General features: G+C 35.7%; 5 protein-coding genes, 1 long non-coding RNA gene and 1 pseudogene across 9 annotated transcripts in view; 4 read left to right on the top strand and 3 right to left on the bottom strand.

Annotated features, from left to right (window-relative positions):
- Positions 1 to 213: 213 nt before the first annotated feature.
- Positions 214 to 17,800, bottom strand: LOC137391099 (exosome complex component RRP40-like). 3 transcript variants are annotated; one of them, XM_068077456.1, is made up of 5 exons: positions 17,676 to 17,800; positions 4,666 to 4,848; positions 4,376 to 4,525; positions 1,527 to 1,678; positions 214 to 1,426 (listed from the first exon to the last, which is right to left on the bottom strand). In XM_068077456.1, the coding sequence occupies exons 2-5, from the start codon at positions 4,840 to 4,842 to the stop codon at positions 1,210 to 1,212; spliced, it is 696 nt and encodes a 231-aa protein (XP_067933557.1). In that variant the 5' UTR covers positions 4,843 to 4,848; positions 17,676 to 17,800; the 3' UTR covers positions 214 to 1,209. The 3 variants fall into 3 exon arrangements, with proteins under 3 accessions (XP_067933557.1, XP_067933558.1, XP_067933556.1); XM_068077457.1 differs by having other exon boundaries at positions 17,672 to 17,786; XM_068077455.1 differs by lacking the exon at positions 17,676 to 17,800 and having other exon boundaries at positions 4,666 to 4,857.
- A 194-nt stretch (positions 17,801 to 17,994) lies between these two features.
- Positions 17,995 to 96,841, top strand: LOC137391841 (serine/threonine-protein kinase 10-like). Of its 2 annotated transcripts, XM_068078384.1 has the most exons (23): positions 17,995 to 18,018; positions 19,520 to 19,742; positions 20,177 to 20,341; positions 22,823 to 23,021; positions 26,924 to 26,996; positions 27,606 to 27,744; positions 27,942 to 28,079; positions 28,184 to 28,297; positions 33,493 to 33,606; positions 33,913 to 34,530; positions 34,920 to 35,066; positions 41,185 to 41,290; positions 42,385 to 42,491; positions 43,150 to 43,322; positions 46,877 to 46,982; positions 55,537 to 55,683; positions 68,053 to 68,187; positions 71,440 to 71,569; positions 72,237 to 72,361; positions 74,908 to 75,096; positions 86,918 to 87,043; positions 89,676 to 89,789; positions 95,976 to 96,841. In XM_068078384.1, exons 2-23 carry the CDS (start codon positions 19,593 to 19,595, stop codon positions 96,138 to 96,140), a joined length of 3,480 nt encoding a protein of 1,159 aa, XP_067934485.1. In that variant the 5' UTR covers positions 17,995 to 18,018; positions 19,520 to 19,592; the 3' UTR covers positions 96,141 to 96,841. The 2 variants fall into 2 exon arrangements, with proteins under 2 accessions (XP_067934485.1, XP_067934486.1); XM_068078385.1 differs by lacking the exon at positions 33,913 to 34,530.
- On the bottom strand, positions 90,256 to 94,909 carry LOC137392237 (guanine nucleotide exchange factor subunit RIC1-like; the record flags this gene model as incomplete). The annotated part of the gene is made up of 4 exons (XM_068078903.1): positions 90,256 to 90,260; positions 92,758 to 92,850; positions 92,951 to 92,963; positions 94,850 to 94,909. Coding segments are annotated over 4 exons (171 nt in total), but the record flags the coding sequence as incomplete, so codon positions are not given.
- Positions 96,842 to 98,383: 1,542 nt separating the features above from the next.
- Positions 98,384 to 100,816, top strand: LOC137391450 (uncharacterized). Its single transcript, XM_068077932.1, has 3 exons — positions 98,384 to 98,550; positions 98,897 to 99,499; positions 100,068 to 100,816. Exons 1-3 carry the CDS (start codon positions 98,400 to 98,402, stop codon positions 100,232 to 100,234), a joined length of 921 nt encoding a protein of 306 aa, XP_067934033.1. The 5' UTR covers positions 98,384 to 98,399; the 3' UTR covers positions 100,235 to 100,816.
- Positions 100,817 to 103,360: 2,544 nt separating this feature from the next.
- LOC137390869 (caldesmon-like) lies at positions 103,361 to 114,714 on the bottom strand (annotated as a pseudogene).
- LOC137391843 (uncharacterized) lies at positions 108,595 to 110,046 on the top strand. The gene is made up of 3 exons (XR_010978179.1): positions 108,595 to 108,760; positions 109,566 to 109,658; positions 109,799 to 110,046. It is a non-coding gene; the product is annotated as an uncharacterized lncRNA (long non-coding RNA).
- Positions 114,715 to 121,484: 6,770 nt separating the features above from the next.
- LOC137391443 (uncharacterized) overlaps positions 121,485 to 121,896 on the top strand; it is a 2,835-nt gene continuing 2,423 nt past the window's right edge. Inside the window, exon 1 of the mRNA XM_068077921.1 lies at positions 121,485 to 121,896. This exon is cut by the window's right edge and continues 174 nt beyond it. Within this exon, the coding sequence (XP_067934022.1) occupies position 121,896 (1 nt within the window). The 5' untranslated portion in view covers positions 121,485 to 121,895.

Raw genomic sequence — 121,896 nt, 5'->3', positions numbered from 1 at the left:
ATTATTAAATTGCTTGCTGGCAGCTGTCGGTCTATGCATATTGTGCCACATAAACCAATTAGTATGTACGAGGAACAGCTTTTGAGAACTACTTTTCACCTAATCATTGCAGCAGCTAATATATTCATATCATATACAGTTTCTTACTACATATAATATATACAATGTATATATTTTGTATTAAAACCAAAACAAGAAACAGAGCTGCACATATGAGATCAAAATTTTTCAGCTGTATTTACAATAAATGGTAAAAACTATCTCGTAGCAAGTATTTAATAGCATTAGAAAATCTTAACTATTTCATAAAACATGTAGCTATACCAGGATAGTACTGAAAACTTCTGTTGCCCATTAAAAATCCCCATGAATCCCAATTGCAAAACCCCAACAGATTTAACATGGTTGATTTCAATTCTATGAGCTCTATATTGAAATTTTCTGCTCATGAAAAACAAGCCAGATTCACCACAGAAGGATAACCTTGGTAGCCTTTGAGGCAGTCATTTTATACTAGCAACTTACACGGTAAGCTTAGGTTAATTGAAATAAAAATTTTATTGACATTTGGTAAGAGTATTAAGGATAGTTAGGCCCACACACCCCCCACAAAACACGGTATAACAGACAGAACATAAAAAAGGCTATGAAAGCATAATTGGGAGAAAGGTAAACATATTGTACCGTTAGGTTAGCGATATTGTAGGGTGGATAGGATTGAATGGTGACAGACCCAAAGTCCTGAGTTTTTAAAGATGTAAAGATTTATATTAAACAAGTGCATGCAATGCTAACTCTAACACAAATGTTAAACTGTTATTTCCTTTAGGAGTGGTAATTAAAACCATTAGCTAACAAATTTTTATGGGAAAATACCACTAGGAACAGAATGTGTAACTACACAAAAGGGATTACCTAATTAGAGCTCAGTGAGTGAGTCATAGCAGAAATTATCAGCTCATGCATGATATACAACATTTTGTAGCGTTTATCCAGATTTCCCAAGAACAGGCAACTCTTTTGGGATATACATAAAAAATGTGCTTATCCGAAAGTAAAATATGATTACCTTCAATCCCGGTAAAAGATTAATGGTCACGCGTACCAATTAGCTAGGCTCCTGCATTAAGGCAAGAATCAGAGATCACATGAGCATAAAAGATATCTCTTTGAATATATATTTAAATATTGCATCATACTGGACTGGTGCTACTTCACACCGACAACCTTGTTAATAGTCTTTGTCACATAGTTGTTCATAGCTGATGGTGCGACGCCTTCACCATTCTGTAGAAGCCTACTGATGGCTAAAGTTTCCACGGGAGAACGACCTTTAATCCATATTCTTCCATTCAATCCCATCGCCGTTTCATATGGTAGCTGATCTCCTATTAGCTTCAGCAACGAACATTCTGGAGACAGCAGTCTATAAATAATTGTGCTTTTTATAACCACAGATCACAGGCTAAATAATTAGAAAAAATATTGAACAATGAATAATGAAATTGATAATTGTGAAAGCAGACCGTCGTGTCCAGTGCAAGTTGAGGTGGACTAGGGTGCCACCATCTTTCATGGCACCCATACCATTTGCCTTTCCAAAGCTGTCAATGCAGACAAGCTCAGGATCCATGTTTTTGTTGGCAACGAGTAGTTTACCAAATATGACGTCACCGACCTGTAATATCGAATTTTGAGATCAGTGCAAACAACCAGGTGCATTGAAAGTGAAATGAGGACTTACCCGATGGCCACAAATTTACATACATGTTTACAGATGACATACAAAGAGACTACAAACTGACATGAAAATTAACATACAACATGTTGACTACATGTTAACATGTTGACTACATGTTAACATGTAGGCAACATGTTAACATGTTGACTACATGTTAACATATATAGTGACATATAGTCACAAACATTGAGATTTATATATCTATAAATCTCAATGTTTGTCTGTCATTCGTCTGTCCAGTCATAGCGATAAAGTTTTAGCCACGAAAAACCTACTTTGTACTAGATTTGAACTCATGACATCCAAATCATGTCTACTAACAAGTGCGTGCAATCACAAGACTAAGCAGTTCTTATCACACCCATTGCTATTACCATATACTGTAAATCCTTTTCGTGATTGCGCACGCTAAATTATTAATATTAATACAGTGTACCTTTGGGTTACCACACCCCGGTTATAAGATTTTTTCGCATTACTATATGGAACACAAGGTTTTTCTATCCTCGCCATACGAGGACGAAATTTTTCGATTTTTTCCCGTCATATGATATCAGCCAAAGATTTTAATGTAATTAAAAATTGGCAGTCACTGTGTACTGATTATGACAAAATAACAAAAATGCCGATACGCTATTCACTCCAACAATGTTCGAAAGAAATACACTGCTCGCTATCTCAGTCCAGCGTTATTTGTTAAAAGTTATAGCAAAAACAATACTGAAAACAGATGAGCGATAAAATTTTAGTCTATGACAAAGTTTAGTAAAATACATACTAAAACTTAGCTTCAACAATGTGTTTAGTAAGCTAAATTCGTTAAAGTTAAATTCAATGTTTATTTTATACGTCTGTTTCGAAGATAAGAACCATAGAGTTATCTTTCCCTAGAGTAATAACAGTGCCTTCAACAACATGAGCGTTTCCGGTGCTAACAAGGAGCGTTTAGGCCACGCCCCTTTTTTGTGCTAGTCAATCGTAGTGATTGACCAGATCAATAACATTAGCCATGAGAATGGTTAAACAATGATCATGAATCTCCACAGTTAAGATAGTAATCAATGCTCATATTAAAGAAATGATGATCATAGTTTATTACTCTAATATATGCTTATTATTTAAAGCAATTCAATACCTACATGACTTGCAAAGGCACTGAATAGATAGTGTTAAGTGAGTTAATGCAATCAGTTACTCATAGATGAGATAGATAGTCATACTGGGTTGTATTACATTGGTGTGATGGGACGCTAATCCACTGCCTTCAACTGAAAGTATTGACATTGTATGGTGATAGAGTGATTCATTGACACAACAGTTCACAAACAGCCCTTGCATGTAATATTAGATTTCAATACATATCAATCAAATACATAGACTAACTTGAAGCAAAGATGTCCCTTAGTTAGTGGACATCTTTGCTTGATGTAAGCAAGCAAAAAGTGTGAAAGCTAAAGTGGCAAATGTTGTTATATGTTAAATAAAAATAAATTATAGTTAATTATATAAAAATAAAATAAACTTTTTATTACCTTATTTATTAAATAATTTTTTATTGTAATCATAGCTAAACAGATTATATTTAACCATTACTTGCTAATTATTTCACACTTACATTTAAACACATTTACAGTTTTATTTTTCTTCCTAATTTATTTCAACAAAACACTTATTTCATGATATGAAATTTAAAAGTTGTAGTTGTTTGAAAAAGCTTGAAAACCTTTACAGTTGTTTTTATTTTCTTTCTTCTCTTCATATATTTCAAATACACAAAACACTTTTCATGATATGTAGTTTGAAAGTTAGAGTGATAAATATTGTTATATGGAAATAAATTATACTTAATTATACTAAATTATAATTATATAAAAATAAAATAAACTTTTTATTACTTTATTTATTAAATAATTTTTCATTGTAATCATAGCTAAACAGATAATATTTAGCCATTACTTGCTAATTATTTTACATTTAAACACACTTACAATTTTATTTTTCTTCTTAATTTATTTCAACAAAACACTACTTTTATGATATGAAATTTAAAAGTTGTAGTTGTTTGAAAAAGCTTGAAACCTTTACAGTTGTTTTCTTTTTCCTCTTAATTCATTTGAACTGCGTAAAAATATTTTCTCATGATATGAAGTTTAAAAGTTAGAATGGTAAATGTGATAAAAAATAAATTTTCTATCCAAAGACTTTTTTATAACTCGGGCAACGCCGGGTAGTACAGCTCATAGTTGATGACAGTCGATTAGCTTTCCATCACACTAATGTAATACAACCCCAGTATGACTAGCAAGTATTCTATTACACCGGGCATTCAGTAGTATTAACATTAAACATAATTATTATGGTAGCTAACAGAGATAGAAATAATGCCTTATCTCTAACATATGTATAGAGATAATGCTACACATACGTTGCTTTTTATTTCTCAAGTGCGGCAAAAGAGAGAGCGAACTTTTAAGACTCGCTAAAAGATTATTGATGTTCATATAGAATTTGAGAGCTTGCACTGACTGCACACATTTATTCCCTCTGTCGCATGTATGGCACTTTATTTCGAACTAGATTTATTCTAGAACTAAATATACCGTGACCATCTGCGCAAATGCGTTTTGCGCATACCTTAACATCGGGTCTGTTTTTCTTGGTTGCTCCTTCAAATGATAAATAGGAAAGACTTGCAGGATCACTTGTTCCTATGTCAACTCTGAATGAGTCAGCTTGGCGTGCTGTTACTATGCCTATTACAGAGTCACCTTTCATGGCCACATACTGTAACATTACATTAGTACCTGATAATTACACATCAAGTTGAGGTTCCTGTGCACTAAGTATATGAGACCATTTAAATGGAGGTTGACCTCGTCATAAGCAAATAAAAGCACAGCTTGTTGATAACAAACAATACCTACCCTTTTCTGCCGACTGTCTACCCACACCATGTTCGGTTTGCGTTTGATAAGACCGGCTTTGCAAGAACACACGGTATCGCTGTCCATCTGGACTAGGCCCGGTCCTATTAGCGGTCGCTTTTTACCAACAGCAACATCATCTGTGTTTACCAAATCCCCAGGAAGTACTACAGACATGTTCTGCTGCAACATATACCAGACATCTGATATCAGCTCATAAATCCTTAATTGGTAGAGCAATAACATCAAAGCACGGTTGCCTCTATAGGTTTAGAATAGAAAGCTGTTCCAGCAGAAGTTTAATGAATTATAGAACTATTACCGCATTAATACCGTGTGTGAGAATATTTCCATAACCATAAAATAATTCATGAATTGTAAGGAGTAATAGTGCTTATAGTAATTTGGCATACAAAATGGAGGAGAGCCTCTTACCATTAATGGGTTGTCACCCTGTGGATAAAATTGATGTCAAGAGGTGGCATTTTAGTTCATTTTATTTGGGGATCATTATCTCTTTACCACACATGCTGAAATTGTACATTATTTGCATATCAGAAAAATGAACTAGGAATGTCACAACGAATGGTTAATTATCGGTGTAGATACGATGCCTCACATAGCATTCTGAAGGAGTTGAAGTAATTCAACTACAGCGATCCACATTAAATGACCCGCATTTAATAGATTGGATACCATCTACATTCCTGCCTTTCATTCCCTGTATTGTGGTCATACAGTGTGCAAACAGGGAAACTATCTTCACTACATCGGATACCATCTACATTTCTGCATTTCATTCCCTGTATTGTGGTCATACAGTGTGCGAGCAGGGAAACTATCTTCACTACATCAGATACCATCTACATTCCTGCATTTCATTCCCTGTATTGTGGTCATACAGTGTGCAAGCAGGGAAACTATCTTCATATAAAAGATGTACAATAGACGCTTCTATAACATAAATAATCCATTCCGGGAACATTTACATAATACATACATGTAAATTGCCTAATCTGCTTCTAGATCATTCCGAACTCACTCCTTTGGCCTTACAAAAAGGAAAAAACTAGACCACTTTTCAATTTATTGGCTGTACCGTAACTGTAGCATTATTGGTTTGTATCGATAACGTTTTTCCTTTTTCTCATCACTTTTACTCATTTAATGGTCCATTATTAATCCATTTACAACAATTTGTTTATTTTTTAGACAACAATGTCTATTCTGCAAAATTAAAATAACAAATACTTTATACGTGTACAATAAAGTAAAACAAAAATACATGTGTAGTATAATAAAAGTGGTGTCTATCTATCTGTTTCCAGGGGTCAATGTTAGAATAAAAGATAGCTTTCGATGATACTATAACTCGTGACATTCAGATTGGTAGACTGACGCTGTAACACCTGCACCAATCGATCGTCTCGTATATCTTCAGAAATATTTCTGAACAATTGCGCAGCTACTTATTCGCTGTGCTTTGTCGACACATCTGATGCTCTATCACGATGAACTAGACTCACAAAACTTGCACATATAATAGAGACTAGGAGTTCCCCTGTCATACGGCCCACGACCTGATAATGGAATAAGTGATCATGGAAAAAAGAAATGGTAGTGCTGGTTGTTGAAAAAGTAGTTGTCAGCAGGAATTGGCAGAGTATAGTGTAAATGAGAGTTGTTTGAGATGACATAAAATAAATTTAAGGGAGCACGACTTCAAAAAGGTGCAACTAACTATTTCAACAAATATAGATAAGTTAGATAAGTTCAGCATTCTGTTAAAGGTCGCGCAATCTAGTCTCCTCTCTTTTACGTTGTAGGATTTGGTCATTGATAGCTAATTGAGTGATGCGCTCCCTAGCGAAGTTATTAACAAGTCATTAATGTTTCGAACTCGAGAGAGAGCAACAAACGATATTCCAGCGGTCATTTCGTGGTGTCCTATATCAATGACAGCCTTAGCCATAGTAAGACCTTGACTCTTGTGTATTGTCAAACCCCATGCTAGATCGAGAGGAATGCCTGTGCGACTAAGAGTGGCATGGCCAGCAGTCCAAGTACGTTTGATAGGTATAACTGGAAAACTGTTGGGGTGTTCGGAAAGAAACGTTGGACCAGTATAATCTGGAAATATGCAGACAACGAAAGCAGGTAATGCAGGTGGACCCTGATTTGCACAGTATATAATACGCAAGACAGTACCAATTGAACCATTGACTAATCCCTTCTCAACCCAAAGATTTGCTCTAAGCATAACTCGCGAACCGACTGATAGAAATCCAGTGCGTTGAAGACCGCATGCAAGACTAGAAGATGCCAAGTGAGTATTGCGGCCAGCGTGTTTTGAGCCTGCCTAAAAAGCTGTTACGCTGTCATAATATGATGTCAGCTAACATTGTTTAGCTATGGTCATTTGGTGGGTTAACTATGGTCATTAGTTGTGGTGTATCACATCCTATTTCATCATGTTGTTTTTATCATCCTATGTGAAATGTGTCCTCAGTTAATATCCCAATGTTGTCAAGAACAGTCTACTTGTATTCATTCAATATATACCGTACTCAAGCATAATACATTGAGTTTCTATATACGCATCAATTTGACATGGCGTCGTAGGCAGGATACGAATACCACAGACAAAATTGTTCAGAGAATAGTAAAATATCACCAAGGATATATTCAAGTCAAATATCAAGTATGGCGACTGGAGTGAGACATCCTGACCCGCTGGATTTCACCAATGCTCAGGAAAGCTGGAGCGATTGGATCAAACGATTCCAAAGATTCAGACAAGCCAGTGGACTAAATGAAAAAAGTGCCAGCAGACAAGTAGACACTTTAATCTATGTAATGGGAGACGAAGCAGAAAAGGTTTTCGCACAACTGACAATATTAACACCATCTACAGAAGAAGCAACAGCCAACCCAAGTAAGTTGTATGACAATACAGTTGAAGCGTTCAACAATTACTTCAATCCAACCAGCAATACGCTTCATTATCAGATTATTTTTGGCAGCTGTGTGCAAGTTATGGGACAAACGAATGAACAATTCATCCGTGAATTGTATGAGTTAATCAGTAAGTGTGGATTCAGTCCAGAACAACAAAATATTATGCTAAAAATGAGATTACTGGCTGGAATGGAGGATAAAGCTCTTTCGAGAGAGTTACAACTTGATGCAGATGTAACTGTGGACACAATTAAGGCAAAAATGAGAGCAAAAGAGACAATTTTACGAAATCAGCAATTGGAGTTAGATGGAGAGAAAACAGTGGCTTCTCTCCAATGGCGAAGCAACCCGACTACCCAAAAGTCCCTGGGTAGGGGTCTCAGCAAGGGTGAATCTGACAAGAACAGAAGCAGTGCTGAGCCTGATCGCACAAGGATGCCGACGCAAAGTGACTTTATCAAAAACTGTAAATACTGTGGAGGGTCTCATGCAATAAGACGATGTCCCGCGTACGGAAAGAGATGTAAAAACTGTAAGAGATTCAATCATTTCTATTCTGTTTGTCAGTCAAATCCAAGAAAAATGCATGCTGTAGATGTTTCTAATGAACACGAAGAGCATGAGTCAAACGCTCAATATTTGAATCTAGATACATTATGTCTTTTTGTACATGAAACAAAAGCTGCTGAATGTAATTCTAAGTGGTTGATTAAACTCAGAGCAAATAACCAGAAATTTGAGGCTAAGGTTGACACCGGGGCAGAGGTTTCGGTGATGTCTCGTACCACCGCTAAGAGTTTGGGCGTAACACGTGTTAAAAAATCAACTGCAGTTGTCACAGGCTATGCTGGAAAATCAATTCCACTTTTGGGCACTGCAGAGATTGCCATTTCGGTTGTGCATGCTGGCAGACTCAGAAAATGCAAGGAAGTGTTTTACGTGGTTGAGCAGAATTCCCAAACACTGTTGGGAATGCCTGCAATAAATGCTATGCAGCTGATAGCCAACATAGGCCAGGTAGGTACTCAAGCTCAGTCAGGTGCGAGTGTGATTGATAAATATGAGCATGTGTTCAATGGTCTAGGTAAGTACCCTAAACCTATTACGCTTCAACTCAAAGAGGGCGCAGTTCCTAAAGCATCACCACCGAGAATGGTGCCAGACAAGGTACGTAGCAAATTAGAAGCTGAACTTAAACGGATGGAAACAGAACAAATTATTGTTCGAGACAACAATGCATCAGAATGGCTTAGTCCATCAGTAATAGTGAACAAGCCTGATGGCTCCATCCGGCTGTGCTTAGACCCTCAGTACTTGAACTCACAGCTGGTAAGAACGCAGTGCTGCTTATCCACTCAATCAGAAATATTTTCCCGCATACATGGGTCTAAGTACTTTTCATGTCTAGATGGAAAGCAAGGTTTTCACCAGCTCGTTCTTGATGAAAAGTCATCTAAGCTGACATGTTTTTTAACACCATTTGGAAAATTTAAATACCTGAGATTGCCAATGGGCATCACTAATGCACCTGAAATTTTTCACCAACTGATGGTGGACTTGCTGAAAGGTATTGCCGGTGTAGAAGTGTACATTGATGATGTGCTGATTCATGCTAAAACTTTAGATGAACACGATGCAAGGTTGGAAGCTGTTCTGGAGCGCCTTGCAGAAGCTGGCATTACTTTGAACAAAGCAAAAAGTGTTTTTTGTCAAAAAAGGGTTGTTTTTCTGGGCCATGAACTATCTGGGGAAGGTATCTGTGCACACAAGGACAAAATAGACACTATACAAAATATGATGGTCCCACAAAACAAACAGGCTGTTCAATCTTTTCTTGGTTTTGTGGGATATTTGGCTAAGTTCATAAACAATCTTTCGGAAATGACCATGCCTCTGAGACAATTGTGCAAAAAGGGTGTCCAATTCATGTGGGAAAAGCCACAGCAGGATGCATTTGACCAAATAAAAAATGCTGTTTCTCATGCACCTATGCTATCCTACTATGACACAAACAAGCCAATTGTGGTTTCAGCCGACAGTAGCGCACATAGCTTAGGGGCTGTTCTGATGCAAGAGGGTAGGCCTATTGAGTATGCGGCCAAGTCTCTCACTGAGACACAACAGAGATATTCTCAAATTGAGAAAGAACTTTTAGCAATTGTGTTTGCATGCAAGCGATTCAAGTACTATTTATGGGGTAGGGACACTGTTACTGTTGAGACTGATCATCAACCTCTATTAGGATTGCTAGCTAAGCCTATCAGTGAGCTGTCTCCTAGGTTAGCTCAAATGCGGTTGGAAATACTGACCTATCCAGTTACACTAGAGCTCAAGTACACACCAGGCAAAGACATGACAGTAGCTGATTTGCTATCTCGCACGTGCCCACAAGGCATTGATGTATATGATGATTTAGGTGCGGACCCATTGTTACAAGTGTGCCAGGTGATAATTAGCAGTGATGATGCAATGAGGAAATACACTGGGGCTACTCAGTGCGACAATGAGCTTTCTGTAGTGCTCAAATACATTAGACAAGGGTGGCCAAATGCTCGTAAATCTTGTTCCAGTCTGGCGCTTCCGTACTACAATTATAGATATGAGCTGTCAGAGGTAAATGGCTTGGTAATGTATGGTTCAAGAGTTGTCATTCCTGCATCCCTTAGAACTGAAGTGTTGCAAAAATTGCATGCGTCTCATCAGGGGATAACCAAGATGTTGCAGAGGGCACAGGGTAGTGTTTTTTGGCCGGGTTTGAGAAAACATGTGGAGGATAAATGTATGTCGTGTGATGCTTGTTTGCGCACTGCTAGAGAAAGTAAGAAAGAACCACTGATCCCAATGGAAATACCACAATACCCATTCCAAGCGCTGGGTGTTGATTTGTTCCATGTAAATGGAAATAGTTACCTAATGGCAGTAGACTACTTGACTAAATGGCCCATTGTTAAGGCCCTGAGACAGGCAACATCTAGTAGGTGTGTGATACAGGCTTTGAGAGAGATTTTCGCTGATTGGGGTACTCCAGAGAAATTGATAAGTGATAACGCCAGTCAGTTTACGTGCTTAGAGTTCCAACAGTTTTGCTCACAATATTGTGTAATGCACAGGACCAGCTCTCCCTTACATGCATCTGGTAATGGCCAAGTTGAGCGCACTATAGGTACAATCAAGGCAATGATGAAAAAGTGCATGAGTGCAGGTGACAATTGGGTCGATGGGTTGCTGGCTATTAGGAACACTCCCATAGCAAATGGCTTGCGATCACCCGCTCAGTATTTGCAAGGTAGGGTGCTACGGGATAAAATACCAGTTGCTGCTAAACAATATGCAGTGCAGCCATATGACTTAATGAAGCTACGAGAGCAGTTGGGTGAGCAAAAAGAGCGAGACAAGTTTTACTTTGACAGTCGGGCTGGAAACGAAAAGATGCAGTTGAACAAGGGGCAAGATTGCTATTTTAAAATGGCCAATGGACCGTGGGTTAGAGGAAAAGTAGGTAGTCAGGTAAGCGAGCGTTCATATCTGGTCAGAAAGGCATGTGGGACAGAGTATAGGAGAAATCGAAAAGATATTCGTAAAGCTGGAAAGGTAAGTGAGAGTGATGTGTTTAGTGATGCAGGTGAGGTAAATCTGGATGGTGAGGAGGTAAGTGCTAAAGAGATGCCAGCAGTGGTACCACCAGAAAATATAGCTGCCCGAGATCCCCCTCGTTCTCCGCGACCGCAACGTGAACATAGGCTGCCATCCAAATATAAGGATACAATTGTTTACTTCAAATAGCTGGTACTTGCTCTGAAAAATGCAGTGATTCATGAAAAATCCTGCACAATTTCATGTGACATTTTCAAATTATGATATTACTTGTCTAGCTACATATGCATGAAGTTTTCTGTCATATATATTATACTTGCTTAGCATATTTTATGGCTAATATGGCTTATTGCTACTATGCATGGAGTTTGCTATCATATATTATATCTGTAGTAGGGTAGATCGCAAGCAGCATGAACAAGTTCATGTGTTATTTTAGCTTCATTTTATCTTTAGCTTACAGACACCATTGCTTAGATATTGTTTGGATTGGGTGGATATTGCTTTTGAATTTTCTCACAACGCAACCAACCACAAGTCTTATTTTGGAAAAAAAAGGAGATGTCATAATATGATGTCAGCTAACATTGTTTAGCTATGGTCATTTGGTGGGTTAACTATGGTCATTAGTTGTGGTGTATCACATCCTATTTCATCATGTTGTTTTTATCATCCTATGTGAAATGTGTCCTCAGTTAATATCCCAATGTTGTCAAGAACAGTCTACTTGTATTCATTCAATATATACCGTACTCAAGCATAATACATTGAGTTTCTATATACGCATCAATTTGACATACGCAGTTCTTGAAAATCAGGACAATCTAAAGATTGAAAATGAGGAACGTGATGAAGAGGGGCAGCATTGGGAGGAGCAATATTGTTTTGTGCAATATTTTCATGGTCAATGATGTCTATAAAATCATGATCATCATCTGGAAGGGGCTGCCAAGTCCATGTCATTTACATCGCCTACAACATCTACTAAAGAATTATCTGAATCAGATGAGTTGTTGTTATTAATTTGAGTAGCGTGTTGTTGAACATTAGCATTTGACGTAGTTGGCTACTGTGAGGACCTTCTATTTATCCTCCTATTGCGCTGTAATAATTGAGAGACACGTGGACGGCCACTGCGTCGGCCGCGACGTGGTGTTCTGGGAAGTTGTATGTCCATGGTAGTTGTCAAGTTGTTTTGAAATTAAATTCAAAAAGTCAATTATGCAAAACAAAAGGTTGTAAGAAAATCACACCTAATCTACTACTATCTCAAACCTATGTTTTACAACAATAAAATAAATATTAATTAAAGCTGTAGGCCTAACCTACTGTAATGTATGTAATTTAACAACAGCAATAAGGAAATATGTTTATTATAACTCTGAAATGCAATATTAGAAGTAAAATGGCAAGCTGCTGTGTACTATACACAGTTTGAAAGTTGGTTGTGTTGAATGTAGAATGGTTTTGATAGCGATCTTTAACAGAAAGCAAGTATGAGCGTTCACGCGTCTGGAAGTTTTCTGCAAACTGGAGCAAAATGAAAAAATTTTCTCGTCATAAAGGGGCATTGTAGTTCGGCCCTAGCTTGTACATAAGATGTAGAGAATTTCGGCTAACGTTTTAAATAATTTAATGAAACCTTGGGTAATTGGACAAAAAACATAGGCTGATAAACTGAGTACCACAATTTCGTACCTGTAAATCGGTCTACGCCTCAAACGGTCTACGTTTATTACAGAAACCTTCGGATAAATTCGAATAATTATTCTTATAATTAAATCTAACAATAATTTTATAAAATCGAATAATTGTGACAGTGGCCGTGATTTTCGGACTTCGCGGTAGATCTCTATATGTTCAGTATAGAGCCGTGAAGTTGAATCTTCGGTTGTATGCTGCGCTAATGGATATTTGATTATGTCATTCCATTGATCAATTGCGACCTGCTCTTTCACCTCGTGACCTCTGTTTTATTATCAGTCCACCGCATCGATCGGAAAATTCTGTTTTTTCCGTAGTCAAGCAATTCATATCCGGTTCAAAATGGCGGACCGTGTAGGAAAGTATGTAAACGCAGATGATCTAGAAGAGTACTTTAACACCGAACAAGGCGCAGTAAGTGATGATCCAAGCATTGAAATACTTCTATTTCTTTATTGTAACATACCTGGACACGTGTAAGTAAGTTCCAAACCCATTGAATGTGTGCATGTTATATTTGACAGAAAGACATAGCAATCGTAGGCGAATGTTTATCGTAACAGGTCGCAACCTGTTTTTAAATTTAATTACAACCATTTAATAATTTTTATCAATATTGGCTGATTTTGGTTTATTGATATAGCAATGATGGTCATTCATATCAATTTTGGGGTGTTTGTATGAGTAATACTCATACAATCTTTATTTTCAAGTATCATTCTGTAAATTTTATACCATTATAACACTGTAAAAATCTGTACAGGAACAATTACACTGTAGATTGTATTTATACACTCTCAAATATTAACCTTTCATCTTGGCCCCAAAAAGGAATATTTTGTTGTTTTTGTATTATTTTTAATCAATAAAGAGTTTATCATCATCATGGGGTGTTTGCTATAGTGCAAGTAACACAGGCTATAGATAGAGAATAGAATTTGATGTAGCCGCACTAAAGGTCAAGGTCAATACTAAGGTCACAACCTTAGAAAATCCATCGATCAGGTTCGCAGCGTCAAGTTTAGTCTGTGCTCAAATTTTCATTCCGAATGATGCGGTTGATGATGCCGTTGCTAGGGACCAAACAAAAAAGTCAGCGCTTTGTTGACTCTCCAGATTTAAACTCTTTTTTTCTCAGAACAATGGATTATGTATTCCGCTGACATTTGCTGTCAGAAAACACAGCTGACAAGGGTAGGATGGCCGGATTTTAGAAATTTAAATTGATTCTGAATCCTCACAGAATTCTGCATCTGATTATAATGTATATTATACTCAGAAATTCCCTATTCACCTCAAAGTCTGAAAATGACAGCCTCTGTCACAATTATTCTTATAATTAAGTATTTTCGCAAGATATTAAAAACGGAAAAATATTAGAAACCTTAGCAATTAAACAATGCCATACACTGGTGAAATGAGCACGTTTTTCTCGTGAAATGCGCACTGCTAAATAGTTCTATTATCTGTCGCACGGCTTTATTGGCGTATCGTAGGCCGGTCTTAATTATGATTAAAACAAGCTTTTCAAGTGTTTTGTGGCGATTTTTGGCCGAATTAATCGGTCTATTTATGTATAATCCGATCAGATGGGTAAGGTTTAGGATATTGTGTACACTTTTCAAAGACTTGGTAACATATTTAAATAGGTTTATATGTGTTTTGTATCGTTATTATACTAAAACGACTCCATTGAAAAATGGTTAAATTTGTTGATGAGATTTCGGTACAAGGGTTTGCGATGGCCGTTGATGAATAATTTTCGTGAGTTGTGTGCACATATGCATTTATCATAAATCACCCGAACAATCGCTCCGCTCGCGTTTGGTCGTGGGATAACGCTATACGCCCATTGTCTTTTCTTTCGCAAGTGCAGCAAGAAAGCAAATTTTAAAGACTAAATACAATATTCTCATTATTCAATTAGAATTTAAGAACTTGAACTTACTTGACACATTACGTTATATGAAATTTTTACATACGGTAGTACGAAAAAATAAATTACATAAATTCTTAGTTTTATGTGGAATTTATGTCATAGAGTATATATTATAGAGGCATCTACTAAATTTGAAAAAAAAAATCTCACAACAATGCTGCTAAAGCAGTTCAGCTAAAGCTGCAAGAAAAGATAAACCCATAAAAAGTTGGTAATGGTACAGCCTTTATTCACTACAATGCAAAATTAACAAAAATAAATAGCCATGAAATGACAACTCCTTGGCTGCATGGCGTTACTGCTAGAGCTTGACAATAGCCAATTTATCATCACCAAATCCATGCCGATCATTAATTCCAGATTAAGAAATACGAAGTGAAGTTAGCAGATCGATGGTAGAGCTAACAGATATGTACTGTATATAGTAAAATGGAGCTCAAAGCTAGACACAAAATGAAATTGGTTGAATTATACAATACACATAAACAGTGATCTACAAGCAGATTTTTCGGCCAATGCAAATCTCAAAATAAAACAAATTTTAATATTACGCTTTCAGCTATGTAAAATCATAAAAATTGTAAAACAATCTATTTTAATACCGCCGCAAGCTACTCAATTAATTTGGTTAGGCAGCCAAAAAAACCAAAACAAAGTTAACTCAGCTTCACCCACTCCTTGTTCCCGAGAGAAGTAGATCAGTATAATTGATTACTTATTGAAAATCAATTGATGTTTTGCTTCACAATAAGTTATAATAGGTGTAATGTTAGTTGCTTCTAAGCAAGTGACACTGCCAGAGATAAATTGGTAATTAATGTTGCCATGTGCTTAATTATGTATGTCCTAATCTAAACCAATATAATTTTGTAATAAGACTCACTTTGCATGGCTATAATAGAAATAATATGAAATATGCCCCTGATCTACAAATCAGGTTACAATTACTCTACTAGCAAAGCTTTACAAAGTAAAATTTCCAAGTTGTAAAGAATGACAGTTCTGGCCAGCTCTCCTTCCTACAGCTAGCCCTGCATAACCTATGTAGGCCTACATAATAATTGGTTGTGAATAATTGATGACTGCAAATAACTGTTCGTTTTTGAGCTTTTAAAAACTTGTAATTACACTTCCACATATTTTGCATACAACACAGCAAAATAAGACATGGTGAATCCTTTGATACCAAATAATTGTAATGTGAATTTTGTTGCAAGTCAACCTTTAACAGAATTTGTACAGCAAAGACAGTGCTACTTCCTGTTATGTTCCTTCTTTTTAAAATATTGTCATAAAAAGACTTTTAAGCTTTAAGTAACATTTTATTAGGTTCATTTTAAGCTTTTGGTATTGGAATAGAACTTTCAAGATAGATGTATACTAAGCTACTAATATCTTGTATGTTTTAGCGATGCTTTGGTTAATTATTTTGAGTGAAGTGAATTGTTCATCTTTCATTCACATTGTCTTTTCAATGTTGGAATGTTGAACATTACTCGTTTATATTAATTACATGTATATAAAAAGCTGCTCATATCCTGTGATGAAACATCAAGCTTTCAAACACTAAATTGATAAAATGATTTTAGGGTTGGTTCTAAAGTTATGATTCATGGTAATCATTACAGTAACATAAGGTATACTTAGCTAACTTTCTATCTTAGAAGCAAACCATATCTGCAGTGCAGCTGATCAACGTGAGCAAATGGAACAACTTCGATTACTGTGCCCTCGTTGACCATGGTAATAAGCCAAATAAAACTTGTGGTAATTCCTGTCTATCAATACTGGCTCTAATAGACTAACAAGAAATCTTCCCATCACAACAGCTTCCTACTACGAACCGTTAGAAAACTTAATCAATGATCTCCCACTAACCACGCATGTATAATGAATAAACTAATACTTCTAACACACTCCCACTAACCCTAGCCATAATCTCCTGCACAACATAACTATCAAATTCTGGCTAATAACATAAATTTTAGAGGCACACCCCTTGCATTTGCTTTAGTGTGTTCAAAAGAGGTAAGAGGTGACAAATAAGCGATGAACCTAACTCTGCTGGTTGAAGTTGATGATGAATATACGTGTATACAATGTCACTAAATCAATAGTACATATACAGTTCTAGTCTCCCAGCACTATATTTTATATTTCGAGACAAATCATAAAAGCACAATTGAGTGCACTTCTTTTGCGCTAGAAAACTTAACTCTATCACATATAAAACACACAGTAAACAGTGTATACAATACAATGCATACAAGTATACTTCTAGGATGTGCAATACAGAGCCCAATATACGAATTCTCTTTGATTTGAGTAAATCTACTTTTAGTACATAAGCAGACCTGCCAACCCTGGAGTGGGGAAATGAGTGAGACTCTATTTTGGGGGCAATGAAAACACGAGGATTTGATAAGTGGGGGGGGGGTAAATTTTCATAGCGTATAAAAACACTACAGCAAAAGATAATATAACTTCATATGGAAACTACATGTCGTGGAGGTTATTGATAAATGAGAATGCCACAAATATGTTTATACATAGTTGTTTATTAGTAGTAAGTATATAATTACTACTTGAAGATTGGGGCAAAAAACAGGTTTGCTTGGGTGAAAGGGGCAATTGCATGAGTCTCACGCCCAATGCGTGAGAGTTGGCAGGTATGTACGTAAGGTCTAACAGTCGGTAACGCAATTACACTGTACAAGAATAGAATTGTTTTTGTACTCAGAGCTTATTTGCTAGTATCAACAACGCACAAATGCACGTAATTTAGCCAATTCTCAAACAGCAAATATTTACCTACAATGATAAAGTATTATGTAGAAATATGTGTTTTTGGGAAAGGACAAGAACCTTCAGCGGCGCAGCTCGCGCGCAGTTGTGCTGCTTTCACAGCGTTTAGCTACAAAACGTGTAGGCCCAGAACTGTGTGTGGTGAGGCAATACTGGTTTTATTAACCGACCGACTTATAGCAGGTGGTATTACAGCAGTAAATATCAGGCTCACCATTGGATAACCCCTGTTAGATCTGCTCAAAATACTTGAGGCTGGGCTACTGTACGACCCATCTTGCTAACGCTCTGTTTTAAGCCATACCACGTGACGCAAACCTCAGCTATCCCATCCGTATTGAACAGATTTTCTGGTAAATACTTCTTCTCTGTTCCTGTTTATTTTAGCACCCATAAAGTGTAGACCTTAGCATTGCTTGAGCAATCGTTAGTAATTTTAATGTTTTTGAACTTATGTCTTATAATAAATGAACGCTAGAGAGTTTCAAAACAGGCCTACTGCAACAAGTGGCAAGTTCAGTACAGTTATCGTTTTGGGAGCTGCCAATTCCATTCTAACCGTAGTGATAGTGAAAAAAGATATTTACTGTAATAAATTTATTAGGAGTCTTGATTACATATAGATGTACAGAATATTTTTAGGTGAAAGCCCAGAAATGACTTTTTATGTGAGTTTGTCTATCGAAATTATTGTTAGGCTTCCATTAAGGCTGAAGTGATAGCTTATAGATGTCTCAGAAGTTATTTATTTGAATAACGAAGGGCCACACCTTTATTTGTTTTTATATATCCTAATTGTTGCATTATACCTTATATTGTGGATGCTGGTAAGTTACAGCATTATGACAAGAAGTCGCATGCGCTGTCAGCTTCCTTGTACAATCTCAGTTCATTGAGCTTAACATTGAACTATAAGAGGCTAACTATGATGTTAGTTTTAGTAGTTTTATGTTTAATTATTATTTTGCTACAAATTGGTTTATTCTGATGAAGCTTTGGTGAAAAAATTTGCTTAAAGTAGTCATACTTATGAAAATATAAATTTGCATTATGGAATGTTAACCCAAAAAAGATAGATAAGTATGCTGATGATGTGCGTGTTGGTTTTTAAAACTATTTGAAATTTTAGAATTTTTCTCATGTGAAATTTTGTGTCATTTCTTACTACATTTGTCACTTTTTGTAAGAGGTGTAAACTCTTTGTACTACATGGCTCTGATGTTGCCTTTTCTTTAGTGTTATATTTATTAAGTTTTATGACAGAGGCAACATTGAATCATGATTATTTTTGCTACTTCACAATTAGGCAGCTTTAAATTATTTGACCATTCGTTCTGCAGTTGTTCCATTTATGTTTTATACTATTTGCTCTTAAGAGGCTCCTCAATGGATTTTGCACACTAGTCATCCGCGAGGTCATTAGCTAATAATAATCACATTGAAAGATACTCGGATTTTTGTTTTGTATTTTGAAACGGCTATAAATGCTGGTTCAAATGACAGTTTTACTAATCTATTGGTTTACTTCATGCTAGCGGGATTAACAGAGTAATAAGTTGGTTTAAATATGATTTCTAGTTTTGTGCAATGCTTGTTAATTTACTGCCAAGATTAAGTTTATCATTGCTACTATGCTATTCTAGATTGATCGGTATTTGTTGTAGATTATATGCTGAAAAGTTCGGTAGTTACTATATATTTTTCTTATAACCAAGCCTTACTCATTGTAAAGTGGCATTTTTATTTGTAACTAGTATGTATTGATGCAAGGAAGTTAGAATTGGAAGTTAATAAATAAAAATAGTCAGGTAATGCATTTGATAACATTAAATTACTAATAACTCATTGTTTTAGGTGGATGGCGGTAAGATCCTTTCTTGCGAACATCATACCTGTCATGGCTTAGCAGTTTGTAGAGAACCTCAACATGTCTTTTCTCAGCCGTCTTTTTCAAAAGGGTGGCAATAGCAAAAAGAAGACTAACCGTCATCCTCACTTGAAGAGAAACCAAGATCCAAATGAAATTTGGGTAATAGTCGGTGAACTTGGTGATGGTGCATTTGGAAAGGTTTACAAGGTATGTTGACACACTCACTAGATCCCGCTGTTCCTCGGGTGTTGATGTTTCACGCTATATAGGCAAACTATAATTACATGATTCCTTGTCATTACATACATTTTAGGAAAGTATCCTTTTTATTAGCGGATTAATATCATGGTTTAGAGCACCGATTTGGTTTTTTGTTCATCTTTCTCACGTTTCTAACTATAACTTCAAGATTGTGTTACTGTTTAGTATTTCAAGCATGCTCTCTCAGTGCGGTTTTATAGAAAATGTTAGATTCATTGGCCGGGTCAATCAGTGGAAGTGACATCTTCAATGTCAGACTCTTAGTAGCCACTTTTTGGATTAGCTTTAAATCTAGTCTTTAAATCTCTAGTATAGACGTTAATTTATGCATGATACATATCTAAGCGTGCAGTGAACATGTCGAAATAATTGGTACACAGGCTGAGCACAAGGAGAATAAGCAGCTGGCAGCGCTGAAGAAAGTAGAGATAAAGGAAGAAGATGAACTGGATGAGTTCATGGTTGAAGTGGACATACTGACCGAGTGCACCCACAACAACATCGTTGGAATCAAGGAGGCATATTTCTTTGACGATCATCTCTGGGTAGGCTTCCTGAATTAGTAACTGTGAGCTGTTACTGCGTTACCTGTCCGTGTAATTATCAATCAACTACAACCAATTCTCTTTTCTCTTGACATTTTCTCATCTGTAATGTCTATCATTCTGTTTAGCTTTCAGGAATTACATATATCTGAAGTACATGCTTGTTATATAAAAGCATTGTTCTTTTATAATGATTTGTCAGTACAGTGCACTCCCGAGTTACGGCATCCCTGTTTTACGGGTTTCATGCCTTGCGATGTGGAACAAGATGTTTTCATCCCCTCTTGACGGCATTTTTTTTGCCAAAGGACATCAACAAAAATGTCTCTCGAAGTTCAAATTTGTCGTTTGGTGTGCTGAATACTTCGGAATCATGAATATGCTGATATGCTATTTGCCGGAATCTCTTCCACAACGCCTGAAAGAGATACGGTGCTCGCTCTCTCTCAGTTCAACATTCTTCGTGTTTTGTAAATGCTTGATATTGCGTGAGTGAAACGAAAATTACTGAAAAGTAAGCGAAAGTGAAAAATTCTTGTGTATTTTAGCATTTAATATAATATTTACCATAAATTTAATTCATTATGCATATATAACGGTATATATACCATAAAGCTCCTAATGGAATGCCTCAGTTTTTCAACATCTTCCTCTATGTATCAAGATGGAGCAATGATAGTGCTCCATCTTTCAATCCTTCTCTAGTAGTGTTCAATTGGAGGTGGCGTTCAAATAGAGGCTGGCATTGTATTTTTCAAATGGCTCGTCAGAATTTTGGGAAGATAAATTTAGCCCTTTTATGGGTGAACCCAATGTTGCCTATATTGTGCCCTTTTCTTTTGGTGGTGCGTAGTTAAACCTTTTGGATGCAATAAATCTGCCAACTTACCTTTAACTTGTCAAAGATCCCTAAATAAAATATTCATTGGGAAGCCGAGAAATATCTCTACCAGTTGTTATCTATTGCTTGCAATTAATCTGCGATGATATTATAGCCTGGGCCTCGCTTTGCAATTTGTTAGAGCTTTAAATTTTTTATTTGTTCTAAATTTGATGGCACATTTTGATTTTATAATTATATTTAATAATGTTGAATAAAATTTCAGTGCACTCATTGATATGTTTGCTACAGTTTGCAGCCAAAATTAGTTTTATGTGCAATAGAAAAGGAGCGTCGATTCATTGTAAGCCGTGTTAAGATAACTGCAAAGATGCTATCAAATAATATGCTATAAATCAACAAATTTATAAGTTATATAATGATAATCGATCAAATGCTACAAATATATATATTCATGAACAAGTGACATAAACGAACCATACTTATATCACATGCAGAAACAAAAATCAACATTTTTAAAACAAAAGTTTTTGCATCGTTCGCTCGGATAGCTGCGTTCTGATTGTTGCTTTCAGTAGAACTAGCCTTCTAATAGCCAATAGAACAATACCTTCCACAATGTCTTCTTACATCAACTATTCTGCATGGCTGAACTAGTCGATATTAGTATCCAAACAATTTTTTGGCAGAGCAATACTTTTATGCGTTGTCTTTAGCACAAATGCAATGCGTGAAAGTTTTGCACGTTAAATGCAACCTTCACCCTAAAACTAGTTGTTCATCTACCATCGTAAATGTAAGCTGTTTTTTATATACATGTACTTCGAAGTATCAAGACCATGTTAAACAAGGAACTACTATCACCCTGAGACAGTCATTAATTATTTCTATGGTGTTGCTTTCAAAGTTTTAACGGAAAAACATCAAAAGCTTTGGAATTGAACAAAACAAAAAATGTCATTGATGTAAACGATTCATTATTAATACGATTTTGTGGACACTGTTCTACTAATCAATCGATATTATGGGCTCATACAGATCAAATAATATTAAAATAGCTGTCAAATGGAGGTGGCCTTCAATTATAGAGTGGCGCTCTATTTTTCAACTCTTCTCTCAGGGTGGCGGTCAAATAGAAGTGGCGGTCAAATAGAGGTGGCGTTCAAATAGAGGCGGGTCTTTAGATGTATAGTGATGTTAAATGAAGAAATAAGAAAGGGATTTTATTGCAATGACAATTTTATTGCAGATCATAACCACTAAATACACTAAAGTTGCTATAGTTAACTATAGTTACTAAATTTAATATATTGTTTTTTACTATTTTTTAATACTTACACTCTGTATATAAAATTTTGATATCTTTTACCAGGAGGTGTTGCATTAAAAATTACTATGGGCTTCTGTACCCCTCTATACGACATTCTCGCCTTCCGATTCCATCACCGGAGCGAATTAATGTCATGTTGCGGGTGTCCACTGTAATTCAATATAACCGATAAACTCATTAGCAATTTTTTTAAATTGTTTGTATAAGAAATTTGCATCCCAACAATCCTGTCCGATTCACACCAGCAAGTTGGCATTCAGTAATTTAGTTTCATCCATGGTTTATGTAAGACGAATTGTGTTGGTTTCAGCTCTACATAGAGTTCTGTGAGGGAGGAGCTATTGACAGTATCATGGTTGACCTTGAGAAATCATTGACCGAGCAACAAATACAATATGTCGCACACGAATTATGTACTGCACTTGACTACCTGCACAATCACAAAGTTGTACACAGAGACCTAAAGGCCGGCAATATCTTGCTCACCATAGATGGCCAAGTCAGACTTGGTATGTTACACTGCCACACTTCCTTCTAGTAAAGCCTTGTCCATAAATATCTTAATGGCAGAGCTCTAAAACTAGAACCCAGTATTGGACCATCTCGCCGATAATTACTAACAACTACCCTAACAACTACCCTCTTTAGGGTCTGTTTAGAGCGATTTGAAAGGGGATTTTGGGGAAAGATTTTGTTTTTTATTTGCTGTGTTGTCAAGGTAGTGCTATAGTTATCTTTTTTATGGGAGAGTAATCTTCATTTGAGACATTTTTATAATTCTTGAATATGAGTAGTGTGTATCTGCTGTGGCTGTGTTGTGTCATATGAATGTGGGTAGTGTGTATCTGCTGTAGCTGTGTTGTGTCATATGAATGTAGGTAGTGTGTATCTGCTGTAGCTGTGTTGTATGAATGTGGGTAGTAAGTATCTGCTGTAGCTGTGTTGTGTCATATGAATGTGGGTAGTGTGTATCTGCTGTAGCTGTGTTGTGTCGTATGAATGTGGGTAGTGTGTATCTGCTGTAGCTGTGTGTGTTGTATGAATATGAGTAGTCTGTATCTGCTGTAGCTGTGTGTGTCGTATGAATGTGGGTAGTGTGTATCTGCTGTAGCTGTGTTGTGTCATATGAATGTAGGTAGTGTGTATCTGCTGTAGCTGTGTGTGTTGTGTGAATGTTGGTAGCGTGTATCTTCGGTAGCTGTGTTTTGTCGTATAAATGCGGGTAGTGTGTATCTGCTGTAGCTGTGTTGTGTCGTATGAATGTTGGTAGCGTGTATCTACGGTAGCTGTGTTGTGCCGTATGAATGCGGGTAGTGTGTATCTGCTGTAGCTGTGTTGTCTGAATTCAACTTTGGTAGTTAGGTCTTCTCTGTACTCTAGTTTATATATAAGCGAACTTGTGTAAGGTTTGGTTCTCACCGGAGACCATCCGAATCCCATTCAGATTAGGTTGCCTTTTTCCATAGGAAATTACTTTTACATTCAGGCGGTCTTTTTATTATTGCCTAGCTTTAGCGTTAATCTATAACATTAGGTTCTGCACAATACTTATCTCGGTAAAAGTCATCACAAGCAATCATTTTTTAGAATTGAAAACTGAAAAGTTTTGTTCTTAAGCAAAGCTAGTATTTACATTGTGTAAATAATGGGTGGGACTTTGAAGTCAAAACCACAGCTGTATGACAAGCATTATTCCATATAGCCAGCTATCAGACATCACAGCAAGGAGACTGTTTTTAGGCATATTGGTGGCATCTGCACAAACATTAATTCACCAGATGCACTCCTTCACTGATAGTATTCTAACTTTACAGTTGGTATAATCAGTTGAGCGCTAGTAAACTCAATTACAAGAAAAATATATTGCTAAAATATTGATAACCGCTTATAAACATATTTTAGATTCTAAAATATATAAGTATGTTTTAGAATGTTTAACATTAATTTTTATTTTGCCCATGGAGATCATGATTCATAAAGGTCAAACGGGGTCAAAAGGTTGAACCAAACCAAACATTCCCACTTGCACCTTATAACAAGCGTCACTTATTAGACCTATTCATCCTCAAGTTCTGTGAGTTTCTCACCAGAAGACCACCTTGGTTCAGTTTGCACCAGACGTTACAGGTTGTTACGGAGGAACTTGTTAGAATCAATGTAGTTTGTCCATTCTTCGATAATCGCAGTAGGCTAGCTCTTTGGGGCGTTGGACTTAATAATGGGTGTGATAAGGCATTGCTGTAACCGGTGATAAAATCAGTTGAGTCCCAAAGGCATTTGATTGCTAGCGGATTCATTCCTTATCACTATTGGCATTTGACAACTTATCATTATACATCCTTGTTAGCTTTGAGACAAACAAATGGACTGTTGGAATTTCTATTACTAACATCCGTGCTGTGGTGGATTCTAATTGGTGCTTATGCCTTATCGCAATCCCTTATTCAACATGGTTGACAAACACCCAGCCGCTGTGACTGCCTTGATGACTTCCATTTATTCCAAAACTAGAGTTAGTGTTAGATCTCCCTTCAGTTCAATAGCATACAGCTGTGATTTGAGAAAAATAAATCTATTGGTCAAGATTAAGCTCTTGTTGACAGTTGTTAGATTTTTCTAAATATTATCTCTCTTTAGCTGATAATTGCTATTTATTCCTTAGCTGTATATAAATACCAAACAAACATAACTTTATACAAATCATTTGATTTTTTTAACTAATGTGACTTTCCATTATTTAAAATTTTAGTTGCTGTACTTCTTACATTGAGTTACTACCAAGTTGTTTTATTTGAATAAATATTCAGGGTGTAAAAATATATTCAACTGTGTATAATATAATTGGTTTTCACTAATCTCTTAAGACAAATGATATTTTTGGAAAATAACAGTTTGTATAATAATTAGAATGACCATAACGACACCATCCCATGTTTGTTGCAACTACATACTTCCAGATTGTTAGTTTTATTATTAAATGACTGAATTTTATTATAATGAAATTATGTGGCAATTATTTGAATAGAAAACCTCAGAAAGCTTGACATGTCAACATCCAACACCATCCATAAGTTTTTTTGTTGCTAAAGTGTAAGTTCAGGGATATGCCCACTTCTCCTTTACATCTCCTTCCTGCATTCTAATTTGCACGTCTGTGGTTTTTATCTGTATTCTTTTTTAAATCAGCATTTCGCTATTGCCATGTGATAGAAAGTAAAACAGAATCGCTGCTCTCTTTTTTCGAAATAGTGCCAGTATGCATTTGTTCTAGCGCCTTCACATATAGTCAAATAGTCTTTTTAGCCATTTTAGTACGGCTGTTAGTATGGTTGTTAGTACGGCTGTTAGTAAGGTTGTTAGTAAGGTTGTTAGTACGGTTGTTAGTACGGTTGTTAGTACGGCTGTTAGTAAGGTTGTTAGTGCGGCTGTTAGTACGGTTGTTAGTACAGTTGTTAGTGCGGTTGTTAGTACGGTTGAGAGTACAGTTGTTAGTACGGTTGTTAGTAGTTGTTAGTATGTCTGTTAGTAAGGTTGTTAGTACGGTTGTTAGTACGGCTGTTAGTACGGTTGTTAGTACGGTTGTTAGTGAAGTTGTTAGTGCGATTGTTAGTACGGTTGTTAGTGCGGCTGTTAGTACGGTTGTTACTACCCTTGTTAGTGCGGTTGTTAGTACGGTTGTTAGTACGGTTGTTAGTACGGTTGTTAGTACGGTTGTTAGTACGGTTGTTAGTACGGTTTACACAGTTCAAGCGCACATGGTCAGAAGAAAGGTATAACAGTGAGCTGTAGCATTACTTCCAGTTGATATCTCAATATCAATCACTTTATCTTTCATTCAGTTGCCAGCTGTATGTCCCATATTTTTTAATGAACTATTTTACTCTGTCATCTCTCTAGATCATAGTGGAACAAGATCTGCGTCAAGGTCTTCATTTATTTAGTTGGTAAGATAACTCAAAGTTGAAGGCTGTTAGGTTTTTCGGGTTGCTTGTCTAGCACGACCTGTCAATTATCTATTGGTTAATATAGTAGCTATCCTAGCTGAAAGTTTGGCAACAGTCCAGGCCTAACTTACAGTAAGTGTTTTTGCTACCCTATCAGGAGAAGATATTTGCAAGTTCACTCACCACTGGTGGTTGGTTAAGCACATTTGCATATTATGCATGCTCTTTTCTGACAGTCTTTTGTCCCAACCCCGTATTACAGCAACAGCAAAAGTGGGTTCTAAGAAATATACTAAACAGCACTTTTCTTTACCAGAGTACCTTGATAGTAGTTTAGGTTGCTTGCTATTTCTGTTAGTGTTAGATAGTTTTTTGCTTTTTAATTGTACACTATTTGCAGATAAGATGGTAGCTAATTCTTTTAAGTGATAGTATTAATACAACATTTATTCCTTTGTGTGTTTTAGCTGATTTTGGGGTCTCCGCCAAAAACACAAAGACAGTTCAGAGGCGCAGTTCCTTCATTGGCACTCCATATTGGTAAGTATTACCATTACATATTGGTAAGTATTACCATTACATATTGGTAAGTATTACCATTACATATTGGTAAGTATTACCATTACATATTGGTAAGTATCAGCGTTAAGTAATAGCGAATAGTAATAACTACATATTATTCAGTATTAGTAGTTCATATTGTTAAAAATTTTCTTCTTTAGGGAGAAATGAAGAGTTCTCTCATGGCTCTTCATTCCTCCCATTTCTCCCTCTCCTTTTTTCTTCGGTCTTTGTTCTCTTCTGCCTCTCCTTTTCTACTGTATCTTCTGTTCCACCAAATGCTTGCCCACACCTTCATGCAATTTCCCCACCTCTTCTCTCTTTCACTCCTTCCATCTCTTTCAACTCTTTCATCTTATACTCCTCCCTCTCTCTCTCTTCTCTTCACTTTGACAAAAAGAGCCAACAGTATTATGAAATCAACCTTGTCATCCATAGTTTTTTTTGGACATTTAGCAGCGATTTAATTGTTATTGCAATTTGTGAAAATACTCTTCTAATTTAGAAGATGCTAATTTACGCTCTTACGCTAATTTAGAAGATGTTAAGTGTGGTATGGAGGTTTTAGCTATTGCGGTGTCATTGTAGGATGGCACCAGAGGTGATAATGTGCGAGACATCACAGGACCTCACATACGATTTTAAGGCAGATATTTGGTCTCTCGGTGCTACCCTCATTGAGCTGGCTGAAATGGAACCGCCCAACCACGAGATGCATCCGATGAGGGTGAGGACCTGCTCAGCTCTTTCATCAGCCATTATGAAGAGCTTTCTTTTTGTATCTTTCTTGATACAAGCAATGCATGCTTAGACGAGACATGAAATAATAAATAATACAACTAGGAATGGTTTCATGGTTAGAGTGAACAATTCCTAAGTTTACCTTAGGATTACCTTAGGATTACCTTTTTGTTCCATTTTTAGGTGCTGATGAAGATTCAAAAAGCTGATCCACCAAAACTGCTGGACCAACACGTCTGGTCAAAAAAATTTCACAACTTTCTAGAGAAATGCTTACAGAAGGAACCTGATAAAAGGCTGACTGCTGCTCAACTTTTGGAGGTAATAGCCAGCACTGCGATTCTTCATTGATGGAGTTTACTAAAGGACATTGTAAACTTTCGTGCTTTATCGTTGTAGCCTGAAGGTTGATATTTTTTTTTCAGCATGAATTTGTCAAGGATTGTACGGACAAGCGCCCGATAAGAGAGTTGATAGCTGAGTTCAAAGCAGAAGTTATTGAAGAGGAAGAGAAGTTGAATGCTGAAGAAGAATTGAAGGTCTGTCGTGCAGCACCTTTCTATTTATATTTCTAGGTGTAGCAGGTATACTTCAACATAGACTATAACCTCTGAAGGTCTGTCATGCAGCACCTTTCTGTTTATATTTCTAGGTGTAACAGGTATACTTTAACTCAGACTATAACCTCTGAAGGTCTGTCATGCAGCACCTTTCTGTTTATATTTCTAGGTGTAACAGGTATACTTTAACTCAGACTATAACCTCTGAAGGTCTGTCATGCAGCACCTTTCTGTTTATATTTCTAGGTGTAACAGGTATACTTTAACTTAGACTATAATCTCTGAAGGTCTGTCATGCAGCACCTTTCTATTTCTAGGTGTAACAGGTATACTTTAACTTAGACTATAACCTCTGAAGGTCTGTCATGCAGCACCTTTCTATTTCTAGGTGTAACAGGTATACTTTAACTTAGACTATAACCTCTGAAGGTCTGTCATGCAGCACCTTTCTGTTTATATTTCTAGGTGTAACAGGTATACTTTAACTCAGACTATAACCTCTGAAGGTCTGTCATGCAGCACCTTTCTGTTTATATTTCTAGGTGTAGCAGGTATACTTTAACTTAGACTATAATCTCTGAAGGTCTGTCATGCAGCACCTTTCTATTTCTAGGTGTAACAGGTATACTTTAACTTAGACTATAACCTCTGAAGGTCTGTCATGCAGCACCTTTCTGTTTATATTTCTAGGTGTAACAGGTATACTTTAACTCAGACTATAACCTCTGAAGGTCTGTCATGCAGCACCTTTCTGTTTATATTTCTAGGTGTAGCAGGTATACTTTAACTTAGACTATAATCTCTGAAGGTCTGTCATGCAGCACCTTTCTATTTCTAGGTGTAACAGGTATACTTTAACTTAGACTATAACCTCTGAAGGTCTGTCATGCAGCACCTTTCTATTTATATTTCTAGGTGTAACAGGTATACTTTAACATAGACTATAACCTCTGAAGGACTGTCATGCAGTACCTTTCTGTTTATATTTCTAGGTGTAACAGGTATACTTTAACTTAGACTATAATCTCTGAAGGTCTGTCATGCAGCACCTTTCTATTTCTAGGTGTAACAGGTATACTTTAACTTAGACTATAACCTCTGAAGGTCTGTCATGTAGCACCTTTCTATTTATATTTCTAGGTGTAACAGGTATACTTTAACATAGACTATAACCTCTGAAGGTCTGTCATGTAGCACCTTTCTGTTTATATTTCTAGGTGTAACAGGTATACTTTAACTTAGACTATAATCTCTGAAGGTCTGTCATGCAGTACCTTTCTATTTATATTTCTAGGTGTAACAGGCATACTTTAACTTAGACTATAATCTCTGAAGGACTGTCATGCAGTACCTTTCTATTTATATTTCTAGGTGCAACAGGCATACTTTAACATAGATTATAACCTCTGAAGGACTGTCATGTAGCACCTTTCTATTTATATTTCTAGTTGTAACAGGCATACTTTAACATAGATTATAACCTCTGAAGGTCTATCATGCAGCACCTTTCTATTTATATTTCTAGGTGCAACAGGCATACTTTAACATAGACTATAACCTCTGAAGGACTGTCATGCAGTACCTTTCTATTTATATTTCTAGGTGCAACAGGCATACTTTAACATAGATTATAACCTCTGAAGGACTGTCATGTAGCACCTTTCTATTTATATTTCTAGGTGTAACAGGTATACTTTAACTTAGACTATAACCTCTGAAGGTCTGTCATGTAGCACCTTTCTGTTTATATTTCTAGGTGTAACAGGTATACTTTAACTTAGACTATAACCTCTGAAGGTCTGTCATGTAGCACCTTTCTATTTATATTTCTAGGTGCAACAGGCATACTTTAACATAGACTATAACCTCTGAAGGACTGTCATGCAGTACCTTTCTATTTATATTTCTAGGTGCAACAGGCATACTTTAACATAGATTATAACCTCTGAAGGACTGTCATGTAGCACCTTTCTATTTATATTTCTAGGTGTAACAGGTATACTTTAACTTAGACTATAACCTCTGAAGGTCTGTCATGTAGCACCTTTCTGTTTATATTTCTAGGTGTAACAGGTATACTTTAACTTAGACTATAACCTCTGAAGGTCTGTCATGCAGCACCTTTCTATTTATATTTCTAGGTGCAACAGGCATACTTTAACATAGATTATAACCTCTGAAGGACTGTCATGTAGCACCTTTCTATTTATATTTCTAGGTGTAACAGGTATACTTTAACTTAGACTATAACCTCTGAAGGTCTGTCATGTAGCACCTTTCTGTTTATATTTCTAGGTGTAACAGGTATACTTTAACTTAGACTATAACCTCTGAAGGTCTGTCATGTAGCACCTTTCTATTTATATTTCTAGGTGCAACAGGCATACTTTAACATAGATTATAACCTCTGAAGGACTGTCATGTAGCACCTTTCTATTTATATTTCTAGGTGTAACAGGTATACTTTAACTTAGACTATAACCTCTGAAGGTCTGTCATGTAGCACCTTTCTATTTATATTTCTAGGTGCAACAGGCATACTTTAACATAGATTATAACCTCTGAAGGACTGTCATGTAGCACCTTTCTATTTATATTTCTAGGTGTAACAGGTATACTTTAACTTAGACTATAACCTCTGAAGGTCTGTCATGTAGCACCTTTCTGTTTATATTTCTAGGTGTAACAGGTATACTTTAACTTAGACTATAATCTCTGAAGGTCTGTCATGCAGTACCTTTCTATTTATATTTCTAGGTGTAACAGGTATACTTTAACATAGACTATAACCTCTGAAGGTCTGTCATGCAGCACCTTTCTATTTATATTTCTAGGTGTAACAGGTATACTTTAACTTAGACTATAATCTCTGAAGGTCTGTCATGCAGTACCTTTCTATTTATATTTCTAGGTGTAACAGGTATACTTTAACATAGACTATAACCTCTGAAGGTCTGTCATGCAGCACCTTTCTATTTATATTTCTAGGTGTAACAGGTATACTTTAACATAGACTATAACCTCTGAAGGTCTGTCATGCAGCACCTTTCTATTTATATTTCTAGTTGTAACAGGCATACTTTAACATAGACTATAACCTCTGAAGGTCTGTCATGTAGCACCTTTCTATTTATATTTCTAGGTGTAACAGGTATACTTTAACTTAGACTATAATCTCTGAAGGTCTGTCATGCAGTACCTTTCTATTTATATTTCTAGGTGTAACAGGTATACTTTAACATAGACTATAACCTCTGAAGGACTGTCATGTAGCACCTTTCTATTTATATTTCTAGGTGTAACAGGTATACTTTAACTTAGACTATAACCTCTGAAGGTCTGTCATGTAGCACCTTTCTATTTATATTTCTAGGTGTAACAGGCATACTTTAACATAGACTATAATCTCTGAAGGTCTATCATGTAGCACCTTTCTATTTATATTTCTAGGTGTAACAGGTATACTTTAACTTAGACTATAATCTCTGAAGGTCTGTCATGCAGTACCTTTCTATTTATATTTCTAGGTGTAACAGGTATACTTTAACATAGACTATAACCTCTGAAGGTCTGTCATGCAGCACCTTTCTATTTATATTTCTAGGTGTAGCAGGTATACTTTAACATAGACTATAACCTCTGAAGGTCTGTCATGCAGCACATTTCTATTTATATTTCTAGGTGTAACAGGTATACTTTAACATAGACTATAATCTCTGAAGGTCTGTCATGCAGTACCTTTCTATTTATATTTCTAGTTGTAACAGGCATACTTTAACTTAGGCTATAACCTCTGAAGGTCTGTCATGCAGCACCTTTCTATTTATATTTCTAGGTGTAACAGGTATACTTTAACTTAGACTATAACCTCTGAAGGTCTGTCATGCAGTACCTTTTTATTTATATTTTTAGGTGTAACAGGTATACTTTAACATAGACTATAACCTCTGAAGGTCTGTCATGCAGTACCTTTTTATTTATATTTTTAGGTGTAACAGGTATACTTTAACATAGACTATAACCTCTGAAGGTCTGTCATGTAGCACCTTTCTATTTATATTTCTATGTGCAACTGGTATACTTTAACTTAGACTATAACCTGGCATGTTTTCATTAGGCTATATCATTCTATACTGTAGAGTTCCACAAAAATATATTGGCAGAAATTACTGGTCATGTAATTATTAAAACTCAAGATAGTAGATACCGCCAGTTTATATCATTAGACAATAGATACATTCGTTCTGTACCTCAGTCGACCATTTCAGAATATTTTACATCTAAATTGAAGATAACTTGTAGTAGTATGTAGCTTTTTAGAAAAATAGGTGTTTGTGTGTAAAGCCTTTGCTGCATTTATATTTAAGCAGTTTGATAACCACCACGTAGCAGTTGCTATTCGTGACCTACATACCATTAAAACCATAGCTATGCGACTCCACATTTATATCCTTGTGAGCACCGGTGGTTCGGTATGACCTTTTGAGGACATCAGCCCGAAAGGCCTGGTGACACCACCAATATATCTCAGCTGCTGTGGGCACTATATTCCTAAATGCGTTTGTTCCTGTATTGTTTGAAAGCATATTTGTAAAACTTCTTTGACATTGTAAATTGATACTGCTCTAAAGATGGTAAAATTGAATTGGGTCATTTTTAAATATGACTGAATTGTTAACAATAAAATGGATGTTTAAAAACTGGTCAATTTTAGTAAAAGGCTAAACATCTAAGCAGTTGTAGTCTGCTAGTCTGTTAGAGTAAACAATTGTACATAACATTTTGTTTTAAAATGCTTTACGCTGTATGGTCACTTTGAGGAGTGCAACTCCAACATACCAAGGAAAGATAATTCCCAATGGGACTCCAGTTGTTTCAGAAAGTGGTAGCATAAACTACCCTTTATCAAGTTTACACAAAAATTCTCGATTTTTTGATAAGTGAGAGAGCAATAAGAATCACTAGTGGCATTACTAGCAGGTACTCGAGTTCAATAAATTATTTTCACGCTACTGCAGAACTACCAGAAGCTTTATTAAATTTTTGACCTGTTGAGTTAGAAAGTTGAGTAAAAAAAACTCGATTTTATACTATGTTTGTTTTTACTCAGGACATAAATGCCTTTAACAGTTATGTCTTTCTATTGTTCCTCACTATAGTCATGTATGTCACAGGCAGTGAAGCATTATTCCTCTAGCGAAGCAGGAGAGTCCATGGATGAGGATGCAGCCAGCTCCAGTGAAGTTAATGAGAGCATCGATGCAGCCCTCAAGGAGCTGGATAGTCTGGTGAGATTTATAGCTATTGTATACATGCTTTCCTAGTTCTTTAGATAATACCTTGCAAATTTTCATTTCTGTTTGATGATTTGAACACTTTCACACAATGGTTACAAGAACGCGTTAGACCCGCTTTACCTATTTCTGACCTCTCATTTCGTAAGGTATTCGTTAGTGCACTTAACTGTTATAGAGCTAATTTGTACTGTTCAGTCTTTTTGTTGATAACTGTTTCACATGTTTCTTTGTATTTCTGCTTTACTGCTCTAACACTGCTTATAATTATTTGCCTGTTTGTTTCTCTTTTCTATCTAGTCGACTAAATCTAGCATTAGTACACTTAGCGAGAGCGCTGGCAGCAACCTCGAGGTGCCTGCTAAGCAAATGCCTCCTATCAGTCCTTCACCAGCTGTCACGCCATCTTCCGAGTTGTCAAACACGTATGACGAGGAAAAGACACCTGCCACCAAGGAGTTACCAGCCGATTTAGAAACTGGTTCAGGGTCTCCTGAAGGACAAGTTACTGAGAAACCTGGTGAATTAGCTGATCCAAATTTAGCTATAGCGCCCTTGCCTTCCGACCAAGCTTCACCTACAATTGCTTTAATAGAACCTGCTGCAGAGACACTGGCAGTATCTGAAGATTCACCGACCAATCCGGTTATTGTCATTGACAGCGCCGATGATGCGACCCCCAGTTCTAACAATGCCCTATCTGAAGTAACTGTTGTGTTACCTGTTGATAATGTTGCCAAGGACAAAGTATTAACTGATGACCCTCTGAATAGGCAATTTCCTCCTCTTGACACTGTAGAGGGGACAACTCCGCAACCACTTGTGATTAATGTTGATGATGATAATTTTGCGCCAGATGAGATTGTATTTTCTGATATGGGCGAGAGGGTTGTTGGGTTGAATAATGGCAGTTTGAAGGTAAGATCACGTAAATATACGCCATTTTTGTGCGTGATGTGACCTATAATTTCTTTCTTGATGTTTTACAGCCTTTATATCCTTGGTGCTATATTTTTACCAGACCCTTTCCGCTCTGCTGAAAGGTGGAACATGATAGAAGACGATCACTCGTGATATCTAAAATCTGCAGCTTGCATATCGTGTTAACAATTAATCAAATAAAATATTAGAGGTGCAGTTACATTATATTTGGCTGGTTGTATAAGCGTTTTTGTTCAATTACTGTAAGTAAAACCTTGTGATGTAGATTTCGCAATCCTTCTGAACTAACTAGTTCCTGATACAATGGTCAGAGTCGTGTCACATTTGTTGATGACTGTCATCTGAATGTTTTTAAAATATGTTAGGATGACATGCTTATTGATGATCAGACTGGCTCGCCCACTCCGAGTCCTGCAGCATCTCCACTTGACTCCGTCGCGAAGGAGCTTGCGAATGATATTCTTGGACAGGTCATTGATGATGTCATCAGCAGTGAAACACTCGAACCATCGGTAATTAAATTTTTATTAGTAAGAATATAATGAGGTGACATGTGCACTCATGGATAGTGTTATGAAAATAGGAATTATCTCCTGTGGCATGTCCTTATAAACTTATGCGAATGCTTACATGTTTATAAACATGCCTGTATATGATGCTAATGTATAATACTAACATCTATGCTTTTGTATATATAACAATGTTTGTGTAAATATATAGGTGTAAATATATGTGTGTGTGTATATATATATGTGTATATATATATATATATTATCTTATGTTATATAATATGTATATTATATATATATTATGTTATATTATATATATATTATATATATATTATGTTATATTATATATATATTATATATATATTATATATATTATATATAGGAATGTCGATCTGTTTATAAACATATTTCTTATGATAAACGTTGATAAACTGTTTGCTTATATATTTATATATGTACGAGGTCTGATCCAAAAGTTCCCGGAATGGAGTTGTATACACTTGCATATTTGCACGATGGAAAAACCCATTGCAGCGTTTGCAGGGAAACACCTCCGGAGTGTTGTCACAAAATTTCGGGTTGCTATGACAACGCGTTCTCCCGTGAGCCGACGATATGTCAAGGTCTGTCAGGTGCTTCCGTCTTTTTTTTAACAAATTTATCGTCATGTCTAATCAATCGGAACAGCGTATTTGCATTAAATTTTGTGTGAAATTAGGGAAAACAAGTACTCAGACAATTGAAATGTTAAATATTGCTTTTGGAGATGCTGCTCTAAAGAAAACACAAGTTTTTGAGTGGCACAAACGTTTTCGTGAAGGTAGAGACAGCACTGAAGATGATGCGAGGTCTGGCAGACCAGCGTCGGCAAGAACTTGTTCGTCGATCGACAGTGTGAGGTCATTAGTCATGGCAGATCGTCGTTTAACTATTAGAGAAATTTCTGGAGAAACTGGACTTGGTTTTGGAACTGTTCAAAGAGTATTAACTGATGATTTAAACATGAGAAGAGTCGCAGCAAAGTTCGTGCCACGTTTGCTAACTGATGACCAAAAGGAGCTCAGGATGCACGCTTGCAACGATTTCAAGGAAGCTTCAAAAAAGGATAAAAACTTTCTTTCGAAGATAATAACTGGAGATGAGTCTTGGGTGTACGGTTATGACCCAGAGACTAAATTCCAAAGTAGTCAGTGGAAGTCTCCGGGCTCCCCAAGACCAAAAAAGGCGAAGATGTCTCGGTCAGGTGTAAAGACCATGCTGATTGCGTTTTTGATATTCATGGATTAGTACACCATGAGTACTTACCACAGGGTACTACTGTGAATCAGCATGTTTATATTGATATTTTGAAACATCTAAAGCCCGGTTCCCATATACGTCGCAAAGCCCCGGCGACACACCGCAGGCTATTAGCGATGAAGTGGGAACGTATGCGCCGAGGACCGCCGGTAGTTGCTGGCGGCATCGCAATAGTTTAACGCTGTTCAAATTTTGCAAACGACGGCAGGCAAAACCTTCCCGAAATGCATTATACGGGTAAAGGTCACCATTATAGGAACGGCATGGCGAGCGAACAGTTTATTTGATTACGCAATTCTGTTTACGATATTATTAACGATGTGGCTTTTATGTGAACATTAAACTGCGCCGAGCACCGCAAGTGTTTTGCTGCGCGATATTACCGCCGGTGCTTTGCGACGTATATGGGAACCAGGCTTTAGGCATAGGGTTATGCGCATAAGACCTGAACTGTGGCGCACAGGTTCATGGATGCTGCACCATGATAACGCACCCGCCCACACTGCGTTCTCTGTGAAGCAGTATTGCGCTAAAACCAAAATGGCTGTTCTACCACATCCTCCATATTCACCAGATCTGGCTCCCTGTGACTTTTGGCTATTTCCTAAGTTAAAACTTACTATGAAAGGAACCAGATTTGACAGTATAGAGTCAATTCAATGTGCAACTACGAGGGAGCTAAACAGCATCGACGCCGAAGGGTTTCAGCACTGCATGGCATCATGGCAGAAGAGGTGGGACAAGTGTATCGGTAGCCAAGGGGAGTACTTTGAAGGGGACTAACTAGATAGGTAAATTGAAGCAACGCGTTTTGAGTTATAGCTCCATTCCTGGAACTTTTGGATCAGACCTCGTATATGTATATGTATATATATATATATATATATATATATATATATATATATATATATATATATATATATATATATATATATATATATATATATATATATGTGTGTATTTATATATACATGTATATATATATATATATATATATAAACTATAAATTCCTAAGAATTATGAACTAGTATTACTAAAATTAGAGTGCTCAACAATATATTGGAGCAGCTATATACTAATAAATTATTTAAAAGCAATACTTATCTTTTTTCTCAGCTACTGTCAGTTTCATGATATTCTCATTCATCAGGCTGTGTTTCAACACAGCCTGATGAATGGGAAAGTCATGAAACTGACAGTAGCTGAGAAAAAAGATAAGTATTGCTTTTAAATAATTTATTAGTATATATATATATATATATATCTGTCTGATCGACTGATCTGTTTGATCCAATGCCCATCTGTTTATAAAAAAGGCGTTGAAAGAGAGGTTTTACGGCATATATATATGCCATAAAACCTCTCTTTGAATGCTTTGGCACTTCGAGCAATTCATATATAGTATTCATACATAAGTGTAATAAATATATGTGTAATATGTATGTGTAATATACATGCGTAACGTATGTATATAGTGTATGTAATAAATATTATGTATAATATATTATATATAATATATTATATATATATTATATATACATAAACATGGGTTTGGTAAGAATATAAGGTTTCAGTAATTTTTAGGATCTGCCTTGTACAATCTGGTTCTTCAGCGCATGTTTTTTATATGCATACTCAGATGTACATGTATAATCCTGAGTACATTATAGTAAATGACCTTATGACCTTAATAAGCATATCAGATTTATGGTTATTGTTCCATTGTTCAGGATTTGACTTGCGAAGCTTTTGTTTAGGTTGCTTTAGTTGCGCAATACTTCAGTTTTTGTATTGCAGGAGGTTCACTTTATGAATTCGTCTCAATGCTTTTCATAGGTGCAATTAAATCTTTTTTATAAATTACAACATTGGGTGAGAATTCTCATACCAACATAAATTAATTTATACAGCTCTACCTAGTAAGACACCGATTCGATTAACTCTGCTTGGTGTAAACTTGGTGACAAAGAAGTCCGATTGTTCTGTTCAGAAATATTTGCTGAATAGGCAAAGCACCATTTGACATTAACTTAGTGTTGCAATGAATGATAGTTATAATAACTTGCAGTACACAATGCTGGCACACAATACACAGTGCTTATATACGATAACTAGTGCTTATGCACATGTACATAATGCCTACAAGGCATACCTAACGCTTATGTGCAATACATATTGCGTAAATACCGTACACGGCGCTTAAATGCAATATATAGTTTATCATATATGCAATACATATGCTAGTATGCAGCACATTGCCTATGTGCTATATATAGTACTTGTATCCAATACATAGTGCTTATATGCAGTACACAATGTTTATGTTCTATATATAGTACTTATATGCAATACATATTGCTTTTAGGCAATACAGTGTTTTTGTGCTACATATAGTACTTACATGCAATACATATAGCTTATATGCAGTACACAATGTTTATGTCCTGTATATAGTATGTTCTTGTTTTCAATACATCGTGCTTATAGCAATACATTGAATATCAATGACAACCTCTGATCTATAAAAATATATTTTACATATTTCTAGCACACTTCTTTATTGTAAAACATTTATCTAATCCTATTACTTTACTGACATCACCTTTGAATAGCAATTTCTATTTCTATCTTATTTGACTCATGCAGGTTATATTCACAGGAATCATCGTGTGTACATGTTTTTGCTATGTTGAATTAGTTTATAGTGGTTTATAGGATCTCTAAAATTAGAAGAACACCGACTATCTCATGGACCTCAGTCCAGGGCTGTATTTTTCCATATTCATAAGTCCAATAATTAGTTACTTTCATCTGTTATTGTCTTGGCGTATTCCATGTTCACTATCTCGTTATAGCGAGTCTAATCCTTTTTATCTACCTATAACAATATCTTCTGCAGTCAGGCCATCACTTCTAAGATTACCTATTGTACAAAATGTGTTACATCCATTTTTTACTGCGCTCAATAATGGTGTGAAGTAATGAAAGATTAGGAAGTTTGCCTCGGTACAACTTGATCATTTTTCATATAAATGTTTCTATCCTTATGCCTATGTTAGATTTGGTTCTGTAGTTTTGAGTTTGCACGATCAAGTTAAGTGGCTGGCTTAAAACATTGGTGAACAAGTGATGCAAGTGTGCATTGTAGTACTTTTTGCACTCGCTTCAGGTTGCAAGAGTTGACAAGGAATTATCAAAGTATGTTTTTTTATCTCGCTTGGAGGTATGTCGGTCATTCACGTGAGATTGAGTCATCAGACGGGATCTTCCCGATCTTCCCAGACTAGGGATTGTAACAGAATTGCAGACCGCAATCAATCCTTTGTTACAAGCAGCTTTAATGTTTGATGTCATCTATCAATATCAACTATTTTTTGCCTGTTTTGCAACTTGTGTCCGAATAACAAAAATTCATCTGACACCGTCTTTATATCATCAATAACGTGTTTGCTCAATCGCAGACTTGTTGGCGCCTTGCACATCTGTTATGCCTGCTGCATCCCTCTAGGTCTAGCTTAATCACACGTTTTGTGAACTTGTAGCTTGAAAAAGATGCGGAGCAGGTAAAAACGTATAGGAACATATGCCAGCGGTGTTGTATAGTAATAATACAGTTTCCTGTAGTGTGTAGAAACTGATTATTTCAATAGACGGTTGTATATTGCTAACATTCTTCTGGCTTCCGCACTCTAGCTGCATTTTCTTTTTTTCTCTAATCATCTTAGTTTTTATTTTTTCATCATCAATTATTTTAGATTAACTGTAATTTTATATCTCATAAACAAGGACAATGACTTTATGTTTTCCATCTCTTCCAGTGCTCTAATGCAATTGGAACGTGATAGGAATTTCTCATGAATGTTTTGCTAGATTTTTTAAATCCTGTTGGACTGTTTCCTACTGCTCTCCTCATGGCTACCTACTGTGGTCATTTTGATCGCATTTGCCAAAACATCTTGTCGTCTCGGTGCACATATCTCTTTGATGAGTTAGGCCATTCGTTTTTTTTATACTTATCAAGTCAGCATGGGTTACACTTTGTCTTCATTGAGCAAGCTCAAAAATTCCAACAGGTTTATAGCTAGTTATTTTCTATTTCTATACCACAATCAACCTAGTTTTCTCCTGATGCGCTAAATAAACAGCCAGGATTTTATGTTGATTAGACCAGAGTGTAATACAAACCTGCTGGATTCACTTTTGCTTAATCTAAAATTGCAACAAAATCTGCTTTTAGGCACTTTCAGATTCTTTGCCTGTACCCTAATGGCTACGGGTGGCAAAAAATACCGATCATAGAACAGGGTATGTGATGGCTGTTTGCTTAGTTTTACATGTATACATTAACTTGGAGTTATCGTCTATCAGCCACTTTCAGTGATTGGTAAAAGATACATTAATTACTATCTAGATGTCTCCTACAAACCCAATAAAACATATTTAGCACACAACAAGCATGTTGTTATAAAACTATTATTTGGTAGCCTAAACAGTTCAACGCTTTATAAAATTGCGGGCCGCGTCCTTTGCTGATGCATGGTCATGCGTGTGCATACCAAATGTCAGTAAACCTTTAGTGACTTGGTTATCACGTACCCTTAAAAGGACAAGACTATTATACTTCTTTTGAAATTGTGAAAGGCATCAGATCAGAATCTGACTGTTTAAATGATTTATGTGTATCCCAATCTCATACCCCCCTAGGCTTACAAAATCTGAAAGCACCCTTGAAAATTTCAAACCACTCATAACCTCTTTACGGCATTACAAGGGGTTTGAAATTGAGTTGTGAATGACTAACGGGTATCTTGCTGTCGACTAGGTGCCTCAAGTCGTTCTACAGACAGTTGATGAAGTCACTCTAGAAGATCAGATAGCAACACAGCCATCGCCTCCTCCAATCAGAGATTCTGTCTTGAACCATGAGAGTGAGTTATTTTTCATTTTTTTATTTGAGAAGTCTTCTATTAATATGAAAGTCATGTCACTTTATTGGAAGTCATTATGTTGTTGCTGCTTTGACAGTTTATCTAATTTCAATGGCAACCACCTGCCATTTCCTTCTCTTAACATTTTTCTCCACATTTTCATCATCTATTGGCCGCAGCAATTGCCAAAATTTAAAAAGTATACCACCTTCAGTTACACTTATGAAGGGATGTTGCTAATATCAATTTTTTAGTTCTAAATGGAAACATGGGAAAATTTTTTTCTGTGTCCAGTTCATTTCGCAGGTTTAATCAGCTGTTCAGTTCACCTATAGTGAGTTTTATTTTGAGGCATGTCTGTAATTGTATCTACATATGTACTAGATAACTAGAGTTATGTTACCATTTTAGCAAGACTCGCTCGGTCCATGCAGCTAACAAATTCCTGGAACTGGAAATAATTAGTAAAATCTTACATGGCTCGAGCCACTATTTATTTTTAAGTGAGTCGTGTGAACAATAGAGTGAACGATAGAGCTATTCATATTAGAAAGGTTTTTCAGGTTGATACGCCTTGTCTTGTTTTCTCTCACAATAACATTGCATTCACTAATTTACTGTTTCTTCAGCTAACAGAAATTTAGTTTTTTCTGGTTATGGCGATGATCTAAAGTGGCATTCAGTTGCCAACATAACTACTTTATCAACCAAAGAGCAGTGGCTTGAACTAACTTTGTTTATAACATGAGAGTGGCTCACTCTGTGTTCGGGAGCGAGTCAGATGATAGCTATAGCTACATAGCTTGTAGCTACGTAGCCATAGCTACAAGCTATTACCTAGCTTGTAGTAATCCACAAGGTACACTTTGCGGATCTTCCAATCTGGTTCACTCTCCAGGGCTTCATATGACAATGGTTTCTGTCTGCATTGATCTCTTCATATGGTCTGATGAGGCTTCCTGGTAGCTGCAGCTACTACTTGGTTTGTGTGGGTGGAAATGGCTATGGCTCATTAACAACTACTGATATACAGTTGACCCTTTGTATTCTACATAATCCACGTGTTCGTGATATAAATATAATCTTTTGTGCAGACGAAGGTCATGGCAAATCATCCAAGCCTTCACCAGCCCACGCAGACAAAACCACACCAGTCACCTCTGTGAATGATGAGACCGAGAAAGTTCACATTAGAAACAAGGTATGATTGTGATCTCATTGCAACAGAAGACAACCTCCGCCTCAGTAGGATTAAGACAATTGTTATCGATCCTTACCAAGCTTTTATATTAGTTTTTATAAATAGGCAAAAGTGGTTACACAAGTTTAAACGGATTTCCTATCATCTCTTATTCGCAGAGCTGTGACGCTCTGCTATGACGCTCTGCAACATGCTTTGTTCTCATTGGCCAGGCGTGAATGCAAAATTCTACTTTATTATAATTAATGGGTTCCACATTTGAGCCTGTAGAAGCTTCTTATTCAAACTATTAGTAGTATTTTGTGGTTTACGTGCAATTGAAAAAGGCACGTGATTTCAGTGGCCTACGCCTGTCTATTTATCATCAATTTATCTCCTTTGCTTATTTATAGCTCTTTAGTTTTGTATAACGGAACTAAACCCTCTCCAATTGTGCTAACAGATGCAACCTTTGCATATGCAAAAATTTAGAAATAATCTGTTGACTTGGAGTTGTGCACTCCAGATAAATAGAAGAAGTTACGGTCAAAGGGTAACAGACTATAACGCTGTAAAAGCACATTAGTCTTGTTTGCTAGCGCCTGATGAATGAATTTGAATGAAATAATTTAATTTTAAATAGCGGATACTCAGGCGTTGGCTTCTGAAATATTTTTAGAAGCCTTCAAAGACAGAGAATGGCAGTGCATCCAAGGAAACCAACAATCATTACAGAACTCTCAAGAAGACAAGAAAATTTGTCGTCGATGGAAAGGAAGTTACAACGACATCTAAAAAGATAGTTTCTGGTCAGGAAGATGCCAAGAAAACGGCATTTGCTCATCAAAACAGGTAATTTGACAACAGGTAACAGGTGTTCAAAACAGGTAATGTCTTAAGACTAGAAGCGCTAAACAGCATGAGGTTAATCTATATACTGTACTTTTCGGACTATAAACTGCACCCCTATATAAGCCGCATCTGCTTTATTTTCCAAAAAAACGATTAAAAAAACAATACATAGGCCGCACCTTTGTATAGGCCGCAGAACTCAGGACGGTGCTTTTTAACGCGGCAGCAATCTTGCTGTTTAAAACGTAACAGTGTCTAACGGCACTGTTTCGTATTAACCGACGCTTTTGAACCTAGTGCCTAACGGAACAGTATCGTTAGGCATTATGTCATTAAAATCTGGCGATGAAACATCCGTATGGCACTGAATTTGATCTCAGGACCTCCAGATCCAGAGAAGGTGAACTCAACCATTAAGCTACGCGAGATACAATAGATTCTTTGGGCAAATAGTCATTACATTGGTTAAGATACTCATTCTAAAGCCTGGTTCCCAAATACGCCGCAAGCACCGGTGACAGCACCGCAGGCTATCAGCACTGAAATGTGAACCTACACGCCAATGTAACAATTTAACAGATATTCTTGAGCATATCTGGTAAATTGTTATGCGTAGCATGACCATCACTAGTGTTACCCGCTACGAATTGTTATGCGTAGCATGACCATCACTAGTGTTACCCGCTACGAATTTTTGTCATATTTTTCATCTTCGTGGCATGTAAATGGTTTAAAGCGTCGCATCTTTAATTCTTCAAAGCGATTCAAACCTCCATTTTAAGGTGGTTATTTTTGAAAACATTGTATCAACAACGAAGTACTGCGTATGATGTAAACATCAATATTTGTATTATTGTACAAATCTTTGCGATCGGAGGTTGGATTTTTATCGTCTTCATTGGTGACATCCTTACAGCATCCCTAAAATTAAAAATCCCATTAAAAATATTATCTCCGATATAAAAATATTAGCTGCGAATTTAAAAGAAAATTTTTTCACACGCATTGACATTTGACCATAGACGCATTTTAGGAGTTTCAGTCATGTCAGTTTCAGTTCATATAAAGTATGCGCCCCGTTGTAGGCTAATATATAATTCAGGCTAATATAGAAAATGCTGAGTTATGCGACAATTTCTTCGTAGCATGTGAACTCGTCAGCTAGGAACAATTGGGAGTTGTGCGACTACTCCTGCGTATCATGTAAATACCTCCTCATTCCTACAATTTAAACCACAACTTTGAAGCTCAAAAGTTCGTAGCGTGTAACACTAGTGTATTTAACAGATATGCTCAAGAATTTAACATCACTACATAACCTAGTTCACTCTCTTATGGTATGTCACTACATAACCTAGTTCACTCTCTTATGGTATGTCACTACATAACCTAGTTCACTCTCTTATGGTATGTCACTACATAACCTAGTTCACTCTCTTATGGTATGTCACTACATAACCTAGTTCACTCTCTTATGGTATGTCACTACATAACCTAGTTCACTCTCTTATGGTATGTCACTACATAACCTAGTTCACTCTCTTATGGTATGTCACTACATAACCTAGTTCACTATGTTATGGTATGTCACTACATAACCTAGTTCACTCTCTTATGGTATGTCACTACATAACCTAGTTCACTATGTTATGGTATGTCACTACATAACCTAGTTCACTCTCTTATGGTATGTCACTACATAACCTAGTTCACTCTCTTATGGTACGTCACTACATAACCTAGTTCACTATGTTATGGTATGTCACTACATAACCTAGTTCACTCTCTTATGGTATGTCACTACATAACCTAGTTCACTCTCTTATGGTATGTCACTACATAACCTAGTTCACTAAGTTATGCGATTTTAAGATATGACGGGCTAACCTAATATCATGTCTTGCGTGACAGATATGAGGAATAGTTCAAGTATACTTTCTTGTGGTAATTATTATGTAGCCGATGAATACGCTCGATCAAAAGTTTGATAAACGTGAATGCTCCCAATTCTTGTCATAAGATTTTTTTGAAATTAACACTAAATAAAGCCTGTTCCACGTTTGCTGCTCTAACACAGTACTAACAGAAAACCACCCAGACTTTAACTTGAGCATAGTAGTTTACCTTAACAAGAGAGTTTGACTTGGTCAAACATTCCTGCTCTGTTTGACCAATGTGAACATTGATGGGGTGAAAAGGCACATCTGGGACAGAGTTAAATTTTATTTGCTAAAATAGAAAGTAAATGCATAATAAAATGCACTTCAAGTATACACAGTTCAAACACTTAATGATTTAATTATAAATAGTTGCCGATATTTTGATTTTAGCAATTTAATCCTGTCATATACACTACATGTATGTCACAGTCTGCCAACAGTTTATGCAAACGGTGTAAAGGCGGAATCAACTCACCAAAGGAATGTATCTGACAAATCAATATTCATGTAGACGTCACAAATGTACCTGAACTAGTCTAGTGTTTTCAAGTCTCATAGCCTGATGCATTGAATAACGAATGCTCTTCCTCGAAGCTGTCTCCTTTACGTTCAGATTCAGTCTGTCAGTCCGTTATCTATGCAATACAAACTTAAGCTCATGTTGGGAACAAAAACTATGAATTTCTGAGTTAAGTCACTGTGATGACCTTCACCTATATTACGCGCCCAACCTGTTATAGGCTGTAGTCTAGGTTGGTGCTAAGACTAGGCAGTACAAGTATAACCACTTATCTGTTTGTGCGAACATAACTTACTGAAGGCGTAAATAGTATTGTAATTTAAATGGGTTTTGACTTTAGTCAGGAGGGAAATAGGCTTAAGGCAGATATGATGGATGGAATAGAGTTGTTAGTGGATATGACACGAATATCCGAGTAATAAAAATGGCAGAGTAAGGCTGGTTCACACTATATCGCCGCATCTTGGCGTGCATGCCACAATTACTTCGACAATCGTCGGTGATAACGATGTTCACACTATCACAAACCCAACCGTGCTTGCATCAGCGAATAGTCCACGCTGTTGTGTTCTATTTTAAAAAAATATTTTTGAAGGAACTTTTTTGTTACCGCATGTCGACTCAAATACTAGTCTCGCAGCAACTATAATAAATGAAAATAAATAGATTACGCTATTTGGGACAGTGAATCACCATCGCTGAGATGGTGCCCATTGTGCAGGCTGTCATTGATGCTCAGCGAACTATCAGGAAAGTTTGACTTCTACAAACTTTCTCGACATATCCGCGTTGATTCATCGATGCCATCAGTTTACAGTACATATAGTCGATGTGGAATGCCTAAAGGACAACTCCTACATCCGGAGATATAGTGTGAAATAGTCTTTAGTCAGAGACAAGACGATCGTAATGAATAAATTGGAACTGCAGTAGTAAAATATTGATACAGTAAGCAGAACATGCATAACATAGAGTAGGAAGAGAGAGATGGGTCTCATTGAGTGAAGATATCTGTATCGTGAGTATAACAAAGACAGCGAACAGAGACATGGTACTGGCCATTTAAACTAATGTTCCTTACTTTTGTGGTTTAGAAAGTTGGACCTGCGAGAGTTGAAAGTCTTGCAGAAGGAAGAAAACAGGCAGTACCAGGAATTGATGACCAAGAATACAACTGCCAAGGACAACCTCTCGCGACAGGTGGGCGCTGATTACATGTTAATCTGTTGGTAGTCAAAGTCTCTCTACAAACACTCGTCTTTATATAGTCTAATCCAATAGTTTCTACTAAGTTTGTATATTAGTTTTGTTGCTAGTATATCTTTCATAGCATTTATAACTGGCTGTGTGTTTTTAAAAGTGCTTTTTAGTTGCATCACCAAATTTTGCACTAGATAGACTTGAGGAATTTTACGGACTATTTCATATATTAAGAACTTGCTTAACTTTTACACCACCCGAATTTTAGCTGTAGGCTTCACGGAAACAGTCGAAGCAATTGAAACCAACGAAAGATGCAACATCAGTCATTCTCATATGGTTTAGAAATGCATAGCCGCAACTCGTATTTGATTGGATAGTTTTGCGCTTTGCGAATGCAATTGTCACACTATTCTTCTATGATATTTTTATTTACATCTTTGATTTTCTGGAATTACGCAAAAATTAATCCTGAAGTTCAGAAATAACATTTCATCCTTGAGATGGCAAACGGTTGTCGCGAGTTTGTTTGGATGCTCTATTGCTAGTGGATTGAATTTTGTACTTCTATTTTTTCCTTTATCGTTGTATTATCCACTTACGACATCATTCAGTTTGGACTTTTGTGGCACATGTGATGAAGGTAGGGGGCGTATTATCCATAGATTACCGCGGCACTATTGGCTACCGGCCTACTTAAACCGGAGTCACACAATTCACCCACTATATTATAATAGTACTTGAGCATCTCATTCACTCACAATTGAATGGCGCCTTTTAAGTTGCTATCATTTCATCTGGGTGTGCCTCCGCCTACTGCATTCTAAGCTCAGTAGAATTCTATGCTACCTTCTAAGCTGCATTCTAAGCTACCTGCATTCTATTGCTGCATTTCCTGCTCAGTCTGTCTTATTATACATTAGCCAATCCCATTATCCATACAATACTTTTCATTATTGCCGACACCTGTGTCTAAAGACGTCACCTGTGTCTAAAGACGTCACCTGTGTCTAAAGACGTCACCTGTGTCTAAAGACGTCACCTGTGTCTAAAGACGTCACCTGTGTCTAAAGACGTCACCTGTGTCTAAAGAAGTCACCTGTGTCTAAAGAAGTTTTATGGCATCTCAACATATTTGGGTACAGCAAATCCTGTACCTTTTTCATAGTATGCAAACAATAATACAATTATACTTATCTGTATAAAACATAAGGTTTGGATATTGAACACAACAGTATTAGAGAAGTACTTGCTACACTACATGATCATGAGGATGCTGTTCATGAATTCTTAAATTTTCTGCAGTTAATTGCGGATAATTAACTTTCTTTGCATCCCTTTGTTAAAGAGACAGTTGTGTTAGCTTATAAAGTACCTGGTAGTTGATTAGGTTGATGTTAGCTAGTTAAATAAGGATTTTCTGTTATAAATGTCCCAAAACTAGGTTGCAATGGTTGGTTGATGCCTCACATTCTTTGATTTAATATATTTAAACCAAAGCATTAGTTTAATTTTGGTCCATATAACAATCAAATCCATGGGCGACTTCCCATGTCATTGCATATTATCTCTTGCTGTACAAACGGATATAAAACAGTAGGACTGTCTAGCATTGCCTTTTACTTGAGATGCTGAGGAACTGGTTCTTGTTTTGAGATTCGCTCTCCTCTGTTCTGCGTTTTATTGTCAGCAATGTAGTAACACAGATGTCTTTTAACTACTTCCTATCAGCAATGTAGTAACATAGATGTCTTTTAACTACTTCCTATCTACAATGTAGTAACACAGATGTCTTTTAACTACTTCCTATCAGCAATGTAGTAACATAGATGTCTTTTAACTACTTCCTATCAACAATGTAGTAACACAGATGTCTTTTAACTACTTCCTATCAGCAATGTAGTAACACAGATGTCTTTTAACTGCTTCCTATCAGCAATGTAGTAACACAGATGTCTTTTAACTACTTCCTATCAGCAATGTAGTAACACAGATGTCTTTTAATTACTTCCTATCAACAATGTAATAACACAGATGTCTTTTAACTACTTCCTATCAGCAATGTAGTAACATGGAGGTCTTTTAACTACTTCCTATCAACAGTGTAGTAACACAGATGTCTTTTAACTGCTTCCTATCAGCAATGTAGTAACACAGATGTCTTTTAACTACTTCCTATCAGCAATGTAGTAACACAGATGTCTTTTAATTACTTCCTATCAACAATGTAGTAACACAGATGTCTTTTAACTACTTCCTATCAGCAATGTAGTAACACAGATGTCTTTTAACTACTTCCTATAGTTTTACAGTCACTGAAGATATTTTATGATTATGCAGGACCAGTAGCTATTTTTATATTTAATCCTATTGTTTTTGACTCAAATATTTACCTCCTATGAACTTTTATACCTAATATTTACCTGCTATTGACTTTTATACCTAATAATTACCTCCTATTGACTTTTAGACTTCATTGTTACTTGCGATTGATTACTATATCCAATTTTTACATATTATTGAATTTTAATTGCTATTTATCGTTAAACATAGCTTTGGCTTGAAAGATTTATTAAACATACCAAACAAATTAAAAAAAACACTGGTTTTTAATAGATTCAAACAAATAATAGAATTATCTAGGAAGTTTTCATGTACAGTTCCGATTGACACCAGAGGCCTGCTCATATTTGTTGCGAGTAAAAGCCTTCTACAGAGATTTATTTGTGTCTGTCGTAATTCAAAAACGAAGCTAAAATGTAATGTACTGAAAATTAACAAAATGAAATTGAAATTTTGTTTATTATTACCAGTAAACTCTTTCGGCCAATCACATATGTATCAGCATCTATTATGCTGACAAAGGCTGACAGGTTCTTTTAGACACAACGTCTCATACACTTATCTGCCACGTGTTGGCAGCACATCGGAGACATTACCTTCTTCTGTCTAGTGTCTGTTGCAACCACATAACTCATAACTTCCCAGCTACTATTGCCTAGCTATTCCCATCCACAGAACTGAATACTTATTGCAGCTGCATGTTTCTTTGCTAGCTTTTTACCAGGATTATTTTGTCCTCATCGCAAACTATTTTACTTCTACTAGATGCGCTTAGATATAAAATAATAAAAATACTTGATGCAATCATGCTGTTCAGTTACAATCGCTACTTGAACAGAACGCATGCACTTCCTGCACAATGCAAAACACATTTAGCAGCTGTTGTTTTGGAGCATCAGCTGATCGACTAAAATCTGCTAAATATGTAATGCTCTTGAGCTCATAATCACTCAATCACTCACTTTCATGCTCGGCTTCCCTTGACCGAACTGCGTACATACGACTAAGTTTGACCCAAATAAGGCAGTCGCGCAGTCTAAGCACATCTTACAGATGAACTTGCGCAAAATTTGAGTAGATTTTATCTGAAAGTATCAGTACTTTTCTACCATTTACATGTTTTTCTTTTGAGTGTTTTAACCCCGATTCAAGTTGTCGATTTTAATCTTCATACTTCCTGTCAGTCAAATCACTTCAAACATCAAAAACAATCGCAAATGATAGCGAAATACCGATACTTGCTGATCAAATCTACTAACATTTTGTGCAAGGTTATTATTAATCAGTCTCAGCATGCCTTCTAATATGCCTTCTAATATGCCTTCTAATATGCCTTCTAACATGCCTTCTAACATGCCTTCTAACATGCCTTCTAATATGCCTTCTAATATGCCTTCTAATATGCCTTCTAATATGCCTTCTAATATGCCTTCTAATATGCCTTCTAATATGCCTTCTAATATGCCTTCTAATATGCCTTCTAATATGCCTTCTAATATGCCTTCTAATATGCCTTCTAATATGCCTTCTAATATGCCTTCTAATATGCCTTCTAATATGCCTTCTAATATGCCTTCTAATATGCCTTCTAATAAGCCTTCTAATATGCCTTCTAATATGCCTTCTAATAAGCCTTCTAATATGCCTTCTAATATGCCTTCTAATATGCCTTCTAATATGCCTTTTAATATGCCTTCTAATATGCCTTCTAATATGCCTTCTAATATGCCTTCTAATATGCCTTCTAATATGCCTTCTAATATGCCTTCTAATATGCCTTCTAATATGCCTTCTAATATGCCTTCTAATATGCCTTCTAATATGCCTTCTAATATGCCTTCTAATAAGCCTTCTAATATGCCTTCTAATATGCCTTCTAATAAGCCTTCTAATATGCCTTCTAATATGCCTTCTAATAAGCCTTCTAATATGCCTTCTAATATGCCTTCTAATATGCCTTCTAATATGCCTTCTAATATGCCTTCTAATATGCCTTCTAATATGCCTTCTAATATGCCTTCTAATATGCCTTCTAATATGCCTTCTAATATGCCTTCTAATATGCCTTCTAATATGCCTTCTAATATGCCTTCTAATAAGCCTTCTAATATGCCTTCTAATATGCCTTCTAATAAGCCTTCTAATATGCCTTCTAATATGCCTTCTAATATGCCTTCTAATATGCCTTTTAATATGCCTTCTAATATGCCTTCTAATATGCCTTCTAATATGCCTTTTAATATGCCTTCTAATATGCCTTCTAATAAGCCTTCTAATATGCCTTCTAATATGCCTTTTAATATGCCTTCTAATAAGCCTTCTAATATGCCTTCTAATATGCCTTCTAATATGCCTTCTAATATGCCTTCTAATATGCCTTCTAATAAGCCCACAATCTTCCTGACATCCCGAACCTCTTTTTAACTGTTCAATAATAAGTCACAAATTCTTGTGTAAGATAAGCTTGTTTGGATAATTTTCTGATTGAAAGTGTGTTATGTGGTTCAGAGTTGCTTTCACCCTTTGTTAAAGGTTGACTCGCAACAAAATTCACATTATAGTTATTTGATATCAAAAGATTCACCATGTCTTACTCTTTTGTGTTGTAGGTGCAAAATATGAGGAAAGGTGATTACAAGCTCTTAAAAGCTCAAAAACGAACAGAAAATCGCAGCCACACGAGACAGCCGTAGTTTGGATTCCCTTTCCAAAACGGCTCAAATGTGATGTAGTTATGAGAGATGGTTTCTGTTTACACTTTCTTGCAACCTTGTTCGTCGAAATATTTTCACAAATTTACTTCACGCTTTCAATAAAACTATGTCTATTGTTCTTACGCATCTATTTTATCGTCATTGTAATGCTGTCACTTTTAGCACTGATATCTTATAACTTACCGTAAAAAATCGTTAAACTTTTTAACCTTAGCTCGAAGAAGTACATATCATTGTCTGATAATCATGACGAGCCTGTTGGTCACCTGTGATAATCGAAAAGTGCTGCATAAATTATTTGCGAAGTATTGGGTCACATGATCAGATTACGACTTGATGATTGAATAATGCCGAAACAAAACTGTAAAGTAGCGAGCATCTATATTTGATACGGGGCCTTCGGTAAAACCCGAAGTGTTTGTCATAAACTAGTACTACGATAAGTTTTATATTGAGCTTTTTATTGGCCTTTCAATTCACGTGAGAACATCCATGACAAGACGATAACCAAATTTCGTGGTTACGTCATCGAAATAAAGAGATTCCAATCTACGGTGGCTTTTCGTTTTTGAGCTTTTAAAAGCTTGTAATCACATTTCCACATACTTGGCACTTACAACACAACAGAGTAAGACATGGTGAATCTTTTGATACCAAATAACTGTAATGTGAATTTTGTTGCAAGTCAACCTTTAAGTATATCCCTAGCAAAGTTTGCAGATTTGTTTGATAGCTTGTCAGGCATAAAAATGCAGTATTGAGTTCTCCAAACATTAAGTTGATTGTTAACTCTTTCAATACTAAATCTAACCCTATCGCTGTAATTAGAGACTCCGGTTCTTTCTGCACACTTTGAAACACAACTAAGGTGGTTTCACACTAGAGTTGTTTTCTCCTGTACGTATTACTGACGTTCCTGTAAATAAATTATTAGAGTGCGCATCTCTTGTTGCCTAATTCTTCTCTCATAGTGTTTATAATTGGTGTAACAACCTACATGTACATGAAACAGTAGATTTAGATATGATGTATTCTAAGCATGATAATTTATGCTGATTTTAAGAACTGCCCATGTTTACCCTGGACTGGCTATCGGAATAGACAATAATGATAATAATAATGATAAATTATGGGATAAGTCGCTAGGTAACTAGCAATTTAATTGTTGTTTTGATAAACACTAGCAAAAAATATTTAGCTAGAGAAAATTCTGGAGAAATTGTATTTTTATTCTCTTGCATTTTTGTAATTCACCTTAGATTAGCTGTGGCAGGTTTTAGCAGGTGGCAGATTAGCTGTGGCAGGTTTTAGCAGGTTTGTGGCAAAAAATGAGTGCGTTTTTAAATTCTTCTTTTGACTTGATTTCATTTATATTAATAGTAGTTATAGCGAATACTTGTTTGAATATTTTCAGTTTTTTGTACATTTAAATTGCATAAAAGCAGAATAAAATAAAGCTGCATTAATGAACGTACTAATCCAACTGATTAGTACTTATCCAACTGATGTGGAACATTAGCAACTTACGACCCTGCAAACTCTTATCATTTTACCACGAGTCTGTCAGACGCAATGACAGCTGGCACTTCGACAGTGTCTCCTATTATTTCGTCCTTTCACAATGCCATCCTAAATGAGTGACAGCTTTTGATAGATCTTTTTGACATGAAATTAATAAGTGGCTGAGCTTGGTATTCTATTTGTTTATATGAATATTAAAATACTGAAAATCTCTTTGAAGTACATATCAGCCCTTAACAGGCATCTTAGTTTTTGACCGAATTATTTCTCATGTGCGATTTTCTTGGGAAAATATTTGATATTACAGAAATCCACAAAGAAGGTATTCAACATCGGTATTTATATCTGAAAATAATTAACTTCCCTGATATATTTATTTATCTCAACTTATTCATCCTTTTGCATACAATTCATGATAGTTCCAAAACTTAGCAGGCATTTTGGCTCATTTATTACACATATAATACCAATTAAATCTTTTTAAAGAGATTTTTCTGTAGTCTAGCGTAAACTAATTCAGTGTCTTCTCAGACTGTAGTCAGACAGTACTATTGGTGACCATTGAAGCCTTAGGGAAATATTCTTGGTTCTGCGATGAAAGTTTTGCATAAAAATATAATTTGAAGCTGCTATGTTTGGATGATATGGATGATATGATATGGATTTACTCACAAAATATTCTGGGTCTGAAAAATTGGCTCAATTATTCAGTCAAAATTTGACGTTCAAAGTTAATTCGTTCCCCAATTCATATGTCAACATCTTGGAATGTTGGAACAAATAGTTTTGTCAAAGACATGATGTTTCGCTCAACTCATTTCACAGCTCATAAACTTGATTGTAACTACTTGAGGTACAAGTCTTATTAAAAATACTTTATAGTAATACAAAACACTAAATATAAAAAAGGAAATTGTATGTAAAAATTTAAAACAGTAAATTTATAATCATTAAAAAGGCAGATAAATTGAGGTGTAGCATTGGTGGTACAAGAGACAGAGGATGGTTAGGGAGTGGTTGCTGTGGAAATATGGACTTAGTCTAAACAGACTAAGTAAACTTTAAAATTAGCGTAATTTATTTATATTTATAGTTATGTTTTTATGTTTGATTTTTTGTAAAGTTGCATTTTTAGTAATTGAGGGTAGTCTCTACTATTTTACTCACCTCAGACTCTCTTTTCTTCGCATCATTCTTATTTTCTTCCTTCATGATTTCCACGTAACAGCCTCAGAGATTTTCTAAAGAATTGGCCTTGAGAAAATTGTTTTCACTTTAACCAATCATGTACTGCTTTCATCATCTTTTTTGTCAAACCACCGCAACAATCACTTGTACTGGTCGTTCTAATATCCCTGGTTTTAAAACTAACAAACAAAGGTATGACAGGATGATTAATATTGTCTGAGTAAAGCAGACCCAAACTATGTAAATGAGAACTGCGGGTATACGTGCTGATTTAAAATACTGCAATGTGTTGGACATGGCATGTTGAGACAAAAGTTAATGTCTCAAAGTCTCTTAATGGCTTAGAGTTAATGTCGAGTGCCTAAAAGTTTGCATGTCGATATTATCCTAAGGCGAGGTTTGACTGTATACACAGCAAACTTGGTCTACCTTCGTCATGGTTAGGCGACAGTATTACATGGGCGCTCAGCGGAAATCCAAAAATCTGCACTGTAATATTACTAGCATATGTGTGTGTAGAGGTTGTATAGGACCAACAAGTAAGTGGAAGAAACGGTAAATGAGCATTTAGAAACTTTTAGCTTGTGTCTGTGTTATGTCAAAACTCTTTTATTCTAATATGGGGGTGTGCTCAATTTAATTTTTTCAACACCTTGAATTTTTTTTCATCTCTTTAAAGCCAATTAATTGGTAAATATTTGTTTGGAAAACGGGCATTGAAATTTTTGCTCTTTTCCATTTCTATTATGAATTTTTTTAATGAAGCAAATCACTATTTTCTTTTGAAGTGTGAGTCCGAGCTGGCGAATCATACGAGAAGCTATGAAGTAAAACTAGACAATCTCATGAGATGCCACAAGAATGACATGGAGAAGACTGAACACAACCAAAGCAATGAGCTTAAAGCACATCTTAAGAAACTTAAATCAGACCAGGTAATCTTCTCAGGGCCTCAAGTCAATCAGTTACCCACTCATTTTCTACCAACGAGTAGACGATAAATCGAACCTTTTGATATGACCATAAAGACTTGGTTTCAAAGAGTTAAAACTGTCAGCTATAGTGATATGATTTATTTCTTATGTAGCTCTCCATTTCTCGGTAAGATTATCCTACCATAATAGAATTTGTATGTGGTAGATCTATTGGATCTTGTTGGCCTGTTGGTCTTTTGGAGAGGATAAAGTTCTATTTGAATTGAATTTTAAATATTCTGGCACAAACGATGTCATTCTTTATTACGCTGGTCTTTGTTTAAATTTTTTTCATGAATTTAAGATTTTCGTTTGGGCAAGTAAGCGCGAGCTTTGCGAATTTATGTGTCTGGTTTGTTTAAAAGGGTGCCCGACTTCTAAGTAGTTAGCTTTTCAGCTATTTTTGCGATTATGAAAAATCATAATGCCGCTAAAGCCCAGTTGTAGTATTATATTAGCCCAGGATTAGTATTATACCGTAAAACCTCTATTTGAACGTCACCTTTATTTGGACATCACCTCTAATAAAACGCTACAATAGAAGGGTTGAAAAATACTACCGCTACCCTTTAATTGAATGCCACCCCTATTTGACCGCCACTTTGACATTGTTTGATCTTTACAAACCCATAATAAAAAGTGATCAATAGAAAAGTGTTCGTAAAATAGTACTAATAATGACTCGGTTACATCAATAACAATTAATTTTTTTCGTTGTTACTGTAGTGGTTGCCATGATCATAAAATGACAGTGTACCTGGGAAGATCGATCGATCGTCACAATCATCATAATTACGCCATGATTCAAAGTTAATAGGGTCTTAATCATATCCATTGTTTTCTGACTAGTAGTTTACAATGTTCTCTCAAGACTTTAAAACATTTTTGATGAACGATGAGAATACTCTTCAGAATTAGCGTATGACGTAATAGCAGCCATTGTTATGGTGTATTCTAATTTTAAAACATTAGCATCTTAAAAAATTAAAAACGTTATGTTTATTTTCTAACGCCAATGCTTTATAGTTTTTTTTAAAACTTTGGAACCGACGCCATCGAAATACTTAACAGCACCACGCTAATATTTTATAATCAAAGTAGTTCCTTGTTTAACTCGATCTGATGCTTCGACGTATATGAAAAACGTTTTAAAAAGAATGCTGAGGCCGTCGTTATTAAAGTCAATTCGCTCGAAGGAGAGTGTGAATTATAGACAACATTAGCATCGCTTTGCCTGTAAAAGGTTAAATTTATTGTCCCAAAAATCTGACAAGTTAGTCGAAAGCTATATTTAAATGCCAGTTCTAATTTAATGCTGATATAAGAGAGGATTAAAAAATAGAGCGCCATGGCATTCAAATAGAGGTTTGACGGCAACTTGACCTCTATGAAGCACACTGAGGATGTTTGTTGTAAACAATGGTCGTCTATCGTTGAATGGAAACGTATATAAACCAAAACCTGCAGTCCTAAAAAATTATGTAAATTTTTGGAAAACTAGTGTTGAAGAGCAGCACAATGTAATATTAATGAAATTGATCTGTATAAAATAAACTGCACTGCTTTGGTGCTAGCACAAAGGTACTTTTAGATTAGTAGTTCTTGGCCTTGTTGGACGTACGGAAACCACAAGTTGGATATGCAATTTCGTCGAATCCTTCTTAATTGAAAAATAAAATGTGATTTTTTTCACATTCAAGACAGGTGCATGTATGTTTTACTGGGGCACAAAGTTAGCCATGCTTTAATATCACTGTGTTCTGACAACAAAACCAATCAATGCATAAACTCACAACAGATTACATGTGTATCTTTTCATAAAGACATGACCTCGGAAATCGCAAACCTTGTGACTTTCGCTGTTGCCTCTCAGAGACCTCTACCGGACCCATTCGACTGACCCACTGAACCCAGTTTAAGAACCACTGTCTTATGTATGGCTTATGATACTTGACTAACTGGCTTAGCTTACTCCAGATAGATAATACAGCTATCAAGCAGCAATAGCACTAAATTTCACAAATCAAGGTCAAGCAAGGAAATAACAATCAGAAATTATTTCTTGTTTCTGACAAACAATAGTAGGACAAACTACTCACAAGTACAAGTGAATGTCTAGAACTTGTCAGTTAATTTATGTGAGAACAAAATCAGATGCCAGAAATAACCAAGAATGACCAAATTTTAAAAAGCATGTGCATTACTTTATACATCCTTTGGATTGCATCACAAGCTGTTCATTTTTAGCCTATAAACGAAAAACAAAAATGTTATACATGTAAAGAAATCCTGCAAAGAATATCTTTGGTATTCATCTTACAGCCATGAGACTATTCATAGTGCCATTGAACTTCAAACGATTAAGAATAGGCAACCTCTCCTACCTGACGCGTTAATCAACTTTAAAAAATTGAAACGTGTACATATTCGCTTTTGTATAGCAAATAGGTTGCTGAGTGTTGCTTTTTATATGTAGGGCATTAAATGGACTTTCACATCAAGTGTTTAATATTCAGGCTGCATAGTTGCTAAGGCAGTCTCAGTAGCTGTTCTTCACATGGAGTTTGTCAAATGTTACTAGAAATTATCTTATTTTTTGTTGCGTGTGGGCAATCATTCTTGGGATATATTGCCTGCTTTAAAATCTGGTCTAGAAATACATCAAAGAACTTATCTATGCTTATATACAGTAAATAAATAATACAATGATAATAACAAGAAAATGCAAAAAACGTTGATTTTTTTTCATGAAACTTCGCATATACGGTAATACTTTTTCTTCGAAATATGTAAAAAATAAATTTTTACATTCAATACGCTAGAATTCGATTGAAGGGTCTCGTAAACTATACAGTACATTCGTCAAATACATAAATTTAGTTGTTGTGTACAAATTATTGATAAATTCTGGACTTGTAATCTGTGCCAAAAAGTCCTGCTTCAGAAAGCCCTGCGTCAGAAATCATCATGCCAAAAAATCTTGTACCGGAACATCTGTAGCAAAAAGTTTCATTCTGTTTAAAATATCTACCACTAACATCATTCCACCGGAGGTTTATTTGTAATATATATTTCATGTATTTATATATGCAAGGTGGAGCATATAATTAAATTCATGTTAATCGGTATCAGTCTTTTTATGCAAAACAAATAATAACTGCTTCCAACACAACTAGTACCAGTAATTAAATCTCCTGGATGGCTGACACGTAGCAATGGTATTTGGTCTGCGGTCTTGTTGACATTCTTCTGGTTGACAGGTCAATGAATCCCATGGTTCTGTTCATTCTTCCCTATTGTTATCTTTCTTTGTTACCTGAACTATCAACTGATTTCGTAGACTTGCAAAACTTTTCAGAATTTTCAGTTTTAATAATTCCAAGATCTTCACGGATTTTAATGACTATTTGTGTAAGTCCACATGCATTTCATAAAGAATCGCCGATACAAGGCAACTAACACTCTGAAGCCTGGGCCCGAAATAATTTAGGGAGTTGTTTTTCCATGTGATCCTATGCCTGAGTAAACTTGGTTGCATAGTTTCGCTTTGTCTTTTTGCGCTTTCAGTTTCCTTGGGATTATAAAAGTTTGGTCACTTTGTGTGTAATTTGTTTTCATTATAATTTTGAAGTTTTCAGATGAATGGACTATTAGTTTTGAGATATCACTTGAATACCGAGGGCACTGTTAACAGGCTGAGAAAGGATTAATGGCTGACAGGACATTAGTTTCTAATGACACACTGATTGAAATTCTTGGAAATGAAGTATTAGAAAGAGACAGAACTAGAGAGGTTCTCCTCAGCAACAAGAGCTTCACACTAAAACTAGTTGTTTTCTATTCATAACAAATATACACACCCTATCAGACTCAGTATTCATAGCAAATATACACTCTATCAGACTCATGTACTGATTATTTCTCCTGTTACCTTCAAGACATCACTTCTTTGAAAGAGTAAAAACTATGGACTGTATTTGATTTTTGGTCTTTTCATTGAGTTCTACAAGCTTGCAGCTTCTAAATGATATTCAGTTAAAAAGGAATTGTGCTATTCTAAGTGCTTTCACAGTCGATGGAAAGTTGCTAATACTGTCTGGGATCAGGGGGCATACAAGGGACTTACTTGTACATACAAGACTAGGCTGCAAAGTGTTACGATCAGAATAGCGAAATTACATACTGAATGGTTTTTCAGATTATGATATGACTAATAGCCACACCTCTTTTTTTAAAGCGAAATCGGAGGCTACCGCGTGATTACCTGATGAGACAACTCTCCAGACCTTGTCAAGTTGTTTTTTTCACATGTTGAATTTCTGTGAGATATGAAATTATTAGTCAAAATATATAATGTACAGCGGTTATGAAACATGTGCACGCTTTGAATTTCTTATTATTTTTTAGCTAAAATGTGTTGGCTGCCAGGCTTAGTTCGATTATGTTAATGGTAGAAGATACAGGGTAATTTTCGTTATTGTTGAGGGAGTGTGAGCACTCCCCTTTAAATTATGGGTTCATCACGCGCGTCCTTAAGTTGTGTAAATATTGAGCTGGTGTCAGAGGATTTTGGCTGTTGAAACACATTTGTTAAATTTATTTTTGCAGCTGAAAACCCCTCCGATGAAGCATCTCTTGTTACTTATATAATTATAGAATGATTTTGGTATAGTTTTTTGCATTCTTAACATGATTTGAGGTTGCAAGTTTTGGAATCGTTGCAAAAACCCTGGTTGTGACCTAATGATGAAAATCATTTGAAATGCAAACGAACTTTTATGTCTTGGAGAAATCTTTGACTTTGACAGGCCTGCTATAAGCAATAGTTATTACATTACAGTCAAAGTAGTATTTGGACAACTCAAAATTTATGGCTGCGAACAAGCCTAAACAAGTTCAATGAAGGATAATTTTCAGATATTTTTAAGTTATGTGAAAAGAATCGAAAGCATCCTTGAATTCTTTTTTCCAGCTGTGATAAGCAGACTAGTGCTAGATTCATTATTAAACTAGCCTTATCTACTGTAGTTGATTTGACCAATATAGTTAAAGATCCATATGATAAGGCAGAATGTATATGTACTTACACCAGCCTGTGCAACCGTTATAAATTTTGTTTTTTGTATGTATTTGCTCTGAATAAAGCACCACAATAGCTCTTGCATATGTTTATGTTTAAATGGTAATGTTTAATGGGTCCATCAGATATGGGTGTAGTTGCTAACTACTAAAAAAAAGCCATTTTCGTGGAAATGATTTGAAATTTATTTAATTTTTACATGGATAATACATAGGAATATGTAGTCTACCCATTCATTTGAGAATCGCTACAAGTAGCATTTAAAAGTATTTGATAGAGTTATGAAAACGGTTAAATGAAAATTTCAATTAAAGTTGATTCTGCTACAATATGACGTTGGAATTGCAAGCGTTGAGTTATTGTTTGAGGTGTTTTGGCATAGCTGGTTGTTTACCATCTTTATAAGCGCTAAGTTGTAAGTTGTTGTGGCCTACAAATGAGGTTTTTACTTGGCAAGCTCCGAAGTCTTACGGCAATTGACATAGTTGCTCACTTATGTCGAGATTGGAGGGCTGTTTGCTCGCATACTTTTAAGACGAAATTAAAATCTGATAAACTCTGTGTAGACCTGCCATGCGAACAGGTTTTTAAAAGTTGTTTACGTTACAACCATCTGACAGCATCTAGTGTTTAAAATATATCTACCATGAGTTGAATTCCACACAAAATACAAAATGCTTAAAATCGGTTTTAACCAAATGTAATTTACATAGGCGTAGGCCTGTGGCTACAAGTTTAGCATGAGTTACAAGCGAGTATTTGACTATTTGAAAGCCCCTACTAGCGATCTACTTCAAGTAGGATAAAAGTTACTAATCTGAAACAATTGTAAAAACAATAGACATGTGAGACATTAGAAAATCACGGCACTAATATATAGCGAAAGATTTGGTCAGTAAAAGTTTGTAATAGACTTAGGACCTTAGTAACAAGTTTTTTGCATCATGCATCACTTACCTTAGAATTGGAGTTGCATAGAATTAATAGTAGGCGTTAATTAGAGGAAGCAGTTGGAAATTATAGCAGTTGGATTAAGGCTATGCGAGAGAGCGCCTCAGCTTAAAGATCTTACCGTCGAGGCCTGGAGATATCTCAGCCAACTTTGTGATTCCAAACTCCTCATTTATTAAATACCCATCTAAATTGACTGGCGGATAAGCTGTAAGGGTAATTTGCATGTAAGTTTGAACTTGTAAGGTGGTAACAAAAGGTAATTTAGAAAAAAACTAGCTGTTTGGGCTGTTTAGTGAGTAATTCAACCCAAGTGCAACAAAACATCTATTAAATTTAACGTCGATTACTTAAGCCACATAACACTCTGCAGTAAATTTAGTAAATTCTTTAACCTATATGGCATTATGAGATATGGTGTTTAATGTTACGTTGATATACACACACGCAAAAATCCTAAACACAAAGACGATGTCTTTGTCGTTGTAGCAAATAAGAACTTTCCATGGCAGTGCTAGGAAACACAAATCCATAAAAATACTTGAACAGGCTTATATACAGGTTAAAGAAATAGGTCATATTGGAACAGCTGTGATAATTTTTAAAGCACTGCAACAAACAAAAATGTTTTTTAACTATTTGAAGTTGCTACCTAATAATGACCTAATTTAAAAATGTGATGTGGTTGATCGAGTTATTGCCTCAAAAGAGTGCCCGTAGGTAATAGCTGAAACCTAACAATCTAAATTAGATTGCTTATAGGAAATATACCGTTGCAATGATTTAGCATGTAATAGTAATTGAGTGTTTTAAAACAATATGCAATCATCACAAACATAATTTACTAATACTTCATTGTGTTTATTGCCTAGCTGTGCTGTCCGAGGCAACAACATTGCCAAGTACCCTCAGGCACTTGCGAATGCAAAAAACGCTTTATTTTTATTTATTTTGGATTTCAGGTTTGAGTCGATTACTATGAAGTTGAAATTAAGCGACGTTTGAACTACTAATTTATGGTAAAAAAATCCCGCTTTTTGTTTTTCCATAAATCAAAAAGTTTACGGTAAAAAACTCACTTTCCGCTTTTCCATAAATCAAAAAGTTTAACCATAGTCTCGCTGTGACAACTGATATTGCCGGGATTGATTTGCTACGTTTTGTCACAGTGGACATATTTTTGTCCTTCGCACTGTCCTTCACCTCATAAATAATTCAGGTGGCAAAACCGCAAATGCTTCGTTTTTGGCTGAGTGTTAAAGATCGTATTATTTAAATAACCTGGATATATATTTTGAATGAACATATCAGTAAGCGAAATATAGAATCGCTGTTGTCCACATTCTCTGTTGCAAGAAGTTTGTTGAAAATAACAAGGCTATATATTAATTTATAAAACGCAGGCCGTAGTTGACATTTATCATAACTTTTGACACAATTATGATGTGACATTCATGTGACCATGACATACTTGGCTCACAAGCATGATAAATAGCTATAAGTACTTAATGTTAACACAGACAACTCCATTTTGAAATTATTTAGTGGTAATGCTTTCAAGGAATCGCTTGCCAAGATAAAATATTAAAGCCCATTCAATGCCTGGATAGCTTTATTTGGTAACATTGGTAAATGGAACCCCGTGAATGAAGGGAAGCATAGAGAACTCTATGCGCACCTTCAAAGTGTGTCAGAGTTAGGAAGTAAGTTTAACATAAAGCTGTGTCTGCATAGGTTGATGTTTGACACTGGTGTGACTGCCTATGTATGCGTGCGTGTGCTTGACATATGCTTCCATAGGTTGATGGTTGACACTGGTGTGACTGCCTATGTATGCGTGCGTGTGCTTGACATATGCTTTCATAGGTTGATGGTTGACACTGGTGTGACTGCCTATGTATGCGTGCGTATGCTTGACATATGCGTGCGTGTGCTTGACATATGCTCACTGGTGTGACTGCCTATGTATGCGTGCGTATGCTTGACATATGCGTGCGTGTGCTTGACATATGCTCACTGGTGTGACTGCCTATGTATGCGTCCGTATGCTTGACATATGCGTGCGTATGCTTGACATATGCTCACTGGTGTGACTGCCTATGTATGCGTGCGTGTGCTTGACATATGCTTTCGAAGACATCAGCACACTTTTACATCTACTGCTTCTCATCAGCTAATTCTGTTATTGTTTGGCACACTTTTTGCATTTGTGAAACTTACTGAAAATGATAAAACCTTTATCATTTTTAGTAAGTTATTATTGTTGTTTTTTACTACTTAGTAACGTACAGTATGGTGATGGAGTACTAAAATGGTGACAATTTTTAATATTTTGAGAAGCATCGCTTCCTTCCTGTCTGGCCCCCTCGTTGTTACAGAGGTTAGTAATGTGAAAGTGATATTTTCTGTTGTTTATACATTGTTTTATTATTAGAGACACAATACTTTAGTTATAATTTTACACCTTCAGTAAAAGTAGGTATCAATAACTTGAAATTAATTGATCAGTTGCACTTTTCCTTGAAACAAGGTTTTCCACTCTACAGGTGACATGATCTTGGTTCTTTTATATTTGCATCTTTTGCATTTTATGTAATTGTAGTTTAGCAACGCATTAGGATTTCGTTGTGGCTGTTTCAGGCTAGTAACACTTTCATTTGCATTTGTGCTGTATAATCTATTAGTATATCTTCTATCCTCTATATACATGTACTAGCTGTGCTACCCGGCGTTGCTCGGGTAATAAAAAAGTCTGGACAGAAAATTGATTTGTATTTAACATATAACAACATTTACCGTTCTAACTTTCAAACTGCATGTCATGAGAGAAGTGTTTTGTGTAGTTTAAATAAATTAAGAGAAAAATGAAAACAACTGTAAAGGTTTTAAAACTTTGTCTATCAACAACTGTAACTTTCAAACTATTAGCCTGGCACATTGCCAATGGTAAATTGCAGTAAGCTGCTAGGCTTCTAATGCCGGTACTCCATGACATTGCGTCAGCATTGTTGTCCAGCTGCAGTTATTTTAATAATAGTTATAGCCGGAATGCAGACAGACATAGGACATATGCACGGACATACTTTGAGAAATATATATATAATATATATAAGATATATTTCTGAAAGTATGTGCGTGTCCCTCCAGCTATAGCGATTATTAGAATAGTTTAGCTGGACAATGCTTACGCAATGTCATGGCTTACCGTCAGTAGAAGCCTAGAACTTATTAACTAGCTTCCTGGAATTTTCCATTGGCAATGTGCCAGGCTAATAGTGGGAAGTAGGCAAGTGGTAGGCAACTCTCATCACTTCTCATTATTTATAAGCTGATTTTTAATACCATTTTCCACTGGCAATATGCCAGGCTAATAGCAAGTGGTAGGCAATTCTCATCACTTCTCATTGTTTATAAGCTGATTTTTAACACCCGGGCAACGCCGGTAGGCACAGCCAGTCTATACATTAAAAATTACAATTCTGTTATTTGAATTCAAGTTGACACCGTTAATACTAGCCGCTCATATGCTGGCACCCGACAAATGGTGTTTTGTAAATGACAGATAAGTTTCAACATAGCTACATAGCCTTCCAGATGTGTTGCCAATACATGGCCTTGCGAATGGTTTGGCCAAGTATGAGGTTCAGGCAAATGCTTGCAAGGTTTATGATCACATATTTTTGATCTTCTTGCTTTGTAGTGACAGTTTTTATAAGACCTTAGGCTTGTAAATAAACCTCCCAACATTCTTTGAGAATGACTCTATTCACAGATGCAATATTATAGTACACATTACTATGGTACTTATGGTTTTACTATTGTAACTGGTGTATGGAGAGTCGGTTGTAGTTACCTTAGGTATTAGTGGTGTGACCCGATGACCTTGAACATCAGCAGTTATAGTCATATTTATTATGCTTTGTTGCTCTTTTGAGCGCTAGTAGTTTTAGTTAATGTTGTTCCTTATGGTTAGGAATAAATCAAAAAAATATTCACTATAGCCAAGAAATGTTTGCTTTACAGGCGTCAAACATCTTGACCCGCAAGATAAATCAATTTGCGTAGCTACATAGAATTTTGGAGGCGGCTTAGCAATAACCAAGCATTGGATACATATAACCATTTGACATTTTGGTGTTGTTCAGCAACATTTCTAATGTTTTTTTATGTCCATTAACATCTATCATTGTGACAGGAAGAGGAGTGCAATTAATCACTTAGTTGCGGTTCTATTCAAAGGGCTGCATCCCTCGACTTTTTTAATTATTATCCTATTTGTTATTTTTAATTATCATTCAGTCACCAATAAGCCGGGCTCAACCGAATGCTGATGCTTCTCCAGGGTATGCATATAGATATCCAGGGTAAAATTTATGGAAAATTGGACTGTCTGTTGCAGGATTTGGAGATGTTTACATGTAAAATTACTCTCCTCGGTAGTTATGGAACCAAGCCAATAATATTGTACATACTAGTAGTATTTGAACATTCTTTATATTTTTCCTGCAAAAATATATAAAAAAATATGCAAAAAATAATGTACAGTGAAACTCAGATAACTCAAACTTCAAAGGACCGAGCAAAAGTGTTCGAATTATCAGAGTGTTCAAGTTATCAGAGCACTGTCACAAGTCCATGTATTTACTTATTTATTAGTAGATACATGAACATATACAAACTATAATATAAATCAAAAGCACAAATGGCTTGTTTCAAATTAAATGCTTCTAATGTAAAGTTTAAAACGTTTTTATCAAAAAGTATAGAGATTTTTCTATCACTTGAGATTGGTTTGTTGTTTGAGGTGATGTTATTGCCAGGACGTTTTTTAGATTGACATTGGCAAAACTTGATCGTTGCTGAAATGCTCAAAAGAAAAGACATCTTTTTCTTTTGAGCGTTTTACCCACGATCAATTTTGCCGATTTTTCTTGAACTTTATGCAAAGATTAACTTACTTTACCTGGCATTCGTTAAGAGCAACACTCCGAGGCAGTTCAATTAAAAGTTTTACGAGGTTTTACGGTACATTGTATATCACTAACGTTTTTTGAATGGATACTTATTGAATGTACACACGTATTCTGTGTTTAGGTCAAACGATGAATAGTTTTTTTTTAGCTAAGACAACGTATACGTTTAATTACCACAATTTTTAAAACGTTTTAAACATTCAACATTCCGACGTTGATTCAACACGGAATCCACGTCGGAAAACTATTCATCACGGGCTAGCCGGGTCACGCACTCAAGGATTTTCGCCACGCAAATACAAAACAAAAACAACATGCTGTTTTTGTTTTGTATGTGCGTGGCGAAAATCCTTGCGCCCGTGACCCGGCTAGCCCGTGCTATTCATCGTATAACAGTATAAATCAAATTTCACCAAACCTTTAGAACAGTCGTTGACAAAAATATTTTGCCGATGGAGGTAGTAACGACGCTTATGAATTATGAAAAGTTGAGGTTTACCTCTATGGCTTGGAATAAAGTGATTTTCTAAAGCGATAGCAACCGTTTCGGTAGCCGTTGGGCAAAAAACAGTTCGAATTAACAGTGTTGAGTTCGAGTTATATAGAGCCATTTATCATTGCGTGGGAACGGACCAAGCAAATCCAGTCGAGTTAACCATGTGTTCGCTATATCCGAGGGCGAGTTATCCATGTTTCACTGTATTATGTACAGTGTTTTGTGTATGGTGTATCGTATGGTGTATTTTATATCTGAGAGTAACTCTCTAGTTGGAGTAACTCTCTAGTGGTAGTAACTCTCTAGTGAGAGTAATCTTACTTCTCATCTTACACTAGACAAGCCCAAGTCACCTTCTACTCAAATATCATGTACAAACTTTGAGTTGTGGTGAATTTATCATGGCTCTCAGCAATCCATCTGCCCTCGGATTAGATGGTGTATCTCTTACATCTGACCAATTGCATATCTTCCATTGTTTTGCCGTAATTACATATTTTTCATTTGCGGCTACAAGTGTGTGACCATTTAGTTATGATAAATTTTTGTTAAGGAGAGAATTAGTTTGGGCTTTAGACTGTTGTTGTTACCCATGTCTGATCTGAAGAATTACATGCAAACCTGCAATACAATTTTTTTCTGATATTTGGCACCAAACTTTGCATCTTCAAATCGTTGATTGTAATCGCACCATTACAAAGTTTGAAATGTTTTTTTTAAACTAGATGCCGTACTCAAATCACAACAACTCAAGATACCTATATGTTTTTAAAATTGAACGTTTCATATACAATGTACACTTATATGTCTCATTATTTTTCTATTGCTAGGATAAGGAGTACAAGAGTTTTAAGAAATCGTGCAAAGCTGAGACGAGGCTGTTCGATGCAGAACTAAACTCGGTAAAACTGAAATCTGAAGTGAAGAGAAAGAAGGAGGAACACGATATAGAAATGGCTGAAAAGGTTGGTGTTTAGCAGCTATGCTCGTGGCACTTACTAAGCATTAAAATGATTGTATCTTTGCTTAAGACCTCTCAGTATCTATCCTGTATGTCAAAATTAATCAAAAGTCCTTGAAAATTATTAACTTTTTTAAGGGAACCGCTAAGACATGCCCAAACAGAGTATTCACAAAAGTAGTAAAATGATATATATGCATGAAATATGCGAATGAAAGGTCGGGAAGTGTTGCTATTTTCAGTTTGTTACAGTGTGCAACCAGGAACCTTCTCCAATTGATTAAAATTGGTATGTACACTTTCATAACAATTAAGTCGTGAGTCTGACACATAAATTTATGCCTGGGTGTTTTTTAGTATTCAAAAAACACAACCATAAAACCCCTTTTTGAATGTCATGGCGCTCTATTTTTCAACCTGTAGTGGCGTTTTATTAGAGGTGACATTCAAATAGAGGGTGGTGTTGTATTTTTCAAATAGCTCGCCAGCATTTTGGGAAGCTAAATTTAACCCTTTTACGAGTGAAGCAAATGTTGCCTATTTTTTGCATTCTCTTTTGAGCGGAACGACGACTCTTCTGGGTGCTATAAATCTGCTCTAATTTACCTTCAACTTGTCGTAGATCTCTAAATAAATAGGCATTGCAAAGCTGAGAAATATCTCTATCAGTTGACATATATTACTTGCAGTTAACCTGCAATGATCTTATAGCTTGCGTTGTAATTTGTGGGAGCTTTCAATTTTTTATTTCATTCTAAACTGGTACGCTCGGCAGTCTCTTGTACTGTGAGAAATCGTCTTGAGTAATAACAGTATGTGCATAATTAACTCTTTCGCTACCAAATTACTTTCTCTAACGGGACATAATTACTGTACCTATGCGGTAAAGCCTAATATTTGACCGAGGCAATGTCGCTTGTTTTTGAATATATGTTTGTAGCATTTGATAGATTATTATTATATAAATTATAAATTTTCAGGCTTATAGTATATCATATTATAGTGGTTATCTAAATTTGGCTTACAATGGATTGAAACTCATAATTTCTCTTCTATTGTATTGCACATAAAAAGCCGGTTTTGGCATCAAACTGTAGCAAACATTCATGAGTGCAATGAGCTTTAATACAACATTATTAAATATAGTTATTAAATAAAAATGTCATAAACAATGTTAAGAACAAGTGACATGAAAAATTATAATTATAATCATGTACAAACAGCAATTAACATTTTTCGAACAAAAAATATTTGTATCAGTTGCTCTGCGGGTTGCATTCTGATTGTTGCTTTTGTATAGAATCATTTCGTCTCTGAAAATGGTAGTACAGATTCCGTCGTAATTGTAAACCGCTTTTCACATACGTCGAAGTATCGAGACCGCGTTAAACAAGGAACTACTATTAGCCTGATGCAGTGACTAATTATTTCTGTCACGTTGCTTTCAAAGTTTTAAAGAAAAAACTGTAAGGTTTGGAGCTAGAAAACACGAAACCACGAAAGAATTAATTGTTATCACTGGAACTGAGTCATTATTAGTACTATTTTGTGAACACTTCCACTGATCACTGTCTATTATGGGTTTATAAAAATCAAAGAATGTCAAATTTGTGGTTAAATAGAGGCGACGTTCGATTAAAGGTGGCGTTCAAATAGAGGTTTTACGATATACAAAGGATGTGTGTATTTTTGTTCTATGAGTAGTTTTGTGCTGAAATATTGAATTTTTTATTTCAACTTTGGGTACCCCTCCTGTGCTTGAAGCAAAATTGGATACTCAGCTATCGAATTGCTTCAAGAATTCTATTAATCATGAAAAGCTGCCTTGTCAACTGAAGACCAGCCGCACACTCATCTTTTTCTCTTGTGGAACACTACGTTCCAAATTACAAAATATATGCAAATACATATACAAATTACAGAGTTTTTATAACTGTCTAGTGTTCGTAGATACAAATTACAGAGCTGTTTATGGCTGTCTAGTCATTGCACTAGTCTATACTCTGTCTATGAAAATGTTTGGCATGCAATTTGTCTAAGTGAAGGTCATGGCAACAACCAAATGTTCAAAATTAATAATTTCTCTTTGCAATGATTTAATGGCAAAGCAGTATTATTCAATGTATCCAGTTATGAGACTTGGTAACAGAGAAACTATTTAGGTGTTTATCAGTGACATTATGCCAATTTTCACAAAAAATCAAAAAGCAAATCCATCATGGATATCCTAAGTAAACCAATCTCTTGTTCCAAGCTGAAGTGAAGATGTCAGGGCAGACCAGTGTTGCCGGCTGCACACACTTCCATTAGACCTCTATGTTACTGACTATATATTTTCAAAGTCGATAATATGTACTACACGCATCAATATAGTACAGTTCTATGGTTGGTCTGGGCACTTGCAATAAGCTTAGCTATGCTGACTTGATTGTCTTGCAAACAGATGTAACATCATCTCATTCAAACATCAGATTGAAGTTAAAATAGCTAAAGATTGAGAATTGTAGTATTTCGTTTAAATACAGAATTGAATCAATTCTTTTCATAATCTACATGTATGATGTAAAATAATTGGGAATTGAATTGTTAATTTTTTGATGAGAATTGAATCGAGTCATTTTTAAAGCCCTAAAAACATCTCTGGCCAGTACTGCATCAAATGGTAAGAGAATGTTTTGTTCTGCTTTAAAATGGGCCAGAATGATTTGAGTAAATGTTTTTCGTAATATGAAAAAAGTTTTGTAGTTTAATTTTACCATGTAGTTTTTCCATTGCTTATCAATTATGGCTGAGAAAAATTGAATCTACTCCTAAAGACCCCCATTCAGTTATTACGGATATGAAAGACCCCCATTCAGTTATTACGGATATGAAAGACCCCCATTTAGTTATTACGGATATGGACGACCCCCATTCAGTTATTATGGATATGAAAGACCCTCATTCAGTTATTACGGATATGAACGACCCCCATTCAGTTATTACGGATATGAAAGACCCCCATTCAGTTATTACGGATATGAAAGACCCCCATTCAGTTATTACGGATATGAAAGCTAAAACAGAAATGATGTGATTCTTCTCGGAGGCTACTTTTAGATAATCATCTAAACATCAATACAGTTTTCAGGCATATTTATGGCTAAATTAATAATTTATAGGATCCATAGATTGCAGCGTTATGTCAGAAGCAGGGCTAGATGTTGTTTCCCCGTATCTCTCTGGCACAGATTGGAGTTTCGTTGTGTGGTTGTAGGAGCGACGCTTCCTTGTACAGCAGACGGAGTTTATCGACTCATCTACCAAGCGTTTAGCTGAGCAACACAAGCAAAAGATTGCTTTGCTAGAGAAACAGTTCCTGCAGCAGAAACAGCAGTTGTTACGAGGTAAGGTTGTCTGCCAACTAGTCATACAACTGGTAAGACAAATACTGACCTTGGTGCACTTGCATGCATTCGTACGTGTATGTGTGTGTGTGTGTGTTACTATTGAGGTTGTGCACTGATACGCTCTAATAATATTCCTGTCAAAATTATATTCTGTTTATTATTAAAAAAAACTCATGTTTATGTGTTTTAAATGTTAAATTATTTGTAATTTGCATTGAATTGGTTTTATTCTAATTTTTATTTGGTTGTTTCTTTATCTCTTGACTCAGTCTCCATAAATATAGAGGGCATGTTAGTAAGTACAGTAAATACCTCACTAATACTGTTATTGGCATGGGACCTGTCATAGACTCGTAATTGTGAAAAGGTTGTGTTAGCGGAGAACAAAGTAGTTTTACGTTGTTATTTGAATGTTTTGCCTAAGATGAACCAATATATCAGACATTAATGTGTCACTTGTCTCGTCTTGTCAAATGTCAGTCTCTTAAGCTCAGTTATGACATCCTAGTTTTTTGTGTAGTTTCATATGATTAAACAGTTCTATAAGTTGTTAAACCATTTTTTACTGTTTTTAGCTTAGGCGTGTTATAGCTGTACACGCTGGTAAGGGGTGCGTTGGTAAAGTGCAACTTACCTCGTGTTTATGTTTTTTTTTATCGTGCAGAACGGGAGGCTACAACATGGGAATTGGAGGAGAGGCACTTGCATGAGCGTTTCCAGTTGCACAAGCGACTGCTGAAGGATTTCTACTTCTTGCGTAGACACCAGATGCTTACCAGACATGAAAAGGTAACTCCAAGCCTCCTGTCTACAAATTGCACTCCTTAATGTCAGTCTAATATCTTAATCTCTCGTCCTCATTCTAGCTGCTAGCACTGCTAGTGCACTGCAGCTAATTTTCAGGAGTTTGAACTCTTCTTATCAGGAGACATTTAAACACCAGCAGAAATAACCAAAGCCTGTCTACAAGGCAGCTGGAACTTTAAGACTAGTAGGGAATGAGAAGTTGCATAAAACAGTAAAGCTATCTACTGCCAACATGTGTACACTTTTATTAAGTGTGTGTGGGTGTGTGTGTTTCACTTGGCAATATCATTATTAAAATTGTTGCACTTGTAGGTGAGAAGTTTTGCAGGATGCTGAGATCATTTTCTTGTAGGTCAAAAGTTCACTCGAGTTTTTTAATATCATCAAGAAGTTTCCTCAATGGTCAACCGGTTGTGTCCGGGTTCTATTGATCATGATTAATTGTGTGTGCATAAATTTATTATCACGTGGCAATTTCTTGCCAAGACTCCGCCTAAATTACGTGACAAACTTTAGTTCGTATATCAATGAAGGCTAGGCCCTCCTACTATTATAGTACTATCAGTTGTTGTGTAGTAGGTGATGCAGCAGTTTGTTTCCAATCTTTTTATAGCTGTGACCTACTTTTGTTGTCCGTATTGTACAGAGGGCATCAGATGCATTTACGAATCTCATTGCATTAAAACTGGTCTGTGACAATCTAGGGAAGGGGAGCCACGAATGATTTCTAGGATATTCTACTACCTTGACATATGAACTTACACGGTTTTGATATTTACAGTACTTTGTGCGTAAACTCACCAATGCTGGAACAAAAGTTTAAAAGAATACATTGCATTTTGTTTAATTCATTTCTGAGTTCAAAAACAATGGTAAATACATTGAGTAATTACTTGTAGCTTTAAAACAGATGCATTATATTAACTGTGTCAATACTAAAGTATATGTATTTATCACTAAAATAGACCTTTATTGCTAAAGGCAGGAGAATTCAGGTGCAACCTTGTCAATTCGAGCAGAAGAGGGTGTGTGGGTAGAGGCACCGATAGAGATATAAAGCTGGTCTAATTTAGACCAAGTGAACTTGAAATTAAAATAACTGTTTACATAATTTGTGTTTTTTTTATTTTCTACCTTTATTAATTTTGTCTTTAGTTACCAGTCTCCCCTTTTTATCTCCTCTCAAGCTTTCTTTTCTTTCATCATTTTATTCCTCATGATGGCTGCTGACCACTTCAGAGATCTTTTTAATAATTGATTCAAAGATTTCTGCTTTTTTTTCTATTATTCGTTGTTTTACCTCTAAAAAAACAGTTCCTTCCTCCTTTTTTCGCTACTAGTATGAGTGGAGGTATGACTACTAGTATGAGTGGAGGTATGACTACTGTTTAATATAATTTCAGCCTTGTCACAACAATCTATGTAAAAGAGAACTGCATACCTGTGCCCTGATCTATTTATAAATTGTTTTGAAAAACTAGTTGTCAAATGCCAAATTCTTTTACTCGAAATGTCGAGATAAATGTTCGCTCGTTTACGTCCCAAGTTGAAAAATTCATGAGTTACCTTGATTGTAAGTCGAGGTACGACTGTACTTACTTGAATCCTTATTTGATATAATCTTTGCATGGCTTTTCATTGATGATCAGACAACATCGTGTCTTTATGAAGAGGTATTTGGGATTTGCTTTTTTCATCTGACCATGTTGGTATTGAACCTAACTGAAATTTCATTTTTATTCTGTACATTGCTCATATACGTTATGTTCGACTATTATTATTAGTCGATAATTCTAATACTCTCTTCGCATCACCAAAATACATGCAACGCATATCTAAAAGCAACTTTATTATTTACTGAAACAGTATTTTTCTATCGGCATCTGGTCAATTGAACATTTGAAAAGACTCCGTTTGTTTGGGTTATTTGTCGCTATCTATTTTAGTTTTTGAATGTAAAATAGCGTTTGTTCCTAAGTTATCACTTGTTTGTGGAATTCCAAAGATTGATTTCAATTATATATCTGCCTACTTTGCACCATCCATAAGGTTACAATGTAGTAAGTGTGGTACTTAGTGCATATAAGCTAATCAATGCAATACGATGGCTGTCTAGAAAATAGCCCAATTAAATTATTTAAATTTTATATATAGTGTGGCAGTTTTTATAGTTGTCAAATTGAAGAAAGTTTTCTTTTATTTTAAAGACGTTTTGAAATTGATGCATATTTTCGTGTTCGACAATAAATCTGAGAAACTGGAATGTGTTTTTAGGTCATAAGTGTGACAGATTAAATATTTAAATGTTAGAGTGGAAATTTTTATTATGGATTTGAGCAAAATTTGCCATGTCTTGTTTCAAAATGCAATACTGGTAAGAAGGCATGCTAGATGTTATGCTAGATATTGTGGTTAGTATTTGCTTCACAGCGTGAGTGGAAGGCACTAGAAATGCTATTAAAAAGTCACACAAAAAGTACACATTACATAAAAAATCACGTTAAAAGTCTTACATGGTCTGATAACAGGAAAAGGAACAGCAAAGAAGAAAGCAGACTAGAGATGAAGATGAGATGGTACGACGGCATCACGCTGACAAAAAGAGGCTGCCGGGTATTTTAAAGAGAGAAGCTGCCACGAGGCAACAAATGTTCAAGCAGAGTTTAAGGATTTCTATGATTACACCTGCAGAGGAAGAGAAGGAAAAAGTGAAACAGGTTTGTATCCTGTTATATCTTGTTTTTAATGGTGTCAGCAATGGGCTGTACCCTTTATGATGAGTAGGCAGTTCGTTCCCTATGATTTGAGTATACAGGTTCAATGGGAGTACTTACATCAGACTGTTGAGTCATAATCTAGGAAGCTTTTAGCATGTGTTACAATTACTACTCATATATTTCCACCTTGAAATATCTGTGATTCTTTTTTTTTCTACTTCCAATATTTTGAAACTCCGCCTCGCCAACTGTATATCATTTTGTTGGTATTTGAAAAGAAAAAGGAGAAGAATGGGAGGCTGCAACATAATGTTATTTTTATAGTAATTTTTCTGCATTGCAGTTTTTTGTAGTAATACCATAGGCATTATGGTATTACTTATGGTATACCATAGTAATACCATAGGCATTGCTAGCATTTTACAAAAATTCTTGACAAAGAGAAACGCTTGGAATCATGCAGTCTTTGGGCTCACTTCATATTATCCTTGCGCGCATCCAGCTTGATTGCTGGTAGTTTTCTCTGACTAATAACCTTATGGTCTAGATTTGAGATAAGTCAACTCGCGAAATACTATAGAAACATATAAAGTGAAATGACAAAGTGTTGCTCACATGAAGGATGGAGTTTGCTTAATAGCCATTTAAAGTGGTTTTCAATCCCACCCTGACCATTCCATATTTGGTCACCACAGCAACTCCAGGCCAATAAGAAATGTCAAAAAACCTCAGCATTCATGAAGATCTTTTATGCGATATGACATCTTCACGCCTATATTATGTTAGGTCTCACTCGGTACTATAAACTTAAATGTTTATTAATGTATTTAAAACAGCAATTATAAAACAATTTCTTACTCTAATCTAGCAAGTGTAAGGCGATTCTCCTGGTGTCATCAAAATACATTAGTAGTATGTAATAGTACTAATGACATGGGTCTTCACTAGTCTGCCTGGTTAGTCACTGAAGATGCACTTATACATTCAGAGTTGTTTGAGCAGAAACATTCGCGGAGATGAATAATTTAGTCGGTTGTTAGGTGTTACATTTTTAGACAACAACTGATTCATTAAAGCAGCCATCTTTTTATAAACATCTTGGCGTAAACTGAAATTATACAGGTAAAGCTCTCAGTAGTGAGGGTAGATGGCGTTTTAATGGCACTTTTTGAATGCTTGAGATTTCTATTGAATATTTCCTAAACCTAGTCAAAATACCTTATGGATAGCTTTGATCCAACTAGTAACGCCTTTTCCCACATAAAATATTTAGTTTACTACAAGCTTATATTCCGAAATAAAATGGTTTACGAACAAGGTATTTCTGTTGAGCCATCATCGCTGTTATAAACAGTGTGACCGCAGTATGTGTGCTAATGTTTTGATAATAATTTTCTTTTTATTGGTTTGTAGTAATTGTGTTTGTGTCACTGTAAAACACTTGTTAAGAATTAAATTATATCGACCAGCTTTTATGTGTCTCGTTTGTATTGAGCCTACTCTTATTTGGCAGTTCATTAGAGCTAAAAGGAAACACCAAATACACTTTCTCACAAGTTTTTAATTTATTGATCCACCACAGCAATAATTTCCCTAATAATGGACAGTTATTGATGAAGGAATTAGTGTATTCTATTTAACTTGATCTGTTACTGCTCTATCATTGTTATTGGTTCAGCTAATCTCATACAATCTCTTACTTTTTTATGCAATAAAATGTGCCTAAAATCAATTTACCTTGCAGTAGATTAGCAGTGACTGAGTGCTGCGAAGTGCTTTTAAAATAGTCATGCAACAGGCAATGAGAAATAATCAATTTAGGCCTTAAATAATTTTTTCAGCCAATAATTTTTAGGAGTTGTCTTCTCATACGCTGTCATGCAAGCGCTATCGCATCAATCATATTTGTGTAATAAGTTGGGTACAGTATTGCAATATTCCTGATTCAAGTACAATTAGCACATTTTGTTACATTTACTCAACTGTCTTTTTAACCTCAAACTATTTTTACAAAGAGAACTGTATGCATTCATAATGAACCCATAGCTTTTTTTAAAAAGAACTTGCCGAAAGAATCGTGCCCAATGATTTGCTCAGCATACTTTTATATTTTGAAACAAACTAGATGAGGCTTGCCAAATAGTGGTTTCCACTGATAATTTAACTTGAAATTATTTCTCTGACATTTCAGTATTTTGAAAACTAATATTTTCTTGTGCTGGTCGAATGGTAGGTATTGATTAGTAATATTTACTTCCAACAAATAGTTTTTTGTTTCTTGAATATTGTGATATATTATTTTTGTTATTGATTATTTGGCATAAACATGTTCTGGTTAAAACATGTTTATGATCAGCTGCTTGCTAATTGCTAAGAGTAGATGTTTTGGATTTGAGCCAAATTTTTTCAACATTTCACCTGACTGTGGTTATTCTCTACACAAAAATACATAAGAAGCTAACTACCTACTCTATGGTCACATGCGAATCATTATCAAGCTTAATTGCACACTCACGAAACCTTACTGAGTCTCACATTTTCTCATGTGGCTTGCAGACGGAATAGTCAATATTGGCTATACGCTTGCAGATGTGCAAGATCTGTGTAAGACCTAGTAAACAAATATAGATTATAGCCAATTTTTCATCGTTTAAATCACCAGCTGTACTATCTTTGAAAGAAAATATTACAGTCAATATATTAATGCCGGATGCTGTTGGTACAGTCAAACCCTCTCTCTATTTGGCTGCAGCCAAAAGGAGAGGTCTGCTTGTATCAATGGCCTACAGAATCGTGAGCTACTATTGGCTGATTGTGCAGTTGCTAGCTCTCCCGATTGGCTTGCTCGCTACTGCTGTTCAATATGCAAAGAAAAGACCGCAGTGATACTTACAAAGTTCTGCACTAACCACAGTAAAAAAAAATTTTTCACGTTGTGTCAGATACTTTTACATAATTTTGGTCTGCAAAAATAAGCTGAAAAATAATTTTATGTAAATATATCCTCAGCGCTTAGCATTGTAACCTGGCAATTTTACTCGCTGGTGCGTCACGAATCGGGTGCTAATGGGGTGACACTGACCGGTTAAGGATGTAAGTATTTTCATGATGAATGTATTCATATCCTGGTTGGCTTCACTCCTGTTTTCGTGCATTCATTCTAAATTTTGGTGATATTACAAGTGATTAATAGATGGCACAAGGTTCATTCTTGACCATTCGGTGGGTATTAATAGCTAATCGTTCCGACTCCAACCGCATGGTCCCTTATAATCGGTTCGACTAACCAGAGGTAATGTATTTTTTACTTACTGTTGATGTATGTTTGTTTGCGTTCGGAATATGACTGACTCATCTTAACTTGTGGATTACATACCATATTTACTACAGTCACTATCCCGCATCGATCCAGACCTACAGGCACTTAAACCCACCCATTCATCACCTAGTTTTTGTAGACTGTCTTCACAGAAAGGCACTTCCTTTGGCTAGCTGTTTTAATTACCATGGTCACATGGTACGCTCAAGGGTATGCCAGATTGGTGCGCGCCATTAAGAGTGTCTATGGGGAAAGATTTTTTGGAAAACTTTTGGAGTGTTTCAGCTACCCAGTGTGACTGAGCAAGCGTATCACTTAGGATATGGTCTAAGTGATAAAAAGGTGTGGTGTATGTTGCTCTAAGGCAGCTTTCTCAATGACCACGGATCATTTTTCATTTGTAACCCCTATCTAAAGACTGTATTTCCTGTAGCGCTGTAGCTTAAATAAATACATGTACTATATATAACTGTGTTATATTATATGTGTAGAAAAATTACTAAGATGCATGATAGTTTCTAAACTTTCTAATAAGAATGTCTTATACCATTCACACAGCTAATTTTAAATGTAGTAGTGAATTGCTCCATGAAATATAGTTGGTTTTGTATATTAGTGTATATGTATGGTACACTAGTGAATAAGTATTGTATACTAGTGTATATGTATGGTACGCTAGTGAATTGGTATTGTATACTAGTGTATATGTATGGTACGCTAGTGAATTGGTATTGTATACTAGTGTATATGTATGGTACGCTAGTGAATTGGTATTGTATACTAGTGTATATGTATGGTACGCTAGTGAATTGGTATTGTATACTAGTGTATATGTATGGTACGCTAGTGAATTGGTATTGTATACTAGTGTATATGTATGGTACACTAGTGAATTGGTATTGTATACTAGTGTATATGTATAGTACGCTAGTGAATTGGTATTGTATACTAGTGTATATGTATGGTACGCTAGTGAATTGGTATTGTATACTAGTGTATATGTATGGTACGCTAGTGAATTGGTATTGTATACTAGTGTATATGTATGGTAAACTAGTGAATAAGTATTGTACACTAATGTATATGTACGGTACACTAGTGAATAAGTATTGTATACTAGTGTATGTGTATGGTACACTAGTGAATAGGTATTTTATATTAGTGTATATGTATGGTACACTAGTGAATTGGTATTGTATACTAGTGTATATGTATGGTACACTAGTGAATAAGTATTTTATACTAGTTTGTATGTATGGTACACTAGTGAATAAGTATTTTATACTAGTTTGTATGTATGGTACACTAGTGAATAGGTATTTTATATTAGTGTATATGTATGGTACACTAGTGAATAGGTATTGTATACTAGTGTGTATGTATAGTAGGCCTACACTAGTGAATAAGTATTGTATACTAGTGTATATGTATAGTACACTAGTGAACAAGTATTTTATATTAGTGTATCCTATATGTATGGTACACTAATGAATAGGTATTGTATACTAGTGTATATGTATGGTACACTAGTGAATAGGTATTGAATACTCGTGTATGTGTATGGTACACTGGTGAATAGGTATTGAATACTCGTGTATGTGTATGGTACATTAGTGAATAGGTATTGTATACTAGTGTATATATATGGTACACTAGTGAATAGGTATTTTATATTAGTATATATATATATATGGTATACTAGTGAATAAGTGGTGTACACTAATGAAAACAACATTGTGCTTTTAAAGAGTACATGGAATCAAGTCAGATTTAACAGTTGCATGAATAAGCATGGTAACACATACAGAATTTCCTTGCTTTAAAGATATATATATACATACCTCTATATTTCATAGGAGTTCTACACAAGCATCTAAGGAAAGCAATCAAAGTGGTGATAGTACATTGACCATAGCATTAAGATTTTACAGTTAGTCGAGTAGTAAGTCAGCCATATAACTACTTGTAACAATAACGATAAGACATGTTTGTCATTGAACTGCGTTACTGTTTGTTTGCAAACATGCCAAATGATAATAAATTGCTCTATTAAAATCTTACTTCTGATTAAAATTTTAAAAAATTTTGTAATGGCTTTTGCAAAACGTGTGTGCTGATGCTTTCACATCCTCTTTAAGATGAATTGTTATAAATGGTCACAGATTACAACACATGTAAACGCCTTTATTGCAAGTTGAAGAGTACTCGCAGTCACCGACATGTTCAGTGAACATAGATTCCATCAATTGAAAGATTCTTCAAAGGTGTAGTATCCTTCAAAAGGTCAACTATTCGTAGTTTTGCGCAGTTCCATTATTCAAGGCATCGCACTGCAGTCAATATACAGTTTTTTACTGTTTCAAATGGGTCTTCGGTTAAAACTACAGTAATACTTCAACTTACGAGTGCTCTAACTAACGTACGAGAAACTTGAGATACAAGCTAGCTTTTAAGCAAGTTTTAGCACTAACATACGAGCAATGTTTGAGATACGAGCACGTGAGTCAGTTGCAAAGTATGCCGGAGGTGTTTTATGAGAATAGCATCACTCTGTATTTTTCAACTACTCAGGTTATACTTTTGTACCGTGTTTTTTGTGCACGATTTTCTGTGCAGAATTATGTGAATTAAAAGTACCGAAAAGTAGACCGAAAGTTTGCCAGTAAAATGAAAGATAATGGAAAGAAATGCAAATGATAACAATTGATATTAAACAGAAAAATATGCGATATGTGTATGCGTGATTGATCTAGCTCTATGACAGAAATACATCTACAATTATCAAACCGAAGAGTTATATTCAAGGCATTTAGTTTGCAAAAGGACTAACCATAGTTTCTAAACGACGCAGCGATCTTCACGACCGCTGATGGAGAGAGACTGCTCAGGCATTGGATAAAAGATAAACAATTGGCCGGTGACAGCGTAACTGAAACGATGTTTAGATAAAGGCGAAAAGGCCTATGTGAAAAGGCCGGTGCTATCTATAAAAATAGACTTTCGGACAAGTTGGCTAGTGGTCGTGCATTAACCCTTTGTGACGACACCAGTGTTCGTCCTAATCGCAACACGTTGAAAGGGCGACAAAGGCAAACGTCCTTAGATAGGTTTATTTTAAAACGGCCGGCTAGTCGTGAAAGCGAAACAAAGGAAAAATTAGCTAACCAGCGAGAAACTTCCAACTATGAACGCCGAAGAAATTTTAATTACGAAAAATGAAAGTTTGCTTTTAGGTTTGCTTTTAAGTTTGTTTTTTAAGACTTTGATAAAATCCAAATTTATCAAATTCAACTGTTGTAATGAAGAATAACACTTATATCTCCCTTCCTGGCAAATGCTAGCGTTAGCTGCTACTGTATGTATTTAATTTTACATTTTAATTAATCACATTTCCTTGCATTGTTTTTTATTTGTTGCTTTCTGAAAGCATGTGGTAAGTTAGGACAATAACCAACATGTTTTTTCTGTTACAATATCTTGTTTTGAGTGTTTTATTTGCATGTTTTAGAGTATAGAAACCAATTAATATATATTTAATTGTTCTATATACAAATAAATTGCACCAACATGCGAGTAAATTGACATACGAGCTCAGTCTCGGAACGCATTAAGCTCGTAAGTCGAAGTATGACTGTAGTGATATTCTAGCATTACTGTAAAAAATATTTTTTAATGCTAATATAACTGCATTTCAAATGTCTTACAAATGATAGTAGCGCAGAAAGTTAGTTTTTCCATAAGGATTCCGCATTACATTGGAAGGAACTAAAATGCTTCCATTTATACTAAAAGCATGAATTTTGTCTCACAAATGTTTGTTATGGAATAAAGATCCTTATTTATGATAAGTAATGGTATTGATTGCTACCTATGTCACTAGCAACAAGTTTTTTAATCTTTGGTCTAAAAATTATACTAAATGATATATTTATTGTAGAGAACTAATATGAGAGGCTATAATAGATGTTACAGTAGGCCTACACAGTTCTGAATGCAAACTTCTCGTAGCAGTTTGAATTTTTGAAGATTTCCGTTTTCATTTAAGAAAGATTCATTTTTAAGACCTATTTTTCAGAGAGTATAAATCATTGGAATAGGCTCTTTAGGATAGTCAAATCTTTGTGGTTTAGCTGGTTTTCATGCATCAGAACGAAGCAAATGACGAGTCATTGAGGAGTGGGAATGTAACGATTCCCCTAATGACATCGAGACAGTTGCTCCCAATCTTGTTCAACAACAGCATGAAATATGTCTTACGTAGGTGTCCATTTGTGATCCTTTATATGGTATGCGTAAGCAATCTGTATAATAATGCTGGAGCCGAGGGGTAGCTATGGGTGTTAATTTATTCAGTGCAGAGAGGTTTGACTCGAGGCTTGGTGTTGACGCTACAGTATAGAGCGGTAGTATGAGTGTCGCTATTTCTTTCACAATGCTTTATCCAAACTTGCTCTCTTTCAATACTCTTGCCGGTTGTATATTGGTCTCACGAAGAATTACTGCAGCGGCAGTAATTCTTTCTGATTAATTTTCAAAACACGAGTGAGCTTGTTGCTAATTGAGATAGCCAATGAAATGCAAGGGATACAAACACCAGCAAGCATATGCCAAATGCATCAATGCCTGCATAAGCCCGGTCTGCAGTGATTGGAATCTTATTAGCCCGCAATGCCTTTGATTATGTCAGTCTGTCACACTGCTACTCCTCCATTCTTTTTTAGTATCCCAAGTCGTGGAAACAGGAGGTAATGCGATGTCATGTATTTTGTGAATAATAGGTTTGATGACCAAATATATCTCTATTCGGAACTGTCTGAAAATGTCAAATATTTCATGTGCCTAGATGTCAAGTGTCTGTGATGATTTGGCATGTTGCCTCCACTTGATTGAATCGTGCTGCTTTGCTTTGCTGGCTCAGCACCCGCATTAGGAAAATTATTTATTTCACATGCCAAGGGGTTGAGGGATGATATACAAATTTAATGTACTTAATTTCCATGTCTACTTCTACCCACGTACTCTCATTTCTACCCAACAGTTCTCATCTTAGCACATCACTTGTCATATGAATTATATTCTAAGTAATACACATAGTATCGGTGATCTATCAGTAAAATATTCTTTTTGCCAATGTTGTTACAATTAAAAGTAATCACTAAGTTCCATAGATTTTTATTTACGCCACGTTTTATAATTAACTATAAGTATAAAATATTTTCTCCAGCTTTTTGGTAATTTGTTATTTTATGATGAAAACTTGATCTCAATTTGGAATTGTTGGGCTCAGGGTTTGGCTATTCTGAAGATGAATTTTATAGTACACCGTAAACCTCATCATTGCTGATAGATCCTGATGGGTGGCCATAAAACCGATTCTTAAATAGTCTAGTAGCTTGTTCAGCCCACAATTCCTTGTATTTCTCAGAATTACCAGAGTTTCTCAGAATTTTAATGTCGTTACCACAAATAATAATAAAATAGCTAATATATCTCTAAAAATAAACAAGTACAGTCTTAACGTCTGGATGAACCAGTTTATCTTATAAGGTTTATAATAAACAACGACCGATGAGTGCAGGCTGCTCTCACTCCCCCTTACTCACTTCAGTACTTTCATAGTAATTTTACAAGTCACTAGTAGTTTGAGTTTTACTTCATTTCAAAATCTAAAAGCAAATGCTATGCCTATTGTTATTAGTTGATTGTAGAATATTAAAGATTTAAATTCCCAAATAAATACATGTAGCAAGTGTTTAACAAAGCCTGACAGCTCAATTATTGTACAGAGGTGTAAACCAGTTATGCATTGCTTACCCATTTATTGCATGTGGTTATGCCATTTTCATTGATGTGACTTCTAAACGCCGTCGTAAATTTCTTTCAAACCATTAAAATGACCTCGAATTATTCACCTCCTTTGGTATCAGCTTTGTGGAACAATAATGTTATTCGCTTGAATTCCTTTGCTTATACTTTATTCATTTAAATTACACTTTTGTTGAGTCTCGTTCATACTTTTCCATAGACAATTTTTTGTAATTACAATATTTTTGTAGACAATTAGACAGTATTCTATATATTATCTCCATCTTTTATGAATGCTAGAGGTTGATCATATAGTCACCATCTAGCCTTCCATCACGTTATTCTACCATGCACATGCCTTCTAATATTAATAGACCTTGATGATGCATTTCCTCTTTGCCGTTTACCGCAAGCAAACGTTTTGAAGTTTCTGTTAGTTCAACTTATTCATTACAGCCTAATTCTGAGTCTCTTTGAGCATTAGTAACAAATTCGGTATTAAAAAGCTGCAGAAATTCCAAAAAGATGACGCAGCATATTTAGTATGCTGTCAAATCGTGACCTACACTTTTTTTAATTTGAGTATTTTTCGTAAAGTGTCATTAAATTCGAGCCAAAATTTGACTCAAAGACTAGTATTTTCTAACGTGAATGTCCAAAGTTTCTCGAATCATCTCTATATAACTATTATCTATATAAATACTAAGTGACAATAAAAATCCTTTTTTTATAATCAGTTGAGTTTTTAAATAATTCATTTTTTTACATTTAATTTTTGCAATGCATTCGGTTCAAAACTACCTTTAATTACCTGAAACATTTATCATTCAGCTTTTTAGCTATGAAATGAACAAAACAGTGTACAGTAGATGCTTCTACAACGTGAACAGTGTACAGTAGACACTCCTACTACGTAAACAGTGTACAGTAGACACTCGTACAACGTAAACAGTGTACAGTAGACACTCCTACAACGTAAACAGTGTACAGTAGACACTCCTACAATGTAAACAGTGTACAGTAGACACTCCTACAATGTAAACAGTGTACAGTAGACACTCGTACAACGTAATGTTTATGTTATAGGTATTTTACGTTATAGAAACAGTAAAATGCGTGTAAATTGCCTAATTTGTTCCAAGATCTTCCCAAACTCACCCCTGTGGTCTTGCAAAAAAGGGAAAAACTAGAATTAACTTTTTAATTTAACGACTACCATAATTGTAGTATTATAAGTTTGTATCGGCAACTTTTCTCCTTTATCTTATCACAGTAAGAAGACTTATCACTATGTCTAAAATAAAGTTAAGCCAAAAATATAACTTTACTAAATTACTTTAGTAAGACCGGTGTCTATCTGTCCATCCATCTATTCATCGAAAAGGTGTAAGGTTATAATAAAATAGAGCTACCCCAACTCAGGACATTCAGATCAGTAGATTGACACTCTAAAACCTACACCAAATACTTGCCCATCTAGTTGTTGGCTGTTCTCTGTAGGCACACCTTACGATTTCTCACGGCAAACTGGACTGCCAGAACGCCAGTGTAGTGTATATACATGTATAGAGATAACCTTACACGTCGTTTTCTCTCTCTCAAAACGACAAGAGGAAAAGCGATATTTCTAAGGCTAACCAGGAGAGATGCTCATTATTCAAAACTAAATTGAGACATGCGCTGACCTCACACCTAACGTTATATAAAACTTTTTACGTTGTACAAAGCTAAAACTTTACATAAATTCTTTACATTATGTGGATTTTATGTTATAGGAAGTATACGTTATAGGAGTGTCTACTATATTACTATAAGAATATTTTCTTTGACATTCAACAGTTTAGACATACAAAGAAAGTGTTGGAATGGATTAGGTTTTCTTAAGTTAAACTTTATACTGAAGTCTAAACAACTAACATCTTGAAATGACTGTTCATAGAGTCAGTACAAGAGTTTTAAAGGATATGAGCTGTAAGCTACGCAACAAACTAATATTTCATTCAGTAATAATAGTAATTCAGTAATAATTCAGTTTAGTTCAGTAATAGCAGTCATTGTTATGGCATATTCAAGTTCGTTTTCTAACTAAAAAAACCTTTACGGTTTTTTAGTTAAAACTTTGAATGCGACATTATCATAATAATTAATAACTGTATCAAGCTAATTTTTTTTTAATCAAAGTAGCTCCTTGTTAACTCGGTCTGATACTTCGACGAATATGGAAAACGGTTTAGCAAAAATGCTGAGGCCAAAGACATTAATGTAACTCCATCCGGAGAGCGCAAATTATAGGCGACATTGGCATCCCTTTGTCCGTGAAAGGGCTAAATTTATCTTCCCAAAATTCTGATGAGCTAGTCGAAAAATACAGTACCACTCTCTATTTGAACGTCACCTCTAATAAAATGCCACTATAAGGGAAGAGTTGAAAAAAGAGCGCCATGGCGTTCAAATAGAGGTTTTATAGTATGTTAATTCTGAAACATTTCTACAAATAATAAATCTCCAAGCGAATGCTGTTTTTCTCCACTCGGGCAAATTTTCTTATTGCATGTTTAGAACATTTATTCATTTCCTTATTTATCAATTCATACAGCGTCCTCACAAAATATCTGTTTGTAAAGAACAAAAGTTGTTTTCACATGTCATCTGGGTATAAGAAGCGTGAGATGCTTGCATGCATTCTATTTGTCACAGTTTGAAGAGAATGAGAGGAAAAGAATGAAGGCGGAGATTGTACGACAAGAGCTCAAACATAAAAAACAATGGGAGGAGCTCAAGTCCTTCAACACGGCCAATGAAAGAGAGCTGGAACAGATTCAGGTTAGTCCATCTATAAAAGGGATGTAAGAGGCGACATCAAGGTCAGCAGCTATAGCTAGCCTTCCCCTCACATCGTTACCACATTCCTCCACATTTCCTCCGGTCTTAGTTTTGTCTCTCTTAGACCGCTCTAAATGTCCAGCTAGGGTTAGCCTCAAATTCTTTTTAAATCCTTTGACTTCTTCAATATTTAGAGACGCGCAGTATTAACAAGTTGCCAATCATTAAGCAGTCAGTGTTTTTGGGTTTTCCTAGCGATTCCCATGGTCTTAAATTTAATCTTAATGCTTTCAATCTAAATCTCTGCACCGTTGAATTGTCTGAGTCAAATGTAGGGTGCTATCAGACCCTACGCACATTCTTCTACTGGGTCCGAGGAACACTTGTCTTTGAGCGAAAAATCAGTAAGGACTACGCTTACCCTAAAACCTAGTTATCCTCGCCGTGTTGCTTTCAATAACAAGCAAACAAGACAGCAATTAATCTTATTTAATAGCAACATTTCTAGCATTCACTGAACTGCATGTTCTACTACTAGCCGTATTCTATAACTTGAAGTATTGTTGAAACTCTCAGGCCAGGTTTTTAATAATCTGTCATAGAGCGATCCGCATGCCAACAGGGTTTTTGTGACAAGGGTACATCATCTATCCTAGTTTTTGCAAAAACTAACATAATTTTATAATTATGAGGAGTACACAGGTACATTCAAACGTCATATGCGTATTCCATACATCTTGCGTATAGGTAATCTGACAGCACAACAGCCCTCTAGTATTTGTGAATATATATCTTGGTAAGCCGATCACGTCTATGACATGGGTAAGTTTTCAATTAAATAGACATGTGATCATTTGCATGTTCAACTGTGATCGATTCATAATATCTAATTTGGCTCAAACTAATAATATATAACTATAATATAATCATATCATAATAAATATAATCATATAATGGCCATTTCTACAAACGGCCATCAAAAGACTACAGCAATATTTTTACCCTCAAATGTGTGGCACTGATTTTAGATATTCAGTGGAATCATGTGTCACGCTAGTAATGTGTTATAATTAATACAGAGGATATGATATTCCCAACGTTGTTAGTTTTAAACGATGCAATGAAGCATAAAATTTAAACCCTTTTTGTGCTTTTTTCCTGAACATATGGATAGACCGGATTCTGTACAAGCAGGTTTGATTTTATGAGTTACTTTCTCCTCCCGCGATCACACCGTCAAGTAGGCTCTTGTGTAGATTTCTAATTTGCTGAAACAGTATTACTTTCTTAATGTTCTTAATTTTATATGTTGTCTAACAGTTAGTGGTTCCAGCTTCGGCTCTGTTCACTTAAAAACATACAATAATACCTTGTCAATAACTCAATATGAACGTGTTTGCCATTCTTTGCAAAAAATACTAAATTGCGATATTCATCTTCTAACAAAGGTGTAACAATGTTTATGACAGTCTTTTGGCAGAGATTCAATAGTGATTTGCAGGCTCATCATTCCTTGACAAAAACAAAGAAGGCACTTTACTCTATTCTAGACAACCTCTAGAATAGAGTAAAGTTTGCATAACCTTGTAACCTGCATAACCTTGCAGTACCTTGTTCATCCTTCAAAAATAAACAACTTTATAAATGCTATAAAACAACTTTATTATATGGGGAGGGTCGGACAGTTATGGCTATATGGTTATGGTTAAGGATGGATGGTTATGATCATACGGTTATGGTTATATGGTTAGGGTTGGACAGTTATGATCTTATGGTTATATGGTTAGGGTTGGACAGTTATGATCTTATGGTTATATGGTTAGGGTTCGACAGTTATGATCATACGGTTATGGTTATATGGTTAGGATTATATGGTTAGGGTTGTATGCTTTTATTTATGAGTGTATGGTTGTATAGCTAGGTGAGCCTAGTAAAAATGTATTTGTTAGTAGTACAATTCTAGTTTTACCCTGACACAACAATAACACAATCTTGTTGTGTTGCCTCTGACCGAACTGAAGTAAGCTCACATTGACAGTGGTCGTTTAAGGAAATTCACTGGTGTATGTTAACTTTTCATTTTCCATTTTCAAACTTGTCGATAAACTAAAAATTAAGTGCGTAAAGAGAATTGAATGATTTTGAAAGGCTTGTTTTATGGTATTTACTTTAGTAACTGCTCGGACGTGATCTGCGGACCTCTAGTCACAAGGCAGTCACATGAGAACATAATTTTTTCTGCAATGACATGCAAGGTTGCACAAAAATGCAACGTTGTTGGTATTGAATTTCTGTCCGTCGTTAAATGCTTATCCCTGTGTGTAGTTGCATACTCTCTACACCGTCTGTTGCAGGTGTTTCCTACTCGCTGCTGTATTATGTTATTAGCTGTTGCTGGCTGTGATAACTTTTGCTGTATTTATTATAATCAAAATAGGAACAGTCCTACAAAGCGATCTTTCATTATTACTTTTATAGGATGGGTAGATAACCTGGATTATACTATACTAGAGTATAGACGGATATAGTTACTTATGTCAAGCTGTGAACATTATCTAGTGTACATCGTGCCAAGAATCATTTGGTGCTGATTGACTTTGTCTTTAATAGGCGCTCTCTTTTTATTGTTCAGAATGAAAAACGTAAGATGCTGATAGAGCAGGAATCAGAGAAGATCAAGATGCACGAGCTCGGTTACCAACAGGAACTCGCCAACTGGAAAGCCAACCTACAGCCCAGAAAGCAGGTAGAATGTGTAACCTTTCTCCTAGGTCTGCTTCCGAATACACTGGTATTTAGGAAGCGCGTGTTTGCTAGGAACCAGCTTCCCTGTTATCCCCAAAGGAATATAAGATGCTGTTGGTTGGGCTTAAGTACGTTTTCTTATTACCATATGTTATGATGATGTGACGATAACAGGAAATTGAGGGATTGTGGTTGGTTACCATCCAATGTGGTTACATTGTCACCCAGGATTTGACTGATGAGATGGAATTTTATAATTCATGCTGAAATGACAACTTGATCTTTCAGCTCTTTATGTACTGGAGTAATTTGTTTGTATGAAGAATCAGACACTTGCATGCAATCAGAAAAAGTTTTGGTTATATGAAATGCTTCATTGGTTTAAATTTCTCTATCAACAATGAACTTGGTTGTTTGACCTTTCAGAATGTTTAGAGATATATGAAATAGTGTTGGACCCTATGAAACTAGCCTGTAAAATACCAATCAATTCTTTAACTACAAAAGGAAATACCTACAACACCTACGCAACACTTTTGCTGTCTCTTTTAGCTATGTATTTGATGGTAAACTTATAAGCACATCATTATTCTGGTAAGGCTTTGTTCACTATCGTCTATCGATCACCTGTTTCACTCGCTTAACTAGTTTATTTTAGTTTTTAGCATGTTGTGAATCTGTCTCTTTCTGCCCCGGGTATTACTAATAAAGTAGTTCCGCAATAATAATTTGCTGTCTGAAGTATATTAGTGTTCAGGAGTATCTACATGGCAGCCAAAGATATTCCGGACTCGGTAGTTTAGGGAATCGGACAAGCTTGGAACTAAACACCATCAGTCGTGCTCAATTCGATTCTGCTTGTATTTAGTTGGTAAACTTATAATAGGATTTTGTGATATTTACTCGATCTCTTCAGAAACGGTTGATTCAATTGTGTTTCGAAATTTAGTAATCTTGACATCGTTCAACAATAGAATCTGAAATAGTTGGAACGAGGTTAATTTGGTGAATTCATTTTGCACTTGTGTGGCCGCTCCTTGCAAATTTTAGTTACCTCAGTTGAAATGTGTGCATTTATGTTCAGTTACCCTGTGATCATCCCTGTGGTGGAGGTTTCACTATTTAGCATTGGCATTGTTGGGTGAGAATTGATTGAAAGCAAGTGTAGTTTGGTCAACATTTGAATGAGTTTGTCGAAAGAAACTTGGTGTAATCCTCAGATCAAAAAATATAATGGATTTCCATTACACGCTTGTTCAAGTGGTGCATCATGTTAAACATCTGATGGATTTTTATTGCTGCATCTATCCATTGCATCATTCTGCAACATTCTAACATATTTAAGAACAAAAAGACAAACTAGTAAAAAAAACATCAAAATTTTAAATGCATACTGTACAGATTAAAAATTAGTAACAAAATAATATGTTAATAAATAATATAATAATTAATAATAAATATTATGAAAACACTACTAGTTTAATGGCTGTACTAACTACATGTGCCATGATCATTCCATGGCTGGTCAACGTTTATAATCGTGTAGCCCAGGTGTTTATTGAATGATCTAAATGCTCCATTCACATGAACAGTTCGCTATCCTCTTTTTATTTCTACTCCTTAACAACTTCTCTCATGTTAAAACAAATGCTGAAAAACAAGAGTTCACAATTGAGTTACAATTAAAACTACATTTACGCTATTTCCTCACTCACAAGAGGAAAAAACTCCAAATGCTAAGTCACGCCGACTATGCAGTACATTTCACTTGCCTTCATGAACAATTAATCAAGTTATTCAGCGGGAGCTGATGGACACAAGATTTGGCAGCTATTATGCAAGTCTGTTCTGTTCAGACCAATGTCTACAGCTACTGTATCTCATGTTAGTATACTCTGTTCAGACCAGTGTCTACAGCTACTGTATTTCATGTTAGTATACTCTGATCAGACCAGTGTCTACAGCTACTGTATCTCATGTTAGTATACTCTGTTCAGACCAGTGTTTACAGCTACTGTATCTCATGTTAGTATATTCTGATCAGATCAGTGTCTACAGCTACTGTATCTCACGTTAGTATAGTCCTACTCTGATCACACCAGTGTCTACAGCTATTGTAGTAGATATTGGTAGTCAGTAAGCCATTTGAGAATCTTTCTCAAGTGTTTGGTTTTTATTTACATGTTCACAGAGTAGTCTACAGAGTAGTCTACAGAGTAGTATACAGAGTAGTATACTGAGTAGTATACAGAGTAGTATACAGAGTAGTATACTGAGTAGTATACAGAGTAGTATACTGATTAGTATACAGAGTAGTATACAGAGTAGTATACAGAGTAGTCTACAGAGTAGTATACTGAGTAGTATACAGAGTAGTGTACAGAGTAGTATACAGAGTAGTCTACAGAGTAGTATACTGAGTAGTATACAGAGTAGTGTACAGAGTAGTCTACAGAGTAGTATACAGAGTAGTATACAGAGTAGTATACTGAGCAGTATACTGAGTAGTATACTGAGTAGTGTACAGAGTAGTGTACAGAGTAGTATACAGAGTAGTATACTGAGTAGTATACAGAGTAGTATACAGAGTAGTGTACAGAGTAGTGTACAGAGTAGTGTACAGAGTAGTATACAGAGTAGTATACAGAGTAGTATACAGAGTAGTATACAGAGTAGTATACAGAGTAGTATACAGAGTAGTGTATAGAGTAGTGTACAGAGTAGTATACTGAGTAGTATACAGAGTAGTATACTGAGTAGTATACAGAGTAGTATACAGAGTAGTGTACAGAGTAGTATACAGAGTAGTATATAGAGTAGTGTACTGAGTAGTATACAGAGTAGTATACAGAGTAGTATACAGAGTAGTGTACAGAGTAGTATACTGAGTAGTATACAGAGTAGTGTACAGAGTAGTATACAAAGTAGTATACTGAGTAGTATACAGAGTAGTGTACAGAGTAGTGTACAGAGTAGTATACAGAGTAGTATAGAGTAGTGTACAGAGTGGTATACTGAGTAGTATACAGAGTAGTGTACAGAGTAGTATACAAAGTAGTATACTGAGTAGTATACAGAGTAGTGTACAGAGTAGTGTACAGAGTAGTGTACAGAGTAGTATACAGAGTAGTATACAGAGTAGTATACTGAGTACAGTCATACTTCGACTTACGAGCTTAATGCGTTTCGAGACTGAGCTCGTATGTCAATTTACTCGCATGTTGGTGCAATTTATTTATATATAGAACAATTAAATATATATTAATTGGTTTCTATACTTTAAAAATGCAAATAAAACACTCAAAACAAGATATTGTAACAGAAAAAACATGTTGGTTATTGTCCTAACTTACCACATGCTTTCAAAAAGTATAACAAATAAAAAAACAATGCAAGGAAATGTGATTGATTAAAATGTAAAATTAAATACATACAGTAGCAGCTAACGCTAGCATTTGCCAGGGAGGGAGATATAAGTGTTATTCTTCATTACAACAGTTGACTTTAATAAATTTGGATTTTATCAGTCTTAAAAAAAAACTTAAAAGCAAACCTAAAAGCAAACTTTCATTTTTCGTAATTAAAATTTCTTCGGCGTTCACATTTGGAAGTTTCTCGCTAGTTAGCTAATTTTTCCTTTGTTTCGCTTTCACGACTAGCCGGCCGTTTTAAAATAAACCTATCTAAGGACGTTTGCTTTTGTCGCCCTTTCAACGTGTTGCGATTAGGACGAACACTGGTGTCGTCACAAAGGGTTAATGCACGACCACTAGCCAATTTGTCCGAAAGTCTATTTTTATAGATAGCACCGGCCTTTTCACATAGGCCTTTTCGCCTTTATCGAAACATCGTTTCAGTTACGCTGTCACCGGCCCATTGCTTATCTTTTATCCAATGCCTGAGCAGTCTCTCCATCAGCGGTCGTGAAGATCGCTGCGTCGTTTAGAAACTAGGATTAGTCCTTTTGCAAACTAAATGCCCTGAATATAACCCTTCAGTTTGATAATTGTAGATGTATTTCTGTCATAGAGCTAGATCAATCACGAATACACATTTCGCATATTTTACAATATTTTTCCGTTTAATGTCAATTGTTATCATTTGCTTTTCTTTCCATTATCTTTCATTTTACTGGCAAACTTTCGGTCTACGCACCGTACTTTTAATTCACATAATTCTGCACTGAAAATTGCGCACAGAAAACACGGTACAAAAGTATAACCTGAGTAGTTGAAAAATACAGAGTGATGCTGTTCTCATAAAACACCTCCGGCATACTTTGCAACTGATTCACGTGCTCGTATCTCGAACATTGCTCGTATGTTAGTGCTAAAACTTGCTTAAAAGCTGGCTTGTATCTCAAGTTTCTCGTACGTTAGAGCACTCGTAAGTTGAAGTTTTACTGTAGTATACTGAGTAGTATACAGAGTAGTATACAGAGTAGTATACTGAGTAGTATACAGAGTAGTATACTGAGTAGTATACAGAGTAGTGTACAGAGTAGTATACTGAGTAGTATACTGAGTAGTATACTGAGTAGTATACAGAGTAGTATACTGAGTGGTATACTGAGTAGTCTACAGAGTAGTATACAAAGTAGTATACAGAGTGGTATACTGAGTAGTCTACAGAGTAGTATACAGAGTGGTATACTGAGTAGTCTACAGAGTAGTATACAAAGTAGTATACAGAGTAGTATACAGAGTGGTATACAGAGTGGTATACTGAGTGGTCTACAGAGTAGTATACAGAGTAGTATACAGAGTGGTATACTGAGTAGTATACAGAGTAGTATACAGAGTAGTATACAGAGTAGTATACAGAGTAGTATACAGAGTAGTGTACTGAGTAGTATACAGAGTAGTGTACAAAGTAGTGTACAGAGTAGTATACAGAGTAGTATACTGAGTAGTATACAGAGTAGTGTACAGAGTAGTATACAGAGTAGTATACTGAGTAGTATACAGAGTAGTGTACAGAGTAGTATACAGAGTAGTATACAGAGTGGTATACTGAGTAGTGTACAGAGTAGTGTACAAAGTAGTATACAGAGTAGTGTACAGAGTAGTGTACAAAGTAGTATACTGAGTAGTATACAGAGTAGTGTACAGAGTAGTATACAGAGTAGTATACAGAGTAGTATAATAGTACATTACGAGTTATATGTCATGTTTGCAATGAGTGGAACTTGGCTCATAACATTGACAGTGTCAGCTATTAAAAACAGTTTCCTTATCTCATTGTTTTTAATTTCGCTGCAATTTCTGTTAACTCATTCATGCATTTATCAGAATCAGTCCGCCTTTCCTGCTGATAGATCTAATGTCATGGTCCAGCGTAGGTTTCAGCTGACAACTTCTTCCACGCTCTGGGAAATATGCATTACCAGTATGGTTGTTTTGATTTGGAATGTAACAGGTCTCTTGAATAGTGCAATATTTCCAAACCATCATTTATTATCTTTAGCTGGTCGAAAGATTAGTGACATGTTTTGGAGCAGATGATGGGAGCTCATGCTAAGATGTTTGTTAGTAGCAAGATGGCTTGCATACCTAGCCTTTGCTATTTGGGATAATATGCTTGAGTTGAAGTTGAAGGCTTGATTATTTGAGGCAATATATCACCTGATACCTGACAGTCGGGTATCACGTGCTCCCCTCACATGATGGCTATTAATTACACTTCTCAAGGGCTCCTTTACCCATCTCCAGACTCTCTTGTTTTTGGCACACCGTCTCATTAGGCTGAATAGTATTTTTGATATTGTTGTTTTTAGTTACACGGATTATACATTCGCGAATTTTTAATCAATCCAAAACTGTTCGGGAACTAAGTGGCTAATGGACAAGATTAATGAGAGGTGAAGGAATAGGGCATTCCTCCTTGCAACTGAAGAGCCTACGGCGGTGATAGGCCAGCATTGTTGAGAGATTTTTATATGTCCATGCTACCTGTCTAGTCCATCTCTCCGTCTGACACCTCCAATACATGATTTGAACTGATCATTTTTGTGATAGATATTTGTCCTTGACTGAATGCCGTTGCTATTTGCTGGGCTAGCATGGTGTAAATAATGGCAATATAAGCCAACCAGCATCGCTTGGCATGAGAAAATACTTTCAAGCATTTTCGCTTCCGTTGTTAGTCGGTGCTGTGTATCTCATAACATCTGCAAATAATTTTGCAGAAACTCGAAGATCAGTTTATGTCAGAAAGGAAGAAGCAGGAAGACTTTTACGGATCTACTCTTTGGGGCTCTGAAGGAGCGACTGTTAAAGAGTCAGAGAAGGCGGAGAACAATTTCAGCAACTCGCATGCTTCCGCAACTAGCAAGAATTCTACGGCCATCTGAGCGGGCTGTCTTCTAATTTTGGAATTGTTATTTAGCTAGCTCACTCCGGCAGCAATATTTCACGCGTGTGCGCCAACTGAGGGTATTTATGACAAACTTGAATGTTCATGCCAAAGGCCACCGTCTCCAATGAGTATAACTGCTTGCCAGAACATTTATAGACAGCAAGTTTCTTGATATCTTCTTTGCTTTTCTGTCACTTCCATGCTTTTCTAGCCTGTTCCTGCATTCATTGGCTAAATGGAATTCATTGTTTAGTGTTGTACTTTGTTTTTTTTTTCTAGCAGAGTGCTGTTAATCCTCTGTCATAATAGAGCATTCCTAGGAGATTTAATTTGCTCATTACGCATGTGGTGTGCATCACATAGCAGATTTGCAAGAGAACGCGACTTACAATAGCTCATTATATTGCGACTACAATATATTTATCTTTAGTCTCCTTGATGCGCCTCTAAACTCAATTTATGCTTACAACTTGACACCATATATATAAATATATATATATATATGGTGTCAAATTTGGTATTGTAACCTTTTATTATGTATTTCCTATTAAACTAAATCTTATGCGTATACTATATAGCTTACATTGTTATTGTTATCTATTATTTTTTTATGACTGAGAATATAGAATATAGTCTTTGCATGCGCCATTTGCTTTTTATGCAATATAGTCAATAAATATAGTTACACATGCGTTAGCACACAATGTTCTTTTTCATAAGCTACTCTGTTAGAAATCACATGTGGCGTTTTACAGCTGGGCATCTATCTACACTGTCTGCCTACATCACTCATCTAAAATGTATATTTACATCACTCATCTAAACTGTATATCTACATCACTCATCTAAACTGTATATCTACATCACTCATCCAAAGTGTGTATATACATCACTCATCTGAACTGTATATCTACATCACTCATCTAAACTGTATATCTACATCACTCATCTAAACTGTATATCTACATCACTCATCTAAACTGTATATCTACATCACTCATCTAAACTGTATATCTACATCACTCATCTAAACTGTATATCTACATCACTCATCTAAACTGTATATCTACATCACTCATCTAAACTGTATATCTACATCACTCATCTAAACTGTATATCTACATCACTCATCTAAACTGTATATCTACATCACTCATCTAAACTGTATATCTACATCACTCATCTAAACTGTATATCTACATCACTCATCTAAACTGTATATCTACATCACTCATCTAAACTGTATATCTACATCACCATCTAAACTGTATATCTACATCACTCATCTAAACTGTGTATATACATCACTCATCTAAACTGTATATCTACATCACTCATCTAAATTGTATATCTACATCACTCATCTAAACTGTATATCTACATCACTCATCTAAACTGTATATCTACATCACTCATCTAAACTGTATATCTACATCACTCATCTAAACTGTATATCTACATCACCATCTAAACTGTATATCTACATCACTCATATAAACTGTGTATATACATCACTCATCTAAACTGTATATCTACATCACTCATCTAAATTGTATATCTACATCACTCATCTAAACTGTATATCTACATCACTCATCTAAATTGTATATCTACATCACTCATCTAAACTGTATATCTACATCACTCATCTAAACTGTATATCTACATCACTCATCTAAACTGTATATCTACATCATTCATATAAACTGTATGTTTACATCATTCATCTAAACTGTATATCTACATCATTCATATAAACTGCATATCTACACCACTCATCTAAACTGTATATCTACATCACTCATCTAAACTGTATGTTTACATCATTCATCTAAACTGTATATCTACATCATTCATATAAACTGCATATCTACATCAATCATCTAAACCGTATATCTACATCACTCATCTAGACTGTATATCTACATTATATCATATACACTCATGACCAAATAGACAAAAAATATTCATTTTTGACAGCCTAAAAACTCACGAGTGTGCATCGTGGATTATAAATGGTTGGCCTATCATATTAATAGATTGTGACCAAAATAATCCACCAGGCTAACGTGCAACAGGTACTGAATGTGCTAGATTAGCAAATGAGTGTCCAGTGTGAGTTTTTTTGTTCATGCCCACCAACCATAAATCATAGCTTGTTGATCACTCATTGGTCGGTTGCTTGCTTAAAACACTCACATCATGAAAGTTTCTTATAGTATTACTATGTATGTGGAAGGGCAGACATACAACCATGAATTGTTGGTTCTGCCTCATCTTGTGTCTTGCTACTATTTATGAACAGTATGGGTGGGCAAGTGGCAATCCCTTCAGGCATGGCCACAACACACCATCTAATCAGCGCCGAGGTTATATTTCTATTGTTCCTATGGATGATGCTTCAAGTGAGTGTTTTTTTTATTTTTCTAAAAAATATCTTCATATACAATTTTTTTAATCCAGCATTCAGGCAAGTAGTGATAAACATCTTTGAAAGTGACACTGAGATTTACCTTGTGAATGCTCAAGCACAATGTAACAATAAAGGAAAAATAAAATTATACAATATCTTTAGTCATGCGGAAGTTGAATAAGTAAACTGGTAATTTTATTAATGAGATCTTTAATTAAATTAAATTTGTTCAAATATGCTGATAATGTTCATATCAAGTCTCATTTTTCTAGACATTTTTGAGTGTTAATATTTTGTAAAATGGTTTGGAATCTTACAACAAATACAAATTTTTGCAGGTTTTGCAGGAACCGGCAGTTATCGAGTTCAACGCACGGACATTTTCCAAATCATAGATCTTGAAAACATTGACACTGTTGAAGTACAGTTTAGAGATTATGGTGAACAAAGCGGTAGAGACGAGTTTTTAAACGACATCTTTGTTGTGCGACGTGTAAGTGAAAATCGCTCAGAAACTGTACTGTCCGAGTTCAATATACCATCATATAGCTTCTACCGGAAAGGAAGACGATCAGCTGATATTACAGAAAACTGTATGCGGTGGCTTCGCAATCTCTCGGAAGATGACTACTTCATGTTGAAATTCAGTAAGATCGGCGATACAAACAACAGGCGATTCGCCAACAATCCAGAGGAACAACCTTCTATTGTACTTGCAAGTTCAACACTCCCCAAGCCTAGAGAGCCACCAATCACCACGACGGTTTCTTCCGACAGGTCACTACGACAGAGACGAAGTCCAAATACACAACCGTGTCCAAACAACTCACCTGATGGTGTCGAGTGTTGCTTGCTCACGTTACCGTTATCTGGTAACAAAACTACAATATCATTCCTCATATTGGAAGAAGATCACATTGTGGGGTGTGCTGGAGGCTGCTGTAAGTCCAATTTCTCTTTCAAATTCAGAGAAAATGTAGAATCTTCGTAGAAAACTGTACAAAAGCTTTATATAATCATCAATTATGGGGCTCTCTTGTAAGCATATGAACTTTTTAAAAAGTGTTTTATATTAGTTTTTTAATCTTTTTTTGCAAGCATAATAAACTGACAATTCAATGACCTGATTGAAAATATGAGCGCTTCCAGTACAAAAATAGAGGCTCATTACAGATTCGTGTAGAGATCTGAGCTGTAAAAACTGAATGATCATAAAAATAGGTATGTCTGGACAATCTAAGCACACCAAATGGTTTGTGTAACGCATTGTTATTATAATACAGCAATCACCTGTGCCAAATATTTTGTAAAAAAAGGCCGAGAATAAAATTTGTACTTTTGGAGTTTTTTTAAGGATTCTTGCACTCCAATGTTTGATGGTTTTTTAAGAGTCACAAAAGTTTGTTGTGAAAACAGCCGAATTCTTTCTGCCACCTTTATTTGCTAGCAGTTTTATAAATTGTATTGAATGCCGAATTTGTGCAAGTGTGTTATTTTCTCATATTGCAGATGATAATCCAGAAGATATGGTTTTTAAAAGAATTTTTAATAGCAAGAGCACAAACTGCTGTAAAAACCACGGACCACTCACAGAAGTACCAATTAGATATTCGACTGCCAATAATACGGTGAGAAGTAATATGCTGTTGAATGCGTCTGCTTGTCAATGTACTTAGTAACGAAGAGTACTCCAAGCGCTAAGACGATCTCATGGAATTGGCCGACTCTACCGACTAGCTGACTAAATCATGTGTGTGCCATTACAGATAAGGCCTTACCCTTTACTACCTCAGTGTCCATTGGCAGAAAGCAATAAATTATTTTTATGGTAGTGTTCAGGTGAACTGTCTACCAGTGTATAAACTGTAGTGTCAAAATATATATTTTTTGTATCGAGTATATGTTATGTATTTATTCCTTTTGTAATGTAGATATAACAATGTTGTTGATTTTTGATGACACCATTTCTGTTGATATACAAGCTTGTGCATTACAGATCAATTAATGGTCATTTTATGTAAATATCTTCTCTCAGAAAATAAACCATCGCAAGTGTCGACTTAATATTCACACTTAATAATATTTTACAGTTGATGATGCGTTGTTCTGCAGAGACGTCGACATTTATTTATATTCATTATTAATTTTGTTATGATTTGCCTTGCATTACCTTTAAAGAAGCATTACTTAGAGAAATTCTCACTTTTTATGCCTCATGTTTTGAAGATCAATAAATAATATAAATATATATGCATAGATATACAACAACATTACATTTACTTTATGTTCCATTATCTTATCAATAAGCAATTCAATTAAAATTACATGAATTAACACGGGATCATTATAGACTTCTTGTACAGAAGTATATGAACTAACTACATTGTGTAATCTTGCCCTGCTTGATTCATATTTTTACAATCTAGCTCCACCCCTCTACAGATTGCAATATTTATGTAAAAAAATCAGTGTTCCATCAAACAGCTCGAATAACTTGCTACAATATTTATCACAATAAAAGACAAAAATGCAGCAATCGTGGTCATACACCCCAAAGTTACTTTCTTGCAGTTTATAGATTTGTTTTGAAATTTCGTTAACCCAAAGATTTATTCGCTGAAAGTCAAAAAGAAAACAATCTCATCACCATCATTGCAATGAAGAGACCAGCCTGCGATTTTACTACGTCACACATCAATCAAAACCAATTTAAAAACACGCATTAAGTGGCAACTCAAGCCATCACATCAAAGGCTCAGTTTCTGTATGATGAAACACTGGTCTAAAGCAGACTTTTTGAAATGCCAAGTTACATTCAAGTTAAACATTAATAAGAACTGAAGAAATATTTCTCTCTATATATCTTGGGTTTCACTGTTTAATATTTTAACTTTTTAGCCAGGTTAGCATAACTTAGTGAGATAACGTTTATATTATTTATAAGGTTTATATTATGTATATAACTTTAATGAGATACATTTATAATATATGTAATAGATATAATGGTTTATATTATGTATTGCATGTTCTTTTGTGTCATTGAATCAAATTTGTAGATAACTGACTAATTGATGAAGTAGCCTACAGATCTGAAACAGTTTACTTGTAGCAGTTGATAACTTGACATTAATTCTAAAAATAATGCTCAATGATGCTGCATTTCTCACGAAAAAATTTACAAAGTGTGTACAACATCAGCGCTTCCTTCCAATACCAAATCTTGTATAACAAATCAAAAAGGATCGACTAGATTCTGCAATACAAAATGCAGTCAACTAGCTTGAAACCTATTGGTTAAATATGTACTTGTATTGCATAGTATCATTTAAAAATGGTCTGCAGGTGTTGGTTATTTATGATATTGCATTTTTTGATATTAAGATATCATACCGGGTAACTTTGGAAACAGAAATAACAATCTTTGTACTGCATAACTTGGGATGTGAATGCAGAAAGAATGTATGGCTCTTCAACTCTCCATAGAAACTTTTTCAAATTTAAGTAAACTAGAATAAATTGTTTGTGCTGATTCACAGTTGGGTTTTTATATTCCTCTTAAAAATTCTGAAATTTTTTTAGTTGGGCGTCAAATTACCATGAGCCTAAATCTCAGGTGTACACATTGTCAGCTAACTCATCTCTTCTCATCTTTATTGAGGCAGCCTTTTAAGTTTGAATTAAATTTTCTGCCAGTATAGCTCTCAGACATTAATTGTCATACCTCTACGCATCGCGTACATGACAATAAATCCTTGCGCAGTTTCTGACAATAGTCCTTTTTTTATCAGATTTCAGTTAATACGGTTTTTGACTTGCAAAGGTTTCACAACAAAACAGCCGCTTCTTAATCTCAAATATAAATGAAATATAAAATCTGTAATCAGTTTAAAGTTGCTGGGCAACAGCATTGCTTAGCGATTGAAATTATTAATAAATTATTGGCCCAGTATAAAGGTGTAATAAATCAGTAGTACAATAGTTTGAGTCACACCCTATCACATGTTTCATTAAACATAGAAACACCAACATTCTCGTGTCAAAAATCTCATGTAAAAAAGGGAGTTTTGTTAGAAAATTAGGAGATTAATTGCAAGTAATAAAATGCTTGTGAAACAATAGCTTATTGCGTATAAGCTCTTTCATCACTAGAGATGATAATCTCTCGCTTTAAATGAAACCTTACTAGGCTGATGTTATCATTGCAACATGTGTGCATGCCTTGTAAAGAGAATGATGAATGGAAGTTTCATTGTCTAATGTTGACCTTACGAATGTAAGTTGATATACTGAGAGAAGATTTGCATTCATAGACTGATGCCCAAATTGAACAAGAAAACTAAATGTAAGTCACATGGTTCAGGTCATAAGATGGCATCATGTGGCGCACATCACCAGGTATCTTTTTGTTGTTTTTATTCATGCATGCACACGCTGCAAATTCTACGTCGAGGCCTTCCTGATCAAATTTCAAGTCGACTTCCTGATCAAATTCTAAGTTGAAATCTTCCTAACGCTGGGCAATGCAGCCATCGATGTCTATGATAAATGTCAAAGCCAGGTAGCAGGACTATGTTCTGTTATGAAAATGTCTTTTCAAGTCAGATGGTTTAATACTAAAAAGCTTGTGAAGTTCTTTTTATTGAGTTTTTGTTAGTTTTAAAGTTCATCAATTTTTCATAATTATTTTTATGCGAATTGGTGCTGATTGATCTAAGACCAAAATTATATTTGCCCAAACCTGGTGCTTTTATAAAAAACTACACATATTTTACCATCTGACCTCTTGATACATTTCTAAGATCTTGGCTAATAGATGACATGTTGTATTTTGTTATGATTGTTAGGAGCAGGGCTTGTTTAAGCACCTTCAGCAATGACAATGTCGCATAGATAAATAGCATGGCAACCTAATTTTTTCCCTCCCAATAGTAAATAATGCACAGACTTATAAAATTAGAAATCAACTGCAGAATCTGATATAAAATAGAATGCAGCAGATAAGGGAGGACAAGTATGAAAAAGAATAAGAAATGACAACTCCATCACAATAAGTTTCTGCTTGAATTTTTTCGATCAGCTAATTGAAGGGCTTTACATCATTGAAAATCTAAAATAATAACAAGCTCAATATATTTTGAAAATATTGTAAAATATTGTTTGATTATTAATATATTAATAATATTAATTAATATATTTAATTAAGTTATAAAATCTGATTTGGAAGAGCTTCAAAAGTTTTTTGCTCAGAGAACATCATCCATTCTACTTTTAGAATCTCTCTCTTTCTGTGCATCCATCATTTCAGCTTCTTCTATCATGTTACTCGCCTATTAGAGAGACAAAGCAAATGTTAAGCGAAAGAAAAACCAGAGCTGTTATCAGACTACTATTATTCTGTTATCTGTTATTCTTGATAATGAAAACCACCATACTACTTTTGGAAGTAGAAATTTGATTTTAGCACTCACGAGAATTAAATGGTTTCATTGCAAACTGAACCGTAATTATGACCTGTTACCCTAAAGCAGGTATACTTGTTTAATTCATTGCTAATTGCTCAAAATATATTTCACACGGTCTGCCTCACTCCTCGTTAATGAAAGTTATGAAACAAATGAATAAAAAACAGGACTTGTCTGAGACTCATCATTTTCTGAGTGTGCAGAAAGAGTGTCACATTTAATAATCCATCTATATGTAAACTGTCTAAACAACATATCTATATATAATAAACAGCCTACACAACATATCTATATATAATAAACAGCCTACACGACATATCTATATATAATAAACAGCCTACACAACGTATCTATTTATAATAAACAGCCTACACGACATATCTATATATAATAAACAGCCTACACAACATATCTATATACTAGAAATTCCCCTGTCAAACAGCCCACGACCAGATAATGGAATAAGTGATAATGGAAAAAAGAAAGGGTAGTGCTGGTTGTTGAAAAAGTAGTTGTCAGCAGGAATTCACAGAGTATAGTGTAAATGAGAGTTGTTCGAGATGATATAAAATAAATTTGAGGGAGCACGACTTCAAAAAGGAAATTGTAGTAATCTAGGAATTTGACAGGGGGAACTTGTTGGCACGTATGACATAGTTGTATTTGAGCATTGTATGTAATGAAATGTTTCTCATTACATCCAGTATGTGTGAGCTGCGATATGTTGTTGTCAAGTCGGCCTAGAAAGTTGTTACGCAGTTCTTAAAAATCAGGACAATCTAAAGATTGAAAATGAGGAATGTGATGAAGGAGGTCAGCATTGGGAGAAGCAATATTGTTTTGTGCAATATTTTCAGGGTCAATGATGTGCATAAAATCATGATCATCATCTGGAAACAAAAGGGCTGCCAGGTCCATGTCATTTACATCGCCTACAACATCTACTAAAAAATTCTCTGAATCAGATGAGTTGTTGTTATTAATGTGAGTAGCGTGTTGTTGAACATTAGCATTTGATGTTGATGGTTGCCGTGAGGACCTTCTGTTTATTCTCCTATTGAGCTGTAATAATTGAGAGATACCTGGACGGCCACTGCGTCGGCCACGACGTGGTGTTCTGGGAAGTTGTATGTCCATGGTAGTTGTCAAGTTGTTTTGAAATTAATTTCAAAAAGTCAATTATGCAAAACAAAAGGTTGTAAAAAAATCGCACCTTATCTACTACTATCTCAAACCTATGTTTTACAACAATAAAATGAATATTAATTAAAGCTGTAGGCCTAACCTACTGTAATGTATATAATTTAACAACAGCAATAAGGAAATATGTTTATTATATCTCTGAAATGCAATATTAGAAAAAAAAATGCCAAGCTGCTGTGTAATATACACAGTTTGAAAGTTGGTTGTGTTGAATGTAGAAAGGTTTTGATAGCGATTTAGCAGAAAGTAAGTATGAGCGTTCACGCGTCTGGAAGTTTTCTGCAAACTGGAGCAAAATAAAAAAATGTTCAGGTCATGTAGTTCGGCCCTAGCTTGTACATAAGATATAAAGAATTTCGGCTAACCTTTTAAATAATTTAACGAAACCTTCGATAATTGGAAAAAAACATAGGCTGATAAACTGTGTAACACAGTTTCGTACCTGTAAATTGGTCTACGCCTCAAACGGTCTACGTTTATTACAGAAACCTTCAGATAAATAAATTTGAATGATTATTCTTATAATAATTTTATAAAGTCGAATAATTAAATATTTTTGTGAGATATTAAAAACGGAAAAATATTAGAAATCTTCGGCAATTAGACAATGCTATAAACTGGTGAAATGAGCACGTTTTTCTCGTGAAATGTGCCCTGCTTAATAGTTATACTATCTGTCGTGTGGCTTTATTAGGGTATCGTTGGCCGGTCTTAATTTTGATTAAAAAAGCTTGTCAAGTTTTTTTATTGCGAATTTAGGCCAAATTAATCTGTCTATTTGTGTATAATCCGATCAAATGGGTAAGGTTTAGGATATTGTCTACAAATAATAAAGACTTGGTAACATATTCAAATAGGTTTATATGTGTTTTGTATCGTTATTATACTTAAACGACTCCATTGAAAAATGGTTACATTTGTTGATGAGATTTCGGAACAAGGGTTTGCGACAGTGTTGATGAATAATTTTTGTGAGTTGTGTGCACATGCATTTATCATAAATCTCTCAAACAATCGCTTCGCTCGTGTTTGGTCGTGGGATAATCAACAGTCTAAACAACATGTCTATATATAATAAACAGTCTAAACAACATATCTATATATAATCAACAGTCTACACAACACATCTATATAATCAACAGTCTAAAAACGATATATATATATACCGGTATATGTTGTATATTGGCGTATACCGGTATATGCCATTTGACTACATAACCCAACTGAACCAATCTGACTCAGTTGTACCAATCGGACTGCGGTGCTCCGCAAATAATCTGAACTAAAAAGCCATAGTTTTTAACCATCCCAGTGGGACAAAACTCACCCATAGATAGAATGTAGCAGCTCCAGCTGATACATCCCTGACATCATCCAGTTCAAAGGCAGCCATCTTTTCTTTGGCTCTATTTGCAATATCCATTTTGGCAAGTAACGATGCTGGATCATATTCTAGACAACGCCTTTTCAGACCCTCCTTTCCTGTCTTTCCGACCAATGCCTGCACTTTCTTCTACTCCTAGACACACAACATTAGGAAATAACTTTAAAATAACCCTATGGCTATATAAGCGCTATCACAATAAGCAAACTCTACAACTGGCAGCACATGAAACTGCACGTGTGTACCTTGGTTTCTTTCTCAGCGTGACCAAGGAGAAGAAATGTCCCGACCATGACAGATTGCACAATAACTGGTGGAGCAGAATAACTTCAAATTTCTGCCACCGTCGACTGCTTTAATTCTAAAATTTCCGCTCGTATTCTTTCCAGTCGTCGCAATCGGAGAAGTAATTTGCTGGCTTCAATCATTTCTGGTTGCATGTCTTGCTCGAATCCATTTGTTTTCACAAACTTCATCGCTTCTTCCAGTTGTTTGACTTGTCGAGCATCCATAGCATCATTGAGACCTGCATAATAAACCATAGTTTATAGGTACCTGTATAACAAACTATGGTTTATAGGTACCTGCATAATAAATTATGGTCTATAGGTACCTGTATAATGAACTATGGTCTATAGGTACCTGTATAACAAACTATGGTTTATAGGTACCTGTATAATAAATTATGGTCTATAGGCACCTGTATAATAAATTATGGTCTATAGGTACCTGTATAATAAATTCTGGTCTATAGGGACCTGCATAGTAAACTATGGTTTATAGGTACCTGTATAATAAACTATGGTCTGTTATAGGTACCTTTATAATAAACTATGGGTTATAGGAACCTGTATAATAAAGTATGGTCTACAGCCCAGGTGCCCAAATGGAGGCCCACGGTCCTGATCAGGCCCTCCAGCCAGGCCTGCCAACCCAAGAGTGGGGCAATGCGTTAGATTTAGTTTTGGGGCAATTGATGTATCAATGATAGTATATATAAAGTTGTGGAAATTGGGGCAAATATCTCACGCATTTCCATTTTTACTTTGTGGTGATTGCGTGAGTCTGACGCTCAATGCGTGAGAGTTGGCAGGTATGCCTCCAGCTGTTTTTATCAGGCCACTCAGCTGTTGTGATTTTTTTCAATGTTTAGCAAATTTTAAAGAGTGTTTGGCAACGCATTATTGTTATTGTATCAGTAGTAATTATTACCGTACTTTTCGGACTATTAACCACACCGCTATATAAGCCTTATTTGATTTATTTAAAAAAAACGGTTATAAAACAATACATAGGCCGCACCTTTTGTATATGCCGCAGAACTCATGAAGGCGCTTTTATCAGGTCAGCAACTTTGCTAGTTAAAACGGAACAGTGCCGTTCGGCACTGTTTCGTATTAAGTTATTAACCAACGCTTTTTAACCCAGTGCCTAATGGAACAGTACCGTTAGGCATTGTTTCGTTTTTTCTTTCACCGCTTGAGGCGCACTAGCCGAAGATTCCTGTTAATGCACCCTAGCGGAGAAAGAAAAAACCGCATACCTACCTAATAGCCGCAGTCTCTAAATCAGCCGTATGGCTCAGAACATCGAAAAAAGTAGCGGCTGATAGTCCGAAAAGTACGGTAGTTATCTGAAATCACCTGACAAGCATTATTGACAATAGTGAAGTTTAGTTTTGCATTAGTGTGGGAGATTTCTCAGCATAATTGTTTGATTACGGAATATCCAACAGTCCCCCATTTGAGATTGGTTCAACTTTAGTTTTTTACCTACAGGGAATTTCCCAGCTTGCGTTTTCAAGACTTCTACTATGACTAATGACTTGAAAGAATAATTCGTAAGCAATCATGGCTCAGAGATTAGTAGACAGAGAAAACCGACGTTTTAATCTAGAATGGACTACACAATTATTTTTTTCATAAATTAAAAGAGAAACTTATATGTTTGATATGCAATAAGTCAGTTGCTATAAAGCCCATAAACAAGGTAGCAAATGTCAAAACCATCCTGACTATGACGGAAGATTTCCTTCAGGTACAGCTAGGAGGCAAGAACAGCTTGATAGATTAACAAGGCAGGCTAATGGACAAATGGCTATGATGAGGGGAGCTACAAGCTTGCAACAAAGAGCAGCTACCGCTGGTTATAAGGTTTGTTATAAAATTGCCAAGGAAAAGGCTCCACACAGCCACAGCCAGGCCTGCCAACCCAAGAGTGGGGCAATGCGTGAGATTCTGTTTTGGGGCAATTGATGTATCAATGATAGTATATATAAAATTGTGGAAATTGGGGCAAAAATCTCACGCATTTTCATTTTTTCTTTGGGGTTATTGCATGAGTCTCACGCCCAATGCGTGAGAGTTGGCAAGTATGGCCACAGCGAACTGTTCAAAGAGACAAAGAATGCATGGTTTCAGCCGCTCAAGCGCTCTACCTTGAAAAGCTAGATATTCAGCAAGCTGTTCAGTCAGTACCGCTATCTAGGAATACGTGTGCATGACAGATAGAAGCTACTGCCAATCGTGTGAATAAAGGTGTCATATATAACTTGAACAGGTGTGAATCATTTTCAGTTGCAGTAGATGAGAGTACCGACATAAACGATGTTGCTCAGGTGAGTATGTTTGTTCGGTATTATCTCAACAACAAGTTTACTAAGGACCTCGCAGCAGTTATTCCACTGACGGAACGTACGACTGGAGAAGATATATATCATTCATTCAAGGCTTACATGGACTCCCATAAAGTGTCAATGCATAAGATAATTTCTGTAGCAACAAATGGCACCCCAGCTATGGTAGGTGTATATTCTGGTTTTGTTAATCACTTGAAAGATAGCAATCCTCAGATGATTGCATTTCATTGTATCATACACGAAAGCATTCTCTGTGCACAACTGAAAGATGAATATGGAAGTCTTATGCTGGACATAATGAAACTAATAAGCTTTCTCAGATCAAAATCATCTCTACGACACCGCCAGCTTAAAAGATTTCAACAGAGGTCTGATTCTCAGTGTGATGAATTGTTAGTACACAACAATATCAGGTTAGTACCATATTGCTATCTTCGAATTATATTTGACATACTTATTTTCATTACATTAGGATGAGGTAACAAAGCACTGCAAAGTTGTGAATATTGTCAATTATTTTTTCTATAAAGTGTACTTTAATGTACTTGTGCAGATGGCTGAGTAAGAATAGAGCTTTGCAAAAAGTATGGACTGTAAGACAGCATATTGAGCAGTTTTTTAGTAAAATTGGAGGAGATGCAGCAGAACGATTCTTAGAGATTCTCAGATCGGAGCATTCACTGGGAGACATGGCTTTTCTGACAGACATTTTGGCTCATCTGAATGACCTAAATTTGAAGTTGCAGGGCGAAGGTCGTAATGTGGTAGAACTCTAGCAGACAGTAACATCTTTTAAAGACAAACTCCACTGCTTTTACGAGGACATAAACAGTGATACGAACCACTTTCCAATCATCAGAGAATTTGTGAATGGTCGTGATGATGTTGTGGACTTTACAGCAGCACGCGCTTTTCTCATTGATGTTTCTTCAGAGATGGAGCGTCGCTTTGCTTCCTTCGATAGTATCAATGGCATTATTGAGCTGGTTGCGTGCCCATTTCAGGCACATCAGCTTTGGAAAGCCCAAGTTAATAACTTTCCTCATGTTCAGACACTTGGCAGAACTAGAACTGTGTGATTTAAAGGCAGATATACTGGCTAAAGCTCAATTAGCTGGGCAAGCTATTGTAGGTTCTGAACGCAACCTGTTGTACAGGAAAAGTATTGTATGCTATGCAATATGGCAATGCACTTACTTGCTTTCTTTGATACAACCTTCTTGTGTGAATCAATGTTTCAAAGCTGACATTTATAAAAAGTAGGTATGGGAGTGTACTGACAGAGGGACATACTCAACAGCTCTTAGCCGTAGCAGTAACCAAAGATAAACCAGATATTGCAGCAATAACTGCAAAGCAAACTCGCTTCCATGTGTCTCATTAATATTACAGATACTTCTTCTGCGCAGTAGATTTTGTTGAGAATAAACCTACATATGTTGTTATGTTACACCTTGTTACTTTCGTGTTTATGTTCATGTATATATGTTTACTTACACATTACTTAAAATACACATACATATATACAGCTATATTCATGCCTGGCCCTCCTGATAAGGCCTGGTTACCTGTTTAGCCCTCCAGCAAAAGTATTTGGGCACCCCTGATCTATAGGTACCTGTATAATAAACTATGGTCTATAGTTACCTGCATAATAAACTATGGTCTATAATAGGTATCTGCATAATAAACCATGGTCTATAGGTACCTGCAGGTAAAAATGAAGAAAGGCTTTATGTTACTTTCTAATTGATAGATAAAAAAACTGCGAAATCAGCAACGCAATCTTTTTCTTTAAAAAGAAAAATTGGAGCGTTAAAACCATCATCATTGATAAATTTGTCAGCAAGACATACTCATTACTCGTACTGCATCATCACTTAGTTTTACATTTTCTACAAAAGTTTAATTTGGTTAGAAATTGTTTTTAGCAACTGAAAAAGACAGAAATATCATACATAAAATTAAATTCCTATGGAAAGTAAGATGTCTAGGATGAACTATGATGTCTAGTGCGCGCTCAGGTGGAAGCTAGACACTACGCTAAAGCAGCAGTTGACCTTATTCAACTCCTTAACTGTTACCTGGAAATGTCGGTTAAGCAAAAATTTATGAAGTTTTTGCATCGCTTTTGTATGATCTCAACAAGTTGACCAAACCAATGTTAAAAAATACACTTCTGACTATTTTATATGCGTAGGTAGAAGTAAACACAGATCTGAATATAGGCCTCCACACTGAGATAAAACCCAAGGTAGACTAGATGTGCGACCAACATTGGATAGACTTATACGATCTTTAGCGGAGGCTAATTTTAGTAGCTGCTCTGCGACAGGAACATCCCCATCATAGTCCTCCAACTTTGCTTTCTTAAATTCATCAACTCCTGTCTTGAGAGGAACCCGTTTCCTCTTCTTGATTGCCACCTTGAGATTTGCCCGAACCTTCTTCTCTTTCATCTCCTTTTGTCGTCGAAGTGCTTCGGCCTCCTTTTCCTCAAGTTCCTTTTTACTCTTACTATCCTGTGCTCTCTTCCGTAGCTCAACTGCCTCACGAGCAGCATGTTTCGCATCAGCCTCCTCCTTTGCTGCAGCCTAACCAAGTACAAGATTTACTCCACTCATCACAATGTAGGTTGCCTTTTTGACAGATATCATTTGTTCCTACTTGGCTTGGCTGAGTAACCATGATGTCACAACCACAAAACTAGCTTCAGAGGATGGTATCACATAGTGAATACTCAAATATGGGTAAAGTATCATTAAGAATATATCGGAATCCTTACCTCAGCGGTTGCTTCAATATCTTTAGCTTCTTCTTCAGCCTTTCGTCATTTTTCCTCAGCTTCCTGGCGGAGTTTTTCTAGTTTTTCCTACAACAATTAAAATAATAGATAAAATTAATAACTAAATCCTACAAAATATACAACAAAATGAATAACCAACCGCCATTGCCTTATTTTTAACACTTCCAGCTAATAAAGCAAGGAGTTCCTGAACTTCTCTTTTTTACTGTCGTCATTATATAGGTTTCAAAATAGACCTCAATTCTTAACAGCAGTAACTAGTAACTATGATATTGAAGTCTAGGTGCTGCAAGAACGATCTGTCTCTAATGTATCAGAACAATCATTTCCATACCTACATAATCTTATCCATTTAGAGGTTAAAATTTTCATATCGCAAAACAAATAATATAGAATATTTCAAAGAGCAATATTAATTTTGCAATCAAGAAATTAGTTTTCCAATTTACGCTACTGATATTATTATAATAATTATTGTTTGACCTAATTATGACCACAACTACAAAAATTGTATTCATATGATAAGTCCTTATCAAGTCCTTATCAAGTCCTTATCAAGTCCTTATCAAGTCCTTATCAAGTCCTTATCAAGTCCTTATCAAGTCCTTATCAAGTCCTTATCAAGTCCTTATCAAGTCCTTATAAAGCCATGCAAAGTCATAAACTGAACTTCTCGCGTATGAAATCTTAAACAACAATAATACATATTTATTCAATTACTGTCAATCAATGTTTTTTCTCAGCTGATTACAGGTAGCACATTCCAACTATAAATGGATTAGTGCATGATAATGTATCATCAATTTCTAACAGTGAAGTGAACAGGACTACAAACCTCCTCTTCAATTTTCCTTCGATCGTTTTCCTCCTTTTCTCGTCGGTGTCGTTCTATAAAGATGTGAAAAGCGGTAAAACGTTACACATTAAAATACAACGTGATGAGCTAAAGTTTATCTCTGGGGTCAGAAAAGAACACCAAAGCTCAGAGACAAGTCTTAATGATAAAACTGTATGAAATTCATGAGAGTAACTTTAAAACAGAATATACAAATATAGAAGTAATGAATGCATCTCGTTCTTCCTCGCTTTGCTTTTTTTCTTCCTCTTCTCGCCGTAAAGCATCTGCCTAAACAGAAAAAATTAACCAATCAGAGCAGAGAGTGACTTTCACAGTTATTCAGATGAGTTATTAAAATAACTTTAAAAGCTCTTTGTAAAAAACATTTATTATAACGGCAGAGCTGAGCATGTATTTTATTTAAAGGAAAAATAATTTTATTTGACTATAAACGGTTTTGTTTTGTTCATGGACTACTTTATCTGAAGATAAAAACTTTTATAACCATGTTTTAATTTTTACGTTTTAAATTCAGAGCTGTGGATAAACTGCATGTCATTTTATAGAGTAATATACTAAAATGAGGAGAAGAGTTCTATGCAAGAATGGTATACTGTACCTCAGCCTCCTTGATTCTTTGAGCCTCGGCTGCTTTTGTCTTAGCCTATAAATAAAGGTGAAATTCTGAAAATATTAGCCAAAAACGACTAATTACCACTAAAACTTATTTAAATGGCTGACATTAATCAGAAGCAAATATATTGACAAACCAGATCGTCTTTTTGCTTGTTTTCTTTAGCAATTCTATCTTTTTCTTCCTGAATCCGTTTCTGCTCCTCTAATAACTTCTGTTTGTCCTGCTCTAGTTTCTCCTTCATCCTTTTGCGCTTTTCTTGTTCTAGTCGCTTTTTTCGCTCTGCTTCTATAGAGCAAAAAATAAAGATCTTACAAGTTCGTTTTTCAATGTACCACCAACCTTGATGGCAACCTTGAACACCAAGATATTTTAGAGGAAAAAAGATAATAGCAAATATTTCTAGAATAACTCAAACCTTTTTTTTTCTCTTTTCTTCTTCCACTTCAAGCAAAACGTCCGTACGACATGGAATGTTGCACAAATCTACTTCTATTTCAGCAAATGATACTTTAGTGCCAGGTGCAGGTCGAGATTTAGGAAAAGATTCCCACCGTTGCCAGGAAAATTGTTCGCCATGAACTGATTGCATAAACCATCTAAAACAAGATGATCGAGTTTAAGTAACAATTTTTGATAAGCATTTGACAACAAATTGAATAGTAATGAAATTTAAAGTGGTACTTTAGCACCTTGACAAATTGACCAAAATTTTACAATTCAGGTTAATAAAGCTGAAGCTTGCCTAGCCTGAGCTTCTGTAATTGTGTTTGTTGCATCAACATCCAACATCGAAAACTCCCATCTAAAGTCTTGCACAAGATAATATTGTCTGTCCATTTCTTTGAGTAAATCAAGAAACTCCCATTCTTCACAGAAGTTGGGGTCTAGACATGTGTATTGCATTGCCGCTTTCACCTAGCACCATAAAACCTTGTTCGTGTTATCTTTTGTAAAAGTATTATAATTAGCAAACATGCATTCAGTATTAATGATTAACAAGCTTAATTAAAAACATTAAAAAGCTTTACAAACCTGAGGTAGACTAATTCCTCCCATTCTAATCATTTCATGGGCAGCCTGCACATTTTGAGGAAGCAATTCTCCTGTTAGTTTTTCATCCATCATAACAAACATATCAGCAACAGCCTTATCCCGGCCTTCTTGCCCTTGGGTAGTTTTAGAGGTCATAGTGATTTGAAACTAGAGTTTAGGGAGGATGAAACGAGTCTAAAAAGTTAATTTGTAACTTGTTATAGCTGGATGAAGTATGAGTGGACATGATAATTGTTAATGCAATTTGTAAATCTTGTCAAAGTATCTCACTGCATAAAGAAGCTACAAATAACAAAACTTTGTAGTGTGAAGTCGTAGAACTTGGTCAAGTGTTTTAAACCTGATGAGAAGGGAGCCTCAATAACCAGAGAGACACGTAATTGCTTGTTAGAACCAAACAACATGCCTTTTTTACTACAACTAAATATTATCAAACAAAACGACGAAATTTATAAATGATTCATTTTTGTTTCATTAAATTTGTTTGATGAACACTACTTTTTTTATCAATGTATGGCTTTGTTTGCATTAAAGCTAATATAACACATAAAGCTCCAATACAAAAAGCTAAAGACAATACAAAGACGCATAAAGCTTTAATACAACACTGTTCATTGTTGCTATGGCTGTCAAAACTGTACTAGTTAATATATATTTACACCAAAACGAAGTTTGCAACAAATGTTTTATTGCATATTAGATCGTTCTTGTAGCCATCTTTGAAGCCATCCGAGCTCGATTTTGACTATCTCCCCAACAAGCCAGAGCAGAGTTGAGCAGTTTGAAAAAAGAAACTCAAACCTCCCTGCAGGAACACGCAACGGAAGTTGAACGGCTAGTCCAAATAGCCTACACTGAACTGCCCGAACCGTTCAGAAGTAACATGACAAAGGAATACTTCTCAAACTCCCTAAATCATCCCACCTTACAGAAGCACCTTCTAGCGGTACCCACGGAGACTCTCGCGGATGCGGTACGAGCTGGAGGAGAATTTCTCGAGATCAAATTTAATGAATAGAGTCTGGCCAGAGCCGTCTGGGCTGTAGAAAACTTGGAGGCCAATACAGGACATGGCGCGGTATGCAGTGTCAAACAAGACACCTTGAATGTACTGCTATCCACAGTAAAGCAGCTGGCGGAACAAGTCAAACAGCTGCAAAACAAGCCAACAGAGCTTCAAGAAAGTAAGCTTGTCATTTGTTGGGGATGCGGAGGCACGGGACATCTCCGAAAGGAGTGCCCCAGTCAGAGGAAAAAGGAGTCGAGAAACGGAAGAAGGTCGCAGCAGTAGCAGCCACTACTGGCTGCAATAAGGCCTCTGCGGAAACCAGGAAAAAACGAAGTACTGATTCAGCCAAGGCCTCACCGGGATGAACATATCCGAAAAAGTCAGGCCGACCCAGAACTCCATCCCAAGCCACCCCCACATGTTTCATGTTAGTATACTCTGATCAGATCAGCGTCTACAGCTACTATATTTCATGTTAGTATGCTCTTATCAGACCGGTGTCTACAGCTACTGTATTTCATGTTAGTATATTCAGATCAGTGTCTACAGCTACTGTATTTCATGTTATTATACTCTGTTCAGATCAGTGTCTACAGCTGCTGTATTTCAGGTTAGTATACTCTGATCAGATCAGTGTCTACAGCTACTGTATCTCATGTTATTATACTCTGATCAGACCAGTGTCTACAGCTACTGTATTTCATGTTAGCATACTCTGATCAGATCAGTGTCTACAACTACTGTATTTCATGTTAGCATACTCTGATCAGGCCAGTGGCTACAGCTACTGTATTTCATGTTAGTATACTCTGATCAGATCAGTATCTACAGCTACTGTATCTCATGTTAGTATACTTTGTTCAGACCAGTCTCTATAGCTACTGTATCTCACGGTAGTATAGGCCTACTCTGATCGAATCAGTGTCTACAGCTATAACTGTAGTAGATATTGGTGGTCAGTAAGCCATTTGAGAATCTTTCTTAAGTGTTTGGTTTTTATTTACATGTTCACAGAGCAGTATACATAGTAGTATAGTAGTACATTATGAGTTATATATCATGTTTCATTTGCAATGAGGGAAACTTGGCTCATAACATTGACAGTGTCAGCTATTAAAAACAGTTTCCTTATCTCATTGTTTTTAATTTCGCTGCAATTTCTGTTAACTCATTCATGCATTTATCATTATCAGTCCACCTTTCCTGCTGATAGATCCAATGTCATGGTCCAGCGTAGGTTTCAGCTGACAACTTCTTCCACGCTCTGGGAAATATGCATAACCAGTGTGGTTGTTTTGATTTGGAATGTAACATGTCTCTTGAATAGTGCACTATTTCCAAAGCATCATTTATTATCTCTAGCTGGTCGAAAGGTTAATGACATGTTTTGGAGCAGATGATGGGAGCTCATGCTAAGATGTTTGTTAGTAGCAAGATGGCTTGCATACCTAGCCTTTGCTATTTGGGATAATAAGCTTTATTTGAAGTTGAAGGCTTGATTATTTGAGGCAATATATCACCTGATACCTGACAGTCGGGCATCACGTGCTCCCCTCACATGATGGCTATTAATTACACTTCTCAAGGGCTCCTTCGCCCATCTCCAGACTCTCTTGTTTTTGGCACACCGTCTCATTAGGCTGAATAGTATTTTTGATATTGTTGTTTTTATCTACACGGATTATACATTCGCGAATTTTTAATCAATCCAAAACTGTTCGGGAACTAAGTGGCTAATGGACAAGATTAATGAGAGGTGAAGGAATAGGGCATTCCTCCTTGCAACTGAAGAGCCTACGGGCGGTGATAGGCCAGCATTGTTGAGGGATTTTTATATGTCCATGCTACCTGTCTAGTTCATCTCTCCGTCTGACACCTCCAATATATGATTTAAACTGATCATTTTTGTGATAGATATTTGTCCTTGACTGAATGCCGTTGCTATTTGCTGGACTAGCGTGGTGTAAATAATGGCAATATAAGCCAACAAGCATCGCTTGGCATTAGAAAATACTTTCAAGCATTTTCGTTTCCGTTGTTAGTCGGTGCTGTGTACCTCATAACATCTGCAAATAATTTTGCAGAAATTCAAAGACCAGTTCATGTCAGAAAGGAAGAAGCAGGAAGACTTTTATGGATCTACTCTTTGGGGGTCGGAAAGATCGACTGTTAAGGAGTCGAAGAAAGCGGAAAACAATTTCAGCAACTCGCATGCTTCCGCAACTAGCAAGAATTCTATGGCCATCTGAGCGGAGCTGTCATTTAATTTTGGAATTGTTATTTAGCTAGCTCACTCCAGCAGCAATATTTCACGAGTGTGCGCCAACTGAGGGTATTTATGAGAAACTTGAAGGTTCATGCCAAAGGCCACCGTCTCCAATGAGTATAACTGCTTGCCAGAACATTTATAGACTGCAAGTTTTTTGATATCTTCTTTGCTTTTCTGTCACATTCATAGCCTGTTCCTGCATTCATTGGCCAAACGGAATTCATTGTTTAGTGTTGTACTTTGTTTCTTTCTAGCAGAGTGCTGTTAAGGGGTGGTCACACGAGCGCCGAACCGAACTAAATGACGCAAGACGACGTCGTTTTCAGCTCTAAAAAGTTCGGCTGAGGACATTTCTGGCCGAAACGAACTATTTCGGTACTGCTCGAAATTTCGTGCCGAACCCTTGCTCTTATTGGCTGGTTAAAATTCTAGAATTCTAGCGAGCACGCGTCACATTTCTTCTTACGTGCGTGTGAGTAAAGTTAAAAAAGAAATGGGACGATACTTTTATTTCATTAAATAAACAACATGAAGCAATTTACGACAAGGTTCACCCGGACTTGTGATTGGGTTGCATAAATGTAAGATGTTGCACTTAAGTTTTGCGTAAATGTAAGGGAATGGTTGTGATTTTCTTTCGTGTAGAATACAAGTAATGTGTCATATTCATCCTGATGAACTATCGTTGACTGATTTATTTATGTAAAACCACAGTACTATGATAGAGACTGTTTTTGTTTGTTATGTACTCAGCATAGAAAAACATTCATATGTTAATAAAAAATATAATTATGTTGATGGGAAGGGTTAGCAAAATATTTGTATCGAGTGATTTATTTTGAGCAGCCGAACGATCTTCTGATAAATCTGCTGTTTAATTATAATTTATAATTGTTCCTCAAAGTTTTTTTTGTTTACAATAGAAATATTTAACTCAAATACATAACAACTACTAATGAAACTGTGTCCTGTCTCTATACGTATGGTATCTAGGAAGCGAAGTTACTTCGGTGGCCGTGTGACATGTGCCACGAACCGAACCATCCTCCGAACCGATCCTACGTCGGTTCGGTGCTCGTGTGACCACGCCTTTCGTGGCACATGTCACACGGCCACCGAAGTAACTTCGCTTCCTAGATACCATACGTATAGAGACAGGACACGGTTTCATTAGTAGTTGTTATGTATTTGAGTTAAATATTTCTATTGTAAACAAAAAAAACTTTGAGGAACAATTATAAATTATAATTAAACAGCAGATTTATCAGAAGATCGTTCGGCTGCTCAAAATAAATCACTCGATACAAATATTTTGCTAACCCTTCCCATCAACATAATTATATTTTTTATTAACATATGAATGTTTTTCTATGCTGAGTACATAACAAACAAAAACAGTCTTTATCATAGTACTGTGGTTTTACATAAATAAATCAGTCAACGATAGTTCATCAGGATGAATATGACACATTACTTGTATTCTACACGAAAGAAAATCACAACCATTCCCTTACATTTATGCAAAACTTAAGTGCAACATCTTACATTTATGCAACCCAATCACAAGTCCGGGTGAACCTTGTCGTAAATTGCTTCATGTTGTTTATTTAATGAAATAAAAGTATCGTCCCATTTCTTTTTTAACTTTACTCACACGCACGTAAGAAGAAATGTGACGCGTGCTCGCTAGAATTCTAGAATTTTAACCAGCCAATAAGAGCAAGGGTTCGGCACGAAATTTCGAGCAGTACCGAAATAGTTCGTTTCGGCTAGAAATGTCCTTAGCCGAACTTTTTAGAGCTGAAAACGACGTCGTTTTGCGTCATTTAGTTCGGTTCGGCGCTCGTGTGACCACCCCTGAACCGAACCATCCTCCGAACCGATCCTACGTCGGTTCGGTGCTCGTGTGACCACGCCTTTAATCCTCTGTCATAATAGAGCATTCTTAGGAGATTTAATTTGCTCATTACGCATATGGTGTGCATCACGTAGCAGATTTGCAAGAGAACGCGACTTACAATAGCTCATTATATTGCGACTACAATATATTTATCTTTAGTCTCCTTGATGCGCCTCTGAACTCAATTTATGCTTACAACTTGATATCATACATACATGTATATATATATATATCTATATATATGATGTCAAGACACCATATATATATATATATATGTGTGTATATATATATATATGTGTATATATATATGCTGTCAAATTTGATATTGTAACCTTTTATTATGTATTTCCTATTAAACTAAATCTTATGCGTATACTATATAGCTTAGATTGTTATTATTATTTATTATTTCTTTATGACTGAGAATATAGAATATAGTCTTTGCATGCGCCATTTGCTTTTTATACAATATTGTCAATAAATATAGTTACACATGTGTTAGCTACATGTTCTTTTGTATAAGCTACTCTGTTAGAAATCACATGTGGTGTTTTACAGCTGGGCATCTATCTACACTGTCTGCCTACATCACTCATCTAAACTGTATATCTACATCACTCATCTAAACTGTATATCTACATCACTCATCTAAACTGTATATCTACATCACTCATCTAAACTGTATATCTACATCACTCATCTAAACTGTATATCTACATCACTCATCTAAACTGTATATCTACATCACTCATCTGAACTGTATATCTACATCACTCATCTAAACTGTATATTTACATCATTCATCTAAACTGTATATCTACATCACTCATCTAAACTGTATATCTACATCACTCATCTAAACTGTATATCTACATCACTCATCTAAACTGTATATCTACATCACTCATCTAAACTGCTTATCTACATCACTCATCTAAATTGTATATCTACATCACTCATCTAAACTGTATATTTACATCATTCATCTAAACTGTATATCTACATCACTCATCTAAACTGTATATTTACATCACTCATCTAAACTGTATATCTACATCATTCATCTAAACTGTATATCTACATCACTCATCTAAACTGTGTATCTACATCACTCATCTAAACTGTATATCTACATCACTCATCTAAACTGGGTGTCTACATCACTGATCTAAACTGTATATCTACATCGCTCATCTAGACTGTATATCTACATCACTCATCTAAACTGTATATCTACATCACTCATCTAAACTGTATATCTACATCACTCATCTAAACTGTATATTTACATCATTCATCTAAACTGTATATCTACATCACTCATCTAAACTGTATATTTACATCACTCATCTAAACTGTGTATCTACATCACTCATCTAAACTGTATATCTACATCACTCATCTAAAATGTGTGTCTACATCACTCATCTAAACTGTATATCTACATCACTCATCTAAACTGTATATTTACATCATTCATCTAAACTGTATATCTACATCATTCATCTAAACTGTATATCTACATCACTCATCTAAACTGTATATCTACATCACTCATCTAAACTGTATATCTACATCACTCATCTAAACTGTATATCTACATCATTCATCTAAACTGTATATCTACATCACTCATCTAAACTGTATATTTACATCATTCATCTAAACTGTATATCTACATCGCTCATCTAAACTGTATATCTACATCACTCATCTAAACTGTATATTTACATCACTCATCTAAACTGTATATTTACATCAATCATCTAAACTGTATATCTACATCACTCATCTAAACTGTGTATCTACATCACTCATCTAAACTGTATATCTACATTATATCATATACACTCATGACCAAATAGACAAAAAATACTCATTTTTGACAGCCTAAAAACTCACGAGTGTGCATCGTGGATTATAAATGGTTGGCCTATCATATTAATAGATTGCGACCAAAATAATTCACCAGGCTAACGTGCAACAAGTACTGAATGTGCTAGATTAGCAAATGAGTGTCCAGTGTGAGTTTTTGGTTCATGCCCATCAACCATAAATCATAGCTTGTTGATCACTCATTGGTCGGTTGCTTGCTTAAAACACTGATCTCATGAAAGTTTCTTCTATTATTACTATGTA

The sequence above is a fragment of the Watersipora subatra genome, chromosome 3, assembly GCF_963576615.1.
Source record: "Watersipora subatra chromosome 3, tzWatSuba1.1, whole genome shotgun sequence".
NCBI classification, from domain to species: domain Eukaryota; kingdom Metazoa; phylum Bryozoa; class Gymnolaemata; order Cheilostomatida; family Watersiporidae; genus Watersipora; species Watersipora subatra.
Note: the sequence above shows the minus strand (reverse complement) of the source record. Positions and strands in the feature narration are given on the sequence as shown.

Bases quoted from the DNA above. Each gene is read 5' to 3' on its own strand.
- LOC137391450 (XM_068077932.1), top strand. From the start codon at position 98,400: ATGAATTGTTGGTTCTGCCTCATCTTGTGTCTTGCTACTATTTATGAA. The intron at 98,551-98,896 runs GTGAGTGTTTTT...AAATTTTTGCAG, and splicing joins TCCTATGGATGATGCTTCAA to GTTTTGCAGGAACCGGCAGT. The intron at 99,500-100,067 runs GTAAGTCCAATT...CTCATATTGCAG, and splicing joins GGGGTGTGCTGGAGGCTGCT to ATGATAATCCAGAAGATATG.
- LOC137391841 (XM_068078384.1), top strand. From the start codon at position 19,593: ATGTCTTTTCTCAGCCGTCTTTTTCAAAAGGGTGGCAATAGCAAAAAG. The intron at 27,745-27,941 runs GTGAGGACCTGC...TTCCATTTTTAG, and splicing joins ACGAGATGCATCCGATGAGG to GTGCTGATGAAGATTCAAAA. The intron at 35,067-41,184 runs GTAATTAAATTT...GCTGTCGACTAG, and splicing joins GTGAAACACTCGAACCATCG to GTGCCTCAAGTCGTTCTACA.
- LOC137391099 (XM_068077455.1), bottom strand. From the start codon at position 4,857: ATGTTGCAGCAGAACATGTCTGTAGTACTTCCTGGGGATTTGGTAAAC. The intron at 4,526-4,665 runs GTAGGTATTGTT...GTAATGTTACAG, and splicing joins TAGACAGTCGGCAGAAAAGG to TATGTGGCCATGAAAGGTGA. The intron at 1,427-1,526 runs GTCTGCTTTCAC...AATTATTTATAG, and splicing joins AACTTGCACTGGACACGACG to ACTGCTGTCTCCAGAATGTT.